This window comes from Lynx rufus, unplaced genomic scaffold (assembly GCF_022079265.1).
Source record: "Lynx rufus isolate CCGP_SWC_20201006 ecotype Redwood Valley unplaced genomic scaffold, mLynRuf1.p SCAF_9, whole genome shotgun sequence".
In the NCBI taxonomy this organism is placed as follows: Eukaryota; Metazoa; Chordata; class Mammalia; order Carnivora; family Felidae; genus Lynx; species Lynx rufus.
In genome coordinates, this window is record NW_025814897.1 from 87,804,229 (window position 1) to 87,948,407 (window position 144,179).

General features: G+C 45.0%; 2 protein-coding genes across 2 annotated transcripts; one reads left to right on the plus strand and one right to left on the minus strand.

Moving 5' to 3' along the window:
• The first annotated feature begins 2,627 nt into the window (after positions 1-2,627).
• KIAA1549L (KIAA1549 like) lies at positions 2,628-118,856 on the plus strand. The gene is made up of 20 exons (XM_047072033.1): positions 2,628-5,295; positions 6,220-6,822; positions 8,849-8,964; positions 11,862-12,081; positions 12,904-13,037; positions 20,426-20,588; positions 22,125-22,184; positions 28,764-28,915; positions 33,967-34,138; positions 43,994-44,157; positions 50,783-50,973; positions 58,274-58,401; positions 63,640-63,818; positions 69,851-70,068; positions 76,688-76,817; positions 97,798-98,148; positions 108,984-109,081; positions 111,504-111,652; positions 113,047-113,198; positions 118,575-118,856. The coding sequence occupies exons 1-20, from the start codon at positions 2,628-2,630 to the stop codon at positions 118,854-118,856; spliced, it is 6,330 nt and encodes a 2,109-aa protein (XP_046927989.1).
• A 17,640-nt stretch (positions 118,857-136,496) lies between these two features.
• CUNH11orf91 (chromosome unknown C11orf91 homolog) lies at positions 136,497-138,284 on the minus strand. Its single transcript, XM_047070784.1, has 2 exons — positions 137,819-138,284; positions 136,497-136,582 (listed from the first exon to the last, which is right to left on the minus strand). The coding sequence occupies exons 1-2, from the start codon at positions 138,282-138,284 to the stop codon at positions 136,497-136,499; spliced, it is 552 nt and encodes a 183-aa protein (XP_046926740.1).
• Positions 138,285-144,179: the final 5,895 nt, after the last annotated feature.

The following is a 144,179-nucleotide window of genomic DNA, read 5'->3' on the forward strand; positions in this document are numbered from 1 at the left end:
GTGGCTTCCATCTGCAAGGCCCTGGCTTCTTGGTGGCCATCAGTGGGAGGCCATCCTCAGCTCCAAAAGGCTGCTCAGAGTTCCTGGAGACTGCCTGCAGTTCTAGAAGCTACCCACAATCCTTTGCCGCATGGGTTTTCCCAGTATGACCTCTTAATTCATCAGGCCATCAAGGACAGCAAGTCTGCCAGCAAGACCGAGTCTTAGATTATATAAACACAAGTGGGTATCCCATCACCTTTGCCATATTATATTGGTTAGAAGTAACTCACAGGCTCTGCTCTGCTCATACTCAAGATGAGTTACACAAAGGCATGACCACCAAGAGACAGGGATCATGGGAATACTGTAGAGTGTGTCCAACACACTCTTATATCTAACCTATATCAAACTTCTACTTCACTGCCTTTTTTAAAATTTGGTTTTGCCCTACTTCTCCTAATTTACTTTTCCCTTCTTAATAAATCTACCTCTCATTTGCCCCTCAAAATTTTCTCTTCCCTTTCCATTCCTTCCTGAGACAACATTAATTAATACAGACATATTTTATTTATTAGCATAGACATAATTTTAAAATCTTGTGTATAAAGCAAAAGCAACTTTCATTGAAATAAAGAGTGCTTAACTGTGTTTTGGCTTCTGAATCCTTAGCTAATTAAAGCTGTAGAGATTCACTTCCCAGGAATGAGGGACACAATCCTGTATTGTTTCAGTTATTATTGCTGCACAGCAAACCACCTCTAGCTTCATGTTGTAAAATAACAACCATTTTGTAATGCTCATGGTTTCAGGAATCCAGACAGAGCAAACTGAGGATGTCTTGTCTCTGTTAATGATTCCTGGGGACTCAGTAGGGAAGACTGAAACAGGGTGACTCAAGTGTTTAGGGACTAGAATTATCTGGAGGCTTCTTCATTCACATGTCTTGTGCCTGGGCAGGGATGACTGGGAAGCTTAGCTCACCTAAGACTATTGACTGGAGTACTTACACACGGCCTTTCCATGTGGTTTTTGGGCTGTTCACAGAGTGGTGACTGGTTCTAGGAGGGAGAGTGAGGGAGCATATGGAGAGCAAGCCTTCCAAGAGGCCAAGTGAAAGCTGCCTGGCCTTTTGTGATGGTAGCCTTGGAAGTCATATGGCAATGCTTCTGCCTTGGTTGAACAGTCTCAAGCCCACTCAGCTTCAGGTGGGGACATAGACCTCACCTCTCAATGGGAGGCATATAGGAGAATTTGCAGCCATTAAAAAAACACATATACAGGGGCACCTGGGTGGCTCAGTCTGTTAAGCGTCTGACTTTGACTCAGGTCATGATCTCACAGTTCGTGGGTTCAAGCCCTGTGTCGGGCTCTGTGCTGGCAGCTCAGAACCTGGAACCTGCTTTGGTTTCTGTGTCTCCCTCCCTTTCTGCCCCTCCCCAACTTATCCTCTATCTCTCTGTCAAGAATAAATACTAAAAAATAAAAAGAGTAAATGCTTTAAAAAAAACACATATGTAAACACAAACATATTTAAAGGACTACATTATCCTGAACTATGAGAATTGAAAGGGATCATAGAGGATGATCTATTTCAGTCTTCCACTATGGCTCAACTCCTTTTTACAACTGTCCAGTCACCCCATGCCTACACCAGTTCGAGGAGTTTTCTTCTGGTCTCTGTTGTCATCTGTTCCCACCCCTTTCCAGTCTGTTCTATTCTTTATTCTGTAGCCAGAATGCTTGTTCTGAAACACAGATTTGCTCCTGTACATCATCCACCCTCACCTCCCCACCTCACCCCACTCTACTACAAACCAGATTTTCTAACTTCAGCTCCCCTGGGCTCGTTTGTTTCTGTCAAATGTTCTGGCTAACGTTTTTAGCCAATAATGGAGAAAACTCTAGAAGTACCTGTTCTTTCTTTTTTTATTTTTAACTTAAAATATGACTTAAGGGTGCTTAGCCATCTCTGGGGTCATCAGCACCATCAGTACTGCAGAACCATGGAAAAGGGGATCAGAGCATCATCAAGCATGATGTTGTTTCTCTTCCCTAGCATGATATTTCCGGCTTTCTGATCAGTTGTGTCCTTGCCTCCTTTCCTGTGAAGCTCACCATCTTGTGCCCTCTTTCCTTGCCTTTCTGCCTGCAGGTTCACACAGGAAATGTGGGTGCTAATAGTCTGCTTTCTCTGTAGGTGCTTGTAGTGACACTGGGTCTTGTAAGGTATCTCTAGTTCTAGGGTGAATGTGAGTAGTTTTACTTTCAGAAAGAAAGATGCCACTGATGCCATCCTTCCCAAACACAAGCAACCTCGTTATTCTGCTGGAGATGACTTAGGGTCCTGAACACACATTTGCATCAAGATTCACGGTCCTTTCATTTTGCCTTTTGGGTTCTCTGATGAGGTTTATTTTGGTGTCATTGGCCTTGGCAGGTAGTTACATTCATTTTTGATTTTCTAGATTGTGAGTTTCCCAGTCCAGCCCTCATCGGTGGTACAGAAAAAAAGATTTAAGATACACAGGTGTCTTCGGCATCTTTGCTTAGGTATCATGTCATCAGAGACTGTGGCTCTCAGCCCAGCCCTGTAGGTTAGCTGTAGTATTTGCATATGTGTCATTACTTAACCTTATTGTCTAAATATGTTTAACGAGTCTTCTGTGCTGGGGTGGAAGCTCTGTGAGATCCCAGTGGTGCCTGTCTTGCCCACCCCTTCTCTCCACAACCTACCACAGCAGGCACTAGATGATCATCTGATGCCTGACTGTGTGGTATTTTGTTTGACAGGAACAGACAATCTGCAGATAACAGTCAGCCCAACCTCGGAGTCATTTCCTCATGGGAAATTGTTACCGATTTCACCAACATGGCCTTTCTCAGAAGTCCCGTCTTCCTCGGCAGTGGCCAGAATCAAGAATGTGCTGGCACCCTCCCCTGACAACACTAGCGTGCTGCAGTTTGCCCGAACGCCTCCGCCCAAGACACACCGCAGAGCCAGGGCTCACGGGGACTTCTCTTCTTCCCTTTACCAAGGAAGTGGACATAGCGCCTCCCTTGAGCCTTCCAAGGATTCCACCGAGTCTCTCGTCCCACCAAGACCTCAAGGGGGAAAAGACGCAGCCTCCGTGTCAGGTTTGCCTCACACCAGCATGCTCCCCTCATTGTCCACCATCCCATCTCAGCCAGTCGGGGTAGGGACTCCTTCCATTTCACCACAACATTCCCCAAGACCAGACATTCTTTCGTTTCTCCCTCCACATCCATCCTCTTCATTGGCTCCTGACTCACCTCATTCCATCATCTTTTCCAAGCCAGCCGAACTACCCACCAAAGTGCCTTTGTTTCCCCAAACAGCTCCAACTGGCTCCTTTTCAAGTGAGAGCATAGCTAATTCCCCACACCCATTTGCTGGGGAAATGAACCACACTCTGTCCAAAAATGCCCAGGATTTGATAGGCATCCCTCATCTAGGTCTTTTTGGATACTCAACAATGCGGCATCCTGAGCTGCCCCCCACAGAGGGTCCTCACACAGCAGGCTCCCCCACACCTGAGTTTTTGACCTCTGTGGCAGAACTGTCCCATCTGTCTCCTCCACCCCTAGTGCCTGGAAGTCTTCTTCAGCTTCCAGATGGAACTCCCTCATGGTCAGTGTTGGAAGTGGCTTCAAGTCGTACATCCACACAGCCGGTTGAAGCTGAGGTGGCTGAAGGAGTGCATGGTGGGGTGTCTTTGCCGATTTCTAAGAGTGTGGTGGCCGCAGCAGTGACCCAGGAGGCTGTGTCTTCACTTTTACAGACTGCAGAATCAGTGGCAGTGGAAACAACCAGCAGAAAGATAGCCCTTGCTACCGCAAATGACACCGCTAACCCACTGCATTTGTCAGGGGCTCCAGAGAATTCTGAAGGGCTCCTCCTTGTAGCAGAACACACATCGTCCTCTTTGGTGCCTTCTCCTCTGCCTCTCACCACAGCCCGCAGAGGGCAAGCCATCCTTTCTGGGACATCCAACAGCACAGCAGCAGACTTTCCTTCTGCACCCACCTTTCTCCAGTTGGCACAGAACCATGCCTCTCCTTCCACCATGCCCAAAATGCCAACTCCTCAAAAAGAGGGCAGCGGTGGATCCCCTCCGACAGCGGCTACAGACTTCCCCTTCTCCAGCAAATTTCCCAATCTTCTTTCCACAACCTGGGCGTTTCCCCTGCAGAAAGAAGATAGCGTGACAGCTGTTTTAAAGAAAAACGAAAAGGCAAATTTGACAGTTGATCTCCAGATCCTTCCAAGTAAAGAGATTCCAGGTCATCACACTGTAAATGGGCTCACCTCTGATTCTAGCCTGGATCATATTTCATCTTTTTTCATCACAACTCTAAGAACAAACCTCCTTCCTTCAGAATTACCTCTACCTTCCATCCCCTCTCCACAAAGCACCCAGACTATGTCCCCATCCCCTAGCTTGTCTGACATCAAGCCAGAGACTTATGCAGCTGTGATGGACCATTCTCAGTTGCCAGTTTCAACTTCCCAACAGGTGATAGCATTTCCCTCATCCACTGAGGTCTATGATTTCTCAACAACGAGACATGTGAAAAAGCCAGCAACCACAGATGTTTTCTGGAGTTCTCTTTCAGCAGAAACCGGATCTCTCTCCACAGAGCCGATGATATCTGGCTTGCTGCAGCAAACAAATTATTATTTAAATGGGCACACAATTAACTCCACCAGTTGGGAAACTCATTCAGCTTCAGCTACTCCTCCCAGTGGTTCAACTTCAGCTGCCAGTACAATAAGATCTTCAGATTTCAGAGAAACTGCTGGGCATTTAGTGACTGCAGAAGGCTCTAACATTCAGCGTCCAGTCCTTGGTATAAGCACCAACCAACCTATTCAACAGTCAGAGGTCACCATGGTTGGAAACCATACAGACTTCTTGTCAATAACCAATAACAACTATTCCAGAGATTTTCAAACAGCTGAGATTGAAGATTACCCATCCACAAGCCAACATGCTGTGTCTCATCCCCATCTACAGCTGCCTGCGCATTCAACACATGCTCTTTCACCAGCTTCTCCAAGTCTGACTTCCACAGCTACCTTGCAGGAAATACTTTCAGATAAAACGGATTCAGTTCTCCCAATTTCCGGTGACATCTACCCATCTCCTTTGATAAGTGTTTCCACACCATTCCAGAGTATCTTGAGATACCATTCTACTGCTGAATCTCCTCCTCTATCGACCAGGGCCCCATCCACGGTGCTGCTGGCTTCTCAGCACCCTGAGAAATGGACAGGTGCAGCCACTCATGCAGGTAGTTTGTTTCCCCGTACTCCCAAAATTGGTATGACTGTTTCTGTGGACAAGCATCTTCAAGTTCAACACAGATACCCAGTTTTGCTTAGAAGGAGCAGACACACACTATTGGGATGATGAATGAGTTAGCAGCCCCAGATAGTTGTGCCCTTGATCCTCTGCTGACTTGATTCTTTTGAAAGTACAGTCTCCAACTTACAATGGTTTGACTTACCATTTTTCAACTTTATAATGGTGCAAAAGCATTCGGTAAAAATCATACTTTGAATTTTGAATTTGGATCTTTTCCCAGGCTAACAATAAGTGGTACAATCCTCTCTGGTGTCGATGGGCAGGGCAGTGAGTCAGACCTCCCAGTGAGCCACGAGATCATGGTCAACAATGATACGATTACAACCATCCTACACCCATACAACTATTCTGTCTTTTAGCACAGTATTCAATAAATTACCCAAGTGAGTCAACACTTTATTATAAAATAGGCTTGTGTTAGATGATTTTCCCCAACTGTAGGCTAAAGTAGGTGTTGTGAGCATGGTTAAGGTGGGCTGGGCTAAGCTAGGATGTTTGGGAGGTTAAGTATATTATGTGCATTTTTGATTTATGATATTTTCAACTTATGATGGGTTTATTGAGACATAATCCCATTGTAAGGTGAGGAAAATCTGTATTAAGAACTTAAATGTCCTTATTACCAACCACAGATTTCTTTCCACACCACTCTTCCCCCCACCAATCACAGGTTTCTGTCAGTGGCATTCTCATTATGGGTAATTGACTTAATGAACCTGAGCTGTTTTGCCTAAATCCCAGAGCAGAGACTTTTCACCTCAGCAAACTCATATGTTACATCCATTCATCACCACACCAAGTGACATGTGTACTGTGAACCAATGACAGACTTTGTTTTTTCCCTTTGCAGTAGACCCCTCGGTGTCGTCCAAGGCGGAACCAACAGCAGCATCAGCAGCTACGTTGTTACTGGGGAAATCAAGTCCACCGGCGCTGTCTGCAGCCCTGGTTGCCAAGGGCACTGGCAGCAGGGCTTCGGCCATGGCCTCGGGATTAGTCAAGAGCAGTTGGACCACTGCCCTAGCTAAAAATGTCACAAACAACGCAGCACCTGGCCCAAGGACGACACCGGGGGCAGTGCCTCCGGCCTTCTCATTCACACCAACCTACATGTTTTCAAGAACGGCACACACCGGGAGTGCTCACACAGCCATGCAAGGGACCACGGGCGCCGCCTCTGGCCTGTTGTCCACAACACACCTCCCCAGGAAACCACAAGCCATGCACACAGGCCTCCCAAACCCCACCAACCCAGACATGCCGAAGGCATCCACCACACGCCCACTGACAATCACAGCAGCCTTGACATCCGTTACTGCCCCAGTAAGGGCCACCCGGTTGCCACCTTTGCCGGCAGAAAATATAGATGCTGCGTCGACTGCCATGGTCACAACCGGCAAAATGGCATCCAACCTGGAGTGTCAAATGTCCAGTAAGCTCCTGGTGAAGACAGGTAAGAGTCCACTGTCCTGATTTTATTTGAAAGCGGCAAGCACGTGCTGGTCTCAGAGATGTAGCAGAATTCTTTGATTTCTTTGAGATCGGTGGTTCTCAACCAGGGACAGTTGGCTCCTTCTCCCCCCAGAAGACATTTGGCCATGTCTGGAGACATTTTTGGGTGTTTACAACCTGGAGGGTAGGGAGGGTGCTACTGGCATGTAATGAGGCAGAGACCAGGATGCTGCTAAAAACCCTACAGCACACTGGATGGTCCTATAGCAAAGAATAATCCAGCCCCAAATGTCACAGTGATGAGGCCGAGAACCCTGATCCTTCTCAAGTGGCAGAGGAGAGGGGGAGCTTTAGGTGATACAGATTCTAGGCCTGGGATCAGTCCTGATATCAGAGGCCCCAGGGAAACTGGTTCTGCCAGCAAGTCTGAGAAAACAAACCTGTAGCAATTTTTGCCTGTAGAGCAAATCAGTAATGTCTCACATGAATGAATGAAATGATTAGTAAAATATCAAATCTTGGAAGCACTACAGAATTCAGAGAGGCTTTTGTGATGTATTCTCTCAGTCGGCAGATAGTAAAAGTACAGCCACACGGTGTGGGTGCCCAGGATTTCTTTTGATGTTGAAAAAGAGGCCTTGAAAAAGTTGGGTGGTATATGCTTTCTCTTTAGCCCCCACCGCCCAGTTGCAGCAAAGCAGGCCAGGAAGGCACAGGGTGCTTTTAATAGTGTGGTAGTGTTTGCTATAAAAAGCATTAGACACAGTATTTGAAAGAGCATGCCAGTGCTGAATGCTCGCATCCCGCCTTCCTCTTCACCCTACAAAGGATTAAATGAAATTATATCTGGAGACATACCCTATTTGAAAGTGGGAAATTGTGAAACTAGGCATAGCACAAAGTACAGTATCTCTTTCTATTTCTCCAGAAATTATACCATCTGGTTTTCCACTTCCCCTTCACTGAGAGGCAGGCAACCCCAACTACCTAGATGCAGAAGTCTGGAACGTTGTCCCCCCTCCTTCATCACCATCCCTTTCACCCCACCTGGTCAACCACCGGTGCCCTCAGTCTTACCTCCTTGAATCCCCCTTCCTCCTCCCCAACTGCCTCTTCCCTAGTTGACACTGTCGTCATCACTCAATTTCTGCAACAACAACCAAATTTATCTCTCTGCCTTAGACTATCCCCCCCTCCAATCTGTTCTTTAGTTTGCAGCCAATGGAACTTTCTAAAATATATGCCTTGGCTGAAAACCCTTCACTTCCCATCACCCTCAGGACCAAGCCTAAACAGGTATCCTGAGGCTTCACTTCTCATCCCTGTGTCTTTGCACTTGGTCTTTTCTCTGCTGGGAGTGTGTGTGTGTGTGTTGGGGGTGGGGGGGTAGGGTGGTCCCTCTCCCCCGGGCCTAGCATACTTCCCTTATCCTTCAGGACTCAGTGGGAGCATCAGGAAACCTTACCTGATCCCCACCCCCTTGCCCAAATCTGAGCTGGATCCTCCTCCTGGGGCTTCCAATGGCATTGTAGGCTTCCCTTCAAATAGCACCTTTCACATTCAGTCACAGGTGCCTACCTTCCACCCCAGCTCTCCATCCCCGTCTCTGTCCCACTTATGAGGTGGGGACTGTATCTTCCTGATTCAGGGGTGTTTTCGGCCGTAGGACCCAGCTCAGGGCCTGCCCTTAAGCAGGCTATCAGGGAACACTGTTACAGGAGTTTTCTTGCATGCAGACGCATCAAGGACCAGGTACTGCAGAACCTAATTTTCAAAGTCAGAGTCAGCGTTAGTCAGACATGAAGTGCAGCCAGCCTGTTAGCTCTCCCCACTAGGGTCAGACAAGTACTAGGTCCTTCCTTCTTTGGACTTGAATGGGACCAACACAGCTATTACCCCGGCCCACTGCTCTCATTGGTTGGACCTGTGCTCACCAGCTTTACTCAGAACTTGCAGGAGGTAGAAGGTGGAGAGGAGAGGAGGATCATTACTTACCCTGATTACTGTGCTTCTGTTTGATCCCACAGTTCTCTTTCTGACCCAGAGGAGAGTGCAGATCAGTGAAACCTTGAGGTTCAATGTAGCCAAAGGGCTCACGCAGGCATTGCGGAAGGCTTTCCACCAGAATGACGTCTCGGCTCACGTAAGCCTCTTGCTTTTGTGATTAGACTAAGCCGTCCACATCTTCCTCTTGGGCCCAGAGGATGCTAGACTGTTTTCCTCCTCCCTGGGTATCGTAACCTTACTTGTCAGAAGTAGAATCTTTCTTCATTTTGGCAAATAGCTAATGTGTGGTGACTAGAGAAAAAGGTCAGATTTTGAGATGGAAAATTGAGGTTATTTGCCTTATGTCTAATCTTTTTTTTTTTTTTCAAGCCTGGATATACTGTTTTGAATTGTCCCATTATCCAGTTGTTTAGGGAAATCTAATATTGTTAGTGTAATTTTCAAGAAACCATCCATTGCTTTTCCCTTTATCTCCCTCAGCATTGTAAATAGTTGGTGATTTATTTCTGGACATTTAAAAATTATTGTAAATTGAGTCCAACTTTGCTTAAATAGCCAGCAGCAGACAGGGAAATGAACATTTTTTTCTCCTCCAAGAACTTTAATGCCAAGTACTATTTAACAACTGCAAGCTGATTTTGATGGTATATCCAAGTGATGGAAGCCTTGCTTTACACTCTTTTGGATTGATTCCAAGTTTTAAAGCCCTAAATGTGATTGGCAGTCGGGAGACAACCCTTTTCACCACTAAAAAATATTGCTCTGGCTTTTTCCTTTGATGTTTTGTTCTACAGCTGCATTCAGCTTCGTGGTCTCCATGACCACACCAAGGACTAGGAATGAGGTTTGGTATGTAGTTTATCGGTCATTGTCAATCTCTTTTATATAATTCTGAGAGGGGTAAAAAAGGAAAAAGAAAGAAAGAGAGAAAGAAAGAAAGAAAGAAAGAAAGAAAGAAAGAAAGAAAGAAAGAATGCATTTCATGAGAGGCATCTGTGGTTTCTGCACCAGAAACTTTATTTGAAAGTTGAAAATGTGAGTATTTCTATTCGGTCACCTGACATGTAATTTTCACTAAACTTCAGTCATTTGTAAACTATTCACAGTTTTTTCCCTTTTCTGTATACCATCCCAGACCACTGTGACAATTAGTTATGAATTCAGGGTTTGTTTGGTTTTTTTAAGTTTATTTACTTTGAGCGAGAGACAGCGTGCAAGCATGAGCACGAGTAGGGGAGGGGCGGGGGGGGGCTCCTCCTGCTAACAGCAGACTCCATGCTATTAGCACAGAGCCCGACACGGGGCTTGATCTCACGAACTGTGAGATCATGACCTGAGCCAAAGTTGGACGCTTAACCAACTGAGCCACCCAGGCACCCTGTGAATTTGGTTTTTAAAAATGAGCTCATTTTTAAAAACTTAAATACCTTTCTTTTGCAAGGATGTTTGATATTAGTGCCATAAGTGGAAATGAAGATCATCTGCCACAAACATAAGGTAATCATAAAAATGAGTATAATGGTAACAGCTTATTACATTCAAGCTAGACATTGTTACTTGCAGAAGGCTCTAAGGCTGATGATGTCCCTTGTGTCCCTTTGTTTAAAAATATGATTAGCAAGCATTAGAGAGGTGTTAAAAATAAATAATCCCCAAACTGAGACTTCCTCCGCGGGGTAATTGGGATTTGAGTCACTTTCTCACTGGGCGATCTGGTATTGTTTAATGCTGTGTCTGTGTTACATGCAGAAGTATCTCTTGTTCCACCTACAGTCATCTTGAACACCACCTTTAGGTCACAAAGTGGCAGAGAGCACACAGTGTGGAGGAGGCAAAAGCATAGCCGTCTGTCGCAAAATCAGTTTTCTTGGTTTCTCTGACAAATACACGTGACATTACTAATGCAAATGCAAGAGTCGGAGTGTGTGTGTGGGAGGGAAGCATGTGTTTAAAACACCCTGGGGGGTGCCTGGGGGGCTCAGTCAGTTGAGTGCCCAACTCTCGGTTTCAGCTCGGGTCATGATCTCATGGTTCGTGAGTTTGATCCCGGCATCCAGCTCTGTGCTGACACAAATTTTCTCAAAAATAAATACTTTTTAAAACTCAAAAAACGAAACAAACCAAAAAAAAAAAAAAAAAAAAACCCCACCCTGAACTGTTATAAAACACTAAGAAGGCAAAAGAAAACAAAAATAAAATGTAAAGCCTCAAAAATCTTCCAGTTGGGTCATAAAGAGTTCAGCACATCAGTATCCCTTAGAACTCAATTTTAAGAGAGACTCTGTATAGCCCATCCCCATCCTAACCTTGGCCTTGAACCAACCTACAAGCCAGCTTTTAAAGAGAGGAATTCACCTCATTTATTATCTGACTCCCTGTCCTGAAGGAGTCTCCACCTTATCTATCATTTCTGCCTTTTAATTTTCATAAACGATAAGAACTATAATAAAGCTATTCTTCCCAGCATTTCATCTCTGGAAATCTCTTTTACTGACTGTCTCCTGTCTGCCTTCTTAATTGACCATTGGTGCTCACAAGATTATACTCAGGTATTTAAGGAATCAAGAAAACCTGGGGCACCTGAGTGGCTCAGTCAGTTGAGCATCCGACTTTGGCTCAGGTCATGATCTCATGGTCTGTGAGTTCGAGCCCCACATTAGGCTCGCTGCTGTCAGCTCAGAGCCCACTTCAGATCTTTTGTCCCACCCCCCTCTCTTTCTGCCCCTTCCCTGCTCGCTGTCTCAAAAATAAACAAACATTTTTTTAAAAAAAAGAAAGAAAAGAAAACCCCCACAGATTTAATTCTATTCCATGTAGGTGTGATATAAATTGTATTTTCGTATTGTTTTGTATTCTGATATTTTGAGACTTGCCAATCCATGTGTGCTGTATAGAACTATTAGAATATTTGTTGAATGAGAACATCGTATTCCACAGCCTTGCTAAATAACAGTTGTGGTTCTAAGAAATACCAACAAGAACTTAAAGCACCATGGAAATAAACACTGAGTTCTGGGTCCGTTTGTTTTGTAGGTGGACATTCTGGAACATTCTCATAACGTCACAGTTGGTTATTATGCTACCAAAGGGAGACTGGTATACTTGCCTGCCGTAGTGATTGAAATGCTGGGTGTTTATGGGGTCAGCAACGTCACTGCAGATCTGAAGCAACATACCCCAAACTTACAGTCAGTGGCAGTACTTGCCTCCCCGTGGAATCCCCAGCCTGCAGGCTACTTCCAGCTGAGAACAGGCAAGTACCTATCCGTTCTGGGACTGGGGGCAGTACCAAGATGACACCCTGTTTAAAAAGGTCAGTGCCAGCTGCTCCATCATCTCTTAAAGCCCTTGTGCACTTTCCTCAAAGGGCCCTGCTAATCAACTGTCCAGTTCCCTGCACATGAGCCTAAAGTTCCCAACCCTGGATTTATTAGAAATGGTCCTTCGCTGGAGCCTTCCTTCCCAATTTATATAATTAGTACTTTATGAGCAACAAGTACTGTATTTTTAATTTTTTTCCCCCATATTTCCAGTGGATACTGATAAGAGCTAAGCATCCATAAAACCTGTGCTTTGGAGCAACACGTTCTAGGTGCCACTGAATCTGAATCTCTGAGTTTAGGCCTTAGAGTCTTTCTCTCAAGCTCCCTCGTGATTCTGACCATGTGGTTGGTGAACCACAAGAGTGGAGAAACCATCAAAATTGAAAGACTCCATCAACTTAGTGATGCAGGCCAACTGACTCTTTTTCCCCTTCCAAAGAAAGAGAAGACATGATCTTTCTTTGATTGTTTTTTTTTTTTTAATCATTCTTGGAGCAGATGTCTGCATAATCCAACCAAATGATCACTAAGCCCTTTGCATTACAAGGAATCTCAGGTTCGATCATGCTTTTAACTCTTCTCTATTATAAATCATTTTAAGAGTCACTTCCAGCACTACAACTAACCCCTGTCAGTCCTTACTTGCCTGATTTCTCTGATGTCAAATCATGCTGTTTTATATGGTGATTGTTAAGTCCAAGGAACTAAGACACACAACTTTGGTGAGAGCGGATTGATTACTCCCATTCCAGTGCTGCAGTTTGTGAGCCAGTCCGACAACATCCAGTCCTGCAAGTTTGCTCAGACGATGGAACAGAGACTGCAGAAGGCCTTTCAGGATGCAGAGAGGAAAGTCCTGAATACCAAGAGCAATCTGACAATTCAGGTAAGGAGGAGGGCACTTCCAACGTGTAGTTGACAGAGGCCAGCCATGATGCAAATGCTGGCAAGGGGACTTGCTCCCCTATTTCAAAACTGTCTGGTGTAAATGTAACTTTGTACTTTGGGCATGTGATGTAGACAGGAGGAGATGCCACTCTGGGCCACGGAGTCGAGTTGGTCCTGGCATTGATGAGAATGTCTGGAGTATGGCCGTGACAGCAGGGATGCTGTTTTGCTATCTACCTGGTATGGTTTGGGATTTTGTATTTATTTTCCCATGTGAAGCTTCCTCGGGCCTTCCCAATACATTTACTATTTTAAAAATGAAACTAGCGATGCTGTATAAGATGTAGTCTCATAAGATGAATCAAATATCTTGTAAAATGAATCCATTCTAAATAGCTAACTCATCAAGATTTGCCTATCTTGTGATTTGCATTGCATTATTTTCTTCTTTTGGAGTTTATTTATTTGTTCATTGTGTGTGTGTGTGTGAGAGAGAGAGAGAGAGAGAGAGAGACAGAGAGCACGCAAGCAGGAGCAGAGAGAGAGGGGGAGAGAGAGCATCCCAAGCAGTCTCCACACTCAGGGCTCGAACTCACAAACCTTGAGATCATGACCTGAGCCGAAGTCAAGAGTTGGATGCTTAACCAGTTGAGCCACCGAGGCACCCCTGCATTGAGTTATTTTCTAGACATCCACATGCACAGTCACCCTAGTTTACACACACACACACACACACACACACATATTTTATATTTGGGGCTTACCATATGCCAGGACTGTGCTAGGTGTTTTAAAAATATTTTGCTAAATAATACTCAAGATATCCCCCTGAAGTATTATTATCACCATTTCACAAAAGAGGGAACTGAGAGGCTAAGAAACTTCCAGAAGGTCACATGGTTGGTAAAGAATGGAACAAAGATTTGAGTCAAAGCCCATAATCTTATTCACTATGCTATACTATGAAACTTTTGGCAAACACATGAATTCTTTCCCAGGAAAATCCTACTCCTAGTCTACTATATTTCAGTTTACTGGACTTACAGTAGACATGCCACTAAAGCTTTTCTCAGACCCACTTTCTGCAATTATATAGTTAACATCCCTCTAAAGTCAGATGCTTCTTAATGATATTCATGCAGCCCCCAAATTTCTCTGATTAACTGTACAACCCAATGTCTCTATTTTTACTGAACTAAATCCTTTGCAATTAAACCCAGTGGTTTTAAATTGACATTTAGCATAAGTGAATTATCAGCAAAGCCAATACGATGTAGAAAGCATACAATTTAATTTGAACGAGCAGCTTTCCTTTTCTAGATTTATCCAAAGTGTACATGGAAGTATCTCATTATGATTTGGTTCATATTAGATTAAGATCTAAAAACGTGTCACAAACACAAGATTTATGTAAGAAGTATGACTCAGCTCCCTTGTGGGAGATCTTTTTCTTTCTGATTGGATTGTGATCCTCACAGGTGCATGATTCTAGTTAGGGCTCAGCAGCAAAACATATACTCTGATTGTATTCAGGAAGCACAGACCCAATGAGTGCCTGGTATTTATCAGGCACTGGGAGAGACATCAAGATAAATAAGCTGACTTTGTCCTTAAGAAGCCTCACTTGTGTTGTTGTATGATAGTAATGGGCCATGAACTTTGTAAAGCAAGTAGCAAACTTCCCTTAGAAAAGACTATAACAGACAATTTGAAAACTGCATCCACATACATTTTATTTTATTTTATTTTATTTTATTTTATTTTATTTTATTTTATTTTATTTTATTTTATTTTATTTTATTTTATTTTATTTTATTTTATTTTATTTTACTTATTGTATTGTATTTTTATTTAATTTTTTTAGAGAAAGAGAGAACATGTGAGTGGGGGCATGGGGAAGGGCAGAAGGAAAGAGAAAGAGACTCTTAAGTAGGCTCCATGCCCAATGTGGGGCTCAGTCTAATGACCCTGCAATCATGACCTGAGCCGAAATCAAGAGTCAGATGTTTAACCAATTGAGCCACCCAGGTGCCCCTGCATCTACATACATTTTAGATGCTCTTGAACATTTCAGCAACTCTTGAAATGAATGGATAATTGGGTGAGTTGTTTTGTTAACCCTATTTCGCTTTTTGCCATGGCTGACAGGAATTCCAGAACCAATTTGTTGCCTGGATTTTGGAACCCTATATGCAAAAGGCCCCTATATCATGCATATATTAGCTACATGCTAACCATCCCTCTGGGGTTGTCTTTAATCCCCCTGGGCTTGTACCCTGACATGGTTTTGTAATTAATAACTTTCCGTTTTGTGGTATTAAATGTAACTTAGAGGGCAGCTTAGATTCTTTCTGGAATAAGACCACATAAATATTTAATTAATTTGTTCACAGAGTCATTGAAAAGTGACTTTTTTTTTTTTTTTACTTGTATAGCATTGGTATTAGGGGCTAGATTACGGTATACTCAATTAGGACCTTTTTGGTTGTGAATCGAAGCATATAAGGCTTAAACAAAAAGAGGTGATTGGCTCATATAACTGAAGGGTTCACAGCATATTTCCTTCAGGCCCAATTTGATTCAGGTGCTTATATGATTTCTTCGTGAAGTTCTCTCTTTATACCTTGGTCTTGCCCTGGGCTCGCATCATCTTCAGGACCAGTAGGGTGATCCCTGGCACCTCCAGGTTTGCCTCATCCTTACTGCTCACGGTCTTATGGAACCAAGGTGCCTTTTTTTGTGGCATTCCAGGAAAAATCCTGGGATTAGCTCTCATTGGACCCAGATGGACTATGTGCCCATTTCTGGAGCAGTAACTGTGACCAAGGAGATAAAATGTCCCAATCAAGTAGGCCTGGCTATGCCCACTCCTAGAGCTTGAGCACACGAATCCAACTGGAGAGAAGAGGTGTTTGCCTGAGGAAATTATGGTGGTGCCATAGAAGAAGGGAGAATGGATGCTGGGTGGGCAAAACAACAGCATTCCATTCCACTAGCATTTTTTTAGGTCTGATTAGCTAAATGGATTGTGGCAGGAATGAGTGGGAAGTAAGAGATAAGGCCAGAAGTCACAGGAGTCTAAAAGTAAAGGGGTAATGGGAAAGTGCCCTCTGTAGGGGCTGCTTGTACTAGGGACAAGGCATGACTTTCAGGGAACATTGACATGACCTTAGCTCAGGCCTGTGAACCTCTTCTTATTTATGAAGCTAGTTTTAAGCAGCCACCAAGAATGGTTACACTTTTCTTAACTATAAAAATGAGGTTATTAAAGAAGACAAAAAAAGAAGGACAATTTGTGCTTATGAATTGGAAGACTTGATATTGTTAAGATATCAGTACTGCTAAGAGCGATCTACAGATTCTGTGCGATCCCTATTAAAATCCCAGTGACTTTTTTTTTTCAGAAATAGAAAAACCCATCCTAGAATTCATATGATTCATTTGGTATCTCAAAGGACCATGAATAGCCAAAACAATCTTGAAAAAGAAAAACATAGTTGGAATTCTCATGCTTTCTGATTTCAAAACTTACTACAGAGCTACAATAATCAGAACAGTGTGGTACTGGCATAAAGACAGACATATAGACAAATGGAACACAAACAAGTTTGCAAAAAAAAAATCTTTGCATATATGGTCAAGTGATTTTTGACAAGGGCCTCAAATCCATTCAATGGGGAAAAGACAATCTTTTCAACCAATGGTATCGGGAGAACTGGACATCCACAAACAAAAGAATGAAGTTGGACCCTTATCTAACACCATATACAAAAATTAACTTAAGTGGATCAAAGACCTAAACATGAGAGCCAAAACTATAGGACTCTTAGAAGAAAACAGAGGAGAAAACTTCATGGTATTGAATTTGGAAATGATTTCCTGGATATGACACCAAAAGTATGGGCAACAAAAGAAAAAGTAGTTAAATTGTACTTCAGAATTAAACACTTTTGGGGCATCTCGGTGGCTCAGTCAGTTAAGCTTCTGACATCGGCTCAGGTCATGATCTCACAGTTTGTCGTTTGAGGCCCGTGTTGGGCTCTGTGCTGACAGCTCAGAGCCTGGAGCCTGCTTCAGACTCTGTGTCTCCTCTCTTTGCCCCCCCCCACTCATGCTCTGTCTCTCTCGGTCTTTCAAAAATAAACAAATGTTTAAAATTAAAAAAAAAAAAACTTTTGTAGATCAAAGGGCACAGTTGATCAAAAGGCAACCCACAGAATGGAAGACAATAATTGCAAATCATATATTGGATAAGGAGTAAATATCTAGAATATATAAAGAACTTCTACAACTCAAAAACATAAAAACAATCCGATAAAGAAATGGGTAAACAGCTTGAATAGACATTTCTCCAAATAAGATACATAGATCAATAAGCACATGAAAAAATGTTCTACATGACTAATCATTAGGGAAATGAAAATCGAAACCACAGTATACCACTTCACACCTATACGCTTCATACCTATTAGGGTGGCTATTAAGAAAAAAGAAAAGGGTTCCTGGGTGTCTCAGTAGGTTGAGAGTCCACTTTCAGCTCAGGTCATGATCTTGCGGTTCATGAGTTGGAGCTCCGTGTTGGGCTCTGTGCTGATAGCTCGGAACCTGGAACCTGCTTTGGATTGTGTGTCTCCTTCTCTCTGCCTCTCTCTCTCTCTCTCTTAAAAATAAATAAACATTAAAAAAATTTTTTAAAGATAAAAAATAGCAAGTGTTGGTAAGAATATGGAGGAATTGGAATCCTCGTGCATTGCTGGTGAGCTTCTCAAACGGCATAGCTCTGTGGAAAATGGTATGGTGGTTCCTTAAAAAATTAAACATAGAATTACCATATGATGCAGCAATTCTACTTCTGGTATCTACCCAAAAGAAAGTGGGGACTTGAAGAGATATATGTATACCCATGTTCATAACATTATTCACAACAGGCAAAATGTGGTAGCAGCCCAAGTGTCAATCCACAGAAGAATGGACAAGAAATGTAGTATATACATCTGATGGACTGTTATTCATCTTTTAAAAGGAAGGAAATGCTGACATATGCTACAACATGAACGAAGCTTGAGGACATTATGCTAAGTGAAATAAGCTAGTCACACCAGGACAAATACTATGTGATTCCTCTTATAAAAGGTGTTCAGTTTTGTCAAATGAATAGAGTAGAATGTTGGTTTTCAGGGGCTGAGGAGTGGAAGAAATGGAGAGTTGTTTAATAGGTACAGAGTTTCAGTTTGGGAAGATGAAAAAGTTGTGGAGATGGATGGTTGTGATGGCCACACAACAGTGTGAATGTACTTAAGGCCGCTGAACTGTACCCTTAAAATGGTTAACATGATAACTTTATGTGTATTTTGCCACATTTTTTTTTAAAGTTATAACTTACCGGATCCAGTGTAGTTTCTGTAGAAGAAACTACAAGTTCTATAGGCATCTTTGGGATCCAGTGAGATTTAGTTTAGTTGAAAAGCAAAAAATAGAATGTTCACACTGGAGATAATGGTCAAAAAGTTATTTTTGTTATTATTCTTTTAGGTGCTAGTACAGTTGAGTCTTTTGAGTTGTTCAGAAAGAAGCACCTTTATTTTTGGTACCCTGGGAAGGTGGCATGAATACCTGTGGCTCAACCACAGTCCAAAAATACTTTCAGAAAAGAGAGAAAGAGTTGACCAGAAACGTTGATTGAGTGTATCATTAATCATGGGACTACAGGCTCTGCGTTAGAAAATTATATAGCAACTTCCAGGGGTGCCTGAGTGGCTTAGTCAGGTTGAGCATCCGACTTCAGCTTGGGTCATGATCTTGTGGTCCATGAGTTTGAGCCCCACGTCGGACTCTGTGCTGACGGCTCGGAGCCTGGAGCCTGCTTTGGATTCTGTGTCTCCCTCTCTCTCTGCCCCTCCCCTACTCTCAGTCTCTCTTTCTCTCTCTCTCTCTCTCTCTCTCTCAAAAATAAATAAACATTAAAAAAAATTTTTTAAAGAAAATTATATAGCAATTTCTACTTATGGGAAAAGTGAGAAATAACAAGAAGGTATTCTTGACAATCTTTTTAAAAATAATGTCTAAAAGGAAAGTTGCAGGGATATTTATGTCTGAACACACAAAGGTCTAGGAAAGACAGGATTATCAGTTGGCTCCCTGCAGGAAGAGAGGTCACACTCAGATAAAGGTAATTTGAAGAAAGTCTAATAAAAGGGACTCTTTGCAGAAGCATGGGCAGGCTCTAGGAAAACCACTTATAGCCAAGGCTATAAGTATTGGGGCCTGATGGGGCAAGGGGAAAGAGCAGTTACAGGAGGCAGAGGCCAAAGCTGCCCCCATAAGAGCCCCACTGTGGGAAAGGAGTCCCCGACATACCAGTTCTCTGACCCCACTCTCCTTCCAGTCTCTCACATCCTCCCGAGCTCCTTTTAGCTGAAGCCAGAGGGAAAGGAGCCCACCGAGGTGGTCCACAGTGTCTGCCTTTTGAGACACTGAGCAAAATGTGGGTGGGTGGGTGGCAAGTGAATCCGGAAGGGGAGAGGGCACAGAACAGAACCCAGCACAGAACCCCACACTATCTCACCAAATTAAATAACTTCCTACTGCATCTGTTTTTCAAATCTCATCTGTGGGATATTTTTGTCCATACATTGACCCAGAAAACTGCATTTTCCAGTAATGAGAAAACGGACTTAGACAAAATTCAAGAAGAAAACCACACGATCTCATAGTAATATTTACATATTCCATATTGAATTAATAGGTCACAAGGAAATGTAATCACTCTCAAAAGAGGCTGTTTTATATTTCTGAATTCCTTTTGTCATCAGGTTTAATCACTCTGCCCGTTTGCTAGGGTGATGATCAGTTGTGTAGAAACTTCAAGGTTCCCCCCACATTTAACACAGGCTTTCTCTGAGCAGTTGAGGCCTCTTAGATTTAACATTTCCACGCTCTATTTTGTATTTTCAGAACCATAAACGTAACCTGAGACAATTTAGCCCCTGGAAGAGATACACATACCTGGTTAAAACCCGAAGTCAGACTATCTGGGTTAGAATCCTGGCTACATAACTTATTATCTATTATCTATGTGATCATGGGCATGTCTCATTCCGGGCCTCAGTTTGCTCCTCTGTAAAATGGAGCCATAGGTGGATACACTTCATGGGGTTGTGGTGAGAACCGAATGAGATCACGTGTCCTCAGCACAGTGCCTGGCATTCAGCCAGCAATCCATAAATGATGGGTATTTGTTATTCTTGTCTCTTCCTTGCTTTTCTTCACGTCCCTCTCATCTCTACCCTCAACTTCCGCTTAAACTTCTCCTCCCAGGGCTTCCATGAAACAGACCTTCATCTTATTTGGCATGTCTCCCTCCCCTTTCCTCCTGTGTCGATTCAGATTGTGAGCACATCCAATGCCTCCCAGACAGTCACCTTGGTGTACGTGGTGGGCAATCGGAGCTCCTTCCTCAACGGCACGGTCGCCAGCAGCCTCCTCCGCCAGCTCTCAGCTGAGCTGGTTGGGTTCTACCTCACCTACCCGCCGCTCACCATTGCTGAACGTGAGTATGTTCACCCCTCACAGGGACACTGCCTTTTCCCTTCCCCTCAGGTCCCTTCCCCATTTAACAAATGTCTATTGTGCCAGGCACATACTAACTCTTTTATCGTGAAACAACTGAAATCGGTGATAAACGGGGATTGAATTGATAACAGGTGTATTGCACACTGAACAAAAGCATTGGTTAGGTGCCTTTACAGTTCACATATCTTATGTCATCGAATCCTCACAAAGCACCCTATAGTAGTACAGAATGTGCCCCACTTTGCAAAGGAGAAAACTGAGGTTCCAGGAGGTGTAACAAGATGCTCACTGTCACAGCTAATGAGACATGGAACCTAGGGCTTGAACCCAAACAGTCTGCCTTTGAGCTTACAGTAACTGCCCTGTGGGGCGTCTGTCCTTGTGGCCTTCTGGGTTGCTGTGGTTTCCACCCATTTGTGCCATCAGCAAATGTTCCCGGGCCTTCAGCCCTTGCCCTGGCTATAGATAACATAATGCAACTCATTTGCAATCAGCATCGTGACTTTACTGGATGAAGTCCCCATAGTCAGTCTTGTAGCCTCCTCTTCCTCTAATGTTTCAGTTATATAATCCTCATTACCATGCAGAAGGCATAGACTCCAAAGACAGTGCAGCCTACATTTTGTACCCAAACACTTACTTGGTAGCCAAAGGAAGTCAAGATTTGTGCTCTTAAATGTAATTGTTAATACATTTCTCAAGGTCATTGGTCAAGTTTTTTTTTTTTTAACTTTCTGTTTCCTTCTGTGGTTGCATTTGATACTGTAAAAAAATGAAATTGTGTGTGTGGATGTACTTAGCACACAGTAGCCACTCAGAATTGTTTTGAGTGTTTAAATGGCAAGCTTTTGCGAATTTCCAAATAGTAAGGAAAGATGACTCTGAATTTTGTGGAAAGGACGATGTCATGAAAGATGGCATTATGTCACATGGCAGCATGTGAAGAATTTATTTTCTTTCCTCTTGATATTCTGATAATAACAACAACTAAGATTTATTGAGCACTTACCATGTGCCAGGCTCTGCGCTAAACCCTTTACATGAATTAGCGCTTATGGCCACCATACCTTCAAAAGAACCAGGACTATGTCACAAACATTTGGCTAATAATAAACTTAGTCCTTGACACTGGAAAAATCCATTCAAGAGAGTATCATTCCTAAAAATATTAGTGATGGTTGGATAGTTTTTACAAAGAATGTTATAGTTAAGACAGGTTCTAGCTGTGAGTTTTGATAGTGAAGATGTTCCACTTAGGAAGGTTCTGATGAAAAAATCAGAAGAGCATAAATTTACAAACCCTAAAAACCGCTTCATCTGAAAGTTAGCCCTTTACTAAGCATTTTACTTTTCAGAACAGCGAAATAGTTTTGGCCTGTATATCCTGGAGTTCCTAAGAATGATAAAGCTGAATTTAGCTGTTTGATATTTTATTATGTATGTCCATTTTCCTAAGTAATATTTACATATAAAAACTGTGAAAGTAACTTGGTGTGTTTCTTATTTGTTTTAGCACTGGAATATCCCAACCTTGATATATCGGAAACAACCAGAGACTATTGGGTAATAACAGGTAATCTCTTATTTTACTCCCCCTTTCCTCTTATCAGGTTGCTGTGTGTGTGTTTTTTTTTTTTTTAATTTTTTTTCAACGTTTATTTATTTTTGGGACAGAGAGAGACAGAGTATGAACGGGGGAGGGGCAGAGAGAGAGGGAGACACAGAATCGGAAACAGGCTCCAGGCTCTGAGCCATCAGCCCAGAGCCCGACGCGGGGCTCGAACTCACGGACCGCGAGATCGTGACCTGGCTGAAGTCGGACGCTCAACCGACTGCCCCACCCAGGCACCCCGTGTTTTTAAACTACATGTCAAAAGAAGTCCCCAAAACGAAATAATAATATAATAATAATAATAATAATAATAAAAACTGCATGCCATTCACTGATAGAATCAGCATCTTTTCTTTGGTCCGGTCTTTTTTTTTTTTTAAATAGTTTTTAAAGTTTATTTTTATTTATTTTGAGAGACAGCAAGGGGGAAGGGGCCGAGACAGGGAGAGAGAGAGAATCCCAAGCAGGCTGTGCACTGCCAGCATAGAGCCTGACACTGTGCTCGATCTCACCAGCCATGAGATCATGACATGAGCCGAAGTCTAGAGTTGGGTGCTTAACCGACTGAGCCACCCAGGGGTCCCTCTTTGGTCCTGTCTTATAAGTCAAGGAGTTACTTCCATAGGGCCAGAAATGGGTAGAGTAAGCTAAGAAAAGATATCATATGAAGGTGAATATTAGGTAACCATTCAAAACAGCAAATTGTAAAGTCCCATCCACTGCCTCCTCTTTGCAAAAAGTAGATAATCAGAAGGTATGACAGTAACCTGTGGATGTTTAGGGACTGTCCCTGGGAATAGTTGTTTATTTAAAGATGGTAGGCCTTTCTGCAGTGCCCTACAAAACCCCAGTGAAAGGCTGAGGAATGCTAGGCATGCATTTTTCTCTTTCCTCGGCACATGCCCCACACCTACACTGATCCTGGTGGAACCCAGTCGTGTCCTGACAGTGAGGGCGAATGGAAGTAGAAGGGAGTTTGGTGACATTTTCTTTTTTTCCTTGACATTTCCCAGCTGAGCTTTATGAAACAGCAAAAAACTTGTTTGTGTTTTTCCAAAGCCAGACAGTCACTCTGAAAATCTTACAGAAAGCAAGGATTGGGAGCAAAGAGAGAAGACAGATATTTGTGGGAGAAAGTGACCAGCCCAGCTGTACATGGAGTGGGGAGGGGAAGGGGAAGGTATTAGCTTGGTAGGGACACCATAGCAAAGTACCACAGACTTTTGGGGCTTCAGCAGCAGGAATTTATTTTCTCATAATTCCAGAGGCTGGAAGCCTGACATCAGAGTGTCACCAGGCTTGGTTTCTTCTGAGGCCTCTCTCCTTGGCTTGTAGATGGCCATCTTTACTTGGCATCTTCCCTCTGTGTGTGTCTGTGTCCTAAACTCCTCTTCTTTTTCTTTTTTTTTTTTAATTTATTTATTTATTTATTTTGAGAGAGAGAGAGCACAAGAGTATAGGTTGGGGAAGGGCAGGGAGAGGGAGAGAGAGAGAATCCCAAGCAGACTCCCTACCACCAGCACAGAGCCCGATGTGGGGCTCCAACCTGTGAACCATGAGATCGTGACCTGAGCCAAAACCAAGAGGCAGATGCTCAACTGACTGAGCCACCCAGGCGCCCCCTAAACTCCTCTTCTTATAAGGACACCCATCATACTGGATGAGGGCACACCCATATGACCTTATTTTACCTTACTCACCTCTTTAAGGGCCTCATCTCCAAATACAATCCCATTCTGAGGTACTGGGGGTTAAGACTTCAACATATGAACTTTGGGAGGACATAATTCAGCCCCTAACACAGAGAGAGGAAGATCCTACAATTTGTGGAAGTTGTGCCTGGGCAAGCCGGTCTGAAACCTCCCTCCCTTCTCCCCTGCCCTATTCCCTCCCTCACCTGCTGTCCCAAACCAGCAGTAGACAGGTTGCTGCCTAGAATCCTGACAAAGGAGCACACTGCCCTGCTCAATGAGACCTCTCCGAAATGGCAGAAAATCACATTGCTTTCTCCCTGGTAGAGCCATGGATATGCAGACATTATTTTACCTGCTAAGAAGACAAACTGAAGAAATCTGTTATTTAAAAATTTTTATTTGTTTTGAGAAAGACAGAGACAGCATGGAGGGGGGTAGTTAGAGAAGGAGAGAGAGAATCCCAAGCAGGCTCCACGCTGCCAGCACAGAACCAGACGTGGGACTCAAACACACGAAGCTGTGAGATCATGACCTGAGCTGAAACCAAGAGTCAGGTGCTTGGGGCGCCTGGGTGGCTCAGTCGGTGGAGCATCCTACTTCAGCTCAGGTCATGATCTCGCGGTTTGTGAGTTCGAGCCCTGCGTCGGGCTCTGTGCTGACAGCTCAGAGTCTGGAGCCTGCTTAGGATTCTGTGTCTCCTCCTCTCTCTGCCCCTCCCCTGCTCATGCTCTGTCTCTCTGTGTCTCAATAATAAATAAAAAAACATTTTAAAAAATTAAAAAAAAAAAGTCAGGTGCTTAACCCACTGAACCACCCAGGTGTCCCAAGAAATCTGTTTTAAAAGAATAAAAATGGAGTTTGTACACGAGAGGGAGATGATATTAACCCAGCAGTGCCATTTTGAACCAGCAGGTTATGAAACACTTCCAGAAGCATGTTTACTCCAGCAGGAATGCTGCTCTTTACCTTGCAGACATCTCTCCTAGTAACTGTAAGCTTTATGCTAAGTGGTAACATATCTGCCCTTAAACACCAGCTGCCCTGGACAGCTTCCTGTCTCGCCCTTTCCTTATGTACCCGGATCCTGCCCTGACTCTGTCTGAGTGGCATAACCTTCACAAAACCATCCTGGGACTTCACCTCTTGCCCGCTCAGCTGTGTAACCCTCATTTATTTATGTTGTTGCTGTTGCTGCTGCTAATCGGAATACACAGTGGCCTCTGTCACTGTGTTTGGGGCTGGTTGGCCCAGTTAGTGCCCATGGGAGAGGAGAGAACCAGCTTCAGGATGGCCCTCCTTCTTTCCCACCAGCTCCCACCAGCCTTTGACCATCATTTATGGGAACTAGGATGAAGATAGCTTTGTTCATCGTGCTCCGAGGCACATCCCCTTGAATAACCACTCTGCCCTTTGCTCCCAGATGTCCGTCAAGGGTACTGCATCTTCTTTCCTCATTTGCAGCAGCTCAGAGGATGGGGAACAACTTTCCTTTCCATAGTTGGTATTATAAAACCCTGACATGTTTCCATCTGCTTCCCCACTAAATTTATGTTAAATATGTTTTTACACACTGTTCACTTCTCCTTTCCCTGAGCACAGGTCCCTCGTGGCTCCGTTAGGGTGATTCCTGCAGCGCCTCTGTCGTCCGTGGATCTTGTGGCCAGGATTGTGTATATGAGGCAGGACAGAGATGCACAGACTTCATATTGCTGCCTCACAGGGGTCAGAGCCCACCTTAGGTTTATCCACTTGTCTCTGTGGAACCCACTAGTCAAAATATCCCAGACCCAGAAGGCTTATGATTTCTTCTGGTCTTAGCCCAGCTGCTGCTAACCATAGCATGTCCTTAAGCACGTCACTCAGGCCCTGTGGGCATCTCACTCTCACCTGTGGAATGAGGGGAAGATAGGAGCTGAGCTGTCTGGTTCTTTTGGCTCTGAATGTATGGGATTCAGTTACACATAAAACAATTCAATATAGGAAGCTGAATCAGGCCGACCTGATTGCTGGAATTTTAGAGCCCGGTGCAGTTGTAAATAAAGAAGGATTAAGAGACCAGTGATGTAACAGCCCCTGAATCTTCTGGACCAGCTCCTTTGAACACAGCTGGGGACTTGCTCGCCTCCTCTGAGCTGAGTCAGTGGTGGCTAAGGGTGGGTGGCCGGGGCCCTGGCTGGTGTGATGGGCTGCTGTCTTCGTGGGCACGTGTGCCAGGGTCCAAGACCCCCTACTGCTTCTGGGTCACTGTGGGAGATGTGGTCTCACGCCCGTTTCCAGGCCCTTCGGGCAGGTGAAGAAGACTGAGAGCCTGGGGCCTGCCATAGTTCTCAGGGGGAAGGAAAGGAGCCGTAGTCCTGGAACATAGTTATTTCTTCCTCTGGGAAGGATGTGTCTAGCAAGAAAGGGGCACATTTGAGCAACAACAACAGCCAGCATTTATGGGCCTCCTCTCTCGTACCTTTTAGCACGACCCTCGAAGCATGTCTCTTTGAAAGTGTTGTTCCCCATAATGACACAATCAGGAGTAGATTATGATCCCTGTGTATTCAGATGAGGGACAAGGGTCCAGAGGAACTAAGGGACTTGCCCAAGAGCACTCAGTAAGGGGGCGCCAGGATGCAAACCCGGACCCCCCCCCTTCAACCCCCAATTCTTCAACAGCTGCCAGGGAGGGACACATTCTCTTTGCAAACAGAGCAGTGAGGCACATGGGAACTGTCCAGTTGTGGGTTCCATCTAACTCTTTGGGAGGTTCCCACAGCCACCTGCAGTGCCCTGAAGATTGTGGTTTGTTTTTATTCTCCCTCAATTAAAAAAATTGGGGTAAAATAAACATAACATGCAATGTACTATTTTCACCATTTTTAAGTGTACAATTCAGTGGTATTAAGTTCGTTCACAGTGTTGTTGTAGCCATCACCACTATCTATTTCTGGAGCTTTTTCATCACCTGGAGGCTTTGACCATCCCTTTCTTTGATGTCTGTCCTTGCATCATCACTGGGCTTCCCTTAAAGTAATCCGTGATGATGCCCTTTGACTGTCCTGTGTGCCCACTCTTACCCTTGTCTGGTAGTCAGGAGAGGCCAACTTAGAAGTAGTTTTTCAACAGTGGTTTTATAATTTTACTAGAGGATCATCTTTGAAGCAGTAAGAACGAGGGTTCTGCTATCTGGGGCCAGGAGGTAGGCGGCCATTCCTCAGCCTGACAGCTCGTCAGGAGGGATTCCAAGGGGCCTCTTGGGGACCCGCCGCAGAAGGAGCAGTGCAGGCGTGTTTTATCTTTGCAGGAATTCTGCTGACAGATGAGCTGAGAGTCCCTCACAAGGGCCCTGGAAAGAGAGCTGCTTTATACCCTCCGTAGGGATTATTTAGCATTTGTGGCTTCAAAGAAGTAATTTCTGAGACTCAGCTGTGGGTTTTATGTTTCTCTTGATCGGTTTCAACATCATTCTCTGTATCGTGTTGTCATCAGTCACTTGTTCTGGCCCCATACAGAATGTACTCATAACAACAGCTCATTCTTTATATTCAGACTATTTCCATATCCCTGTAGATGGGTGGTCTTGATGGCCCTTGGCTGGACTATGGTAGTACAAACTCTGTTACATGAAAAGTCTTGTATTACATTCCCAGCCCATGATAAGTTTTCATCTCTTTGAAAAGATGAGAAGTTTTTTAAACATTTTTGATTTCAGGGGTGACTGTGTTTGGAGGCAGTATTTGCGTGTTTGGGGTTAAGTGTGTTTCCCAAGGGACTTGGAAGAAGGACTGGGCTTTCTTCGGGGGGAGAGGGTCAAAGGAAGTTGTTCCCGTGGTAGGTGACTGTTTCAGGCCCAGGATGGCCCTGGTGTTCCTTGTGGTCCTCCTCCTTGCAGTAGCCTGGAATTCTATCATTAACGCCTCAGCTACCCAGATAGCCCTGGGTATGGATGAAAGAGCAGTGGAGGAAGGATGGAAAGAGGGGCTTCATTTCCCTTCTACGCACCAGGCACTGTAATAAGCTGTTTTATACATCTTGTCTCATTTCAACCTTACAGCCTATAAGGATAGATGTGCTGTGATACCGACTTTCTTACTCCCTTTTTGCAGAGAAGGACTTGGACTCAGAAAGGGCCAGAGGCTTGCCGGAAGTCCAACTGGCAAGCACCAGCACAGAAACAGAACCCACTCTTTTTATTACACAGTTCTGCTCTCGAATGGGATGGTACCTGAGAGGCCCTGGGCCACTTTAGAGGTGGGTCCCAAAAGGACCCGATAGAGGAGAGAGAGACAAGGACACTGAACAGGGTGGCTTTTCTATGTATAAGGGGCTGGGTTGCAGGATGGAGCTCAGCTTCCCTATCAAAGCTGCTGAGAAGGGAAAATATAATAAAGATAGCCCTGAGCCAGGGCTTCTGAGTGGGAACCAGTAAAAAAAAAAAAAAAAAAAAAAACAATTAGTCATACCTGCAGCTATGCTGTATTCCCATATGGTCTCTAACAACACATAACATCTTAAATGAGGTTTGGATTAAATGCAGCAGCATTAAACATGTCACAGCTTGTGGAGGAGAGAGCCCAGGCATTGGAGTTACATAAGCATGGGTCTGAACCCTGACTTTGCTTGTTACTAGCTGTGTGCCCTTAGGCAAGTCATATAACTTTTCAGCATCTATAATGTGTGGACAGTGATCCCTAACTCCTGGGGATCTTGTGAAGGTAGACTGAGGTAAGGAAGGCCAAGTCCTAACATGAGATAGGGCCCATGGCCCTTAGTGGCTGGTGCAGGGGTGGTGGTGGTTGTGGTTTCTTGATCCACGGGGAGCCTGTCCCCTGAGCAGCCCCTCTGCCTTCTGCATCCACAGTGCTACAGGGCGTGGACAATTCGCTGGTGGGCCTGCACAACCAGAGCTTCGCCCGGGTCATGGAGCAGCGCCTGGCCCAGCTATTCATGATGTCCCAGCAGCAAGGCCGACGGTTTAAACGGGCCACTACCTTGGGAAGCTACACCGTGCAGGTGGGTGTGTATGTGTACTAAACCACTGGGGTCTTGTAATAAATGTACGGGAGTATGCTGAGACTCAGTAAACCATGCTGTGTGCAGACGAGCGCCTGCCCTGCACACTGACTAGTCAAGCCACGTAATCAACACTACTCTTAGGTTTGGGGGGTTCATGGTCCTAAGCATCAAAGTCGTGGAGGAGGGTGAGAGTTAGCTACTCTCCTGTATTACTGCTAGACTGTAAGGTTTCAGAACAAATTCTGCACACGTGCACATATTTATTAGACAAAAGTGATTAGTAAGCAAGCATAGACTTTCTACTCCCCAACCTGTTCTGGAGACTAGATGGAGTCCCAGAGCTCGGGACCTTCAGATCTCTTGCCACAACTCCTATGGATGGCAGATGCACCAATCAATATTCCAGCTGCAGGAGTCTGTTAGCCTTCTTTAGTCAGTCTCAACAAACAGAGCCCTCCATGTTTATAATGGTCAGGTGACCACACGGGGATTCAGGCGAGAGAGCTGTAGCAGACACTATTGATGCATTGCCCAAATCCCCTTCCCATTTCTACTGAATGCTACTGGGCTTCCAACAGCCACTGCTGAACCTTTATTGAAGGGCCATTCTTGAGATGCCAGAACCCACTTTGTCGATGCCGTGGCTGGCTGGAAGTGCCTGGGAATTAACTAGCGGTGGGGGTGTGAATACAGCAACTCTCTTGCTTTGTGGCTATGAGAATTCTGAAATGTATGTTTTCAGTAATTGCCAGATATTTCCCATAGAATTAAGCTTTTTTAGCTGCCCACAGTGGTAACTAGATGAATAATGTACCTCTCACTAGTTCCCTTCCACCCCCTGAATCACCTCTTCACCCTCCGGTCAGTTCCATGCACTTCCCAAATAATCCATCTACAAGGATTCAGCTCTTCTCAGTCTGCTTCAGGGGGAACTCTACAGACACAATGACCATCCCCAAGGTTAGAGGCTCCAAGCTTCTTTCTTGATTCTTTATTCAATTCGAGCAAGAGTGGGAACCATCTAGCATTCTAGCCAATCCGTGTATCTTGAATACCACTAATTTCACCAAAACTGGGAACCCATTGCTAACATTTGTTATGCTAATTAACAAAGCTCTGTTGAGCAAGATGTCAAAGTATAGAAGCACTCCTGGCGGCTGCCTCCGGAGTGTGGGCTTCCTAGTTGGAATTGAGCAAACTGCCCCTAGAGTGTGAACTCGTGATTGGCAATTGCCACATCTAGGGTGTAACTTAATGCAAACACACATGCTTGATATTACCATGTCTAAGAGAGGAAGCGTTTTATAGAAAATTATAGGCATTACTCCAGTCTGTCTGCAGATTGTGTCCTCGGGAGTTTGAAAGTACAAACAACTCATTTTCTGGACCACACTTCCTTGCCTGAGACAAGCATCATCCCTTGAGGGAGATTCTAGGTCCTCCATTCACAGTTGGTGAATTTGGCCCCTTGTCCTCTTAGATGCTGCTTTCATTCTAAGTCTTTGTGGTCTGTGACAGCCTGTGACCAGGTAAAGTGATGGTTTATTTCTTGTGCCAGGTTTATGGTTTACCCTCTCTAGGGTCCATGTGAGCCCTATAATTCACACTTCTCCAAATAAGAGAAAGGAAGTCGTTGGGACTCAGACAGTGAAATGGGATTTGCCTCAGCTGAAGGGAGAGAAAGAACGACCATATAATCCTGGTGTTTTTTGTAAACCTAAGAAACCTAATCCATTCTACATGTATAAAACAGCCCACCAAGATATTCTTTCCTCGTTTCTTCTGTGTAGTCAATGTGATTGGCTCCATAGCTGCCTGGGAAGTCTGAGTGAAGTGAGTAGGGATTTGTTTCTGCAAATCCTAATTTATAGAAGTGGTAACATAACCCTTGGAGGAATCTTCGTAAGAATTGAAATTGAAATTGAGTGAAGGTATCAAATATTTGAATGCGCATTCACCTTCTACCTGGTTGTACTAACACTGTCCTTACCTCCTCTCCTTTGAGGGACAGGAATGCCGTGGCCAAGTTTCCCAAATAAAATTTGCTCTTACATAGCTTACATAATCCTTCCACCCAGAGGCCTTTCTTCTGGGCTCAAATAATTTTAAAAGATGAGCCACCTTCATGAAGATGGAAACTTGTATGTCTGGAATTTAAAGATGTTCCTCTAGTGAATGTATCTGAAAAATTGAGTCTGAAGAAGAAATACATATGACCAATAAACAATTTTTAATGTTTAACTCCACTTGTCATCAAAATAATGCAAGTTTTAACTACCACAAGATATCGTTTTCACCTACCAAAGATTTATGATGGTACTATCCAGGGTTGGTGAGCATGAAGTGAAATGGGTACTTTCAAACACCGTAAGTGGGTATGACCTTTGTGGTGAGCAATTTAGACAAGTACCTCTTGTATGGTCACAAACTTACTCCTGGAAATACGTTTTGAGGAGAATAGAGGTGAACACAAAGACCAGAAAGTGAGGGCAGTGTCTTTCAGAGAGCATCCAGAAAAATGGTCCTATAAGGTGCCTTGGGGCAAAGAGGCTCTGTGGCCATATCAGTTTGGCAAGGATTCATCGTGTAGCCCCTTCTTGAAGATTCCCAAGGCCTGTTGGCATACCAAAGCCTCTAAAAAGACCTGTAGTAAAGAAATTCCTTAATTTTGGCCAACATACTAGTTTGGAAATTTAAATGCTGATAAGACCCTTGTTTTTAGTAATATATTTCTCCGACATTTTATTATGAACATTTTTAAGCCCACAGAAAGAAGTTTTATAGTGAACACAACAAATTCACCATCTAGGTTCTAAAATTAGCAGTGTGCTATGTTACTATTTTATATTTGGTAACATATTCATTTCCATAGCACAGATCAGTTTGGTCTGTTCTAGAGCTTCATATAAATGGAAGTATATTCTCTTTTGTATAAAGCTTTTTTGACTCCATGTAGTGTTTTTTGGGTTCATCACGTTGTGTTATGCAGGAGCTTATTCCTTTTTATTGCTGAATAATATTCCCTTGTATGAATAGACTACAGTTTATTTAACCACCCTTCTGTTGATGGACACCCAGACTTTTTCCAGTTTTCAGCTACTTTAAACAAAGCTGCTATGCCCATTCTTCTACAAATCTTTCTGTAGCCATATATTTTCATTTCTCTTGAGTATGTGGGAGTGGAGTTGCTGGTTCATAGCGTTGGTGTATGTTAGCTCTGTGACAAACTGCTAGACCTTTTCCCAAAGTTTACCATTTTACACTCCCACCATCCAGATGTAGAGTTCCAGTTACTCCACACCCTCATCAACACTTGGTATTGTCAGCCCTTATTTCAGTCATTCTGCTGGGTGATAGCAATGCCTTTTTTCTCCACTGAGCATTTTGTATATGCTTATTGGCTATTCAGATAGTATCTGGTCAGATTTTTTTAAACCCATTTTTTATTGGGCTGTAGTAATACCTATTTTTAATTGTTATGTATAGCATACGTACAAAGGAGTATAAAGACATGTAGACTTCAAAGAACACCAATAAAAAGAAATCACAACCCAAAGTAAATTACCCTTACCTTACCCCAGAAGCCTTTTATGTGTCTTCTCTGATTATACCTACTCCCTTCCTTTCTATCAGAGTTGAGTGTGCTTCTGAATTTTGTTTTAAGTCATGCCTAAATTTTCTGTATAGATTTTACCATCCATGTGTGTATGTATCCCTAAAGAGTACATCATTTGGTTTTGCCTGTTTTTGAATTTTATATTCAGTGATTTGTTTCTTATCAGGCTTTTTTATTCACCCATATTGATACAAATAGACATAGTTTATTTATACTACTCTATAATATTTCATTGCGTGACTATACCATTAGCTCATTAATCCATCCTACTGTTAGTGACTTTTGAATTTTCAGAGTTTTTGCTCTTGTGACCAATATTGCTGTAAACATTTCTGCCATACCTTTTAATATCCTATGAAGCTCATAATCTGTAATATACACTTTGGAAAATACTATACTATAATGTTTATCAGTTGTTAATTATAGTAGTGAAAACTTGATAACAAAGTAACCATTCAAAAATGAAGTGTTTGTTGAGTTTATGAGGCATGCATAGGACAGAACATTATGTATAAAAATTTATGTTTTGTGTATTTATAATAACAATCAATTAGCTACAGTACTGAAAAATGAGTAGCAATTTGTTTAACAATAAGTGATTTGCTAAATAAGTTTATGAGGTGTGCATCAGAATGCTGTGTAGAAATTACCATTTATGCTTTTGTTATATTTAAGGTCATTTAAGGATGTAAGTAAAAATAGCAGTGTATGATTCTAGATAGAGAGTGTGATAAATAGCTTTGTAAAATACTAAATAAAAGGTTTGTGTGGAAAACCAGCAATGAACAGAAGCAAATGCTCCACGATAATAGTAATTAGCTTGTGGTAGAGGGATTGGAAATTGTTTTTATTTTATTTCATTTCTTGATGGCTTTCTGTATTCTCACACTTTCTGTAGTGAATATGTATAACTTGTCCAGGGAGAAAAAGCAACAAAGGTTATTTTAGAAAAAAGAACTTTGAGTCTCCAAGTACTGCTTTTATCAGAGATCTTTTGAATTGCAGACATATAAGTTCATTTTTTTTTTCCCTCTCTGGCAATTGCAGGAGTTTGAAATTAGAAATCTTGTTTGAGAATAACCTAACATGCCCTGAATTAATGTGCAGGCCTATTTTCAAATGAGGCCAGAGTTCTCTGGAGGCTGGAAGACATCACCATTTCAGCGTTTCTTCTCCAGTCTCAAGCTGTTCTTTCCAGATGTTCATATTTTCAGAACCTTTTTCTCCTCCCTGTCTCCCTTTCCAGCAATAGCAGCGCTTCTTGGGATGCTGGTGATGGGGAGGTACACAAAGGTTGAGCTCTAAAAAATACGTTGTGGGTCCAATTAGGCACCGAAGGCTTCAGCAATCAGGAGAGAGCCTGCTGATCGCCCAGGTGATTGCAGGGTCGGTACAAGATGCCCTGTAAACATGGCCTCTCTTTTTCCGAAAGATGGTAAAGATGCAACGGGTGCCGGGACCCAAGGACCCGGCGGAGCTGACTTACTACACCCTGTACAACGGGAAGCCATTGCTGGGGACCGCAGCTGCCAAGATCCTGAGCACCATTGACTCCCAAAGGATGGCCTTGACCCTGCATCATGTTGTCCTTCTGCAAGCTGACCGTAAGGGGATAGTCTTTGCATTCATTATTTTTTAATGCCATTAAATGTTTCCTGCAAATTAAAGTGATTCCCCAAACTCACGTTAATGGACCCAGACCTAAACATATTTTGTGTTCTAGAAGGTTCTTAAATCAGTCAGCTATTTCCTGTGTTGTTTGAAGCAGTAGGTTTTGGGTAAGGGATATGTTTTGGATGCTAGGATGATGATAATGATATTGCTTTGTCCCTAGTCCTACCCACTCTTCCTCCTCACCATAGTCCTGTGCACAGCTAGAAAAATCACCACGGCTGAGATTATATTGTCTTCTGGGGAATTAAAGATAATTTGATTCAATAAGCATTTATAGAGTCCTGCATGAACTGTTCTCGGTGCTGGCGGACATACAGAAGTGGTTAGACCTGGTCACTGCCTTTAAGGAGCAGAGAAGGAATTAATGAGGATATAAAGGAGCAGAAAGCGGGTAAGTGCAGTGAGGAGGCAGAATGATCCAGTGCTCAGCAGAGGGACAGTTTGCTCTGAAGGGCCATCAAGAAAGAAAGAACAGAGAAAAGGTATTAAAAACAATAGTTGCCTCCTCTGTGGCAGGTACTATGCTTGTTGCCTTACATGGATTTTCTCACTTTCTCCTCTCTTTGGAGCATCTTTATTCAGCTCCAAATTCCAGATGAGGAAACCTAGGCTCAGGAAAGTTAACTAACTTGCTCAATATCACAGAACTGGTACTTGGATCACCAGGATTTGAATCTGGATCTATCTGACTTCAAGTATGTGTTCTCAACTGTATCACATGCTACTAAGATTTCAGCAGGAGGAGAGGAAAGGTATATATTCCAGAAAGAGGGAGAAACACGAGAAAAGGAAGGGAGGCAAAAAGTGCCAGACATGCTTGAAAAACAAGGGGTTTGAGTTGCCTGGAGAGCAGACACGTAAGGAAGAGTTGATGAGCTCAGAAAGGGTTTTGCTTGGGAGACTGGGGCCTTGGATGGTGGGAGAAGTAGATCATACATAATACAGTAGGCTGTGGGGAGCTACTGAAGACTTCTATATGCGGGAGTAGTGTCATTAGAACTACCCAGTATTTAGGGAGGATAACCTGTCAGCAGTGTCCAGGATAAGAGCAGCAGGACTAGTGAGGAGGCTCTGCAGTGGCCCCGGCGTTGGGGACCCAAACGAGGTCTGTAAAGAAAACGAGGATGGGGGCGGTGATGAAGATAAGAGACCATGTGGTAGACATTTTAGATTTGGTAGCCCGCTGAGCATCAGGGGATGGAAGGTCATCTCCCATTGATTTCCTAGTTGGTGTCCATGCTCCTTAAGAACCTGATGCCTGGTTCATGGTTTTCCTCTTCTGCTCATCTCTTGCCTTCCATCTGTGGTGAGTGTGGCTTCCACATTGATGCAGATTCACTCCTCCTTGGCCAACAGATTCTCACAGACACACCTTTGCCTAGAAACCATGGTCATCCTGTGCAATCTTGTCTTTGAAATGATATTTTAAAGCCAGATTCTCGTCTTTTGTTCCTCTCTGCTTCCCTCCCTGTGGGCTCTGTCCCCATCTCTGGTCAGGTCAGCTACTTGCTCCATTGGTTTTGCTGCATCCTCTTTATGTGAATCCCCCAGGTTTCCATTCTCAGCTCTTTCCCCCTCTCCAGGTAGAGAATAAATTATAGAGGAAGGAGTGAAAAGCATGACAGGTGCCCAGGCGAGAGGTGAAGGTGGTAGGGGTAGAGGTAGAGACCAGACAAGTGTATGGATTTGGCATATTTTGAGGGACAGAGTTGATAGGGCAAAATAATGGATTCTGTGTGTGGCAGGAGGAGGTGAGGGTCAGAGGAATCAAGGGTGACTCCTACGTGTTTGCTTGAGTGCTGGTTGTAGTGTCATTTGTTGAGATGCAGAAGATGCAGGAAAGAAGGAGGTTTACTGGGGCTAGAGCAAGAGTGGGGAGGTGGAATTGAGAGTTTGGTTGGGACATGTTAGGTTTGAGATATCTAAAAGACATCTATGCAGAGCTCAGGAGCTAGGACCCCAGATTCATCAACACAGGTGACGGAACTAAGGGAGCAGGTGAACTTAACCAGATTAGCCATGAGTATAGCTGGGTAATCCACATGAGGAAAGAGCTGGGGCCAGCAAAGGACACTGAGAAGGAGTGGCCAGGAAGACGGGAGGAAGCCCAGGAGAGTGGGGTCCAGAAATAAGCAAAGAAAGGAATGTACTGGAAGGAAGTGAGCTGCTGTGTCAACTTCTGCTGTGCTATAAGGGCAGAGATTAACTGGATTTGGTAAGGTAGAGATTGTTGGTGACTTTGGTAGGAGTGTTTTCCAGGCAGAGTTGGTGCCGATGCTTAGCTAGCGTGGATTGAGGGGAGGATGGGGCTGGGGAAGTAGTGACAGCAAAGGGGAGAAATTAATGGTGCAGTTACTGGAGAGGCACATGGGAGATACTGGGGCACAGCTGAATATTGATGTGTTACTGTAATAGGGAGAAATAGACGATGCAGAAGAGAGAGACACAAACTGTCTTGGAGTGAAGTCCTTAAATGGACAAGTCCTTAAGTGGACAAGGAGGAGCAGGAGCAGCTCATCCTTTTGCACTGGGAGGTTAAGCAGAGTCCAGGGATGTGGGTGCTGGTCAGGTAGCCATTCAGTAATGGAAGCCTGAGGACATTTTCTGTCATTGTTTCTGCTCTCTTGGGACAGAATGAGGTGAGGTTGGCAGGTGAGGCTGAGGTTGTGTGGGGGGTGTTTGAGCAAGGGTGCAACAGTATCCACTGAGAATCTGCCAGCTGATTAGAGAAATACCTTAAGATTGTCACGTCTTCCCTCCTCAGGCTTCACTGCTGTGTGCAAACCATTTCTTCTAGTCTCTCAAAATCCCGATCCTTCGAAGCTGCCTCCCCCTCACTGCAGTCTCCTCCAAACGCCCTGCTGTCCCCCATAATTCACTGGAGACTTAAACCTGATTCATTGTCTCTTCCTCTCCATCGCCTCTCCTGTCCCCAATCCATCCTCAGTGCTAACCATTTGGTTCTTTGACCTCCTCACTTCTAATACAGGCCTTATGGTACTTGGGAAGGGGCAGGAAAGGGGAGCTGGCTTTATTTACAGCAAAAAAGTGAATCGAGCATCAGGAGGAAGGGTTGAGGCTCTGGGGGCTTTGCCAATGGTGGTTGATGGGAAACAGTGGAAAGTTTGAGAGCGTGGGCAGGAGAGACAGATTGTATCAGACTAGAAGGTGCATAGAGCTTTCTGGAAATGAGAGTTGGGAGGCGACTATGCCTGCCTGCAAAGCGGCTGTCCCTCAATGGCACTTCTCTGTTGCCTTCACGGCCACTTGGTCCTCTCCATTCCTGTCTAATAACTCACAAATAAATGTGTGTCCTTTTCTCCATTTCACTGTTATCTCTTCTGGGGCTTTGCTGGTTCTTTCCAAATGACTCAACCTCAGACACTCTGCTATTAATGTCCTGTCCATACTGTAATTAGGGTTGTCCTAATACACAGATTCTGATCTCACATCTACTCCATTAAACAAAAAAATTGGTGGGTCTCCATTGTTCACAGAATAAAATCTGAACTTCTCAAAGTGGATCTTCTGAGCCCTTCACAACAGGTACTTAACAAATGTTCAGGTCTCTTCACAACCTGCTCTCCAGGCTACTGTTCCAATCATACTGCCCATTTTGCTCTCCTTCCTACTTCATGCTTCAGCCATACAGGAGGATTCATTCTTCACGTTCCCTGGTCCTCTGAAGCCATCCCTGACCCCATCTCCCTTAGTGCCAGACGCTTCCACTGCCTTTATCACGTGGGACCAACGAGTTGTTTTTGCTCTCTGTCCCTCATAAACTCCCTGAAAGCAGGTACCACATCTCATTCATCTTTGAATATCCAGCTCCAGCTACTGCCTGGCTCTGTTCTTGTGAGAGCGAAGGACTGACCTTTGCTAAATGTCTCTGCCAGGCCCTGGGTGAGGCATGTGGTTGAAGACACCATAGGTGAGCACTTAAGAGCAGAGTCTTTGCAACATGGCAGGCCTGGATTCATGCCCCACCTCTTCCACTGTCTGACTTTGGAGCTCCAGGAAAAAAAAAAAAAAAAAAAAAAGACCCTCTCTAACCTTCATTTTCCTCATCTGTAAAATGAGAATATAAAAAAGCCCTGACCTCACAGAGCTACTTGGAGGGTGAAACAAGATAAGTATTGCATGTAAGGGGCTTTGTACACTCCTGGGGCACCTACTGAGTGCTTTGTAAATGATCCACTGAATGTCTTATAAGTCATCTATAAGGTAGAAGGACTGAAGGGAAGAGAGACTGAAGAAGGAAAGGTGACTTGAAGATTAGGAACCCCTGTAATTCAGAGAAAGTGTGCTAGTGATGAAAATAGGAAGGGGATTGGAAGGGAAAGCATTTCTGGAAGGGAGAAGGTAATTGATTCACTTTGGGCCATGTTGAGGTTAAAGTGATGAGATATTAAGGGCCGCTATTCAGATACTGAGGGGGTGTTATGGGTTATGGAGGGGGTGTTGTTGGGACTCAGGGGTGGAGTTCAGGAACGTTTTGGGAGGTCAAGGCTAGATCTCAGGAGAGAGGCTAAAGTTACATGATAGGTTTTGAGAATGTTGTATATACAGGTTAGAAATAAATTCCCAGAGAACATTCAAGGAGAGTGCAGAGCTGGAGGACAGACCCTGGGAAATGCCTCCATGCTCAGGATCAAATGAGGGGGAAGTGAAGACCAATGAAGAAGAAGAGAAGCAAAGATGTCTTAAATCTCACTTTCCCTTAATAGTTTTGAAATCAGCCTGCAATGTGAATCTGAGGTCGGCACCTTAAATGTAGAGTCACGGTGTTGAACGAACAGCTTGTCCCTCTGAAGGGAGAGTGTTAACGTTCTGTGGGTTCCAGTATTTTCTAAATCACTGGGGCTACCTTGCAGTGCCCTGCATGCACTGCCCCCTTGACTCACATCCCCTCTGAGTAACGGGACAGTAATGACTGCTACAGAAGTGGCCGCATGTCCGACAGAGGTTTTCTTCTGCTCCGTTTGCAGGATCTGGAGTGAGGGGCCCTTCAGAGCAGTGACCCAGCTGGTGGAGTAGGGAAAATTCTCCCCACACTGAAGTTAACCAGAGTGGTATACCTTACATGGCCGTCAGACATTATTTCAAAAAATGTCACTTTAAGAAAGTGAGAGACTGATCCTTTGGCAAAGGAAATTTGTGTTCATTCATTCTTCTGACAAATATTTTTGAGCACCTATTATGTGCCTGGTGCTGTCCTGGCACTGGAGACAAACCCCCTGCCTTCACAGAGCTTACATTCGTGAGTAGCAGATCAAATAAGCAAAATAAGTAAGCAATATGTTAGATGCTAATAAGTGCCATGGAGAAAAATTAAGCAGGGAAGGCCAGGGAGTATCAAGGAAATAATGGTCATGATTTTATTTTATTTTATTAAAGTTTATTTATCTATTTTGAGAGAGAGAGAGAGACAGCACGTGCACAAGTGGGGGAGGGGCAGGAAGAGAGGGAGAGCAAGAATCCCAGCACAGAGCCCAATGCAGGGCTCAGTCTCATGAATTTTATGATCATGACCTGAGCTGAACCAAGAGTTAGTTGGACACTCAGCCAACTGAGCCACCCAGTGCCCTCAATGGCCATGATTTTAAATGTCTGGGGGTTAAGAAGATCAGTGAGTGACTGCCTGAGGCTACCTAGGGACAAGGTTCCAGGCAGAGGGGGAGGGTTTGAGACCCAGCAAGGGTGTCACTGATGGAAGAGAGTAGCAGCCAGGAGGTCAGGGTGCAGGTGAGGGGTCACAGTTACTAGAGCCCCAAGGGCTGCACCCTGAGTGGAATGAGAGCTACAGGAATGTTGGGCAGGAGATTGACATGGACTGAGTACTCCCCAGTGCCTGGGCCCTGAGCCAGCCCCTCCCCTGCATACACACACACACACACACACACACACATACACAACACCTCCAGGCTTGTGTGTTAATTAGAACTGACAAACTGTATTTCAGAGTGGTGACTTTTCATAAAAATGTCTAACCTCCCCGTGGCTCAGTTTCCTCACCTGCAAATTGAGAGTAAGAATAGCACCTGGGCAAAGAACCTATCCCAGTGCCTAAGGCACAGCAGAAGGTCAGAACATGTTGTCCCCCCACCTTTCTTATCCTTTCTGTATTGAAGTTCTTGCAAATTAAATAACCATTCATGCCTGTTCTGTACATGACTTGCAGTTTTAGATCACTATGCCAATGAATACATTAGATTTGAGTGATTTCAGTTGACCTAACTTTAGTATCTCTTTGACCATTAAAGGAATTTACTAATTTACCTAAGATAAATATATTCTTTCCATTTAAATAGAGGTGAAAGGATTTTATATACTGCACCAGGAAGGAACATACATATACACCAAAACAATAAAACAAAGTAAAAGCAGAACACATGTAAATATTAAGTCTTGCTAATGAGATATTTATTTAGGGTATCATGTTCTGATACACTATACATTTTTCTTCATCAGGATAGAATAGCATAGGCAAAAGAGGCATATTATTTTTTTTCATAGAAACCCTTAAGTTTTAAAGAATGTTAGTGGCATAAAACTCACATATAAATACTAAATCGCTAAAAGCAGTGGCAATTAAATGTTTGATGTCACCAGAGGCACATTATCTAATGAGCTGTTTTCAGAAGTTAATAATGTGATTAATCACCGATTGATTAAAAACTACGGAAAAGAAGCCTTTTTTGTCCTAATAGAACTCCAAATCCAAGTGCTGCTTGATGAGAGGCAGATCTTGGCTAATAAGTTACCAACTGAAGTCAGAAAGGGTGGTTAAAGTCAGAGAGAAAAGACCAGCTGACTCACCGTGTGGCACTTACCAGTGGGGTCTCTAAATTATTCCAGAGCCTTGTCCTCAGCTTTGTGGGTCTAGTAGCCCTCAGAGTTCAGCAGCATCAGGAAGACCAACTTATGTTAACCGGACCTATAAGGGATTGATATGTAACCAGACTGGTAGTATATTAATTTAAAATACAGGCTAGAACTACCAAAGAGATGGGACTTCTTTAACTGGCCATTACTTTTTGCCATATGAAAACCTATATGGGGAGCTGAGTTGCAACAGGGAAAATGGTAGTTCATCTGTACCTTCATTTGACTTTTAATTGAGCACCTACTGTGTACAAAGCCCTGTTCTAGGCCCTGGGAGCATAGCAGTGAACAAGAGACAAAAAACCTCCCTGCTCTCTTGGAGTGTACCTTTTCGTGGAGGAGCTGAGACAGATGATGAAACAAATACATATGTATCATGTCAGATGGTAATGCCTTGCTTTGGAGCCTTACCATTCCATGTGTGGCCTGGGGGCCTGCTGCATGAGCACCACCCAGAGCTTGTTAGAAAGGCAAAATCTCAGGCCTCACCCCAATTCACAGAATCAGAATCGTACATTTGAACAAGATTCCCAGGCAATTAGCATGCACATTCAAGTTTGAGAGGCACTGCTTTAGAGAAAAATTAAGTAGGGGACAAGGGGGATGGAGAATGCCAGGGTCAGGGATTGCTATCTGATAGAGAGTAGATATAGTGACACTTGTTTAGAGCCCTGAAAGAAGTAAGGGAGGGAGCCATGTATATCTAGGTGAAGAGCATTCTAACTGTAAGAATAAGCTGGTGCAAAGGCCCTGAGAGAGGAGCATGTCCAGCGCATTTGAGGAACAGTAGGAGGCTGATAGGCTGGAAGAGAGTGAGTTAAGGGAAGAGCAGTGGGCGGTAAGGCCAGAGAAGTAACCAGGGTGGTTGGAAAAGCAGATTACTTACGGACTTCTAGAAACTATAAGGACTCTGGCCCTTACTCTGAGGGGAGTGGGGGCCTCTGGAAGGTTTTGAGCAGAGGAGTGTTGTGATCTGAGTTTCTAAAGGATCACTCCAGCTGTTGTGTTGCAAATGGTCTATAGAGGACAAGGGACAAGGTAGGAAGCCATTGCAGTAATTCAAATGAGAGATGTTGGTAGGTTGGACCACAGTGGGTGTAGCAATAGAAAGAAGTGAACAGATTGTGGATTTATTTGGAAGATGGAGATGACAGGGTTTGCCAATGAATAGGAAGTTGGATAAGAATAAAAGAGAAGGGCCAACATCAGTGGCAAAGTTATTGCCTTGAGCAACTGGAAGGAAGGAGTTGCAATTTATTGGACTATCACAAGAGCAGGTTTGGGGGAAAATTGAGAGTTGGGTTCTGAACATGATAAATTTGAGATATCTCTTAAGTACCCAGTTGGAAATTTGAGTTGGCGAATCTCAAATGGCATCCATGGCAGTTGGATATAGGAATCTAGAGTTCAGGGTAGTGGTCCTGGTTGGAGATCTATACATGAACACAGATGGTATTTAAAGCCATGAGTCTATGAGATCATCTAGGGTATAGGAGAACAGAGAACTTGGCTAGGATTGATGGACAGTATCACTAAACCGAAACAGCCAGTTGCAGCCATCTTGTTCACCACGATAGACCTGTCCCGGCTGGATTACCTGCGTCTGCCAGTTGGGGCACATTCCTCTGACATGGACAAGTTCTTGCCTGCCCTTTGGCTCTCTTTTCTAGATTTCCTATAAGCCCACTCCCTTCCAGTAATTATTTTTCTAGACAATTGTTTTGGTTACTGTTTTCTTTACTCTGGTTCTAAGAACATATTAATCTTTTTGACTGGACAGAAGTATCTTCCAGGCTTCCCTGCCAGTGAGCATAGGGGAGACTCATCCATTTCATGTCAAGGGCTTTTTCTTTTTTCTTACATCTTCCTAACCCAACATAACAAAAAGCTGAAAGAACTGTATGGTGAACACCTGTGTCCCCACCACCTAGATTCCACAATTAGCATTTTACTATGCTTTCATTATCACATATTTATCTCCCTGTCCTTCCATCCAGCCATTCATCCAACTTGTTTTTTCTTGATGCATTTCAAAGTAAGTTGCAAACATCAGCAGACTTCAACTGTAAACACTTCAACATGCGTATTGTTGCCTAGAATTCAATACTTGTTTATGATGTTTTAGGTAAAATTTACACAGAATAAAATGTACATATCTTAAGTATACCGTTTGATGAGTTTTGACAAATGTATACACCTGTGTGACCCTAACCCCTATCCTGATATAGAGCATGACCATTACCCTGTTGCCCTTTGCAGGTTAATTAATTCCAACCCCACTCCCATAGAGGCACCTACTCTTCTAATAACACATTCTTCCTGCTGACAATAGCTTTGGTTACTTTTTACTCTGGCTTTGAGAGCAGCCTGATCCTTATGATTACACCAAGGCATTTCCAAGCTTCCCCAGCCAGCCCATGGAGGGGTTAGATCCACCCACTCAGCTATGTTTATTCATTGCTCACTTGGAGGGTGGCTTCACTACAGTATTTAGAGTCATTTCTCTGTAGCCTTGCCTCCTGCCTGTAATCCAACTCTGACCCTTAGACTTTCTCTCTTCTCTTTGGATTCATAGACATTACTTTTGGGGAAAATTGATACCAATCCATCTTCCTCTTTCTCTTAAGAATAGTGAAGGCTAGCATTTATTGAGCACCTAGTAGGGACCACACCAAAGCCCCACATACACCCCCGTCTCTCTGGTGCCTTACAAAGTGATAATCCCGTTTTACATACGAGGAAAATTGAGACTCAGAGACCTTGAATAACTTGCCCAAGGCAAGGGCCTTTCTGATCCCAAACCCTCTTCACCATCTCATGACTTGGGGACCAAGGGTGTGGGGGCTGCTTTCCCCCTTCTGGTGCCCCTTGTCACGTGCCTCCTTCTGCTTTTCCCACAGCCGTGGTGAAGAATCCACCCAACAACCTGTGGATCATCGCAGCAGTGCTGGCACCCATTGCTGTGGTCACGGTCATCATCATCATCATCACTGCTGTGCTCTGCCGGAAGAACAAGAACGACTTCAAGCCGGACACCATGATGAACCTGCCTCAGAGAGCAAAGGTGCGGGAAGTGGTAGCTTTTGAGGTCATTGCAAGTACCTTCAGAAACATTCTGACAAGCCCTGTCTTGAAGGAGACCCTTTATTTATTCAGATTTTTAAAGAAATTATAGTAAATAATACATAACATAAAATCTACCACCTTAACCATTTTTAAGTGTACAATTCAGTGTTTTTCAGTATACTCCCATCATTGTGCACCATTTGTGTTTATCGTCAGGCCACGATAGCTAATGCTTACCTAATAATGCTCTCTCTCTGAGCCGTCTGATGGCTTTACATACAGCAGCTCCCATCCTCATAGCAATGCTTTAAGGAAGAGCCATTGTTTTGCAGGTGAGGAAACTGAGACACAGAAAATTAGGAGCTGGATAGACCTGAAAGGGGCTGTGGAGGCCATCTAATCTGACATTGTCCTTTTCCAGAGAAGTAGCTCTAAGATCACACAGTTTGTAAGTAGCAGAACTGATGGTAGAACCAGGGCTTTTGGCTCCTAATGCAGGGCTCTTCTGGACACATGAGACTCTCAAAATTTTCCTTCTTCCATTGACCGGAGTGACTTATCTTCGAAGGCTGCCATGATGGGCAAGCTGCAGAGTCTTGGCCGGGCAGTCATCACACGCTGGTTCGGTGGCTCAACTGGAGGCTGGCCGGGAGCCCGTGCACCCTGCACAGCCTCCACACCTCTGGTGACGGGGAGGGGAGTGGACTGAGGAAACTCCCAGCGCTAATTTTCCAGTCACATAGCTCCCTTCATGATATCCCCTCGAGGGAAGTACAGTAATCTGTAATACCTGATCTTTAAATAATGCCTTACAATTTGCTGGGTTCTTCTGGGTCTGTGACCTCGTCTGCTCATCACAGCAGCCCTATAAGGTAGATCATAGTCAGGGCAGGTTTTATTATTTTCACATTACTGTTGAGAAGGCTAAGGAAAGAGAGGCTGTGGGGATTTGTCCAAAGTCACATAACTAGCAGCAAAAGGAGCGACTCAAGCCCATAGCTGTGTCTTTGGGCTCTTTCCACATTATACCCCTTCCTGAGCCCTGAGATTTGGCAGGTAGACTCTTCCTCCATCGCTGAACTTCTGAGCTTTGTCCACCTGTGCAGGAATGAAACAGCAAAAGGAATTTTCATTCCATTGGAATGCAGGTCATGGAGATAGTCCTTGCCAGCAGTCATGCATGCCTGGTTCTTTCTGGACGATCACACCTTGCTTCAGCAAAAGAAATCAATTGAATTTTATCGTTTGTTAAACTAATTCACCTGTTGCAAAGCTGCAGTTTGATTAGACGCTCTGTCTGCCAAAGAGCCAAACTCCAAAGAATGTTGTTCTGTTTCTGTTGACACAAAGGGCACCCGCTTTCCAGATGCAGCACAGTGTTGGCCATCGCCCAAGCAGTGACAAATAAAACTGTTCCAAGAAGGGGTCTTTCATTTCCATCTTAGCTTAGTTACAACCTGAGCCTTCCAGACATAACAGTAATTACCAGAATCTAACTGCAGCCGAGTCCAGGAATGCAAAACATGCCATACTGAGATTGTAAATGGCAACTCTGTGTTACAGATTAAGCCAAAATTTTATTAATTTGCTGAGGTGAGTGGGGCAGCACACGATTTCAGTGTACCTTCTGGCTTGAAAGCTGTTTGGAGCTGGAAGAGATTCATGTTTGTGGGTTTTCATAGCCCCTTTTATGTTCCTACCTGGTGAATTGTGCTTGAAGAGATACGTGGCCGATTTTGAAAATCAAGCCAATTTATGTTCCAGGAGAAGACTGAATTCACTTGTGTGTGGTAGCTCTGGTTGTTTTCTCCCTCAATGAGGCTGAGCTCCGCACTTTGATTTGCAAAGCTCCTTTATCACAGGAAGCCAGCGGGGTGGAACTGCCTCTTTGTTACCGCAGTCCTTCTGCCCTCGCAACCCAGGGACACTGCAGTGTTGGAGAGGAGAGAGCTGCCCGTGTCGCATCTCACACCGCGTGTGTGTGACCAGAATTCATTTAATGCCAAGGAAAGAGGCGGAATGAAAAAGTTAGCCTTCGTGACCACTCCATAGCGTGGGAGGATGGTCTCCTAGTCTCCAGGGACATCATCGTGTCTTTAGAATGCAGACGGCAGTGCCACAGGACATTCCCGGGGATCCCTGCTGAGTCTCAGTAATAGACTTGACAGGCTAAGAGGAGCTGAGTGCAGCCGTCCTGGGAGCCGAGGCCAGGGCGTGCACGGCCGTACCCTTCTTCGGAGACAAGGTACCATAGACGTGACCCTGTTACCATGGTTGTCAGCTAGGCTTCTGTAGGTAGTGTTGAGAAAATGATAAACGCAGGAGGGCCAGGTGTCAGGGCTCTCATGAGCTTCTTTCTTCCTGGTTCATTTCTCTTTACTCTGTCATTGGATTCACAGCCTTTGCCCAGTGTTTCCCTTCATACAATTGATGAGAACACAGCTTCCTGGAGCAGGCAGCCTTACAGGACAGTAGGTAGGGCCACATCCAGATGCAGGATGGAGCATGGAGGGCCCACAATGGTTGGCATGACCATCTGCCTGGGATAGGTCAGTCACCCCCTGAAGGTGCCCAGCTGTTTCCTCTTTTTCACAGACTGTGTGGCCTGTATTTAACCTCTTTGTGCCTCAGTTTTCCCATCTGTAAAATGGGGATGATAACAGTGTTTACTTATAGGTTGTTGTGAGGATTGATTTTCATAAGTTACTTTGAGCTGTGCCTGGCATATAAATATTACATACAAGTTGGCCTTCATTATTATAAAGGTCCTTTTTTTCTTCAAAGGTCTGGATAGCATGTCTACCTTTGAAATTGTTGAGGATTATTTTGATTTTCTAATTTTACAAAACTCGTTGAAGCAGCTATAGATACTTCATTATGTCTTAATAGTATCAGGGGTCACGAGGGTGTGTCCAATGGCAATTAATTAATTTCAGGTGATTTTCAAACTGAGGCCTGAAAGACCACTACCCATCAGTCAGAAGAGTGAGGGACTGGTCTTGAGTCTTTCACCACTTAGCTGTGTGATCTTGGGCAAGTCACTGGACTTCTCTGAGCTTTTGTGTTCTTGCCTGTTAAACGAAGACTGTGATGTTTGCCCTGCTTCCTCAGAGGGTGTTTGTGAGCACAAAATGAGGTGTCAGTGTTTTGAAGGCTGTCAGGACTGAGCATATGTGAGAACTGTTATTACTAACCTAATAACAGTGGCCACCCTTGAAGCCTGTCCTTCCTTAATATCTCTGTTTCTGCTCACTCATCATCAACCCAGTCCCCTGAAGTATCTAGCAGGTAACTTCAACACAGTGTGAAGGGTGAGGTGCCAAATCCAGGGAGAGTGGGGGCAAGAGGGAGAGGACCAGAGCCAGCTTGCTGTCCTAACTAGGTTCTTGGGAAGCCTTAGCTGCCATCGGAGACTGTCAGTTCCTCACAGACAGGCCAGTAGTCTCAACATGGGAGCCAGACCAAGTACGGTAGCAGGTGCCCAACCAAGATGGTAGGCTGCAGGATGAGGGGAAAGGCCATGGGAAGAATCATCAGGCAGTGCTCAGATATCCTGGCTCTGCATCACGCGGACCTGGGTGCAAATCCCGACCCCACCCCTGACCAGCTGGGTGAGCCTGAGAAGTTGCTTAACCTCTCCAACCCTCAGTTTATTTATCTTTAAAATGGAGAATCATAATAATGCCACCCCCTGAACTGCAGTGCGGATGAAATGTCATAATTGACATCATGCATTCAGCACTGTACCAGTCATACCAAATAAGGCTGAAACTGTGAATGCCTTGAGGGCATGGACTGGCTATTATTCATCCTCATATATCCAGCACCAGGCACAGTCCGAGGCACAAGCCAGTGCTCAGTAACTGTAGTTGGCACTATGCTGAATAGACTAATGAGGGCATGGGAGGATTATGGAAAAGGTACCAACAGGAGGCGTGGCTGAGCAGGTGGGTCCAGCCAGACTGCAAAAGGCCTTAAATGCCTTGCTGAAGAGTTTGAGTGCCGTGAAACACTTTTTAAAATTTTTTTCTTAATGTTTATTTATTTTTGAAAGACAGAGTGTGAGCAGGGGAGGGGCAGAGAGAGAGAGACAGAATCTGAAGCAATCTCCAGGCTCTGAGCCATCAGCACAGATCCCGATGTGGGACTAGAACCCACGAACTGCAAGATCGTGATCTGAGCCGAATTCAGATGCTTGACCAACTGAGCCACCCAGGTGCCCCAAAACATTTTTTTAAGTAGGCTTTGCACCCAGCGCAGAGCCGAATGCAGGGCTTAAACTCAACACCCTGAGATCAAGACCTGGGCTGAGATCAAGAGTCAGATGCTTAACTAACTGGGCCACTCAGGCACCCCCGACGAGAGACTTATAATGGCGGAGTACATGACTTGATGTGGTTTTTAGGGAGATAACTTTGGAAGCTGGTCAAAGGATCTGAATGGAAGCCACAAGACCAAGCCAGGAGACAATGAAACAGTGGACCTGGAGAGAAAAGCTCAGCTTCTAGAAACATTTCAGGTGAATCCAATTGGTGACCATTGGTTGGAGGAGCTGGCAATTCAGTAGTCTAGGAACGTGACCAGGTTGTTCGCAGGCTCCATTCTGTTTCATGTGGCACCATAGGAGGGAGGAATTGAACAGACAAACACTATTTCAGAAGCACGTTCCCGGATCCTGGCACGGAATGTCCATGGTCACCATTTGGGTCAGAGTGTGTGTCTCAGTAAAGAGGAAGGGCTGAGCACACTTTCCAGAGTGAGTTTCCCTGGGAATTGGGGGAACTGTCCATGGCAGAACTACAGACAGCTTGAAATAAGGAAGCTTTGCTGGATTTAGCAATATAACTCCGTCTTGTCCTGAGATGTGGTAGTAAGATTTGATAGGCTGGGCCACAGTCCTAGACCATTCCATTTGGCTGGAGCCTCTCTGTTACATTTCTTAGCTAAATTCACTGCTGAAGGAGGGGCTTCTCTCCATGTCAAGTTCCAATGAAACACACATTGTGGAGGTGGAGTTTCTTCCCCAAATTTTCTTTTCTTTTCTCTTCTTTTTTAAGTAGGCTCCATGCCCAACATGGAGCCCAATGCAGGGCTTAAACACATGACTCTGAGATTAAGACCTGAGGTGAGACTGTGGGACGTTTAATGGACCAAGCCACCCAGGCAACCCTCATCTCCAAATTTTCCTGAAAAGAATCACTGATTTCTATTGCACCTGGTCTATGATTTAATGGAAGGCTAACAATATTAACTATTATCGATTGAGCACTTACAACGTACCAAGCACTTCACTAAATGCTGAACATACATTTACCTACTTAATCCACGCAGCATCTCTTTGAGGGTGGTTAAATCACTTCCACATACTTACACATTTGATCCTGTTTACCCTGCTATGATCTCCATTTTATAGGTGAGGAAACTGATGTGCCGAGAATTTCAGTGTCTTACCCTAGGTCACCTAGCTAATACGTGGGAGAACCGGGATTGGAACCCAGGCAGTCTGCTTTTGGAGATGGTGCTTTCCACCCCCCCACCCCCCCACTGTCTTGCCTTAAATCTGTGTTGTGCTGCTCTGGTGTGTAAAGCAGAATAGAGACATTCCCAGGAATTGTTAAAATACACCTCTTGGTTTTTTATTGCCCCACTAATAGATGTCTACTGGGCTTTGTTCACAGCTGCCCTATTCACTTGGGATTTCAGACATTGTGCAATAAAAGCCTTGCTAATTACCCAGTAATGAATCATAGGAGAGCCATAGGTCTGGATTTGAGTGATTCCATAAATTCCATTTTATTATTAATGATTGTACTGCTTCACATGTGGGAGCACGTTTCTTTCCCTCTGTTTTGAGAGCTGTGATTCCCCTTTAATACTCAGGTGTGGCTTAGGTACCGCAGATCTGATTATCTTCATTTCTCAGATGAGAAAATTGAGGTTCAGAATCCCAGCGACTTGGCAAAGTCACACACCCCTTACTATGCATAAGGCCATGTGAAAGTAGGGTTCAGGGATGACGAGATGTTCCTAGGCAGGAGATGATACAGGACCTATTTCATATAATAATTAAGAGTCTCTAATTAGCAGTATCCAGTAACTTAAAATTGGTCGTTTAAAACTCCTTGGGGCGCCTGGGTGGCTCAGTCGGTTAAGCATCCGACTTTGGCTCAGGTCATGATCTCACGGTTTGTGGGTTCGAGCCCTGCGTAGGGCTCTGTGCTGACAGCTCGGAGCCTAGAGCCTGTTTCAGATCCTGTGTCTCCTCTCTCTGCCCCTCCCCCACTTGTGCTCTGACTCTGTCTCTCAAAAATAAATAAATGTATATAAACATTTTTTTTTAATTCCTGGAAGAAGTTTGTTCTCACACACATATTTGCATCTTGTTTACACTATTCATTTTTCCAAGTAAGTCTTCCCCATAGAGATTCTATAGCTAAGTGGAATTAGCACAGATTCTGATTTCACAGATAGAAATTATGAGGGAGATTTGGGTTAACTCTCGTTCATCAGAAAGCTAAGTATGGTCCTAATCACATGCACTCTCCTGCCCATCTTCTCTTAAAGCCGTCATTAGAGTCACACTTTGCCAAAAACGTGACCACAAATCTGTTTCCTCTTTGCAGCCTGTGCAAGGCTTTGACTATGCCAAGCAGCACCTGGGCCAGCAAGGGGCGGATGAGGAGGTTGTCCCTGTGACTCAGGAAACGGTGGTCCTACCGCTCCCTGTTAGAGATGCTCCTGCCTCTCAGGAAAGAGACATCGCCCAGGACGGAAGCACCATCAAGACGGCCAAGTCCACCGAAACCAGAAAGAGGTAGGCATGGGATCAACTTCTGCCTCTCCAAATCAAAAAGGGAAATCATTGATGGTGAGAGCAGTGGAAGCCTCAAGTTAATACCACTTTTCTCTTTAAAAATTCCCGCCTTCCGGGGCACCTTGGGTGGCTCAGTTGGTTGAGCATCTGACTTCGGCTCAGGTCATGATCTCACAGTTGGTGAGTTCGAGCCCCACATAGGACTTGCTGCTGTGAGGGCAGAGCCTGCTTTGGATCCTCCGCCCTCCTCTTTCTCTGCCCCTCCCCTGCTTCCACTCTCTGAAAAAATAAAATAAACATTTAAAAATAAATAAATAAATAAATAAATAAATAAATAAATAAATAAATAAATAAATTCTCCCCTTCAGGGGTGCCTGGGTGGCTCAGTCGGTCGAGGATCCAACTCTCAATCTCGGCTCAGATCATGATCTCATAGTTTGTGGGTCTGAGCCCCACCTCAGGCTCTCTGCTGACAGTGTGGAGCCTGCTTAGAATTCTCTCTCTCTCTCTCTCTCTCTCTCTCTCTCTGCCCCTCCCCAGCTCATGCCCACCCTCTCTCCAAATAAATAAATAAACTTAAAAAAAAAACTCCCCTTGGGGTGTCTGGGTGGCTTAGTCAGTCAAGCATCTGACTTCAGCTCAGGTCATGATCTCATGGTTCATGAGTTTGAGCCCTACATCAGGCTCTGTACTGACAGCTCAGAGCCCGGAGCCTGCTTTGGATTCTGTGTCTCCCTCTCTCTGCCCCACCCCCGCTCACCTCTGTCTCTCTCTCTCTCAAAAATAAATGAACATTAAAAACAAAATCCCCTTCATGCTTATTTTGAGTTTTTGAGGAGACTAAAGTAGGTGACAAGAATCACAATACTTGCTTCTCATGAGCCATAATTCATAAGGTTTTACATCACTGATCAGCCACAAGAGTAGAAATTTTGCTTTCATATTTATTACAACAAATTTGGCACTGGCATCACACTTAGATTTTTTAACTTATTTTAAAAGCAGTGCCTTTGATTCAGTAGAGTTGTATTTTATCTGGCAGTTTTTCAGTAGTGTATGGTTTTAGTTCAAAAACCATTTTTAGGAGCTTTTACCATGAACAGAGCACTTTGACAGGCATTGGGAGGCCTACAGAAAGGTTTATGATTGGTTCCTGACCCACAAGGATCTCATGATGGAGACACCAAGAGATAAATACCTGGAAACCAAGCATGATGTGCAGGTGCTCATAGAGGAGTCTGAACGAAGTACTATGGAAAAGAAAGGAAGAACTTAAATCTGATGAGGGAAAGGATTGGGGAGGAGCTTATGTTTTAGCTGGGCCTCAGAGGGTGAGTAGAGTGTCAATAGTTGTGGAGAGATAATTCACATAAGGGCAAATGTCCCTAGGGTTTAGAGTTCACAGTGGTTGGGATGCAGTAAGGATGAAACCAGAAGATAAGTGAAAATTGTGGAGGGTCTTAACCGCCAGGCTATGGAGTTTGACCTTTATTCTCTGGGCAGTGGGAAGCCACTAAAAGTTCTTTGGGAAGACAGTGATGTCCAGTCTGAATTTTAGAAAGACTGCTCCAGTGGCAGTGTGGATGATAGATGGAAGAGGTTAGGCTAGAGGCCAGGAGACTTGTTGTAAGGACTTTACAATAGTGTTATAAAGAGGTAATGAATTCTATGGCAAGGCTTGTTGGCTGGCCAAACCAACTGCCATTGCCAAGTCCCTTCTCCATTGCCTGAGACCACAATGGATGCTAGAAAAGCTACATCATCTCTGCCTCCTTTTTTCTCTCCCTCCCTTCACCTAATAGATACTAACTGATTGCTGTTTACCAGGCACTGGGGATACTGCAGGGAACAAGACAAAGTTCCTACTCTCACGGTGCTCACAATCTGGTGGGGAGAGATAGACAATAAACTGAGAAATAGATACATAGTAAGTCGGGTGGTGATGCATTATGAAGAAGAAAACCAAAGCATGGTAAGAAGATAGAGCAATGGAAAGGGAGACATGCTGCTATTTTAGCTAGGAAGTCAGGGACGGCCTTTCTGGTAAAGTGACACTTGAGAAAGACCTGAATGAAATGATGTGTAAGCCTCAAAGCTATCTTGGAGAAGAATGTTCCAAGCAGATGGAACAGTGTGTGCAAAGCCCAGAGGAGGGAATCTCTTAAAATACTTAAAGAAGAGCAAGAAGGCCAAAGAGACTGATGTGAACTAGGGAGGAAGTAGTGGTGGATGAATCAGAGAAGTTGCCTGAATTTGATCATATTAGGCTTTTATCGATCAAAGTCAGGACTTGGAATTTCATCATGAGTAAAGATCGGAAGTCATTGGAGGGTTTTGAGAAGAACAGTGACATGATGTGACTTGCCATTTTAAAGGATGCTGTATGGAAAACAGATGGTGTAGAAGTGGAATGGAAGCAGAGAGACAGTTAGGAGGTTATGACAGTAGTCCAGGTGATGTGGATGGTGGTGTGGGCCAAGGCATGGTGGTGTGAGAAGTGATAGGGTTCTAGACATCTTTTGAAGGAAAAGCTGTAGTTAGCCTTGATTTGCTGATAGATTGTTGGGAGGAGTAGAAATAGAGAGGGATGAATTTGCCATTGGTTGTATGGGAGAGGACTAGAAGAGAAGAAATTTGTAGGGGATGATCATGAGTTTGGATGTGGGCATGTTAAGTTTGAGATGTCACTTAGACATTCAAGTGGAAGTGTTCAGAACTCAGCTAACTGTAGAAGTCTGGGGTTCAGAGGAGAGGTCCAGAGTAGAAATATAAATGAGGAGTTGTCAGTATTTAGTTAAGCTGTGACACTGGATGGGGTCACCTGGGAGAGTATAGATAGAAAAGAGACCCACGACCTGACCCCTGGAACACTACAATGATTAGAGGTCCAGGTGATGAAGGGGAATCAGCACAGGAGACCAAAAAGCATCAGGAAAAAAGCCCTGGGGAGGACAAAGCAAGAATAGAATCCAGGAAGCCAAGAGAAGGGAGTAGTTTGAAGGGGAAAGAAGGATTGTCTGTGTCAAATACACAAAGTTTGTGCTGGAGTCGTGCAACAAGTCTCTGTTTTCCCTCCAGGAGCTCTTTGTACCTCAGAGGTACAGAGAAACAGAGGGTTGGATTTCAGCCTGGGTAGGAAAGAAGGTTGAGGGGATGTGGATGAGTTATCTATTGCTCCACAATAAGCTACTCCACAGCTTAGCAGCTTAAAATAGCAGCCTTTTATTTAGCTCCTGATTTTTGGTGGGTCAGAAGTTTGGGCTCAGCTCAGGGTGGTGGTTCTGGGCTAAGATGGGCTTGGCTAATCTCAGCTGGGCTCACTCATGTGTCTGTGGTCAGGTGGTAGGTTGGCCAGGCTGGCTTGTTGGTGATAACCTTGTCTGGGGTGGCCAGGTAACTGGGGCTACATGGTCTCTCATCCTCCAGCAGGCCAGCTCTGGATTTCTCACAGGTTGTCTCACAGGGTGTTCCATGTACCGCAAGAAAACAAGCCCCCAAGGGCAACACTTCTCAAATCTTTGCTTGTGTCAAGTTCACTACTGTCCTGTTGGCCAAAATAAGACACATGGTCTAGTCCAGAGTCAGTGTGGGAGGAGGCTACCAAAGCTTGGTTACAGGGAGGTGAGAATAAATTGGGATCAGAACTGCAAGAGTCTGCCTCAGCATGAAGAGTTGAAACATATGAAGCAATAGATTATTTATCTGAGTTGACTGGCAAGTAGGATTACCTGCAGTAATTATTCTCATTATGATCTTTGCCAAATACAATACAGGCATGTTAAAAATATATTTATCACCTACTAGAGGACACTGAAAAGAGGTAAATAGAATTACTAAAATGAGAATATTAACATAGCACTGCTGGGAAGAATAAAAATTATTTTCTACCCATTCTAGTTGAATGATTTAAATTATGTAAGGATTTCTTTAAAAATGGTCTTTTTTTTTTTTTTTTAGAACAAGCATTTCTTCTTGAATTAGCAAGGAATCTACTTTTGGTAAACAAACTCAATTACTTACCCCCAGAATTTTATTAGGAAATATGGGCTTATGAAACAAATATAGATAAAGAAAACAGTGTCTATGCAGCTGAATGATTTCTACATTTGCTTCATAATGTTACCATAAAAACAGAAATTTACTAAGGGCTGTATCATTGCCAAAGCTATGCGAGAAACCTCACCTCTGTTCCAGTTCAGCTGACCATGGGAGTCCAATGCATTTGGGAAGATATTAAGATGCTGAAACCAAAACCAAACCCACCTTGCATTTATTTTTCTGGCGTTTCCGTCTTGCCACATCAGTCTCCTCATTCCTGCTGGTTGTGGCCTGCATAACCTCTCAGAATGGGTCTGTTAGGTGATCCGAAAAGTTTTGCAAGTGAAAAATAGGAGAAACCAGTGATTTGATGGTCATTAAGGTATCTCAGTTTTTTTTTTTTTTAATTTTTTTTTTCAACGTTTATTTATTTTTGGGACAGAGAGAGACAGAGCATGAACGGGGGAGGGGCAGAGAGAGAGGGAGACACAGAATCGGAAACAGGCTCCAGGCTCCAAGCCATCAGCCCAGAGCCTGACGCGGGGCTCGAACTCCCGGACCGCGAGATCGTGACCTGGCTGAAGTCGGACGCTTAACCGACTGCGCCACCCAGGCGCCCCAAGGTATCTCAGTTTTTAAAAATGGTTTTCAAACTGAAATCTGAGGATTCAGCCACTCGCAGATAATCAGATAGGTGTTGCAGGTCCTTTTCCTCTCACTAAGGCTCCTGGGGATGCTCTTTCGTTGGCCTGTGACTGGGACTAATGGGCAAAGATAGAGAATCAACCTCATAGGGACAGCCATGGGCAATGGGTACTTTAATTCAGTGATTGGCCATAATTGTTCAGCAATTGATTAATCCCCACCTCCATGACTCTTCATCCGGACTCCATGTACACCCATATCCCCCCAGAAGGGGGGGAGGGGAACTGTTGAGTTCAGTAGCCTAAAACTATGGCCTCACAAGGGGCACTTTCTTGCTCTCAGAAACAGTTTTGTTACTGTCATGTGAGTGGACACATACACAAGTCTCACCTTATGTTTTTGACCAGAAGTTTGGGTTGATGGCTCCATGTAAACGTAAGTTCATAAGTGGATGAAAGAGTATAGCAGAGATGGAGTTTCTCCCCAGAAATGTGTTCATTCATACCTTTCCTTGGAGTTGAGAGGAACAGCCAGAAAATTGTTTCAGGATCAAATGAAGGAAAGACTATGCAAATGATACAAACACTGTTAAGTATATCATGAACGTGAAAATGGGTTATAAGAAGCCTTTCCCCTTTCTTCCTTTCTGGACCTCAATGAAAGCCTTGTTGTCCTAACAAAGCCAGTTGGAAAAGTAGGTGCCATTAACTGTGAGGTTCTGAAAACCATCCAAGGGCTTATGTCTTCTCTTTGTATGTATATTTGTATAGGCAGCACTCTGTGCTCAAATAGATGTTGGGTAAATTATATACACTTAATAAATTATCGGGGGCACCTGGCTGGCTCAGTCAGTGGAGCATGTGACTCTTGATCTCAGGGTTGTGGGTCTGAACCCCATGTTGGGGGTTAGAAATTACTTTAAAAAGTAAAATCTTTAAAAAAAATTAATGCCTTATCTATATCTTCTCAAGCTGCATTCTTTGTATTTCTATCTTATGGTGAAGGAGATTTGGGGCCAAATAAACTGGGAAATAGTGGATTAAACAAAAGGAGATGATAGGACCGTTTATGATAGGACTGATGGGGCCTTTGATATGTTAATGTGCATTAGGAGCACCCAAAGAAGGAATATAATAGACAACATTTCCTAAACTTACAGTTGTCTGTGGAACTTTGGCAAGGAATGTCTCATTTGGTTCTGTTGTTCTGTGGAACCCTCTGGGCAGATTTTGCATTATCCCATGGATGTGAGTGGGCACTGTCATTGGTCACGGTTTTAGGGTGCTGAAGTGTACTAAAGAGTACAGGACCGAGAATTCTCCATTCCCATAGGATGAAAAGGGAAAAGGGAGGGGAAGGAAAAAGAACATCTACAAAGATACATAGCTTCCACTTAAAAAGCTGCTTACTTACTGGTCAAGTACTACGTGTTATTCCAGCCAATTTTCCATTGTAGGGGCCTTTAGGTTCCGAATGTGGACAATTGACAGAGAAGAATAAGAAGTTTGACGAGGCCTCTGGATATCTGCCTCCTGATTGTCTCCACAGAAGGGAAGGCAGTTGGACTTTATGATGATCCGAGACCTGAGGGAGCACAAACCTCAGCAGGGGCTCTAAGAGTCCGTTTCCCACAGAGTTTCAGAAGATCAGAATCACCCCCCACCTAAGGGAAGGGGAGAAGGCCCTGTGGCTTGCCCTATGTAATGCCTGCCTCATCTGAGGACATTGTAGGACTCTGTAGGCACTCTGGTGTGGAGGAGAGCCCCTACCTGCAGGGGGAGCGCTGGTTTCCAGGACTGATTTGCCACTCGCCTTCACATTCCTCACTTGCTAAACAAGGGTGACAGTCACCAAACCAGTGGATTGTCGTAATGATCCACTAACAGTTTTGAAAGCATTCTGCATAGTCTTTGGCACCTACTTGGTGCTTGTGATGGGGAGCCCTTGGACAGCATGGGTGGTGTCCTAGTATTTCTGTATACCAGTGTACCTGGCATAATGCCCAGCACAAAGCTGGTGCACATGACATATTTCCTGAAGAAATCAATAGCTGAAATTGGTAGTTTCAAGTGTAAGTGGTTACCAGTTAGCACAGTGAAAGAATGTGCTTGTGTGCACACGTGCGGATATGTGTAAGACAGAATAACTCAGTGGTGGAGTGACTTAAGCTTTAGTGGTCAAAGTATATCTGTAAAGGGAATAGGCAAAGAGAACCGTGTCTAATGCACGTCCCTGTAGATGTCACGTGAATCAAATGCTCTGCAACACTATCCAAAGTGCCGTGTTTTAAAAAGAGGGCATGCTTACAAACGCCATCACCGCCGTTTCCATAGTCACTGGGGGTTAATGGAACAGAGATGGGACCTGAGGGCCGCGCTCACTGAACTTCTCTTTGGAGCTAAGCGCTCCACGTAAACAATGCACTCCACAGCGACCAGCTGCTTAACCCACGCTGTAGTGTGGGGCTTGCTGTGTTTTCTTTTCCTGTATCATTTCTTCTTTGTGGATAAAACCAGAATGAAAGGCGACAGACATAAACTGCACAAATAAAATAACCTTGAGAGGAGGCTGCTGGAGTCGAAACTTACCATCTCCCTGTTGCTATGGTTACTTCCAGCAGGTCGCCCAGTGAGAATGGCTCTGTCATCAGCAAGGAATCAGGGAAGCCCAGCTCAGGGAGGCGCTCGCCCCAGAATGTAATGGCACAGCAGAAAGTGACAAAGGAGGAGGCACGGAAGAGAAATGGTGAGAAGCCCTCCTTGCCATCACCACCCCTGGGCCCGTCCCACACACACTTGCACACACATGTGCGCCCACGTTCACACAGACCCATGCGCTATAACCCTACCTTCTTCTCTCTGGTGTGCCCCAGAAGGGTCAGGAGTCTGCTAACTACCTCCTGGGGTATCGCCTCTCCCTTTTCTGCATTATTGTGTCTCATGCCCTCTGCTCCCTGTTCTTATGGAATTGAGCAGTGCCTTAGAAAAGCCCTGTGCAGCATGAGCTGGTGTTTGCCTGGAATGTTTCTAATTCTTGGCTGAATTGACAGGATTCCTAGCCACAGGTCCACTTGGGCAGCAGATCTCTGACTTACTGCTGGTCGTGGAGATTCCTCTCATTTTCTTGCCCTCACTCCCTTGATAAGTCTTAGGGGTTCAGTCTCTGCCAGTGAATCCAGATGCCACCAATCCACCTCTCCTAGGAAAAACAGCACAGTAATAAATCCGTCATCATAAAACTCAGCCTGTGCTTCTGCCTTTATTCTCCAGGGAAACGTATCTGTTTGGTTTCTCTCTCACACAGATCTTTTCCCTCCCTATAAAGGATGGGCATTGGAGTTTATTTCAAAGTCATCAGAACACAGCCTTACTGTGTTGCTGCACTATCTATACGTTGTGTCTGTTGGACATCCTTGTGTGTCCCCTCCTCCTGGCCCCATCTTTGTCCTGGCCATCATCTCCATGCACCCCTTCCATGTTTGATGCTGGCTGACTGGAGCCCAGGTTCAACTACCTGGTGCTGCCACTCATATTAGAAGAAATTCCTTTCAGGTCTCAGTGGGTTGTTAGGTGGCATCCTACAGAAATGCCACATGAAAAGCCAAACAATCTGGCACTGGGGTTAGGCGTGCTTCCCTTTTAAAGGAATTTGATGGAGTGTGGTTCAGGGACTCTCTCTTGGAGGTAGCTCCAGAATATTCCTTTGTTTCTTTTTTCTGGCCTAAAAAAGAAAAACAAGGAATAATGTTGCACAATAGATTTGTCTTCTGCAGGGAAAATGTGGTCTCCATTCCCATTTCCAGCCATTATATAAAGCACTGGTTTAAATTGTCATACTGATTTGATTCTTGAATTTCTTCTTCTCCTGAATTCCCCATGGCCTGTAACACAGAGGCTGTGCTTTCTACACCAGAATCAGGGTCTGGCACGTGGGGTTTTCCTGGAATATCTATCCTACGTGAGACCACCAGAAATCCTACCTATCACCTCTCTGCCAAGCCAGCTCACAGAAGGCTTCCCAGAAATATATAAAGTCAAGTCAAAATCTGTCCTCCCACACATGTCCCATCACCCACCCGGGTCCTCAGATGACCTTGAGTAACTCAGCATGTGTCTTTCTCAGACCTTCTTACTATGCATATGACAACACACACAATGTTTTTTGTTGTATTGCTTTGTTAATAAAGTGAATCAATGTACATACTGTTCTGTGCCCTTTTGCTTGCTTAAAAATGTACAATGTACAGACTCCTCTGTCAGTAAATCACATTTATAAGATGACGCCCTTCCCTCTCCCTTGCATTTAATCCACAGGGGAGGAGGGAGCAGAGCCTGTTTCAGACCCCATCACTCCCCACCCTGGCTGGGGAGATACTGACCTGCCCCAAATGTTCCTGCTGACCTTCCGCTCTTGTTTTTCCACCACTCTACCTGCCTCCTTATTGTTTAGGTCACTTTGATTATTTAAATATCAGTCTCAGAAATAACAAGAGCAGCCTGCATGAATGAAATCCAATTACTGTGCTATGTTGAGGTTTTAATACGTTTGTTCTATCAAAAAGCCATCCTTTCTCCAGGTTTATGGTACTTCATTGCATTTTATTTTTGTCGGAAAGAAACAGAAAGTGAGTTTTCAGGGTTGGCCGCTTCTCTTGTGCCTCAGGTTCCCATTCAGTGAGGTTCAGCTTGAAATTTTCACACAGAAATGATGGGACCGATTTGTTTAAGGTAAAATCCAGCAAATGCTGAAGCCCATCAGAATTCTGGGGTGGACCTTCCATAGAACCTGTCCTTTTCTTCATCACAGGGCTCCACATTCTCATATATCCGTGAGGTTAGAGCTCACCAAAATATCAGTAGTGTGTTTTTTTGGAATGGAAGACAAGCCGAAGGGAGGGAGAGAGGGAGGAAGGAAGGAAGGTGGGAAGGAAGGAAGGAATTCCTGATTTATGGAAGTTAAAACCAACAGTGAAAATAAGATACAACTAGATTGGGGACAGTGACATTTATGATGATGCTGATGTGATGGTGTCCAGGGCACTTCTACGGTTTAGCTGTGGCCCTTTCCTTCAGCATTCTCCCACATTTTTTCCTTTAGGGACTAATTATGCATCAAATATTCCCACGAACCTGCTGTACTCCCACACTTTAATAAATGAATATTTAACATATTCTCTTTTTACATCAGTCTTTTGGCAGGGAGCAGGATAACTAATTATTTTTCTCATAAACCTGGAGGGGTTATTGTACACATCCGAATCTTATTTGAGAATAAGGATGGGCAAGAACTGTAGTTTGTCCAACTTCCAGGGTATCCTTTTCCCATCCCATTATAGTTATGCTCTCTCCTTACCCTGTCCACATGGGAAGTGAGGGTGTCACAACCCAGAATCAGTAAAACTGCTGTGTGCTGTCTCTTCACCCTCTGCATGGTTTAGTGATCACAGAACCTGAACTTCTACATGTTCACCTGTTTTGCAAGTACTAACAACTAACAACAATCTCCTTTCCAAAGTCAGGAAATTGTAGTCATTCATTCCTTCCTTCCTTCATTGATGCAGAAAATCCTTATGAAAAGCCAGTGCCTGAGACACCATTAAAGGCAATAGACATCTGCCTTTTAAAGGGTAGGCAAGAATGGAGCTTATATTCTAGGGGCAGGGATGGGCACAGGTTAAATCAGTACAAGGCAGCAGAGAGAAGTACTATGCAGAAAGTATAACATAACAAGCTGATGGGCAGGTTATTTTAGATTCATGAATAAGGAAGTTTTTTTTCAAGCTGCAGTTGAAAAATAAGAAGGAACCAGGCATGTAAAGACCTAGGGAAAGAGCATTCTGAACGAACACCTAATACAGAATCCCAGAGGTGCGAACAAGCCTGATGTAGGCTGTTCAAGCAGGCCATTGTAGCTGGAGCAAAGTGGATAAAGGGAGAGATAGGACATGTGCTCGGCCAGGTGGTCAGAGCCAACTCACAAAGACTCAGGGTTTTATTCTGAGAGAGATGAGGCTTTGGAGGGTTATGATCATAGGAGTCCTGTGATCTGGTTACCTTTTGAAGAGATAATCATCCTGGCTGCTGTGACTATGTATCTTAAGTAGGACAACAAGGGTGGAAGCTCACAGGAGAGAGGTTGTTTAGGTGGATTATGTATGTATCACTGCATAACAAACCATCCCAACACCTGGCAACCAAAATGACAATCTATGTTTATTATCTCACGTAATGTCTGCAGATCAGGAATTAAGGAGTGGCTTAGTTGGGTGGTTCTGGCTCAGAGTACCTCAGGAGGTCATAGTCAAGATGTTGACCTGGGTTGTAGTCATCTAAAGGCTTGACTGGGACTTCAGTCCACTTACAAGATGGCTTGCTCACATAGTTATTGGAAGGAGTCTCAGTTTCGTGCTGCGTGGGTTTCTTCATAGGGCTGTTTGAGTGTCCTCATAACATGGTAGTTGACTTTCCCCAGAGTAAGTGATCCACGAGAGAGCAAGGTGGAAGCCACAAGGGTTTTTTTGTTTTGTTTTGTTTTGTTTTGTTTTGTTTTGTTTTGTTTTTTTATGACCTAGCCTTGGAAGTAACACACTGTCATTTCTGCTATTTCCTATTGGTTACATGGATCGGTCCTGTTCATCATGACTGTGAATATCAGGAGGCTAGGGCCATCTTGGGTGCCATCTTGGAGGCTGGCTGCCATAGGTGGCTTTCATAGTAGTTGTCCAGGTCTGACATAATGGTGGCCAGGCAAGAATTGACCAGCAAAACTCTACTTTAAAAGATGTGTGAGTAGCGATTTTCTTCTGTCATTGGCTGTTTGGTGGCCTATTTGCAAATAAGTCCACAGAAGCAGGAAATACTCCAATTATAGCCTTTTGTTAGACCATGAGGTGTTTTGGCCCCATCGTAAAATAACAATTTACTCAGCTTAATTTGACAAATCTATGATTATGATAGAGTGACAATATGATACAAACTATGTGTTTCTGGGTAATTTAAATGACGTCCCGATCTCTTGAGCAAGCAGTAGGAAAGATGAATACACTTCTATTACGTTCATATTTTATAGAACACCGATTTTGCTCCTAAATTGCCTACTGGTTTAGTTGTTTGAACAGGCTTAATTTATCTCTTGCCCAGCCGTGCTCCATAAACTGTCATTCTTTGAGTTACCTAATGGGAGTGTGCTTTAAGCACAAGTCAATCAGCAAGGTACTACTGGCCCTGGAACTTCTTCTGCCAGCTTAGTTGTGGAAGCACGAGGCAGACTGGTGTCTTTCAGCAATCAGGGCAGAATTATCTGTCAGCAGGGAGAATTACTTTAACAGAGTGTAGGCAGAATTCACTCTATTTAATTAGGGAAGTTGTCTACAGTTTTAAATTAGTTTCTCTGGCAGTTATTTCTTAGCTTTCTTTTGTTTCGACAAATGAAAAAACCCTAACCCAAATCATTGGAGAAGCAGCCTTGAGAAAGAAAAAAATAAACCAAATGTTAGCAGCAGTTCCTATGGCTGGTTGACCAGGGAAGACTTACTACCCTTACATCTTGCAAAACGGGATGGCTTTGGTGGCACAGACTGAACTGAATGCTGTTACTCTTTTGACTGTCGTATTTAAGAATAGTTGCCAGGTTTGGCCAAATTGTACTTTTTTCATCTCCAACTCAAACATAGAGAAAAAAAAATTTACTTTTTTTCCCCAAAAACATTTTGTCACAATTTTGAAAGAATGATTGTTACTGTTTATATTCAAACCTTTACAGTTCTTTCCTACCCATTGATCATGCAGTGGAAGAATGACTCGTATAGATCTTAAGAGAAACCCTTGAACAATAGTGAGCCCTTGGCAAAGAACCAGGTGCTATTGTTGCTGAGGTCACTTTGAATAAAGTAATGTCCTTAGGCGTTGAGCCTTACACAGATTCCCCCAGGATCATGCAGCTCCCCTACACCATAAAAATCAGGGTGTTTATGTTGTGCTTCAGTGCCTGCGAGTGACGAAGAGGAAGGAGCGGTGCTTTTTGACAACTCTGGCAAGGCGGCTGCTGATCCCTTTGACACATCTTCTGGATCTGTGCAGCTCATCGCAATAAAACCCACAGCCCTCCCCGTGGTGCATCCCACATCGGACCGGAGCCAGGAGTCAGCAGTCCTCAACGGTGAGGTGAGCACTTGGCGACCCAGAGCGGGGGACAGCCAGTGCAGCCAGGCCTCTGGGAATTCAGACTAAGAGACACCACCTGGGAATGCTGGGTGCAGGTTGCGTCCAGGTGTACAGGACTCTGTCGGTCATGTTTACCTCCGTGTGCACCGGCCTCAACGGGATGAATCAGGACACGAGTCACCCAAAAAAAAATGTTGGGTGATGTTTTTGAGGAGTTTTTGCCTTTCTTAAGAAGCCCAAGGGGACTTTTTAAAAACTGTAGTTATGGGGCACCTGGGTGACTCAGTCAATAGAGCATGTGACACTTGATCTTGGGGTTGTGAGTTCAAGCCCCACATTGAGGGTGGAGTTTATTTAAAAATTGTGGGTTTTTAAAAACAGTAGTTATGAAGAGAAACATCAGAAGTTCTTCCGCACTGTAAGCACACACACACAACCATCTGCCTTCTTTGGTAACATTCCTAAACTGTTCATTACGGGGTGCCAGTTGTAGTAGAATAAAAGGGGCTTGAGTTGATAAAGAACCAGTGGAGATAATGTCATACAGACAGGAATGTGGTCTACTACATGGGCTTTGAAATGACTTTTACTCCTTTTAGCAAGCTGGAAACAACCCCCTGCCTGCTCCCAAGAGGATATCAATGCATATCGTGATGTTAATCAATTTTCCTAAGAGTCTGGAAAAACTTTGTAACATACTCCAGAGAATGATGATTTGACCAAAAAAAAAAAAAAAAACAGATGGATGGATGGATGGATGGATAGTAGGTGTGGGCAGGTTAGAGAAGAGCAAAAGGGAAAGTCAGGGAAAGAGTATCTCCTGCCCCAGAATGGTCAGTGCGCTGAAAATGTTTATGAATTTTTAAGAACATGCAATGTGGAACCTACACCTTACAGGTGCATACACACATACTTCGTTTTTTCTCTCTTGTCCAGCTGTTGTGTTGATTGTTCATTCCATTTGTTTATACTCTGCTGTTGTTACCTACAACAGGTGGGAGATTTCCAAGGTTTTAAAGTCCTTTCCCCATCACACCTTAAGGAACATGCCAGGCCCCTGTATACCTGGGTGTTGAAACCATATCAGGGGCTCATCCTCATTCCCCGATCCGGGCCACATGATTCAGGAAGTGCCTCTTGCTTTCTGGACAGGAAGACTGAGCTGGCATAAAGGTGTGATAGGTTGAGGTTCATCAATTTTGGGGTTTTTTGTTTGTTTGTTTACTCCTTTACTGTTATCTTTTCCCCAAAAAGGTGCTTCCTCATTCCCAAGGAGATGAAGGAGGACAAGATTTTATGCTGGAGCCACCATTTGGTTCTCCTTCCCCTAGCCCAGAGCCAGGGAACGGAAGTGACACATAGGGATGATGGATGGAAGAAAGGAATGGATGGATAGAGAGGACCAGAGAAAGTAGGATCAGGAAGGTGCTACTCCAAGCAAAGCCCCATTCCTTCCAGTCTTACCTCTGGGGGTAGGAGAGGCATGACTGACCATTGAGGCCAGGGTGGTGCCCAGCTGGGTCACAACCCTTTGTGGGATAGTCCAATAAACATCGTGGATTCTCAGCACCACTGGTGCCTAGTGTTTCCAGGCTTCTGTGGCCACAGACACCTCTTGGTCCTCTTGGCCTTGGTTTCCCAACAAACCGATGGTGGCAGGAAGGGGTAGGGGAGAAAAGCATCCCTGTTCCGGGAGCCTCACAGGCTGTATCAGGAGAGCAACCCCCTGGACTGGAGGCAGGTGGATCCCAGACATGGCTAACCCACATATCATAGATGCTCTTGTTGAGTGGCATCCCCTGGAAAAGGGCATCTAGATCCCAGAACAACCCTGAGGGGCCATGGGTTTCAGGGGCCACCCCCTAGTAGGCTGGGCCAATTGAAGGTGGGCATGGGGACAGGATATGGGTAGTACTGGAACCAAGAGCATTATCACATTGGGAGTGTAGATGGGCAAGTAGGAGGTGGGCAGCTGCCCCCAAAGTGAAGGCCTGTGACTCCCACTGGATAGCCCCCCAGGGTCTGGGGTACTCTGCAGTAAGTGGAAGGAGCAGACTCTGTGCTCAGGGGAGAGGGTGCAGGCTTCCTGGTTCCCCTCTGGGAAGTCTCTCCCTCTGCTCTACTGAGCCCAGGGAAGGGGTGAAGGGGCCACAGAGGCCTCTCAGAGGGCAGCACTGGAGTGGGCACCACCTCCTTCCTACTGTGCCCAGAGCCAGCTGGACCTGGGCTGCTCCATGGTGCCCTCTCCCTGGTGTCCCCTAGCAAAGACTTTATGCTAACGCCCTCACTGGGCAGTGGCTGGGAAGTGGGGAGCTGGTATCACCAGCTGTGCAGCATGTAGGGGCCCAGGTCCTTGGCAAAGGCTCCCCACAAGCCCCTGCTCTGCCAGCCCCAACACAGGGCCATGTTGTGCAGCCCCAGCCCCTCAGCTAGGATCAGGCTCATGACGACCGCCCAGAAGTTGCCCTTGACCTGGAGCTTCCCAGGATCTTTAGGCACCTTGCGGGAGCATCAGTTTGAGAAGAGGTTGTGGCAGATGGAATCCTTCTAGCCCTACGGTAGTCCCTGAAGAAGGGGAATGTGGCCCGGACCTGATGGATGATCTGGGGCAGCTTCAACCTGTGGGAGGGTGCAGCCTGTACCACCCAGGCAACCATGGCCAAGTAGGTGTAGGGGGGCTTGTTATGCCACAGGTATCTCTGTTTCCTCCCCATGGGGGCTGGGAAGACAACTCCAACCTGGGAAGCCCCAGGCCTGGGTCGCTGCAGGTCCCCATACAGGGGAGGCAAGCGGTGTGGGCAGGGGCCTGGCCCTGTGGAGGGTGCAAGGCAGCGTGGCAGTGTGGTGAGGCAGGGCTGGGGGCCTGAGGCCCAAGGTTCCTCCCTTTTTAGAAGGAACTTCACTGGTTATAGACTTACAGAGCACTTCTGTGCTAACTTCCTCATTTTTTAGACAAAGAAACTGAGGCCAGAGGGTCAAGTGGCTTGCTCAGAGTCACACGGTAGTTATTGCGATAGCCATGATACGATGTCCGGGAGCCCTGAATCCCTGTCCAGTGCTCCTTCCCTCTCTTTAACTCACTGCGGCCCATTAGTGAAAACTAGCATTGTGCTTAAAAGAGCACAGACTCTCAAGCTATGCTTCAAGGATTTGAATTCATCTCTTCTACTTACTCTTCTTGTGACCTTAGGCAGGTTAGTTCGTTTCTTTGTGCCTCGGTATTTCCATTTGTAAAATGGGGCTATTGGGAAAATCAAATGAGTTAATATAAGTAAAATCCTTAGAACAGTGCTTAGCACACAATAAGTACATTATCATTGGTATTATTAATTAGTCAGCCAATGAGCAAGGATTTGTTGATCATTTATCATTTTATATTGCCCGCTTCTATACCTTGGGGACCTGTGTGTCTTCTCAAAGCCAATCATGCCCTCCAAATCTTTTGTTAGGCACACTTCTGCCACCAGACACACAAGCCCAGTGATAAAGGCCTCTGAGGTTGTCACTAATGCACTGCTAACTGCTCTTGATCAGCATGTTCTGCCGAGTAAGGACCCAGAGAGTGGTCGCCATGCCTGGATCTTTAAACCCCAGCTTGGTGATGTGAATGTCATGGGGACACATTCTGGATCTCAGCTAAATTCAACATTTCACTCCCTTTTTCTGCCAGGCTCATCACCCCATCCCAGTAGGAGAACAGATGAGCATTTTGCCTACCCAGAAATGGATACTTGTTACATTGTGGTAGCTAAAGGAATGGACCTTGCTGGCATTTGACTGGACTGGAAAAGAGGCCTGAACTGATCCCTGTAATTTGCTGCCTTGTGGCAGTTCAGGCAGATGGTCTTATAATTTTCTTCCTTTTTCTCTTATGGTTGGCTTGTTTCAGTGAAGAAACCACAACCCCAAAGCCATAAATTTTCCCTTTATGAATTATAGGTAATTCTTTTAAACATTATTTTAAAGAAAACATAACAACCACATAGAATGTTCAGAAGAAAAAAGAAAAATCACTGTAATCTCACTACCCTACCATATCCTGTTTTCATTTTCTCTACCTCCTTCTCAAACTTTTGATCAAACTCATGTATATTTTAGAATCTCATAGAGACAACTTTGTATCTTGTATCTTAAACATTTGCGGTGTTGCTATGGTCTTTGGGATGGTTACTGTTAATGACTTAGTTAAGTAGGTATACCATTGATTGGAAAAGTGATCTACCATTGTTCAAAGCTTCCAGGTTTTTTTTTTTTTTTTTTTTGGTTTTAGCTTTAGTTCCGGTTATGATATGTGAGCAATTTCATGCTTGACTTTGAAAATCTCTTTATTCTGACATAATTTCAGATTTACCTAAGAGTTGCAGTGATAGTACAGAGAGCCCCACCGGCTCTTTACCTACCCCGAGTGTGAACATCTTACATAACCACCGAATAATTATCAAACCCAGAAAATTAACATTTGTACTCTGTGATTGACTAATCTAAGACCTAATTTGAATTTCACTGGTTTTCCAGCTAATGTCTCTTTCCTGTTCCCAGGATCCAGTCCAAGATCCCACATAGCATTTAGTTGTGTCCTTAGTCTCCTCCAGTCTGAACGGTTCCTCAGTCATTCCTTGTGACCATTCTTTGTCTCATGACCATTACTCTTTTGAAGAGTGCTGGCCAGTTATCATGTACAATATCTCTCGGTCTGGGTTTGTCCAGTGTTTTCTAATGATTGGATTGAAGTTATGCATTTTTGGCATAACCACGGGGGTGATAGTCCCTTTTGTCAGCATCATATCGGGAAATATTTGATACTGACATGACTGATTACTGGTGATGTTAACTTTCATCCCTGACTTTGAAGCTCTCTTGGAATGTTGCTTAAGGAGAGATTCCAGAAATGGGATTCCTGCCTCAGAGGATGTCATACTAGCTTCTTCTCCCTTTTAGTTTTCTTGGTGGCAGGCAGAATAAGGGAACAATTAAGACCTGTGAAATGCGACCAACCTAAAAATATCATTAGGGCTCAGGTTGGGGAGATCTTTGCAAAAGTTAGGAAAAGTATGCTGTAAAAACAAAACATCTAAATGGAGCTGTGTGTTGATGAACCTTCGGCCTCATCCTGTAGGTTGATACGTATCTTACCACTAGATGAATTATCTCTTTATGCATTACAGAAAACTCTTTTAAAGATTATTTTAAAGCAAACATAATAACAACACTATACATGGTTATATTAATATAGTCAAGTCCGGTTACAAACAGCACTGATGGTCCTCCATGTAATCCAGTAGGTGTCAGGCTGACTTCATCATTCAGCTTCATTCGTGGGTGTAACTTCCTCATCATTTGTTATTTATTTAACATAGCCATCTGTTGGTATCTTTGACAAGTCAGAAGGTGTGTTGGCCATTTTCCTCTTGATGTGACCAGACTGACTTTGCCCCGTAGAGCAGAAATTGGCTGGCATTAGTGGCCATACAAGGCTTCAGAACTACCTATCTCTCAAGAAAGATACAGATTGACAAAAATAAGCTCTCACATGCAGGTTGGTAGAGTGGAAGGACCTTGGGAACAGCATGTCTGCTCTCCCTTCTCCCTAAGTTCATCCTAACTCAGCCTCTTCAGGAACTGGCTATTGTATCCATCTGGGCACCAGCTAAATGGCTAGGGGAGGTCATTGGGTTCCTCAGGGCTGGAGCTAGAAGTAGAGCACCAACTCAGAAGCTCCCACACAGGAGAACCAAAGGAGTTAAGGTGGGATCAGCCTTACACCACAAAGACCTGAGGAGGTTTGGGTAGGCTAGGGAGAAGAAGCCCCCGATGGAAGGTCCAAGTGACTTAGGTGACTGTTGGGCTCCACACTGTTTGTGGCCCACTGTTGGGGGCTGGTCTTGGAATGGGACACAGGTGGGTCTGGCTGGCTCAAGGACCTGAGGTGAAGCCTAGGACAGCTTTTGCAGGAGTTGTGACCTGGTGAAAACCTCCCACCTGTTGGCCATGCCTGGTCAGCTGTGGGCCTGAGACATACTCTCTCTCCCCAGGTAAACAAAGCCCTGAAGCAGAAGTCAGACATCGAGCACTATCGGAACAAGCTACGCCTCAAAGCCAAGAGGAAGGGATATTACGACTTTCCACCGGTGGAGACAAACAAGGCTCAGACAGAAAGAAAAAAGATGTATGAGAAAACCCCAAAGGAAATCGAGCACGTTTTGGATCCAGACCCAGAACTGTGTGCTCCATTCGCTGAGTCTAAAAACAGGTGCAGTGTCTAAGGGCTTCTCTGATGGTCCCAGGACCGTTAGTGGGATGAGGGCAGAGGGTGCCTTGGGTAATACAGCTCTGGTCTCTTGATCTGTCCTTAGGACTGTGATCATTGCTGGCTGCTGATGTGGACCATGCTAGTCTGTGCAAGCCAGTACTCCATAATGAGTTTAGAAAAGAATAAAATTGAAGCCATTAAAAAAAAAAAAATACTTGGGCAAACAACCGTAATTGTCCTTTAGCTTAATAATATTTCCAAACCAGTAGCTGTTTCAGAGATGGGTAAAGATATAATTATCACACTCCTGGTTATGCAACTTCCAGATCAAAGGACATTGTATTTTTCAATTAATTATTGGCTCTTGTGTAAGAAAAGCAAATTTTATGCCCCACCTTTTCATTCAGCATCAGTAAATACTTACCACATACCTACTCAGAGCTCTGTGCTGAGTTCATCTCTTTAATTCATAGATTTGTTCATTTATTTGACATTTATCATTACCTACTCTGTACTGGGCACCCTGCAAGCTGCTGAATACTCTCGTGGCCATGTAGGCTTTTTCTCATTCATTCATTCATTCATTCATTCGTTCATTCCACTCATTTAGCATTTTATGGTAGACAAGACAGCCCAGTCATTGCTTTTGTGGAACTTAAAGTCTGATGGGACAAAAAGATAGCTACCCCCAGAAGTTTGTTACTCGTAAGTGCAGAGGGTGTTTGCAATGTGAGGTGATATAACAGCGTAAAAGGGGGACCTGGCCTCAGAGGGAGGGTGAGGCCTAGCGGTTTGGATTGACATCTTCCCAAGCTTTGTTGCTCACTAAGCAAAGAGTGAGCGACCTCACCTACTGGTTTAGCAAAGCTAAACATCTTTCTTCTTTCCTCCCCATCCTAAAGCACCTCCTCGGAAGCATTTTCATGGTTTGAGACCATCCCTTTCAAATATACATTCTCCTTGGCAACAGCCCCTTGGCTTTGGGCATGCCAGCTCTCCGATCCACGCCATACACAGCCTTGGCAGATCCACCCTCCACAAACCGGGTGAGACACGACAGCTCCCGCCCTGAGTGGGTATTTGTTAAAAGCACACGTGACTATGTGACAGGCTCAGATGGGATCACAAGATCAAGGTGGGAGGAGGGGCCCAATTTTATTAGCAGAATTGATATCATTTATTTATAGTGAAGGAAAGAAAGAATTCATTTACCATGCTTCTAATTAGACTTGGTGGGTCTGATCAGCTGTTGATGTAAAAATCACACTTTGATGGGGCTCACGTGTATTGTGATACAACATGTATGTGTCACCGTGTTGATAACTGTAGAAAGGAAGGAAGAAGGGTATAGATTTTATAGGAAGGCTGGTGGCTTCTTCAGCTTGTAAGCCGCACTTGAGGACTTTTTAGTCAGGGGTCTTCTACAGACCGGGGCAGAGAGTTGCTTTTCCCGGGTTTTCTGCTGCCACTTGGGAAAAGAATCAAGAGTCATGTGCAAATACAAGGAACTTAGCTTGGAAGGTATTTGGGAAATACATAAAGTATTTCAGTTGAAGCTTTTTATAAGGAGAGTGGACACAACTTCATTGCCATAGACCTGCATCCCCACTGCTCAGCAAAAGCTCAGGCCAGATTCTCAAGGCCCTTCGATGGCCTGCTGATGCTGTCAGCATGTATTCCATTCTCCATAAATGTCTGTTGAAGAAGGGATTGAATGACTCTCAAAATAATGTTTAAAAATTTTTTTTAACATTATGAAGGGGAAATATGGAAGATCCCAAATTGGGTGAGGTGGGTTAGGAATGGAGAGGGGACAAATAAGGGATGGGAATGGGAAGGGAAGGATTAACAGAGACAAAGAGAGTGGCAGTGACTTGGTAAGCTCTGAGGTGTTACTCTTTTCTTCTTCTTCTTCTTCTTCTTCTTCTTCTTCTTCTTCTTTTTTAAGTTTATTTATTTTGAGAGAGAGAGGGAGAGAGAGAGAATCCCAAACAGGCTCTGCGCTATCAGGGCAGAGCCCCACACAGGGGCTTGATCTTGGGAACCGTGAGATCACGACCTGAGCTGAAATCAAGAGTCAGACACTTAACCAACGGAGCCACGCAGGCACCCCCCTGAGGTGGTATTCTTGTCACACTCTGTCATTGACTCGAGAGGCTGCTCCTCGTGTGTGGTGTCTGTTGTCACAGGTTGGAGTTACCTGTTCATTGGTGCTCTCAGTTCAGCTCCGCAGAGGTTCTGCCCTCAGTGACGTCACCACTGCAAGGCACACGTGAGGGAATCATTGTCCGGTCCAGGGGTGACCAGGATTTTACCCTGAGACCTAAATTACATCAAATCAGAGACAGCGTTTAGATTCCAAATGTTGACTCATCCCCACCTCTTTTAAAAGAGTCCTCACAGCTTTTTCTTTAAAGTCAGAAGAACACCCCCATTTTTATGTTATAAACTCTTACCCGGAGGCACAAAGAATGTAATGTAACTGAGGCAGATGCTGGCAGAGTCCCCCCCGCTACAGATTCCCATGGTCCCCACTGCTCTGGTACATCCTACATCCAGCAGCATCCTCCTTCCTGTGAGCATCTATGACTCTGATTTGAGGGCTTTTTCTCAGCAGCCCCCGCCAGAAGTGCCACGTAGCTGATGCGCTCTGGAGCAGTTTCAGTCAATGACAGATGGGAGCCGATGGGTAAACACCCCAGCAGGAGAACTCTGAGGTGTAAGCCACACTGTTGTGATAACCACATTTTCTAGCTTTTGTATTTGACCGTTTGACTTCTGGGATCTTGCCAACTCTTAGAGAAACTGCCCCTCCCAGGGCTGTCTAGCCAATTCCTAGAGACTGTCAAGGGCTGGCCTGCTGGTGCCCCTTTTATATGTGAACCAAACAAGCCAGAGTCCATGCCCCAACCTCCTCCTTCACCAAGGGCTGTCACACTCTGGGCTCCAATCCCCCTGCCCTGACCACCTGAGGACAGGGTACCTCACAACCAGGAACAGCCCCTGTGTCCCAGGGGGCTGCTGAAATTATTCCAGAAATCCAATCTGCAGCCCATTTACCCTGCCTTGCCTTCCCAAGGAAACCACAATAAAGTCTCTTGCCTTTACCTCCTACTGCCTTGTGACTGATCCTGGTGCCTTCCCATGTGGTGCCCCATGGCATGCCCCATCCCCTTGGAATTGTAAGTATAACAAACTATCTTTTCAACGGCGGTCACCTCCTGATCTGTTGGTCTTGCCCTATCTAAATAAAATAAAGCCTACATTTTAATGCAACTATGCCCCATGCTTCTCCAGGAAGATTGAGCCCTAGCTGCCCAAAATACTAATCTGCTGTATATCATACCCTTTATCAACCTCCTTCCCGAGAATTCTCTAGATTGAGCCCTGGCTGCCCAAAATACTAATCTGCTGTATATCATACCCTTTATCAACCTCCTTCCCGAGAATTCTCTGTCTCATTTCCCCACTTCCCAACTTGTGCTTCCTGGAATCTCTTCCCAAGTAAACCATTTGCACTCAAATCCTCACAGAGCCTGCTTCCAGGAATACCCAACCTAAGGCAATAACTTACAAAGACAGAGCTGCTCTGATGGAAGCAGGGCCTCGGCCTCCTCCTCATCCTCGCTGGTTTACCTTCCATCCTTGTGGAACCCTAGGTTTCCACAGAACACAGTTTGGGAACTACTTTCTTAAACTTTATTGTGGGATCAAAAAACCCCTAAAAATGCAAATAAAATTTATCACTATCTGTGCAGCAGTATTTTCAGAGGTAAAAAACTTTGCAAGTTTCAAAATGTATTAACTTTTAAAGAATATAGCAAAATACAAACAAGAAATGAATGTACCTAATGGAACTCCATTAGAGAGGTAATTCCTCTACCAAGAGCCTAATTTATTTCTAAGTAGTTGCTTACACACCAGGCACACATTAGTGGTCTGCTCAGTTGAGATCCATGTTAAATAGCAGCCTTTAGGCTGGGTATCATAATGGAACACTGTCTTTGATGGAAAAGGAGACTGGAGTGCACCCCAGTGTCTAAGTACTCACCCACATTCATGGTTCTTGAAAGGGCTCACAGTCTCGCTATTGTATTTCTAATACTTCCAAAACAGCCTACTTAAATGTCAATTGCTAATCCTAGTATTTACTGCCCCCCCCCCACACACACACCCTTATTAGTAAATCTTTTCTAAATGGGCTAATTGGCAATCTCAGTACGGTTGTGAAGCCTGCTTTTTTAAAAAGTGATTTGTAATTAGGTCAAGGATGAGAATTCTTTGGGATCTGCCTTAAAGTGTGAATCACTCTGTATCACAAGGTCGTGTTCCATTCCTAAAGGAAGCTTCTAATTGCAGATAACGACAGGGCAGTTTATACTATTAGGTTTAAGCTCCTATATTAGTCAGGATTCTTTTGGTTGCAAATGATGGCAACCCAGCACCAACTGGTTAAATACAAAGAGAATTCATCAGTGAATGTGAAAGGTCAAGACTTCAGGCATGACCGGATCCAAGGGGTCATACAACGTCCCCCCTTTTTGGCTTGCCCTCTCATCACTCTTAGCTGGTTCCTCTTCAGGCTCTTGCCTCATAGTGGAAAACTGGCTGCCAGCAATTTTTGGCTTATATTCTGTCCTCTTAGAAACTTCAATGCCAAGAGAATGCCTCTTTCCTGGTTGCTCTGGTGAAAGCCCTGAGACTCAGTCTCATTAGACCAACTCACATGACCACCCTCTAACTGATCATTGTGGCCATGGGGATGTGATGCTTGATTGTCCAGCCTGAATCACAGGCTAACCACAACAGGAAGGATAGCCTCCAGAGAACATCATAGTGCTGTCACCAAAAGAAGGTTAACATGGGTATCAGGCAAGCAGAGATCACAGAGACTCTCTAAACACATGTAAGCTCCTCATAGTGAGCGAGCAGGCCTAATAATGTCTATTTTATCCCCTAGGCCAATTGCAAGGGTAGTGTTTCACCTTGGGAATTCTAAGGGCTATTCTAGACTAATAATAGCATGTGACTCTCATGCCATCACTAACGGGGTGTGTGATCATGAAGAGGTACATATATGTATACCTGCCAGGCTTCTGGCTCCCCGCATAGTCACTGGGAATAAAGAAAGTGACCTCTTCACCTTTAACCCATGAATGGATAGATCTTGGAACGGAGACATAAAATAGGTGGTGTTTGGGGAAGTCCCTGAAAATAGATGCTCTGAAGTGCCAGTTATTCACAGGGAGAAACCGATTGTTGGATGACAGGGCAGTAGCCATCTTTGTCACTCAGCAGTGTCATGTGAAACCGCCTACCCCCATCGGGCCTCACTCCCCACTTGTAAGAGTTGCCTCTTCAGGAAGAAAAGCGCAGCCACAACCCTCACGGTGTTCCTGTTCCTTCCTCTTCAAAAAGATGCCTCAAATGGCAAGTGTAAGCAGACAATGGTGACAAATGTATGCATTTCCTGAGGGAGCTGAGGGGAGCCTCTCAACATGCTATGCCCTGGGCCTGGAATGTTCTGTGTAGGATTGGCATGTGGCGGCTCTATTTAGGTCTCAGGTGAACTGTCCCCCTCTCTATCCTATCTAAGTTGCCCCCGTTTTAGCCATCCTCTGTCACATCATCTTTTTCTTTTTTTATTTTCTTTTCTTAAGTTTATTTATTTTGAAAGAAAGAGAGCACGAATGGGGGGAGGGGCAGAGAGATAGAGGGAGAGAGAGAATCCCAAGCAGGCTATGTAATTAGTGCAGAGCCCAATGCAGGGCTCGAACTCACAAACCACAAGATCATGACTTGAGCTGAAACCAAAAGTTGGACACTTAAATGATTGAGCCACCCAGGCACCTGCATATTATTTTTCTTAATAGCACTTACCACCCTCTGAAATATTGTGAATTGTCTGTCTCCCTCATTAGAATGTAAGCTCCAGGATAGCAGGGCCATGTCTGTCTTGCTCACCGTGGATCCTTATCATTTTCCACAGTGCCTAGCACATGGTAGGCATTTGGTAAATATTGGATGGATGGATGGATGGATGGATAAGCTCCAAACTGCCTCTTGGTTTACGGCTCCTCAGACCAGAAAGGAATCCACTGGGGGAAAGGTAGAAAAGAAAATCTATCAGTATTTACAGTATTAAGTGGCCCATTAGCCACAGGATTTATTAACACATCATGAAATCCTGCCTGTGAAATCAGAAAGATTAAAAAGAACAGCAGGCTAGCTGAGTCAACAGTCAACAAAAGCAAGTTTGTTCTCCAGCATTTGCTGTCCTGGAGGGTCAGGTCAAGGGAGAGTCCCCGGCCTTGCCATCAGCAGCATTTTAGATGAGGTTGTAGTGTTGCAATTGATTATAGTTACCGAGTTTCCATTAGAAGAGTATTTACAATTCAGCCAAATGCTTATAGCATCTAGGAAAACAGAAACAAAAACAGAAACAATCTTTTATTCCACTATTCCTATGGCCTCTGATGGTCGGAGAGCAAATAGCATGAATTCTGAGATCTGCAAGGCAAATCCAAACCCTTCATTGGTTGCCTGTAGTTTGGATCAGTGGAGAATTCCATCTGTCAGGGCATTTGCTGCATCATAACAGTTGTTGGATTTTCTTCAGGCAACAGATGAAGAACTCTGTCTACCGAAGCCGGCAGTCTCTGAATAGCCCGAGTCCTGGGGAAACGGAGATGGACCTTCTGGTGACTCGGGAGCGACCCCGGCGTGGAATCCGTAACAGCGGATACGATGTAAGTGTCTGCTGGGCCAAGGTGATTATAGGCTTTGCTTTCCCATAAGAGCAGCGGAGATAGAACACCCCAAAATGTTTCACTTCACTATATATTTGTGGAATTTAAAAGTGCACTAAAATGTTTTCTCTTTCCTTATTCGTAACTACCTCTTTTGCAAGTAAGACTACTTGGAATGTGTCAGAGTAACAAATTACGGCTAAAAGGATTCTGATTTCTGAATCCAACCATTTTATGAATAGTACAGTATTGATCTTAAGTCAGTAGTGTTTCTAAATGTTCTTAATTTTTTCCCCTCTGTCCTTAAAACTCAGTAGGAACCACGGCTGTGAGTTAGAATTCATTTGAACACAGGCTTCTTTTAATCCATAGCAGTGTTGAGAAGTTGGATTGGTTCCTGATTTCATAACTCCTCAATATGCCATAGAAACCATGAGATGTCCAATGGAGTGATTTGGTGATTTCATATGATGAAGCCCATGCTTATGTTCAGTGATGTCTCCAAACTGAAAAAATTGTTCTAACCCCATCGAACTTCCCAGATGAGAGTTACAGTGTGGTGCCTCACATCCAGTCGCTCACATCCTGTTAACGTAGTTGTACCCCTGAGCATACATGAATGCGACTCTGGTGGAGGCATTCAGGAATGCTTCACCCTACCCCAGGATTTCAGATGGCCTTAAATCTACTCTTAGGTTTTATGAAAAAGGTTTCTTTCCCATTCTCCTAAAATATTTCTCTAATTACAAATAAGGTTTTTTTTGTATCAAGAGTTATGATTCAAAAATGTCTGGATACAGTTTTGTTATCATCTGTGAGATTGTGATTTGCAAATGACACTCGATTTCTTAAATATACCATGCTGATTTGAATACCAAAAGATTTTTCCCCCCTTAGGATTGGCCATTGTTTGCCACTAAATCTTTAGGTGGGATTTAGGTGCCACAAAATCTTTAAGTGGGATTTTAGTGATTCCATTAAAAACAAATATTCTGCCTAATTTGAATTTCTGGTTACCTTACATTCAAACTTGACATTTGTGTTAGTGGTAATAATCTTTTATTTCTGTTTTTCTTTTTTGTATAAAACAAATTCATAGTTAATTTTATAAAATTGCAGATGCTTTGGGCAAATCTTTTCTTTTCCTCCAGGTGAAATTTTCCAACATTGATTTTTCTCCTCATAAAAATATTTTTTATTCCAAACTCGGCCAACAATTTGATAATCAGCCAGTGGTTAAAAATCAGGTATTTGAGTTTTCCAGCTAATCTCTCCCTACGAACAGTGAATATCTTTCCTACATGCTTATAGTTTCAGGGACTCCTTTTGCTCGGGCATTCCTGAGGTATGATAGGATTCTTAAACATATTTCAAGATTGGAAATAAATAGGCATCTTGTGAGAGTCTAGGCACAGACATTTTTACAGTTTGGGGAAATAGGGCAGAGATTTGCCTACTAGTCTTGAAAAGAGGACAGTGCAGTTGTTGTTGTTTAACTGCTATATGCCATGACTTGCCGTGCTGACTTCATACTTTTAGACCGCCACGTTAGTACATGACTTACAACAACAGAAGGAAGGAGATGATATTTAAAAAGAGGTTGCTCACCCCTCACACTTGTATAAATATTCCAATTATAGATTGCTTTCAGGGAAGCCCTCTTCATTCTCATCGATTTTTCTTAAATATACATGTCTTGAGAATTGCATATCATCTCATAAGCATAAGCAAAGATAAGTTTCCTTAAGACAAAACGATCACCAAGGGACCAATTTTAAGAATTTAGACTGTTGTCTGTAAGAATGCAGTTTGCTTCCTGTTTCTCCTCCTGTGCCTTTTGCTCTGATCACACGAAAAGCACCTCTCATTTATTGACTGCACACAATAGACCAGCCTCTATTCTAGTCTTTTTATGTGAATTATCTAATTGAATTTGTACAGACACCAGTGAGGTAGGAACCCTCCCTGCACCCATTGTACAGATAAGGAAACCCCGGCACAGAACAGTTGCATCATTTGTCTCCCCAGCTCCCAGAGCCCATCCTCTTAACCGCTGTGCAGTAGGACTTCCATATAAACCCACCACACTATCTATCTGCCTTCACATGACGTAATACATATCCTGTGTCTCTGATCTCACCAAGAGGCTGGATGTCAGGTTTCATAAGAATCCTTGCATGGATAACTCATACCAGCAAACAATAGCCCGGCTGATAAAGTAGGAAAAGAAGACAGTCATAGCTTTTCTCAACTTGATTTTCCAAAAACGCCAGGGCACTCCTGACAAAAGAACCCATTAGCCCAGCAGGGAACAGGTCATTCAGTTGGAAGCATGTCCTTCTTCCTACTGGGTCTGGGGATCTTGAAGCCAGGCCAAGATTTCCAGTCATTTCTGCCAGATTAGGGAACACCAGGGGGACTGGCTCCTTGACATTATAGAAACAGAAGCAGTGGGAGATTGATTTAATTTCTCCAAAGCTGACTACGTTAGAATCCCAACAAGAAAGCCTGGGTGTAAAAATAAATTAGTAAATAAATAAATAAGCAAACACACACACTCGCAACACAGGCAAATCTGAGCCCCGGGACTGATGGCAGCCTGGATTGTTTCAAAATGTTTCCATAGAGCAGGATGTGTTGGGGCCTGCACAAGAGACAATCAGCTCCAAGGGCTTTGGGAATCTCTATGTTTTGCAGCAACAATTCTTAACCTCTTTGTCCCCCCTAACAGCTAAGGGATGCAACACACTCCTGGCAGTCACTGTGGCTCACTTGGGTAGTAATTTTCTAGGAGTAATTTTCTAAACCCCATTAGACAAAATGCATAATTTTAGAAAGATGTCCCAAACTGATCACTGCTAAAAGGCCAGACCATATCTTTAAACTAACTTTGGCATTGAAATGAATTCCTCCCAGTGCATAAAGCAGGTAGAAAAAAAAGTCACCTTAATATTTAAAAGCAAAAATGCATCTGTTTCAAAGTATTTTTCTAAATGTTATTTTCTGAATGCAAGTCATGGAGAAAATAACGAGGTGATGAGGAGGGAAAAGAAAATGCCCCAAATGTGAATGATCAGGTAGAATAAAGACCCAAGTGATCTTCCCTATGTCAGCCAAATTAGTAATCCCTTTATGTGGTTGAGGAATCAACCTTTGCTTCCAAAGGACAAGGAATAATCATATTGTTCCCCCTGACATAAAAATACACATCCTCAACCTTGATTTGTGTTTGGAGTTTTAAAAAATGTGACAGAAATGGGGTCAGGTATACATGTGCCTTGGCAATGAGGGAGACTCTGGAACAGAACGTTTGAACTATAACTTTGAAAATGAATGCCCACCTCTCAGAAGCAGAGACCTTTACAGGCTCCTTCTCCTCAGGTTTCTCTCCAGCACCTTGCCCAGGCTCCACACCCTGGTGGTCCTCAGAGAGCCTTCATGGTAAACCCTAAAATGTGGCTGAAGGGTTTGAAAATGTTGAGGATGACTGGTCCACTGATGCCTCTCAGAAGAGGTGGTGTTGAAGGTTCTGCTGTCAGGGCACAGCCACCAGTCATTCCAGGGGTGTTCTCCAAGGAAATGTGTGGACATGTTAGTGACAGCCAGATGGCTTTGCAATTGAGAAGTACATGTAAATCTATAATAAGAGGTACAATATCAGGCAAGATTCTGCTGCAGAAAACAGAAAACATCAAGCCATTGGAATAGACCAAAAATGACTGTGCGGAGTTAGGCGCTCACAAAACCTTTGGAGGGCTGGCAGTGTGTTCTGGGAGAGACTGAGAACAGAACCCCAGGGCTGGCCCTGACCAGGGCCGGCTGCCTCTGCCCCCAGCAGGACGGTGGGGAGGTGGTCTGCCCTGGTACAACCAGGGAGCAGAAAGACGGGCTCTGGCTCATTTCCTCGGCCCAGCCTGCACATCAGTGCACCTCACTGACAGAACCCCGTGTCCTGCATAGCCACCGCTGCGGACAGGGCCCCAAGCGAGCATGGACCTGTCAGCCTGGCACTGGAGGAGCACCCGTGGCAAGGAGGTTGTGGAATGCTGGCCGCCATCCCCACAAGTGAGAGATGCGATGAGAATTACCAGCCAGAGCAATATTTGGGGAGCGGTGGGGAGACCAGTGGAGGCACGTTTGGCCAAGGGGAAGATGAAAGCATCACTCAGAGCTTAGTCCCCAGCCTCTGGCTGAAGGCGTGGGTGTGCTGTGTCGTGTGTAATAGGGCTTTTATTTGCTGGCGTCTCTCAGCTCACAGGGCAACCAGCTCCCTTTGTGTCAGGTGAACGGTGGTTACTAGAAAGAAAGGAGGCCAAAGAATCAGAGCGGTTGTTTTGATGGGTTCCATCTGCAGAGGAATGAAATATGATCTGGAAAGCCCCGACTGCCTGTAACAGTTCGTAGCAAGTCTGAGGCCTTCTAGGGAAATTTGTCAATCCTATATTATTAATGGAAGCCTCTCCTCCTCACTCCCCAGCACATCGCCAGCATCTTATGGCTTTGGGATGATGGTCAGAAACCAAGGAGACTAGTGCTGCTTGGTGTTCCCAGTTAAGGGGTGGCCAACTCTTGGTTTCATCGGGAGGCAAATGGGTGGATTTGAGCATTTTGTTTGTTATGCTCTGAACTGGGTGCTCTCGTGTCGACCCCACCCTCACCGCCATCACCCTCTCCGCATCCAAGCTGGGACTGTCTTACCTGTGTCCTCCCAAATCAGCCTTTCTCCTACCTCTTTCTACCAAATCTCTTTCTCCTACCTCTGCCAACTAGCTTAAGCTGTTAATAAGCCTGGCTTGATACATTGTCTCAAGTTAATTTATGCCATATTATATTTTATCGGGGGGCTTTTGATCCTAAGGATAATAAGAAACCAGTCCCCCAGAGGGTGCTTAGGCAGCTCAATTGGTTGCGCATCTGACTCTTGATTTTGGCTCAGGTCACCATCCCAGGGTTGTGGGATCGAGGCCTGCATTGGGCTCCATGCTGAGTGTGGAACGTGCTTAAGATTTTCTCTCTCTCTCTCTCTCAGTCTCTCCCTCTGCCCCTCTTCCCTGCCCACGCTCTCTCGTGCTCACTCTCTCTCTCAAATTAAAAAAAATAGAAAAAGAAAATCAGTCTCCCTGATTGAGCCCAAGGCAAAGTAGTGGAGGTGTTTGGTGGCGAAGGGGGCATTTTGCTGTAGTCCAGATCTCACCGGGCTGGTGGCTGTCCAGATACTTGCTAACCCCACAAACATGGAGGCCACTTTGCAAGTGGGGAGCAAGAAGTAGATTCTCGTTGGCAGCTTTGGAAAGGACTGGGCCAGGTTTCAGGATGGCCCTGTGACCTCACTTGGAGCCAGGCCCCCCTCCAGGCCCAGGACTTCCCTACCATGCAGGCAGTTTCCCACTGGGCAGGAGACAGGCAACTTCCTCTCTGTTGTAAGCATGCAGGTGCCATCTGCTTGCTCATTGTCTCTGATTCCCTGAGCTCCGAACACTACTGCTGCTGCTCCTGATGCCCACCTGCCCATCCCGCTGCTCCTGGACTCTGAGACCTCATAGTCTCTTATGGCAGGCCAGGGTCCCCAGCGTGCTCTAGGTATGGACACCCGTAAGGAAAGGGAATGAAGCAGGATTAGGCAGAGTTAAAAGTCGGGCTGTGGTACAGATGCTACGAGGCCTCAGCTAACCTCACACGGCCCCACAGAGTTGTTCCAAGTGCGGATGAAGCATCTGGGCTCTTGTACTCTGGCACTGACCAGCCATTGGGTGTCCATGGGTGAGGCAGCTCTCTTTAGCCAAAGATAATTCCTAATGAGAGAATTGGCCTTGCTGATTCCCGCCGATGCCCAGGGAGAGCAATGGCAGTTCCCAGTTGACAGCTGAGCGCTGGCCCAGCAGCTGGAGGAAAAGTCCTACTGTCCTAGCAGCATAGGACACAAACCACTCCACCCCAGATCCTCCCAGTGCTGTGTGCTCCTCAGCTCACCTGTGCTCCCAAATCCTTCCAGGAGCTGGAGACCAGCAGACTAATGAGAATCCTGTTCAGTTCTTCTAGCAAACGTTTACCAAGTGCTGTGGCAACCATGGCATCGTATGTGCATTGAACATCAGGGAGGCTGATTTTCTTTTTCTTTTTTTTTAATTTGAGAGAGAGAGCACGAGAGAGAGTGGGCAGGGAAGAGGGGCAGAGGGAGAGATTGAGAGAGAGAGAGAGAGAGAGAGAGAAAATCTTAAGCAGTCTCCACACTCAGCATGGAGCCCAATGCAGACTCCATGTTGTGAATGCAGCATGTTGTGAATTCAACAATGTAGACCCTGAAAGACAAAGGGGAAAATTTAAATATTGCCCCCGAATTAGCTTTTGCATATATTCTGTTTGTACATTAGAGATTATGTATTTCTTTTCACACATAACTCTATACTATTGTATACACAGGCCATGTGTGCTGTACCACGTGGACAATTAAAGGGCCTTTCAAAGGTTTTACTTTCTTTGATTTTTTTTAAAATTTTTTTTTTAACATTTATTTATTTTTGAGACAGAGAGACACAGAGCATGAACGGGGGAGGGGCAGAGAGAGAGGAAGACACAGAATCGGAAACAGGCTCCAGGCTCTGAGCCATCAGCCCAGAGCCCGACGCGGGGCTCGAACTCACGGGCCGGGAGATCGTGACCTGAGCTGAAGTCGGACGCTCAACCGACTGAGCCACCCAGGCGCCCCTGATTTTTTTTTTTTTAACGTTCTCTGATTTCTACTTTCTCTGCTGGCATTAGCATGTAAGCCCCGCAGGTGATTCCACCATACTCCCCGTGTGGGGGTCTCTGGAGAAGAGAAAGATGGATTAACTCGGGCCTTTGCCCCAGGTGCTTTTACACACTAGCAGAGCAGACAGGTGGAAGCACGTGCAATAGGGCTGTGGCTGTGACTTTGGATGGGAAGAGGTCCGTTTCTGTCTGTGCCACGGCTTCTGCAGATCCAGACCCAGACAGCAGTACCCAACCACTGCAGAAGCCACCAAATAGCTGGCGGAAGAGTCCTTCTAAAACATATGCTCTTACTTGTTTTTAAGTTTTTCTTAGTGTTTATTTTTTTGAGAGAGAGACAGAGACAGAGGATAGGCATGGGAGGGGCAGAGAGAGAGGGAGACACAGAATCCGAAGCAGGCTCCAGGCTCCGAGCTGTCAGCACAGAGCCCGACGTGGGGCTTGAACCCACAAACCTCGAGATCGTGGCCTGAGCCAAAGTCGGACGCTTAACTGACTGAGCCACCTGGGTGCCCCAAACACACACCCTTATTTCAAGTTATTTAGTAGTTTCCCACAGCTCTAGGGGTAAGGTTAGACCCTCAGCTTCTGGCTCGGGACTCATCTGCTCTGAGCATGCCCTTCTATCTGATGCTCTCCACTCCCTAATCCACCCTTAGCTCCGGGCTCTCTACACCCTTCCCACATTTGTCATGTGGACTCACTTCTCTGTGTCTTTGCCTGTGATTATCTCTCTGCTCAAAACATCTCTTCCCACCTACTTCATGCAGCCAAAGTTTCACAGTCTCAGCCCTACTGAATTTGGGGACTGGGTAACTCTTTGTCTGGAGGGCTGTCCTGTGCATTGTGAGATGTTTAACGGCATCGCTGGTCTCTACCCACTAGTTACCATAGCACCTCCCAGTTGTGACAACCAAAAATGTTTCCAAAAAATTGTACCCTCGGGGCAGACCCACTAAGGATTGAGAACCAGTGATTCGGGCAATGCTTGCAGAACTTAGAACATTTTCTCCCCCAAAATCTTTTCCTTGACCCCATACCTATGGGTCTGACTTAGGTGTCTGTCCTCTGTGTTCCAGAAGCACCTGGGACTCACCTTCATTAAAGCCCTTATTCCTTGTCTTCCGTCTGTCAATTTACTTGTGTTGTTTCCTCCATTTGACTCCTCAAGGACAGGAATCATGTTTTATTCATCCTGGAAACCTCAGCACTCAGAATAGGAACGAGCACATAGTAAATGCAGTGCCTCTATTTGTTGAGCAAATGAACAAACAATTGTGTCAACCCCAAGTGGTGACTCCCAAGCTGAGACTTGAAAATATGGGGCAGATTTATAACTCTGAGTCATATAAACATTTGATTTGACTGGCTTATCAAAAGTGTAGATGAATGTATGTTACTGTTTGAAGTTCAGTGTAAATAGTGGTTATCAGTTAGGATGCTTTGGCTAAAATGACAGAAAACCCGACTTGAATCAAATGGTCTTAAATCATGAAAGGAATGTACTGAGTACAATAAATCCAGGCTTGGTCTGATTGGGGCTCCAGTTGTATTTCTTCACATTATGCTGCGCTGTCCTCCTTATGTGTTGGATTCATCCATAGGTTGGCTCTACTAGAAAGTGGCTACAGCAGCCTTGGCCCCATAGCTACATACTCTGTTGACCATTGAAAGAGAGAATTTCTTTTTTCCAGCCATGAAACAAAGTGGGTTTTACTATAACTGAGCCTCTGAAGGTCAAGTGCCCACCCCCGTATCGATGGGAGACCTAACGCTGATTGATTTAACTCAGTCAGACCTTACCATAAGACCTGGGGTAGGCTAGTCCTCCCCTCCCCCAGACCACTTGGCTGAGACATGGGGAGAGGAGTGGATGGGTGCTGAGGCCATCGCAGTATCTGCTACTTGAGGAACATTGGTAATTGGGCCTCTTAAGGAGCAACACCAGTGTCACCCTCCACATCACCGGTCCCTCTAGTCTCAATCTTCTCTTCTTCGGTAGGCCCTCCATAAAGAGAAAGATGAGAGCGGTGAAAAGCCAATGGCCACTATTCCTCATGGGCTCAGGAAGTCTTAGCTATGGCAAGAAGTTGTGTTTTAGGGGCAGAGAAGGAGAAAGGGGGATTTTTTTGGATCCTGTCTGGCTTTTTCAAGACAGACCCGAAAGGAGAAAGAGCAGATCTTTGTGGGCGGTGGGAGCGCCTGTTTTGTCATGGGATGTCCATGGGTGTGGACTTTCAAAACTGATCTACTGTCTCCTCGCTGCCTGCAGCACCAGCTCCGCTAGGAAGATGAGGAAAAACAGGTGATGGCTCCCCTCAAAAGTGCACAGTGAAGTAGCTCCCATGAGAGAAGCCATTCTTAAGTGTTCTCATCTATAAAATGGGGATACGAATGGCACCTGCCTTACAGAGCTGTTTGTTGTAAGAATTAAATGAGTTAATGCAGATAAAGCATATAGAAAACATACAGTGAACATTGGCTGTTCTAACTATGGCTAACACATTCCAGGAGGGAGAGACGGAGACTATGTTTTGGTTCTTTTCCATTCTAGCACTTTGGACATCTCAGGACTGCTATGAATTTTATCACACATTGTGATATTGTGATTTATGATAAGAAATATATGTTTGGTTTTCGTCCACTATTCCTGGCACAGAGCTCCAAAAACCCTTGGGATTTCCCAAGTGATGAGAAGATTAAGGTGTCTTTTCTTATGTTAATGAGGTGACTTGGAAAGCACCTAAGGATGGGGTCTGGTTGTCTGTAGAGCCAACCTTGTGATTAAGGGGGTTGGAACTTTCAGTGAAATTTGCAGTTTTGCTGAGACTTTTAAAAATTCCATTTGTAGGGCACCTGGGTGGCTCAGTGGGTTGAGCATCCAACTCTTTTTTTTTTTAATGTTTATTTTTTTTATTGTTTATTTAGAGAGAGAGTGAGAAGCAGGGGAGGGGCAGAGAGAGAGGGACAGAGAATCTCAAGCAGGCTTCACTCTGTCAGCACAGAGCTCAGTGTGGGGCTTGATTCCACAAACATTGAGATCATGACCTGAGCCAAAATCAAGAGTCAAACACTTAACCGACTGAGCTACCCATCTGCCTCTTGATTTCAGCTTGGGTCATGATCCCAGAGTCATGGGATCAAGCCCCACGTGAGGCTCAGCACTGAGCATGGAGCCTGCTTAAGATTCTCTCTCTCCCCCTCTACCCTTTCCCCACTCATACACGCTTGTGCACATGCTCTCTCTCTCTCTCTTTCAAAAAAAAAATTCCATTTGCATGCCTATTGGGCAAAAGAAGTCACCAAACCCTTAATCTGAGCCCTCCTACCTGTTCTGAAAGGTACCAATGTCCCTTTATTGTCAGAGAAGTTTTTGATTTTCAGCTCAGCACTAATCACAGCTCCACCCAGTAAGGAGAACAGACTGAACAAATTCTGCACCTTCAGCAGAAGGCAGGCTCAGGAGGCAGCTGCTGCCTCCACCTGTGCCCTGCTAGCTTTTGTCCCCACAAGGTGAAGTGAAAACCCCTGGACTCTGGTTTCTAGAAGCAATATTGTGAATATGTGTCTGCTTCCTCAGTGGCAGGCAGCACTTGCAGTGGGGCCGTTCTGGCCAGGGCAGGCAATAGATGGAGAGAAGTAGTACTATTTTGTGTTGCCCAAGGGACCCTGTTTGGTGGAGAGAAAAACGGACATGGAGCCAGATCAAGTCATCATGGCCACCTAGCCCAGAAATGGATCCTGCTGAACCCTCCACTTGGTCTCTGGGACCTTGCTGTGAAGGTGCAGAATTTGTTCAGTCTGTTCTCCTTACTGGGTAGAGCTGTGATTAGCGCTGAGCTGAAAATCAGAGCCTTGGGGCAAATTCTTGCCTGGGTGAGGCAAAGCGATGTTGCACATACTTGTGTGTCCTAGGAAATATGGCCTTCTAAGACGTCTATCCACTTTGGGGCTCAAAACTCAAGAAATTCTGGAATAAATGGCCTCAAGAGCCCTTCGTCCCTCCTCTTCAACTCTATTCTGGATAAGGATGTCTCATGTGGTGTCTAAATGACGTGTCTCTTGATCCGATGGGGGCCCCCAAATGTGTGGGGATGATCAATGATCCGGTAGAAGCTGATGGCGTGGGTGGTGAAAGAATCCACCTGAGGCAGAGCAAAAGAAACGGAAGTCTACTGAATACACTGCAAGGGAGTGGTGGGCAGGGCAGCAAAGGAGAGCCTGTCTGCCATGAGCCAGCCCATGGGAGCTGTTTTTAAAGGGGGAAGATGAGCAAGTATGGCAACTTGTGGAGTTTTCCCTTTTTTGGTAACTGGGCCTCGTTGTAAGTAGCCCGTTGGTTAGTTAGCATCTATGGATATTTTGAGGTCACCTGATGGGCCTGTCTGTAGTCAGCCAGGTGGTTGCTGTGGGCCCTTTCTACATTCCGTTGCTCAAGCCCATTTGCCTAAAAGTGGCCTCTATATCTAATTCATTTTAGACACTTGGAAATGTCTTTTACTGGTAAAGGCTTTTGAGCAGAGAACCTCCAGGCTCTTTTTAAGATGAATTTCCACTTATTCATTCAACAAGTATGTATTAAAGTCCTACTATTTGCCATTCTGGGATGTAACAGGACACACCACAAAGTCCCTGCCCTCACGGAGCTTCTGTTCCGGTAGGAAGGACAGGTAATAAACATCTGATCACACAGATGTTCAGCACAACGTCAGAAATGCTGTGGAGGAACATAAAGCCGGGTAACACAATGGAGGAAAACAGGAGGCACTCTTTATAGGTTGGCTGGGGTGAGGCTGTCTGGGGAAGTGACTTCTGAGCAGAGACCTGAAATGAGGGAGCTAGCCAGGTTGGCCCCTTGGGGAAGAGCATTTGGGCAGAAGGAATAGCAACTGGGAGGGCACAGAGGAAGATGCATGCTTGGGGAGCTCAGACAACATCAAGGATACTCATATAACAGGGTACTCCTTCTTGATAAAAGGTCTCAATTTCGACTCCTTCCTTCATTTCATCCTCAGATCTCATCCCCAGCACTGAGATCCCCAGATCTCATCCCCTGTCAGCTCTCTTTCAAAACATTTCTCGAGCTCATCCACGTCTTCTTTGTACATGACCACCCTAATTCAAGCCCTTGCCATTTCTCCTTACCTGGATTCTGCAAGAGCCTTCTAACTTGCCTTCCATAAATTCCAATCACACTTCTCCCTTGCTTAAAATTCCTCAAGAGTTTCCCATTGCCCTTTGAAAACACTCCAGCCTTCTTACCACGGCCTTCAAGACTCTACGTGATCTGGCTCCTACCTGCCTTTCTAGCCCCATCTCCTCTGACGGTTGGGGCTCCAGCCACATGGTCCATGTATTGGTCAGCTCAGGCAGTCCTAAGTGCCACAGACCTGGTGACTTGAAACAACTGCAATGTATTTTCTCACAGTTCTGGGGGCTAGACATCTAAGATCCAGGTGTCGGCAAGGTCGGTTCCTTCTGGGGGTTGTGTGAGGAAGGATCTTCAGGCTTCTCTTCTTGGATTCTAGATGGTTGTCTTTTCCCTGTCTTCATACTGTCTTCCCTCTTTACATGCCTGTGTCTAAATATCCTCTTTTATAAGAACACCAGGCATTTTGAACAATGGCCTCATTTTAACTTAATTACCTCTGCAAAGACCCTATCTCCAAATACAGTTTCATTCCCAGGTCCTGAGATTAGGACTTCAACATATGAATTTGGGGGGTTCACAATTTAGCCCTTAACAGTCCACCTTACTTTTTCTCAAATACTACAAGCTCTTTCCCATCTCAGGACTTTTTCATAAGCTTCCCCTATGATCTTCCCATGGCTAACCCCTTCTTCAGGTCTTCAAAAATGCCACCTCTTCAGAGAGGCCTTCCCTGATCATCCCCATAGAATTAGCGATGTTGGCCAAGCCTTTTTGTTTTGTTGTAACTAAGGCAAATTTTATGATAAAATGTATAGGTCTTTAGTACAAGTGGATGAGCATTGACACATGTGTGTACCCTTATAACCACCAGTCCACTCAAAATATAGGACATTTTTATCACCTCCTGAAAGTTACCCCATTCCTCATGGCACTCAGTCTGCACCATACCCCCCGTCTGGCAACCACATTCCTGATATCTACCTTCATTGTTTTACCTGTTCTTGGACTTCATATAAATGACATCCATCATTCAACATGTACTTGTTTGTGTCTGACTTCTTTTGCTTAGAATTCACCTATGTTGTGGTATGCATCTGTCATTTATTTACTTTTTTTATTACTGAGTACTATTGTGTCGTATAAATAGACCACTAATTGTTTGTCTGTCATTCTGTTGTTGGACACTTGGGTCGTTTCCAGTTTGGAGCTACCAGAAAGCACTGCCATAAATATTTTCACGTACATATTTTGCAAACGTATGTGCTATGGTCTGAATGTTTGCATCCCCCCAAAATTTGTATGTTCCAATCCTAATCTCCAATGTGTTGGTAATAGGAGGCAGGGTCTTTGGGAAGTGACGAGGTCATGAGTGTGGAGTCCTCATGAATGGGATTCGTGCCCTTGTAAAAGAGACCCCAGACAGCTCCCTCACCCCTTGCTCCATGTGAGGAGTGAGTCCTTGTGAGGGGGAGTCTTCCATGTAAGGATATAGTGAGTCCTTCTGGGTCACAGACCCGGAAGAGGACCTTCACCCAGCCAAGCTAGCATCCTCCGACTTCCAGCCTCCAGAACGGTGAGAAATACATTTCTATTGTTTATAAGCTACCTGGGCTGTGGTATTTTGTTCTGGGAACCTGAATGGACCAAGACAACCTTTTCCTTTATCTTGGATAAATATATGTAGGAGTGGAATTTCTGAGTCATAAGGTATATGTCCAACTTTTAAGAAACTACAAACATGTTTACAAAGCACATGTATGATTTTATCTGCCAGCAATGTGACAGTTCTAATTTTACTCCTCAACCTCACCAACATTTGTCGTTATTAATCTCCTTCATTTTAGCCATTCCATTGAAAGTGAAATGATAGGATTTCCCTAATTGCTAATGATGTCGAGCATGTCCTCATGTGCTTATTGGACATGTTATGTATCTTCTTTAACTGACATGTCTATTCCAGCCTTTTGCCAAATCTCTGAATTGAGTTGTCCTTTTGTTCTTCATTTGTAGGAATTCCATGTATATTCTGGATACAAATCCTAATATTTTCTCCTGGTACATGGCTAGTCCTTTAATTAGGTGTCTGATAGAAAACCAGTTTTTAATTTTGATGAAGTCTTCGAGCTATAGAATATGCTCTGGGACCAGGCAGTAGGACTGAGCTGTGTCCTAAGCTGTGTCCCATGTTGAAATACTTTCTAGAAAGAAGGTACTCGGGGGTCCCAGCAGGGCTGCCATTTCCTTCAAGTTTGTTCTACGGTATTTCAAAGAGAAGCTGAAGTAACATGGATACTTAGCCCCTGTGTGGGCTGTCCTAGGACAACACTGAAAGGATCACAGATTCTCACTCTCTCCAGTAGGCACCAGGATTCAAGCCTAGGGGGGGTTCATGTATTCAGGTGTGGAGAAGAAATGGCCTTAATTTCTTCTAAATACCTTTGGCCTTTGCTGCCGAGTGATGATATGCCATAAGAATCCAAGATCTTCAATATGTATATATGCTCTGACCCCATAATTCTACTTCTAGGAGTTTAACCCAGGGCTGAATCCATGGTTTATGCACAGTGTTAATCACAAGTATACATATTTCAGCTTTGTTTCTATAGTAAGGTGTTAGGACACCATCTAAAATAGTGGACGATTGCATATAGCCTGAAAACTCCATATAGCAGAATGCTATGACATCATTTAAAGGTATTCCCTATAATACATATATTTACTGTCAGAGACATTTCACAATATTGTTGTATAAAAAAGGTTTTAAAATATTATATATAATCCCATTTTATAAAAAACCTTATATATGTAAATATACGTGTGTGTGTGTGTTCTGTTTATAAAACCATGACCCAGATGGCTCAGTCTGAGAGAGTGTCTGTGTTAACAAAAGTAATTTTTAAATACTTCTACTCCTTCACTCATATTTTTCGTATACATGAAGGCTATTATATCATGCCCAGCAATACTTTTTACATTTCCTCAGTTCCTCTCCCAGTCACATGTCATAGCTGCTTCTGCACCTCTCTCCAAAATCCCACTTAAAAATCCTACAGCCCACATCCCTTCTGCCTGTTCTTTCTTTTCCACCTCATATTTTCCATCATGAAAGCTGGAGAATATGTGTGTCCAATGCTGCGCCCTCCTTGGAAGGGGGGAGGGGAGAAACTGAGCATTCTTCCTACTTGCCCAGGATGGGGTAGTGAGAATTGGGGAGAGAGGGTTGTTGGCAATGCTCCCGCATTGGTAATCTTTCTCCCATTTCATATGCATAGGAAGCATCTAGAAGGACATGCACAAAGGCCAAAATGTTAACAGTACTTATTTCTGGTGGTAGGATTAGAGTGGATTTTAATTTTCTTCTTCTTGCTTATCTGTGTTTTCTAATTTCCTGTCATGAACAGACATTCCCTGATTAATTTCTTAGAATTTTTATTGAAGTACATCTTGATTCATTTATAAAAATAGTTTTTTTTTTAAGAAAAATCGTTCCCCAGTGCTTCACAAGAGTATGAGGTTGGAGAAGCAAGTACGGTGAACTTCAAGTTAAAGAGGTTTAAAAATTTATCTGTCCCAGATGCAGCTCCCAACATTGTACCCAAGCCAAGCATCTGTCAACACTGGGAGGTTTGTCTTTGCTCCTGTCTCCCCCTTTTTGTCAAATAAAAGCAAAAGGTATTTTCAGAAATGTGCAAGTCAGGGAGAATGGCTTGGGACAAGTTAAGCCAGTAGACATGATTATGCCTTATCTGGAAAATAGGTACAACCATATGGTCCTCAGGGATGGGTGAGATAACATGCTTAGAAAACCCAGTACAAGACTGGCCCATTACTAGTCCTCAAGTACATTTGAGTACGTGCTATGTTAAGTTCTTTCACTCAGAAGGCAATTCCTGGTTCCGGCTTTGGGGTAGGCCCTGGGATGGAGGCTGTGGACATAAGGATGAGATGTGGGCTCAACCCTGTAGGCACTCCCAATCTATGGGATGAAGAAATAACAATAATGATAGAAGCTAATAATTATCAGATGCTGATGTGCCAGACACTCTTAGAAGAGCTTTATATCTATATAATGGTGTTTTCCATCTTTCTAGTAATCTATGAGATAATTATTGTATAGTCTCGGTAATTATTGTATAGTCTGTCTTCCTGGTCACAGAAGTCTGTTTGTCCCTCTGTCAGAGCCCATTTCTGTGGTAAGGTAATGGATCTATTTAGATATGTACAAAGAGTAATCTGCCAGTTATAGGCAACATATTGAATGATCTATTTCTTCATCTGTAAAATAAGGAGAATCACAGTTGCTACCTCATAGATTACTGAAAGAAAAAATGAATATATATAAAGCACTTAAAACAGTGTCTGGCACATAAGCTGTGAATAACTGTTAGCTGCTATTTTTGTTGTCATTGTCCTTGTTATTTGTCTCCTCCTATATACTGGGAACTCCTTGAGGGCTAGGTCACTATCTTATTAATTGCTGTATCCACAACTCTCAACCCAGGACCTAGGTGAAATAATAATTGTCTGTTAAGTAAAAGAGCAAATTTATCACTGCTCACATATTTCAAGGTGGGGAAGGAGGTTGGGAGAGGTATTTCCTTCATGAGTAGACATCAGATTCCCCCCAGAATGATGACAGTAGGAGGAACCCCAGCCCTCCTGGAGCACATGGAGTCCAAAAACAGTAAATGTGAGAACCACAAGGTCCTTCACAGATTAAAGATCAACTCCCCCATTTTGTAGATGAGGAGACTGAGGCTTAGGGATTTCATGTGACTTGCCTGTGGTCATACAGCTCATCAGCACTCGAATGAATGTGTTAGGAATGTGGGCTCTTTAACGTAACCTCAAGTTATACCCCATGGGCAGTTAGACAGGATTTCATATTGGTTTAATTTCACAAAGCTGTTTTGGGTATTCCAAGTATCTGATGCTAAGCTCCTAAGAGACAGAGGTGAGTGGGCTCAGGGAGTGTCCAGACTTGGACAAGACAGACATTAAATAAGCAAATACAAGTGTGATGAGGGGGCATCCCAGGGTATAATGAAAGTTTGTCTTGTTTCCATTGGTAGATGTCAAGAGACTGAAAAACCAAGTGAGAAGAGTGGGAAAATAGGAGGCTGGAACAAACGTATCGAAGTTACTTGGGTTATAACTGTGGGCCCTCCCGTTAAAGGGAAGCCCTGTCCCATATGAAATGCAAACCCTGGGGTGGGAAGCAGAGGCTGACTTCTGTTGCAGTACTGTGGGATGGATGCAGTGGGAGCCTGGAGAAAGTGTCTCCACTTCCTCAGCCAAGGTTATCTCTCCCCAACAGTATTACTCAGAGAACCAACCCGCCAAGCCAGCACAGCCCCCCCCCCCCGCAGGGCTCCTGGGAGAGCCTCAGAGTGGAGAGTTGTTGCTAAGAAGTGTATTTTTGTCCTACTTAAGGCACAACTATAAATTCACATAATAGATCTACCAATATGACTGAAAATGCATAGCACAACTCAGGGGTGGGAAAAATCATAGCTCACCCCAGTGCCATTAATCTTCCACCTGGGAGTAGTTTAGCATTAAGCATCCATTATTTATTAGGGAGACGGGGATGTAGGGAGGAAGGGCAATGTGTGGGTAGCAACCAGTATTGACAGGGAAATGTGAGAGACAATGCGGTGCAGCAGGATGTGCAAGGGCCAGGAGCTGAGAGAACAAGGCTCTGCCATTGCCCACCTGGGTGACTTTGGATAAGTCACTTAAACACTCTGGCCTTGATTACCTCATCTGTAAAATAGGGTTTGATTTAAATGGTCTCCTCAAGTCCTTCCAGGGTCTGAAATTCTATCCAGAATGTTCTATGCATTGTGAAGAAAATTTTTGTCAGAAGTTGCATTCACTACCCTGGAAGGAATCCCCAAGCCTTCGGGGAGCACATTTCCAGGAAAGCGACCTCAAACCTCTTCCTAAAGATCCCCAATTTATAAGAGCCCCACAGGGGCATGCACCCAGGTATGAAGTATCTAGGAGTTTGTTTATTATGGCAAAAGTAATTTTGCCTTCTACTCCAGAACCTATTTTTACCTGTGTTCATATCAAAATAGTATTCTCAATTCATACTATAGATGGTTGTTGACAAATCTAGAATTGAAGGTTGACAGAGAACCTCATCTTTTGATCTTGAACTAGGGCTAAGCCTTAACTCTGGGTGATACAATTAGAGGAAATGTCTCCTTTTTTGTGTTTTCTGTATTTTCTATTTTTTCTCTAATGCACTTATATTAATTTAAGACTAAAGGAAAGTAAATAACATTTTTAAAATAGGAAAAATAGGGACACCTGGGTGGCTCAGTCGGTTAAGCATCCGACTTCAGCTCAGGTCATGATCTCATGGTTCATGGGTTCAAGCCCTGAGTTGGGCTGTGTGCTGACAGCTTGGAACCCGGAGCCTGCTTCAGATTCTGTGTCTCCCTCTCTCTCTGCCCTCCCCCACTCATGCTGTGTGTGTGTGTGTGTGTGTCTCTCTCTCAAAAACAAATAAACATTAAAATACATATAAATAGGAAAAATAACAAATTGCTCACCTTCCATATGTAGATTTTAAGGAGGGAAAGACTTCCCTTTATGAACAAGTTCCCTGGTGACCTTTTCTTATGCTCTATCTCATGTATCCAGTTTATGCATAGTAATTACATCAGAAACAGGTGCAGGTGAATATATAAAAGTAATAATAATGACAATTATGGTGATGACGGTAGCTACTATTCCTGTGTTTCACCATACGCTACTGTTCTAAACTTTGTGTGTATCATTGTGTTTAATCCTTGTAAGACCCCTGGAGGTAGACACTATTATCCTCATTTTACAGATGAGGAAATTGAAGCAACAGGAAGTTAAGTAACTTTGCAGATTGGAAAATCTTTCATGCCCTGTCTTTTATCTTCTCAGCACACCTTTTAGATCTGGCCTGGCTGCAGCCTCTACCCTACCCAGCAATAACTTGACCATGTCACCTTAGCGATCCCTTGGCTTTTGCTTCTGCCCTGAGGCTTCTCCATCTCTGTTCCGTGGGACACCCATGGGAGCCCATTGCACCGATCTGGCACCTGCACAGATCTCAGAGTACAAGGACACTTTCTAGAGGAACTCTTGACTGATGGGGGCTGAGGACTGGTAGACAAAATTTTGTTCTACAATCTTAAAGCATATTCTGCTTGGTTCCTGGGAGCGTCCTGGTGGGATTAAGCTTCAATTGCCCACAGCAATCATGAATTTAGTGCCCACCCTTAATTGGCTTTTTTTCCTTCCCTCAATTTACTCATCCCAGGCCCCAAGTCCTATTTCCTGGAATTGTTTTCCAAAATAAATAATCTGCATATAAAATAAGTCTCAGGTCCTGCCTTTTGGAGGAACCTAAGCTAAGACATTGCCAATGGTCACACAGCTGTTAAATTGTGGCACGCCGGTAGGAGAATGTTCATTCCACGTAAAATAATAATAAATACCCAGAACTAGGATATAAATACATACATCTTTTTTTTTAACGTTTATTTATTTTTTTTAAATTTTTTTTTTCAACGTTTTTATTTATTTTTGGGACAGAGAGAGACAGAGCATGAACGGGGGAGGGGCAGAGAGAGAGGGAGACACAGAATCGGAAACAGGCTCCAGGCTCCGAGCTGTCAGCCCAGAGCCTGACGCGGGGCTCGAACTCACGGACCGCGAGATCGTGACCTGGCTGAACTCGGACGCTTAACCGACTGCGCCACCCAGGCGCCCCTAACATTTATTTATTTTTGAGACAGAGAGAGACAGAGCATGAACGGGGAGGGGCAAAGAGAGAGGGAGACACAGAATCTGAAACAGGCTCCAGGCTCTGAGCTGTCAGCACAGAGCCCGATGCAGGGCTCGAACTCACAGACCGTGAGATCATGACCTGAGCCGAAGTCGGACGCTTAACCGACCAAGCCACCCAGGCGCCCCAATACATACATCTTTTTAAATGGGTATGTGTGTATGGAGAAGTTTACACGCACACCCGGATAGATTTAGGAGTAGAACAAGTACACCAAAGGTTAATGGATTTTTAGATTTTTTCCCCCTCTTACTTATCTGTATTGTCTAATTTTGCTAAAGTGACAATGTGTCACTTACGTCGCGGATGGACAGTAGAATGGCAAACTGATCTGTGCTGATTTATTCTCCCAGAACGCTCGAGTCTTTTAGAAGACAATAGTAGCCACGGACACGCTTGAAGTGAACGTGGATTAACTACTCTCCTACAGCCTCACTTTCAGGGTATCACAAAAATAAGTCTCAGACCAAGAGACCAAAGACATAGGCAGATTCATTGAATAAGCATTCATCTGCAGGTGAGCATAAGACAGTCCATGCAGCCTGCTCTGGAAGCTCATGACGCCCCAGCCTCTGCCCACTTAGGTACTGCGGCTGCTCCCTAAATGGAAGGTTCACAGGAAGAAGGCGGGGGAACATTCCAGATCAGTCAGTCTCAAACTTGAGCAGGTGTGAGAATCTCCTAGAGGGCTTGCTAAAGCACAGGTTGCTGGACCCTGCCCCAGAGTGAGCACCGCACTTTGAGATCAGTGATCTAGAGGCAGGATTTTGTTGCTTTCTCTGATAATTGGTATCAGGCAACCGGCAGTCCCCTACATGGCTGGACATGTGACCATTTAGAGTTTAGTCTAGAGCACCAACACTTAGACTGCCAGACGCTCTACATTCTTTTACCTAAAATGCATGAGGGTGGAGAATCTCTCTACAAGGTTTTAGAGATTATCATTAATGTTGTCAATGAAAAGCCATTTCTCATCATCCTTATGACAGTTAGCAAAGCCTGCTGCATCGCTCGAGCTATGGGAAAGTGAGGTACGCATGGATAGCTGGAGTGTGACCTTACTAACATAATGCTAGCTGACCCACCCTGTGCATGAGTTCCAGATGGGCAGCTAGGAGATAACATAAATGAACACTTCACCTAATATCACATGTCCAAGCTGAACATTTTAGAGTAAGTACAGACAACATTAATGGGAAGGACAGTTCATTAACAAATCCACGGGCGTGTGTTTGATCCCACAGACTGAGCCTGAGATCATAGAGGAAACCAACATCGACAGAGTGAATGAGCCCCGGGGCTATGCCCGATCAAGGCAGATGAAAGGTCACTCGGAGACCTCCACACTGAGCTCCCAGCCCTCCATCGATGAGGTCAGGCAGCAGATGCACATGCTACTGGAGGAGGCCTTCAGCCTGGCATCTGCAGGCCACGCGGGCCAGAGCCGGCACCAGGAGGCTTACGGCTCAGCACAGCACCTGCCCTACTCGGAGGTTGTGACCAGTGCTCCAGGGACCATGACGCGGCCCAGGGCAGGGGTGCAGTGGGTACCCACCTATCGCCCAGAAATGTACCAGTACAGTCTGCCTCGACCGGTAAGTCCGACGTCCCATCCACCTGCCACCATCGGGTCAGCTCTGCCCAGGGTGTTATGACAGGGGTCTCAGAGTGGGAGCTTCTAGTGGTAAATCACCCTGGGATTTTGAGACATACTTTTCTGGACCCTCATCCCGTCCTCCACCCATGATCCAAGCCTAAGCCTGTGGGCACAAGCACACAGACAGCCCTTACATCAAACCATAGTACATTTTAGAATGAATTTCCTTTTCTACTGTCCCTCCTGTAAAGGGTTGACCTCATTCTTCATGCACTGGTGGTTTCCTGCATTTCCAAGTGTGAGGAAATGTCAGAACACATTGCAAAGCTGCATGTTAGGGGCCATGTGCCTGGTGGTTCAGAGCAGAGGCTCAGGGGGCAGGTGGTTTGACTTCGAATCCCTGCCCTGCCACTCACTAGCCTTGGAGACATCATTTAAATTCTCTACCACTGAAATGAACAAGATAACCAACTTCCTAGGGTTGTTGTAAAGATTAAGCAAGATGATATATCTGAGGCACTTATAAGAATGCCAGGCACAGATGCTGCAACGGTGTCACTCGTGATTATTTCATTTAGTGGTAACTGCACTTCCATATCTGAGAAAGCACCCAGTGACTAAAAGCTTCCATAATTTAAACAACAATTTTAATTAGGATGCGTCTCATTCATTACCATAGCATCTACAGATATCTTTTTTAAAAGATGGATAAGCCACAGACCATAATAAACAATGCAATGTGCGTGTACAGATTCCATCCTTGTAATAGTTCATGACCCATCCCCAAGGGTTACTCATTAATAGAGCTTTATAAATTGTCATCGTGATATGTAATTACATAACAAAAGCCAACATTTTTTGAGTGTTTTAGTCATTAGGTATTGATCATATGTATGTTAGCTCATTTATTTAGTCCTTACTACAACAAGCCACTGAGGCGGGTACCTGTTTTGTCCCTATTTTACAGATGAGGAAACTGAGGTTACACACTTGCTCAAGTCACACAGACAGGAAGGGGCACAGCTGGGACCCAAAGCCAGCTGTGTCCGGCTCCAGAGCCCATGTGCTTAACCGGCATGCTGTTCTCCCTTGTGCTATGTTGCATTGCCTCTTTCATTTGCAGTAGACTATTTGGGAAATCTGTGGGCCTGTGGAGCCTTGTGATGATTTCACACCCCTACCCTCCATGGTCCACACCACACAGGCACTTAATAAATTGCTGTTACGCTACATAACTACATAGCCTGCACACTAGTGTGAATTTCTTTATTGTTCTCCTTTGCTCCAGATTTCTCCTCTCCTCCAAGTCACTGAGATGTCTCCCCTTGACACTGCTCCTCATACCTTCTGTCCTTGAATGTCTGTGTCTAGCCTTACCTTTCCTGTTGGCTGAGTTGAACAGGACAGACTGAAGATCTGGGGTGGGGCGGCTGTGTTTGCTTGGGGCTATCATCACTGCAAGGCTTTGTCCTTAGGTTGGGAAATGCAGAATTTCTGTTTCTATTCACTTCTCATTGACCAGCCCCTGGGAATTTGACTCAAACGCTGATTACACTCACAATAACTGATTTGTTATTAAGGATTCGAACTTACAAACCTGCAGTGAGAAGCTGGGTGACCACAGAGGCCAGAATACTTCCATTTGCTGGTCAGTGTGGTCTTTCGTTAGGTAAAAGTCAGTCTAAGGAAAGTAAGACATTGTCAGGAGAGCTGGTTATTATTGGAGCCGTCTTCTCAGTCTCTGATACACAAATCTGGAGAGTACAGGCAATAAAGGACATAAGTAAACACCAGCCATCTTTTTTACATCCCATTTTCTGACATATGGGTAGAATACGATGCAAAATTCTTCAAATAATTTTTAAGCTAAAATAGAAGACTTTGGGGCAATGCCCAGATCTTAAGAATATGAGTTAGCCTCCGCCATCAGGGAGGTTTGCTGGGTATGTTTGAATAGCTCTGCCTTCCGGAAGTGTGTCAACAACTCTGGAACCACATGCTCTCCTCAGTTGAAGTCCAAACATCCTTTTTTCCAGAAAGAGTCAGAATAATTCTCACTGAGCCTTACAAATCCATCAACTTTAAAACACTTCCCTTTGGGGGTGCCTGGATGGCTCAGTTGGTCAAGCGTCCAACTTTGGCTCAGGTCATGATCTCGCAGTCCGTGGATACGAGCCTTGTGTTGGGCTCTGTGCTGAGAGCTTAGAGCCTGAAGCCTGCTTTGGATTCCATGTCTCCCTCTCTTTCTCTCTCTGCCTTCCCACACCCACATTCTGTCTCTCTCTCTTTCTCAAAAATAAATAAACATTAAAATAAATAAATAAATAAATAAATAAATAAATAAATAAAATACTTCCCTTTGGCCATCATGTTACTGTTTGCACAATTAGAACTTTCTGATTGTCCACTAAATTGGTACCCACCCTTATGGGGGAAAGAAGAGATTTTTCTCACTGAGATTGAGAAAACACCCTGATCTCACCACATTTATAAGCAGCGCTTCAGTGTCTGTCCCCTGGGAAAATCACCTGTCTCTGTTCTGTATTGATTCACACTGACCTCAGTTTTGTTGGTTCATCCTTCTTGATCTCCATACACGGACCCCGTGCCTGGATTTTCCCTCAGTCCAGAGTAGAATGGCACACACCAGCTAAATGACCTTAGCCTGGGGCTACAGCTCTGAGCCTCAGATGCCTCAGCCATGAAAGAGTGGTGATGAGAGGGCCACGGTGAGGATGAAGTGATCATTCATGTAAAATGCTTGGCACGGTCCTGCACCTGGTGAGCACCCACTGCTTGTTTGCTGATGTTTGTCAGAGGGCTTTCAGATGCTGCCTAGCACCTCAAATCGCCTGAGAGACGGTAGTCATTATAATAAAAATATCCTGTCCTTTTCACAGAATCCCTCTAGTTATATCCCTTTTCCTGACTGTGCTGACACTACTTCTATTCCTCCTCCTGCTCTGTTAAATTCCTTTAAGAGCATGCTCCGGATGCCCCACCCGAGGGTCCCAGAGAAGCCCCACTTCTGGTTAAAGATGATTCTCAAGAACAGCTGGAGAATCTGGCTCTGGGTTGGAGGCCAGCTTCCGGGGATCCATAAAGAGGTCTGGTTTCAGAGAGAAAAAACAACCAGGATGAGTCTTCCAACTGCTGACGGAATCCACATCCATGATGCCTCAATTTAACAAAACCATCAAAAAATTTCTTATTTTTAGCACATATGAAGACCTAGATCGTTCTGTTTGTTATAATTTGGGGTTGGCAGTTGTGCCAAGAAGGGCAAAAACATCAGCATTATACTCTTGAAAAATCAGGCCACCAAAAACTGGAAAAGAACTGAGAACACAGCAGAGAGATGGGCCATCAAACCGGAACAATATGAAAGGCAGTTCTTTTGTTATTAAGGCTTCCGCCTTTTTTTTTTTCTTTGTTTCTTTCTTTCTTTCTTTTTTTTTTTTTTTTTTTTTTTGCCAACACACATGGTCCCTATTTTCATGAGAAGAGAAAATCACTAACAATACACAGTAGAAATAATGAGTCTCAACCCAAGTTCTTGCCGAGCCCCCTTGTGCTATGATAATGTGGAAATCAATAGAAAAGGTGGCAATTTAGAATGATAACTATGATTACTTTTCAGCTTCCCCAAAAGGAAGCACTGGGAGCTCGGCCGGAGGATAATTGGAAGCTGGTGGTTTTCAATGTGCTGGGCCAGCCTGATGTCATTTATATCATGGAAAAGGTTACTGCTGGCAGCTTGGGACTCCTGCACCGCAGTCCTGAATATATTTCACCCCTTGAATCTGTGAAGAGATTGGACTTGACACCTAATGTCCCATCCAGTTTTGCCAGCAGCCCTAATGGGTCTGCACCAAGTGGAATGAAAACATCCTAAAGCCTTCCTGTGGGTGTCAGAGTAAGGGATCTGGAGAAAGGCAGCAGGGTTAAAACATCCTCCCCACTAGAGGCTTTCCAGAGCAATGAACGGTAATAATTATAACAACGTCAACAGCTGCCATCTGTTGAGCTCTCATTGCATATACCGGACACAAAGCTAAGTGCTGTGTAGACATCACCTCTTCTCATCTAACAAGCATCCTGTGAAGTCAATGTTATTATTATCCACGTGTACCCGGTGAGGAAACTGAGGCTCGGAGAAGTAAAGAAACATGCCCAAGGTCACACAGCTATCAAGGGCAGACACAAAGTGAGAACCTAGAGCTGACTTCAAGGACCACATGTTTTCCTCCCTTTGGCCCAGTGAGCCCAGGGATGTCCTGCAGACCCTGAGGAGACTCAAATCTCCAGAACTTCAGAGTGTGATCCTCTCATAAGGAAGCTGGCCCAGTTTGAGAGGGTTTTGTCCAACACTATCATTGCCGCTTATGAAGGAGACAACTCTATTAAAATGAAAATGAGAATCTTACAGCTTTTTTTCCTCCTCTCCCCTCAAAAACAAAACAAAAACCTTTGTTGATGAGATAGGCAGACATGTCAGGTATAAGTTTACATCCACCACAACATTTGGGTTCAAGAGATGATTATGTTTCTTATATTTCTGTAAACCTGATTTGAATCTGTTCTGAGCTCCCATCTGGCCAGGTGGGTCAGAAATTCAATGTTTTTATTGGGCTCCCTCCACCTCTCATTGCTCAAAAGTCACTGGCGGTTTGAGGCAGTTGGACCACAGGGAGAGGGTCCATCCCGGCTCTGTTGATGGGGCATTGTCCAACTCTTGGGAGTCCTTGAAGGCAGGTCACGCTGTTATACCTAGGCTAGCCTTGGCATTGGGGATCTTTGCCTCTGGACTACCCTGAGAAAGCCTCCTTGAAAACCGTCTGAGTACCCAACATCCAGCAAAGGCTCCAGGGGAAGGGAGAAAGGGAGGTAGGAGATGAAGTCTAGAGAATACTTAGCCCACAAAACTCAGGGGTGCAAGACATGTACTTTGATTTTTCGCTTATCTTCTCCATGTGCCAAAAGCTCAATTTCAGTTCAGGGTCTCCTTCTCTCCTCCTGGGTTAAGCTATTGAGGGGGCCTACATGATGCAAAGCATGGCGAGGGGGTGGGAAGAATCTGGTTCCAGTTTGTCCTCATCTAACTCCTCTGGCTGGCATCCCTGAGAAGTCCTTGATTCCATCTAGTCTCCAGGTGTTGGTCCAGGTAGAGCACAGCTGTATCCTGGTCCTCTTGCTTGTAAGCTCCTTCCAGACTCCCCCCACCTTCCTTCCATGCTTCAGTATACTCATTCCCCCCTCTTTGTCTCTCCCCTGGTGTCTCTGTCTCTCTCCTCCTCTGACACACACACACACACACACACACACACACACACACACACACACATCTATCCTTTCACCCTTTCTAGCATCTTCCTCATATTATCCTTTTCCCCCCTGTCTCCCCCCAGAGAGAGGCAGAACATAGAGCCCCCTGTCCAGACCCATCAGCATCTAAGCTCTCTGGCTTGCCTCCCACTCCCTCCCTTTCTTAACCCAAGGGTGTTTACCTCACCTAGGGGCAGTAATCTAAACATACCTCACTTCTTCCAAATCTCTTCTTTTGGCATCAACTTTAGGTCTTGAGTGCTTTAGAGCTTAAGTTTTTGATATTTAAAATCCTAAACTCTTAGGGGGGCACCTGACTGGTTCAGTTGGTTGAGCATATGACTCTTGATCTTGGGGTCATGAGTTAGACCCCCATGTTGGGTGTAGAGATTACTTTTTAAATAATAAAATAAAATTTAAATTAAAAAAATAAAATCCTAAACTTTTGCAATTCAATAGTTTTGACCATCAAAACTCCAATGAGGACTGGCTCTCTCGCCTTCTTCATGGCCATCACCTTCCTTCCCTGGGGCAGGAAGGTAGGATGCCCTTGTTGCTTGGGGCAGGGGAAGGGCCCTGGACTTCAGGAATTGTGCGGTGAAAAAAGTCTTGATTACTACAGTTATTGTATCAAAATATTATCCTGTCTCAAAGGAAGAGAGTATTACTATAGAGGACCCAATGTGTGCCAGATGTTACATTAACATATAAAATGAGTTTTTCAAACAGCCTTTGAAATGGGGGTATAATACTGTTACCTCCATCACTAGTGAGAAAGCAGGCACAGGCAAGGTAAGTTGCTTGAGATCAAGCAGCTGGTAAGGATCAAGCCAAGATTCAACCCCAGTTTTGTCTGATTTCAAACCCATCCCCTCTGTACCACGATACCCTTAGCTCAGAATTGCAAGACAGTGCCCTTAACTGGCTGTGTGTTTTTGGACAAGTCAGTTTACCTCTCTGGCCTTTAGTATCCTCCTTGGTTAAGGTAAAGTATATGGTCTCAATGTCTCCTGCTCTCTTTCCAGTTCAAACATTTTATGATTCCAGAGGCCTTGGAAGCCTTAGATATTGCTCTATCAGTAGCTCCTGGTAAACTAACAGATCAAGATAGGCACTGGGTTTTTACTACAGGGTTAGTCTTCGATTACCAAGTCCTCTGTTTTCAACTAAATAGGAACTATCCTTCTGGAAGATTTTACCTCCTCCACCAGGATAAGAAGTTACAGCCACATGTAGACTTAGGTAGACACCTGTTTAGCCTGGAAGTGGTATTGTCAGCATCAACAGAATATACTCGAAGGGACACCATTCAGTGCAACCCAGCGTGGTTAGCAGGTATGGAAAGACTCATGCATCCATTCTGACCTGGGGCTGGCCTCCAATGAGGGTGGCTTGACTTTGACCTGTCAGTCCTCCTTCCACCACCCATGCAAAGCCTGAGACCCCTCACCTGTTCCTGTAGGCACAAGCTGCCCTCTTGGACCTATCATGCCTATAGTGCTACCCTTGAGGTTGATCCTGATCACCTTCCTCCTTCTGGATGGGTGCACCTGCACGAGAAGGGACCAGCACCCAGTGGGTTTCACCTGGGTTCACTCTCTACTGGGGTTACTAGAGAGGATGGCCTTGACCCAACCCCATCACCTCCCACCCAAGAACATTACAACTGAACCTTTGAGTAGACTATGTAGTCCCCTTTTCCCCTTCTACTTTTGCAACCAAACTTCTGAGCCCAAAGACTGGCCAGCCTACTCTAGTTACTCCCAGGCTCCTTCCACCTCAGAGACCTCAGACCTGTTTACAAAAACTACCTTCAATTCTGAGTCTTGGATCTCCTTTCTAGCCAGAGGCAGGAATCCCAAAAGATGGTGCCAGGCTGGGCACATTATGGCCACTGTCATGGAACTGGAAACTTGAAATCAGGCAACAGTTTTGAGGAATAGCTTCCAGTGAAATCCTAATCACAAAGCAATCATCAGGAAGTCAAGGTTCCAGATACATATCAAGAGAAATCAGAATGTGAAGCCAGGAGGGCTTAGAACTATGGGTAACCTGCACAGGGCACAAGTTCTGCTTTTTATGTGGCCCCTGTGGCTACCCCAGGGCCCTGTAGATACAGCCCAAAGGAGACTGTGTGATCTCCTGCTCAGTCTTGCTTGTAACTGGCAAAATCTTCTGAAGAAGACAATTCCCTTGGTACTTATCAAAAGTTCAGAATTTTTAATCAATTCTTTGGTAAATCAATTTACCATGGATTAAATAAAGAATTTAATCAATTCTTTGGCTACAGGACAGACACAGGCATAGAAGGGCTTTTTCTTGGCTGGAAAACTATGTTGAGCAAAGAATAAGCCTTCCAGGAACCAGGGATAAAAATAAGTTGTCTGTCTCTCTACTGAGTATTGTGAGAGGCCAGAAGAGAGAAGAGGGACTCTAAACCCCTTTCTCTATTTTGGGAAAGGCATGTTCTTACTTGATGGTTTCTTGATAATAATGGAGTATAAGCTGGAAGGATGTCCCAAGACAATGATTTTCAAACTCTCTGCAAAACCTTAGAGTTCAGGGAGGTCCCAGGTTATCATCATGCAGGCAAGTGAAGGGCCAAATTCACCAGGGCACCGCCCCTCTCCCCAACTTCAACCAGAGAAGCCCTGCTTTGATCTAGTTATGTATTCAAGTTGTGTCAAAGCTATTTCATGGCTGTAGAAGAGTTTGTTTGGAAGCCCGTGAGTTACTCCAATGCCTTATTTCACAAGGAAAATGAAAAACATCAACAAAAATGAGGTGCAGAGAGACTGTCTACAGAAAGTGAATGGCTGAATCAAGATGAGAATTTGGTCTCCTGGGTTTGGTTCACTCAACATTCATTGAGCAAATACTTATTTAGCACTATTCTGTGCAAAGCATTTTGCTTTGTAAGGTAGGGGTAGCATGGTTGCTGAACCCCATCCTAGCTTAGGATCTAGTAGAGCTTCAGATTTTGGTTCCCGGAATCCTACCTTAGCATACATAGTTTATTGATACTTTAAAAAAAAAAAAAAAAGGAAATGCAACACGGTAATGTAGCTTTCCATATTGACTCAGCCAGTACCTCTAAACCTGGGCAAATGTTTTCTTTCATTCTTGTCCTAGAAAATTAGTATTGCTATTACACTCCAAGGCTGACAGTTTCTTTGAGCACTTTGCATTCATTCCATGGTCTTTGGGTGACATTGAGAAGTCCCCATATTGTAGATAATATGCCTTTTCTCTCGGGCTGCTTTAAAGATGTTCTCTATGTCTCTGGTACTCTACAATTTCATTACAATGTATCTACATGTGTTTTATTTATCCTGCTTGGGATCATCGTACTTCCTGAACTTATTAATCTACTGATTTTATCAATTCTGGAAAATTCTTAGTCATTGCTTCTTTGAATATTGCCTCTCTTCCTCTCTGGGACTTTGGGACTTTTAGACCTTCTTACTCTGTCCTCCGTATTTTTTTTTTACTTCTCTTTTATATATCCTATCTCCTTATGTCTTTGTGCTTCATACTTAGTAATTTCCTCAATTCCGTTTTCTAGTTTATTAATTTTCTCTTCATCTGTGGCACATCGATTACTTAATTCCCCTATGTTGAGTGTTCTCTTTCAGTAATTACAGTTCACTCCTAAAAGTTCTAATTGTTCTTTCTCAAATCTGCTAGATCATTCCTGATAGTTTCTCTGTCTGGTCTTTTTTTTTTTTTTTTTTTTTTTTTTTACATTTTTTACCTTTCTGTTTTCTGTTTTGTATCTGGAAATTTTTAACTCTTAAGTCCTTAAAGATCTAAATATGTTGTTTGTTTGTTTGTTTGTTTTTCTCCTGACTCTCACCTATGTTTTCTGGTCTTTGATGATGAGCTATTATTTGCTCATCTTAATCTATGCTGATCCTGAGAGCCTGGTTTAGGGAAATCTCCTCCAAACAGGACTTAGAATTGCTCCTGCCTGAATGCTACCAGCCTCCCTCTGTGGAAGGGACCAATGTCAGCTCCTTCCAGGTTGATTGTGAGTGTCTCAGTTCCACCTGTCCCATCCCCTTGCCCTGTCCCGAAGCTTGCTCTCTTAATCATTTGCCAACATGCACTTGTCTTCCAGGCAAAACCCTCCACCTTTCATATTTGCTTACTACTCACTATTTCTACCTCTGGTTTCAGCACATGGTTTTGTTTTAGTTGGCTGAGGTGTGTGCCGGGGCAGGGATACGGGTAGTGGGTAGGGTCCTTGAGCGTTCCCTTACATCTTGCAATTCCCACAGTGCATCAAGAAGCATGTTTCATCTAGGATCTAGGCCCTTACAAGTATGTAGTCTGCCATAACGCTGGGAAGAAGACCTCATTCAGTTCAAAGAACCCTATTTATGGATTCCCTCTGCTGCTGCTTTTTGTCCTGAAGCCTTCGGGCTTAAAGTCTTGTCAGCTTGTTCCTCAAGAGATCTAGCAGGCATGATACCTAAAGAAAAAGATGAATGAGAAGCACAAGTTAAGCTTTGTCTTGCCAGAGAGCATTTCTAGATTTTCTCTCGCTAAAGGAGGCTGTGGCCTGGCTCTCTGATCCTGTCTATCCTCTGACTGTTTTCATTTTATCCCCTCACGTGTAGATTAAAGTCTTCGCTTTCGTGACAGTTCCAATCCTTTATCTTTGAATAGTGCTTTATAGATTGTGAAATACTTAAACATACACCGACTTGCCTGATCTTCTTAGCAGCCCTCTGAGCAAGGCATCCTTGTCCCCACTTTGGAAGAGGACAGCAAGGCCCAGAGAGGTCACCCAACTTGCTTAGGGACATACAGTCTATTTGTCAGCAAACTAGGATCTCCACCCATACTTCCTGATTCTAAAGCCATCCCTTCCCCCCCAACTAAATCTGCTTTCCATGAGTGACAAAGTAAAATGCAATCAGTGATTCATTCATTCCTTCATTCATTCATTTATTCATTTATTTATTGATCATACATGATCTACCAGGCACTGTTGCAGGCATGAGGATATAGCTGACAGCAAAGCCCTTCCCACATTACAGTCCAGCTGGTGGCAGAAAATACCTAAACAAGCAATGATAATACCACAGGGTGACAATTGCTATGGCAAAAAATAAAGCAGAATATGGAGAGAGAGTAAATGGGGCTCTAGGGGAACATGGGGCTGGCTGAATGAGATGAAGGAAGGAACCACGGGAAGGATTAGGAGAAAAGCATCCCAGGGGGAAGAAGCAGCACATACAAAAGCTGGAGGCAGGAAAGAACTTGGCTTATTCTAAGATCAATGGAAGGACTCTGTGACTACAATGGCCCAAGCAAAGGGGAGCCTGGCTGGAGATGAGATGGAAGAGGGGACTGGGGAACATAAGGAAGATTAGGGGAGATTTTGAGGAAGGCAGGAAAACCTGACCTGGGAGTCTGCTTTCCTTTTCAGTAAGAAGAACCTGTGTGTTGATGGACACTGCATTTTAACAGATCTTCCTCTACTGCTCGTCTATTTCACAGGCATACAGGTTTTCCCAGCTTCCTGAAATGGTCATGGGCTCTCCCCCTCCACCTGTACCTCCCCGGACTGGCCCTGTGGCTGTTGCTTCTCTCAGGCGGTAACACATTCCTTTCTTTGCTTTGCTTGGAATGTTTGGAGATTTGTTCCTGTGTACCCTGACCTGACACATCTCCTTCATGGCCGTCCCACTGAGGGTGCAATCACCTGTACAGACAACCTCGTGCCTGGGGTGCTCCAAGTACCATGAAGGAAGTGGGAGCACAGAGAGGGTTCACCAACTTTCTTATCATTTGACATGGGAAGTCCTTTAGAACCCACAACTGAAGAAACTCAAGGTCAACCAACCCATACCATAGAAGCCCCATACCCTTATCTTCAACATCTAAAAATTATTCCAGCTCAGGCCACTCCAATGGTTGCCTCCAGTCTGGGCCCCTCCTGGCACATGTGTGTACCCAGAAGTCCCTTTGTTGTTTAGGGGTGGTGGCTAAGAGGCCAGGGAACAGCATGTCTGGGCACCCAGCCTAACTCATGACTTCCAAGATGGGAGGCTGAGAGCACATGAACTCAGATATGTATAAACGTATTAACTCAGATATAAAGACATAACTCAGATATGATAAAAATACTGTCTTTGTGATCTTATTTTTATAAGCACATGTTTTAAATAAAGATAGGCAAGAAACACAAAATCTATGAGTGCTGGAAGATGCTGGAATAGGCATCAGGTCCAGGGTTAAAGAAACAACTATGCCCTGGGATAGGTATGATCCCCTGCCCTGGCCCTCCTACCCTAGCCTCCCCCAACATGCTAGCCACACCCTATCTGTGGACCACAGGTCTGAACTTTGTGAAAATGGTGAAGAAAAATGAGTTTTTCCTCCAAAATGTCCCTGCCCTCATTTCCCGCAGTTTAGAATGCCAGGCTGTGTGTAGACACCAGCCCTTGACTCCAGTCGAGCTCAGAGTGGGTTGGGAAGCAGCACACCAGGGTTCTATCCTAACCCTGTATAAAACCCTGGGCAAGTTGCCTCAACTCTCTGGCCCCTGTTTCCTTACTGTAAAACGAGGGAGACGGCCTAACTGATCGCAGAGATTCTAGGATTCCTCCAAGGGGGCTAAGTGTATGGGGCAGAACACGGGAGTTTTCCTTGGAAGAGTTTTCTAAACTCGTAGCAGATGCCTGGAATAGTATCTGGGAAGCCAGGGCTGTGGGAGAGATCAACCAAGGGAAAGATGGAGGGATCAAGAAAGGAAGGGAGACCCCACATTACTGAGCCTCCAGCAGCCACCCTGATGTAGAGTCAAATCATCACAGCCTCTGTGTTTAACCCTCCCTGGGCAATACTGGGAAGCCTCAATTCCTCCTGATGGTTCTGAATGCCAGGAACTTCACATCAGTCATTTGTGGCCCATTTGCCGAAGGCCAGTATCTGTTTCTTATTTCTTACCCACCAGTCTCTTCCCCTGCCCTTCCACACTGTCTACCATCTTGCCAAATATCAGCAGGTCACTGCTTTCCATATAGACCCAGACGATTAGACCACGGAGGAGCCTCGGAGAGGGGGTCATCCACCCCTTTTGTTTCACAGACCAGGAAACTGAGGCTGAGCGAGGAGAGGTAGCTAGAACCCAGACCCCTGCCTCCTGGTCCGGCTGCGGTGCTGTGGCTCTGTTCTGCTATTACAGTGACAGACACTTGGCTGCTCAGAGCTGGCAGCCTGCCACCTGCTGTGGCTGTCTTTGCCTCCTTCCATTTTAATTTTAGGAGCCTGAAATCCCTCTGTGAAGGGGAGGTTAGAGACTGGCTAAAGCACCCTTTATTAGAGGGGAGAAGCTGGCACCCGTGGAGCCCAGGCAGCCCTCTTCTCACTGGCATTCTGAGCACTAAGTGGAAATATGATGTGTTTAATGGGCCGGATTCTCTGCTCGCCTGTGGGATCGGGGGACAAAAAGTGTTCTGTCATTCATAACGCCTAGAAAGTGCTAGGCTCCTGCTTCCGGGAGCAGCCCAAGCTTCTCAGAGCCTTGGGCTTCTTGCTTTCACCAGCAGCAGGAAACTGTGGTCCTCTGGCCCTCGCAGGTCACCAGCCCTGGTGTCTGGAGGGGGAGTGACCAGGCACTCCAGACAGAGCCTTCTCATTGGCTGCTGATGATGTCATCCCCCCAGGTCGACCATCCCCAGCTAATACCCAGCGCTAATTGCCTGGCTTATTTTATGTGGAAATTAAGTGTGCTACTCCCCAGAGACACAAGAGCCACCCTTGGGGGAGCACTGACCTTGAATATCTAAAAATGACTTAAGTTCGGGCCAACACAACCGCTGCTCCAACTCCGGACGCGCTTGGCCTTCTTTGTTATTCAGGGGAGGGGGGGGCGGCAAATCCAGGCCTGAGGACCCCCACCCTCGTGGGGCTTGGAGACCGCCAAGGTCCCCTGAGGCGACCCCCAGAGGTGCAAGTGGTGGGAACCTCGCCTTGGGCGGGAGCGGCTAACACAGCCCCTCTGCACCCCCCCAGGTCCACCTCGGACGTGGGCAGCAAGACCAGGATGGCCGAGTCTGCAGGGCCCGAACCGGCCCAGCTGCACGACAGCCCCTCCTTCGCGCAGGTGTCCAGAGGCCCCGTGTCCGTGGCGCAGTTGGACCAGTCGGCTTTAAATTACTCAGGTGGGCAAGAGGAGAAACGCTGAAAAAGGCCAGTGCTGTACCCCAGCCCCACCCCGGTGCCGTGCTCTTTGCACTCCCGCACCCCCCAAATCCACACAAGCCATCTGCTCCCTGTCATCCTTAGCAATCCAGGCAACTGTGTGTCTGACTTCAGTAGCTCTGGTTGGAAGAGCTACTGTTCTATTTCTTTAAAAAATCTGAAATATGACAAAATATTAAGGTATGTTACAGTAAGGGTATATGCTAACATTTGCCAGACTTCAGGGTTTCTTTTTAAATTATTATGTATCTTTAAATTTTTTTTTTTTCAACGTTTATTTATTTTTGGGACAGAGAGAGACAGAGCATGAACGGGGGAGGGGCAGAGAGAGAGGGAGACACAGAACCGGAAACAGGCTCCAGGCTCTGAGCCATCAGCCCAGAGCCTGACGCGGGGCTCGAACTCACGGACCGCGAGATCGTGACCTGGCTGAAGGCGGACGCTTAACCGACTGCGCCACCCAGGCGCCCCAAATTATTATGTATCTTTAAAGCATTGCAGACAGAACCCTCCAGCTCTATCTCATTCCCCGTCTTCCCAGACGTAATCCCAGTTCTTAAATTGAGGGTGCTTTTTGCTACATATGTGTGCATATCCAATAGTGCATATTAAATGCTTTTGTTATTTTACGTGTATACGAGTGATATCAAACCATACATTTCCTTCTGCATTTGTTTTCTTGACTCAGCATTGTTTTCAGGATGGGGACGTGCATGTTGGTCTAGTTGATTTGTTTAAACTGCCACATGGTATTGAATGATATGACATGCCAGTTTAACCTTTCCCCTAATGAGGGACATATTGGTTGTTTCCAGTCTTTTGCTATTAGAAACAATGCTGAAATTAAGGCCAAGGTTTTTTCATGCCCTGATTGCTTTTTTAGTCTATTCAAAGCATACCTTTTAGACTAAAACTGCAAACACTTAATCGTCAACACTTAACTAAAGAATTCACCGTGTCCGGAAATTCCATCAGTGGAATCCATTCCTTTTGGTTCCTTTTCTGGGATTTTTTTAAAACACCCATTCTCCCTGGAGAAGCGTATCTGGACACTAAGGTGTCCCTTCTTCTTGCCAGTAGGTCAGGGGCGTTGGGATGGGGATGGGGGAGTTGGTGAGGGTTCAGCGAGGGGAGTTGGGCCATCATTTCTCTAGAAAACCAGGTCTGCGTCATAGCAGATGACTGGGCAGGTGGGCAAGGCTAGGGCTGCAGGTAGAGGTCTGCTCCACACCTCATTTTCCCCTCCCCCCATGCCAGAGTTCGCCGTTTGCCAGCTTCCCCCAGCTTTGTGCAAATGTCAGCCCGGTAGGTGGGATGCTGGCCTAATCCTCCCCATCCATCTCCTCCATGCCAGGTAATACGGTGCCGGCAGTGTTCGCCATCCCAGCTGCCAACAGACCTGGCTTCACCGGCTATTTCATCCCAACGCCTCCCTCGTCCTACAGAAACCAGGCCTGGATGTCCTATGCAGGAGAGAATGAGCTCCCAAGCCAGTGGGCCGATTCGGTGAGAGCCTCGCTGATTCCCTCACAGCCTTATCTGCTGGACACATTTTAGGGAGAAAACAGATGAGAGGTTGAGACAGCGTTTTGTTATCTCAGCCCCCTTCCCACCAACCAGGTGGCTGACATCAAGCATTTTAGTGGAGACAGTGTAGTCAAGTGGGATGTCTTTTGAGAGAAAACTTGAGACCCACCTTCCGGTCTGGATTCCACCTCATTCTAGCAGGGCGTTCTTAGTCAAATAAATTTTTATTGTAACCATCATTTTTTGAGTATTTTCTATGTGCCAGACATCATGTTAGATGTTTTATTTATATTATCTTATTCTTCACAACAATCCTATCCGGTAGGTATTATTATTCCCATGATGTGTCCCATTTTGCAAATGAAGAAACTGAGGCCTAGTCAGGTGACATGACTGTCTAAAGCCACACAGCTTTAAAACAATAATAATAATAATAATAATAGTAATAATAATAATAAAAATAAAGCCACACAGCTTTCATAAGGTGCTAAGGCCAAAATTCAAACCTGCATTGGTCTGGCTCCAAAGCCTTTATTAAATTTGTTCCTTTTAGTTTTAAAATTCTGTAAAAATTCTAGATGGAGTATCAGAAGATATAGTTTTAGAAACTCAAGATTGAATTACTTTGCACATAGATCCTAAGGCATTCTGCCTGACTTCCAGCAAAGGGTTGTGTTGTTGTGACCCCCTGGTTCCATGCTCTATCATAAGTAGGAGCATATGGCACAGTGGACCTGGCCCGGCCTAGACCAAAGAGGGCAGCAGCCAGATGAACCTGGATAGTCACACCCAGACCTGTCTTGGAGTCACCTGTCAAGGGCTTCTAAGTGAGAAAACCAAGCAAATGAAAATAGCACAATGCTGGCCTCTGGTGTGGGTTGCCCCAATCCCTCTGTGTTGTCATCCATCATGGATAAGAAAGGCAGGCTGTCTCCCAGACTTAACTTGAGGGCCACCTGGGGATGAGTGTCATTTTAGGGTTTGGTCTCAACATTTGAAATATATCCTAGATTTATCAAACATCTAACCCAAGGCCTGGGTCATCTTTTCTCTCTGTCTAAAACCCTGAGGTCCATACCTTCTACCCCTACAGGTTCAACTCGGCCTCAGCATTGGTGTCTATTCTTAGGGTAGTGATGCCACGTCTAAACAACATCATTGGGGTAAAACTATCCTACATATATTAATTTTCCTGATGATCAAAGCTTATCCCTTTAATTTTCAAAATATTTAAAAATGCATGCTATCTTGCATTAAAAAATTCTGGAATAAATTATATCTCCCCTCCCCTCCTTTAAAAGAGGAATGTAATTTAATTTGTCTTTAACAAATGATTCAGCATCATTAGGATGCCTTACTATACTAAAATGACATTTGTAAGATGAGCTCTGATGGTAGGATTATCGCCCCTACATCAGACGTCTCCAAAATACTATAATTTTTGGAGTTATTACAACATTCAATATGATTTTTCTTTCTTTGATCTTGCTCCCAACCAGAGCTTATATTGCTGTCAGTGTCCCCACTTCCACAGATATACTCACCTTAAATATGCTTTTCCTAACGGGCTATTTTCTGCAAATGGGGCATGTCTGAGCTCATTAGAATTATTTGTCAAATTGGAGTAAATAAGCTTTAAGAGTAACTTGTAAGGATTCCCTATTGTTAAGTCTACAAATCTTTTTTTTTTTTTATGTTTATTTGAGAGAGAGAGAGTGAGAGATTTGGGGAGGGGCAGAGAGAGAAGGAGACACAGAATCCAGAGCAGGCTCCAGGCTCTGAGCTGTCAGCACAGAGCCCAAAACAGGGCTTGAACTCACGAACCGTGAGATCATGAACTGAGCTGAAGTCGGATGCTTAACCACCTGAACCACCCAGGTGCCCCAAGTCTACAAATCTTAATGTGAGACTTTATGGCATCTGTTTTGGTTGTTTGTGGGCTTTTTTTTCTTCCTTTGTCGTGCTCAGCTGTTTTAAATAGCTAAAATCACTGGGTATGAGTTGATCAATTCAGAGCTTACTTGACTCCATAATTCCACTTACAGTCTAAACATAATGTGTGCTTTTCAGAAAGTAGATGATACTTAACTTGTGCTAATTAAACAGTAAATCTACAGCTTTGTCGGTTCACCCTCTGCATGGAAAGTTCCAGTGGGTACTCTGGAGGAGTCAACAGAAGTGTTTTCCAAAACCTCTTGCTCTCAAGACACAGATGATAGCTTAGCTGGGCTAATGGTGACTTCCAGATGCCTTTGGGTTCATATTGTCTTAAGGATGAAGGAACAGGAACCCAGCAAATCAAAACCTAACCTTCCTAATGGGATGATCTGATCATTCTGGGCCCATCCTCTCAGTGTTAGGGAGAGTTAGTTTTTTATTAGTTGTTTTTAAGAGGAATGTGATCACCACAACCTAAATGGGTCTTTGCTGGGGCCCAGTTACCACCTGCAGTTAAGCAGGGAGGTTGTGTCCATGCAGGAACCACACTGGGGAGAAGGACAGGTGATTTCTCACATGTGAAAGAAAGTGCAGGAAGCTCAGAGAGACTGAGCTTGTCAGCTTATTGGGACAGGGATAGTGTCCGCTTCCACATCCATCTGAGAAGGAGAAAGGTCCCACCATCATTTGGGTGTCTGACCTTCCCGATCCCAGGTCTCCAGACTTCAGGAGCAAGCTCAGATAAAATCACCTCAACCTGGCTTGACAAATAGGTTTCATCCTTGGAGCTGGATGGAGAAGGATTGGGAGGGGTGTGCTGTGATCAACAGGTGATGCCTGCCGTGGGCACTGCCTAGGAAAGGGGCGGTTTTTGCCAGTCCTGAGTTTTGGCCAGCAAGATGTGATGGCTCCGGCCTGAATCTACTGTAAGAGAGGAAGAGCTTCTCGTCTCTTCGTCTTCTCTGCTTCTGGATATTACCCTGAGGGCACTCCAGTGGAGTCAGGTATCCCTTGCCTGTCCCAGCCATTGGTACCAAGATGCTTGATGCTGTAGAACTGAGGGATCTCAAGAGTTGGACGCTCACTCTAAGCTCCAGCTAAATTTGAAATGCAGAGAAAGGAGATATGACAGCTTCTCTCACAAACATATGGCACCAGCGGGTCATCCTCCAGTGATTTTCCAACTGTGTTCCTCAGAACCCCAAGTTCTATGAGACTCCCTGCTGTGTACCATGCATAATTCTGGGCACTGGTACACAGTGATAAGCAAGCAAGACACAGTTTTGCCTTGACGAAATTGGTGGCCTGAGACAGGTGTTGGCATCTTGGGTGATGGCTGTTACTCTAGAGAAACTGCACGGAAGCACCTTACAGGGAGCCCTTGGCTAACGTAGGGCAGGGGAAGGTGTCCTGGAAGAACGAACGTTTGCGCTGAGATGTGATGGGCAAGTCCCCTATCCTGGCTTTGGATCTGCTTCCCTCCAGTCACCTCCTGCACATTCCTAGTGCTTGTGGCCCAAGGACATGGACAGCTCAACTCTGGTTTTCCTCTAAGGTGTAAGGGAAATATGCACAGCCCTCACCCACCATTAGTACCCATTTGCCACTTTGTCTTTCTTATCAGGTCTTGGGAAATTAAAGCCCCAAACTTTGGGACATCCATCCTATTACTTCTTCCCTCACTCTGGTCCCCATAGGCCCTCACCTAGGCCATTGACGTAGCCTCACATCTCTCCTCTTGACCTCCAGTGGGTCTACCTCCAGAGTGTCCTTTCTAGAATACAGGCCCCTCCTCTGCCTGATGCACACTGGTGGCTCCCTGGCCAGGTGTCAGGCATCCATCTCAGAAAGCTGCCTTCCCAGGAGGGCTTGTCAGAACATCTCAGGCGGGGAGTAGAAGGAGGCCACTTTCCTGCTAAATATTCACCCATCCAAAATTTCTGACTCTTCACCCAACCCGTCCTACTCCATCCTCACCAGAGCCCAGACAAGTATCTCTGTAAAGAATGGAAACATGCTGTATTCCTCAGAAGTGTGCCATAGAAAACTAGACTCTGTAACCTGGCACTTGGTGGCTTTCTGATCTGGCCCTGCCCGTCTGTCTTTCCTGAGCTCCTTCCATACACTGTACATCCTCTCTGGTCAGACGGAACTCCCAAAGCATCCCTGCATCCCCGTGCACACCCAACCTTTGCCTTTGCTTTTCCTCTGCTCGGAAGCCCCTCCCAACTTGTTTTCCTGGCAAGGGCCTATTCATCTTCCAGACACAGCTAAGCTGCTGCTCCCCGAAAGCCACCTGACTCCCTACACGTGTCCGTTCCCCACAGCACCCTTTGCCTACGTTGTCCACAGGCATTCATCCCACAGGCTTCCAACTAGCATTATGGGATATAAAGGCCTTTTGTGGGTTGCCCTTGAACAGCATCCCCATGTGTGGCACTGTTTCTGTGGGAAAGTTGATCCTGAATTGCAGATCATTGACTTGTCCTTATTACTAGATATGTCTGTATATTGAAGCACAGAAGTATGTGTCTTCCACTTTTTTTTTATTTTTATTTTTAACGTTTATTTTATTTTTGAGACAGAGAGAGACGGAGCATGAACAGGGGAGGGTCACAGAGAGAGGGAGACACAGAATCTGAAACAGACTCCAGGCTCTGAGCAGTCAGCACAGAGCCTGACGCGGGGCTCGAACTCACAGACCGCGAGATCATGACCTGAGCCGAAGTCGGACTTTTAACCGACTGAGCCGCCCAGGCGCCCCTGTGTCTTCCACTTTTAATGAAAAGAAGAAATTTTTCAAGAAACCAAGATCATATCCCAGATCCGAGACAGTACAGTGATTAACTCCCAGCCCTTGGCATCAGACCTGCTCAAAGCATGTCTGAGTGGCTTGTTAACCATGTCACCTGAGACCGTGACACTCTTTCCTTCAGTGTCCTCTTCTGTAAAACAAGGATAACAATATCTACCTCCTAGGTTGTTGCTTTGAGAATTAAGTGAGATAATGTGTGGAAAGCCCTAAGCACAGGACTCCCTCAGTGTTAGCAGTTATCGTTGGGAATAAATCCCTGAGTCCTTTGAGGTCCATAAAGAACAGTACTTCTGTTTGCTGGATTGTGCTTATGTTAAAAAGGTAGGCAGATAGATTCAGGTGGAGACTCGGGCATGTTCCAGCTGTTTATAGCAACCTTCAAAACACCTACTTAATTCATCCAACCAGCATATCCAGTGAGTCCAAATTACCTATTTTCTAAACAGACTCCAGGTTTTTTATGTGCACGGTGGACTCCCATTTTCTTCTGGATCTCTTTCGTTGCCTTCAGTCCCCTCCTGCGTCCAGTATCAAGCGTGTCCTGTGACTTGAACCCCTTCCTAATCCCGGGCCCTTCTCTTCTCTCCCGACACCCTCTGCAGGTCCCCCTCCCAGGGTACATCGAGGCTTACCCCCGGTCACGTTATCAGCAAAACTCTCCCTCCAGGCTCCCTCGCCAGTACAGCCAGCCAGCAGGCATGCACCCCAGCCTGGAGCAGGCCCCGGTGCCATCCGCGGCGGCCTCGCAGCAGAGCCTCACCGAGAACGACCCGTCTGACACGCCCCTGACCAACATCTCCACGGCAGCCCTCGTGAAGGCCATCCGGGAAGAGGTGGCCAAGCTGGCCAAGAAACAGACAGACATGTTTGAGTTCCAGGTCTAACGCCTTAGCCCCGTGGGACTTCCAGACTCTGAGGAAGCCGTCTTCTGCTTTCTCAGCCTAACGTGTTGGGACTTGAGGCATAGACCATGTGTGAGTCTTTCTCACCCTCAGTCTCTGAACAGGTGAACAGTGGGGCTTCTGGGCAACAGAGGAGACTCTTGAACAACTTGATTCTTGGCTTATTCAACTGATTGTATGTCAAGAAGTCCCTGTGTGGGACCATATGTTTGATAATCTGTGAAGTTAAATGTTTGAACTGTGGGTGTATTTCCCTTTGGAGCCTTAGTCACAAGAGACACTAACTAATCTGCAGATCCCTATCCAATGCCACATTTTAATAAATCACCAGAAGGGGGAGAACATTGCTCTGTCTTCGGTGAGTTCTGCATGTTAACTCTGTTTCTGTGTTAAAGGCAATGCAGGCATCTGATTAAGCACCAGACTGTACTCTCTCTCATTCAGCCATGACTGTAATTGTTAAAATCACCTCCGGTCTGTAAAGGAGGCACTGACTCCAGCCAAGAAACTTCAGTCCTTTTCTTTCAAAGGTTCATATTCAGATGAAGTGGATCAAAATCAGGACTGTCGATGACTGTACCTATAAATAGTCCTGACTCTTTTGTCCTTCCATTAACTAAACAAAGGCTGAGAAAGAGAGCAGATGAGAGGGAATGGCGGATTCGGATTCGTGTTGACAAGTTTCTGAAGAGGTGGTGTTGTTTTGGAACTTGAGCACCCCGCACATTGGGATCTCACTGAAAGAGAATTGGTGCTAAGAGCTTTTAAGATCCTACAAAAGAAAAACAGTCATTTGTGGAGGTTTTTCTTTGCCTTGCAATGAAGGTGGTTTTTGAGATAATGGATACATGGACTTTGACAGGAAAACCTCTGTCTCTTCAACAGCGATGTCCAGTATGTGCTGCTGAGCGATACAGAAGGAAGTAGCAATTGATGCCTGTTTGAAGCAGAAAGAGTGGACTCCTCGGTCTCCCCAGGCTGCAGCCTCTGTTTATAGGAGCTTCTGAATGTAGAAAATCTGTTGACTTACATTTAAATGTAAATAACATTTTTTTTAAGTGTATGGAGTTTGCCAGTTCCCTCCCTCCACGCCCCTGTAGTTAATGGATGCAGGAGGACATTTGCTGAAAGGACAGGGCTGCTGACCTTGTGACCGCGATGTGGTAAATGACATTCCCTGGCATGATGAGTCAGCTTCTAGAGCTCTGGGTGGACACTGCCTCACAGCCCTGAGGCACCAGCTGCTGACTGTCAGTGCAAAAGTAAAACTTCAGGTAGCCCAGGAGAGGGAACACTCTGGTTCCCTCACCAACTCTGCTGGGGCTTACCTGGTGTCTGTTGGAGAACAAGGTCCTGTCCTGCCTTCACCCATGACCCATCTAGCTTCAGCTGTGTCCATGCCTTCTTGAGCCCATCTTTCCATTTCCCTCATGAGTTTCTTTGGTCTTTACTGAGAGAAGGTAGAAATTTAAAAGTTGAGAGAAGAGTAGGAGTGGAACTGATTAGAATGGGAGATTCAAACTGTCAAAGCACAGACTTTTCAAAGAAGCTGTTTTTATTTCCCAATGGCAAATTGCCCTTTCTGGAAAGTTCCGGAGATGATGTGTCATGGTATCCCCAGACAAGTCTCTTGTTCAGATGATATTAGGTAGTGTCCTTTTGGTATGCTGGTTGATCTTTCATAGTGTTAGTTTTTTGTTACTTAAAAAAAAAAAATCAGCTATAAATAAAATGTATTTTTGTAATTTCCATGTGTATATATGGTATATTTCTACCAATGGCCAGTTGTTGTAGTCCAAAACCTAAATCAGCTTGCAAAACACTGTGGATGGTGCAAGATTTTATTGACAGATTAACACAATGCCTAAGTCTATCCAAATAGGTATTCAATGCACTTGAATGAACAAAGAGCCAAAGAAACTCAGCCTTTTCATGCAAATGGTATGAGTCTGATAAAGTCAGCCACATTGTCCCGCCTTATCAATAATATTAATATTTCATCAGTGCAATGATATCAACCCAGTACTTTGTCTACTTGGTAAATGCCTGGAAATCCTGTATGTGACAATGAAGTTTCAAGACCTTAGTGTAATTAAAATATATGCTTCAAAGACAATGTCTGAGCTTTGGATGTTCCAGTGACTTACAGAGAATGAGCCTACAGTCTGCAGTGGTGTGGCCCCAGCTTGCTAAGAGGATGGAGAAACAAATCACTGCAGTCTTTGCAGAACCCCATGAAATATTGAGTTCATCGACTGAGACGACTAAAAATATAGCGTGCTAAATCAGACACTCTGATAAACTAGACACCACAGGTTTAAGAAAAGTATATGGAAGGAAAACCTTAAGTTGAAAAGAAATCAATCTGTTCATGTTTTTTTCCACCAATGGGGAGACAGCTGCCATTGCTAGATTTTCTGTGATTAATATGTAGTCCCTTCTCTGAAGAGTCTCCTGGTGTCATGGAGGGGACAGACGCCTGGACAGCTGCCTCTGAGGAAAGGCAGAAGTGCCTCATGGAGGCAAAAATAGAGTCCCGTGACAGCCCAGGGGCTCTATGTTCCTCATGACCCTCCAGACAGTTGGAGAAGCCACAGAGGACCTTGGCAATCTTGGAGAAGGAATCAGAAGTCCAGAAAAGTGGAGTGACCTCCTGGAGGATTCCACCCCAAGCCTGCTGATTCATGATTCAACTTGCTTTCCATTTCACCATGCTGCCTGCACGCCTGTCTGTGATGCGTTTCTTGAACTGTGCTAGGAAGTTTAAAAAGCAGACAAGGGTCATGTGAGGGACGCCCTATGTTCTTGTGAAGAAAAAAAAGATGATTGGATATGTAAAGGACTTCAGATAAAGTGTATAGAGGACGATGCATTTGTGGCATAATAAACACTTTTTGGAACTTGTTTTGATGTGAGTTTTCTGCCTTCATGAAAAGAAATGCATTTGGGCTTTTTCCAGAGAGTGCCATTGAGGAAACGGTGTTCTCAACTGCTGTTCAAGAGTGCAGGGGAGCAGTCCTCTCTCAGTGCCATGTATCCAAACAAGCAGGCGGTGAGGCCATGACAGCTTGTCATTATGAGGTAGCAGATTCTATGCTATGCATTAGGAGAGGCAGTCCCATGGTGCAAGAACATGAAAGTCTATTGTGTGCCCTGGTACCTATGATCTGGGATGGCAGTGGTTACCTATGCAACAGCAAGTTTCCTCTTTCAGGGTGTGCTATTGTGCTATGGACTTAATGTGTCTCAACCCCCACCCCACACCCCACCCCCGCCTTCATATGTTGAAATCCTAATCCCGATGTGATGCTATTAGGAGGTGGGGGCCTTGGGGTTGAATAGGTCATAAAGGTGGAGTCCTCATGAATGGGATTAGTGCCCTTGTAAAAGGGATCTCAGAGAGCCCTCTTGCCTTCTTTTTTGCAATGTGAGGATACACTAAGAAGTCAACGGTCTTGCAACTCTGAAGAGGGTTCTCACCAGACCCTGATCCTGCTGGCACCCTGATCTTGGACTTCCAGCCTCCAAAAGTGTGAGAAATAAATTTCTGTTGTTTAAAAGCCACTCAGTCTGTCGTACTTTGTTATGGCAGCCTGGGCTGACTGAGACAGAGTGGATTATATAAGCATCAGTTCTCTGGTCCTGGAAGTTATGTTGTGCACTTAATTTAAGAATTCAGCAGTAGAACATGTAATTTCTGAATAATCTTGATGGAAGAACGGATAGGAAAAATATATATCAGAGTACAGATGGAGAAAGACAGGAATTTAAATACCTGACCAAAAGAAGAAAGAAAAGAAAATTCTTCTAACAGAAATTAGAAGAGACGGATATTAGAGAAAATGGATCAAAAGACTTAAATATCGATTATAGATAAATAAGCTTCTTTTTTCTACCTAAGCCACCTTTTTCTACGCATTCAATGTTTAATGAGTAAAATAACAGATATTATTTCTAAAGTTTGAGAAAATAATTTAAACTTGATCTGTTCCTTCTACCACACACCAGAAAATAGTTTGGACTTTGCTTACAAAATACAGCTAAACACTCTTAGGGAAATATAGTGATCCAGCTTAGAGCAGTAACTGACTCAGATCCATGCTTTAGAAATTAAATTCTCCCCTATAGCCCCACCTTGAAGGTATTCTAGTCAAAGTCCTTTGCAGGGACAATTCACACTTGCTCAAAAGTGTGGGGGTTGACCGACAGAACACAGGGCCATTTCATAGAAACAAAACACAGCTCCCACATGGGAAAGGCTGGAGACAGCCATCTTCACTCTTGCTTTCTCTCACATCTTCTCTCTATATGTGCTTTCATCTCTGTTTCTCTCTGTATATTCTGTGTATTTGCTCAGTTCTCTTGCTTCCCTTGGCCTTCTAGCATTCTCTGTTTTCTCTTTACTGTGTACACAGCCAAGAATCCATCCCAGGACCCACTCTGCACCACCTTTTCTTTCCTGTACCCACCCCTTCCTGGTACCATCTCTTCCCAAATATTGAGACTCTGAGCAGTCCAGTCCATCGGCCTATGGAGGAGCCACCCTTGGGTCCTGTGCCTATCCAATCAGGTATAACCAAGGAGGTAGAATCCTGTAAGACAAGCATGGCCTCCTGGACTGACTCTTTCAGTAAGAGCCTTTGTTGGGGGCTAGTTCCCAGACCAGAGGAGGAGCGTGGGTGGGCAGAACCTTCAAAAGGAACCTCCTCGGCACTGGAATTGATCAGCACTCCAGACAGCAAGTGCGTGATCCCTGTGGAAACTGCCACAGAGAGGACTGTCCCCCTTGACTTGCACATCAGGTGGAAATGCATGCATTTGAAACCCTGGTGGACTGGCCGGCCTTGCCCCAACCACATGCCTTCCCAGCAGCAGTGCTACTGATACGACTTCTGGGTCTAAGAATGATTTGTGGTCAAGCCCCAGGTAGCACCACATCTTGCTCAGCAGATAATAAATACTTGTAAATTGAATTGCATGATCTTAGCTCAGGTGCCATTAAATGTAGCTCACCACCACACACCTGCATGGATGAGGAAATTGATGAGTCTCTTTATAGAGTCTTTTGAAGCAAAATTAGTGTCAAGTGAAATTGATATTATTGTGGCTCTGCCCTTCCAAAGATAATAAGTTGGTGTCCTGAGAATTGAAAGGTCTCTTGATTTCGCAAGGTGAATGGTTACAGATTAGAGTCCTAGCCTGTGGTAAGTACTAAAATGTAGGGGGCTTCTGGAAGGAAAATTTAGGAAATAGAATAGTGCCAGAAACAAATCCTTTTAGACAATATTAAGCTGTTTTGACTACGCAGGTTTCAAAAACCGGGACATTTGTGAGGTGGCAGAATTTGTCTCCATATGTCAAACCCATACTTTAGTGAAAGCCATTACATAATGAAATCTAGAAATTGATTATTTTCAGTCTCTGACCTTGGCCAGACTTTTATAAATTATGGAGGGAGGCTGTCAATGTATATTACATAAATTAACCGTGACCTCACCTTATTTCCCCCATCTCTTGCTTATATTTAAATTCACCCCACCCACATACTAACTGAGAGAAGGTTTGTACCAAACAGAATCAGAATATATCATTCATTGGTCTGGAAATCTTGAAGAAGCCATGAATAGTCAAGGCCTTAGACAACTCACTTTAAACCATTTTCTGACTCCTTATCTATAAATTGAGTATAATGGGGTGCCTGGGTGGCTCAGTCGGTTAAGTGTCCGACTTCGGCTCAGGTCATGATCTCGCGGTTCGTGGGTTTGAGCCCCGCATCGGGCTCTGTGCTGACAGCTCAGAGCCTGGGGCCTGCTTCTGATTCTGTGTCTCCCCTTTTCTGCCCCTGCCCAACCCGTACTCTGTCTCCCTCTTTTTCAAAAATAAATAAACATAAAAAAAATTTTTTTGAAACAGTAAGTATAACACATCCTACCTCCCATGATGTTTGTGAGGAGCATATGGCATATTGTATCTGAAAATGATTTGAGAAGTATATTTGAAGGCATTCTTACTAAAGTATTAGCTTCATAATTCTGTCTTGTGTGGTGAAATATTTTAGCTCCTATCTACTGAACTAATTGGTCACATATTCTATAAAATAAAATAATATATATTCTATAAAATAAAAAAATGAAAATGTTCCCAACTCTGGAACTGCCCACAAAAGCCAGCCTCATGTGGAGCTGTATTTTGCTGTTGCTGTTGTCACTGTTTACATTTCAGAGGCGATACAAGCACTTGTACTTGTGCTTTCACTCAGGGTGGAAAACCTAGGCTGGCGATTCCCACCAACCACATTAGATACACATGAGGCAAAGATAAGTACTGAACAGGAACTTGGACTCTAGCTGTTGTCACTTCATGCTTTGCTTTCTGATTAACTTCGTACATCTTTGGCCTGTGCAGGAACAGAGTGTTCATATGCTGGTAGAATTTTTTATTTTAAAATAAAAGGCATAAGCTTTCATTCCCCCAAACCTGCCTACTTTCTCATTCTATTTCCTCTATATGGTGAGATGGAATCCCCTTCACAATCCAACTGCACAGTGAGTTATCGGACAAGAGCACCCATTGTGGTCTCAGAAGCCATCCCAGCCTGAGGCATGAGCTCCTTGGCCAAAAAGACCTCACCCCTGGCCATCTAGTCAACACATCCATGACTGTGATCTTGGAGCCAATGACTTCCCAGGGCACCCAGGGCAGAATAAGCCAATGTCTTGTCATATGCCCTTCTCAGAGCATAAAGAAGTCCCATCCAGGTCAGTGGCTCCCAAGGAGTCCAGGATGACATTGGTATGGGACACAAACTTCCAAGACCACCTACCTTTCCCTGCCTTTGCTAGTCCCAGCAATCATGATGTCTGCCTTACGTTCAGTCCTATTTGTGTGTTGTATCAATGCCCTGCCCTCTGATGTAAGCTGATTGAACAGGAGACCCTTCTGACCCAGGAGCCACAAATTCATAGGCTGACCAGCCACAAGAAATGTAGCTCAGCACATGGGGCCAAGCCAACTGGATTCTCTCTGTAGGAAATACCAAGACACAGAGTCTATTAGCAACAGATGCTGAAACTCAATAGTCAAGCCTCAGAGGCCATGATGGGCTGTATTCAGAGCAAAGGTCTAAGAAAACAGAATATTGAGTAAGAAGTAGCCTTGAGGCCAAGGAGACTTAGAATATAGGTAAGTAAAACTATCTCCTATAACAAAAATATCTCAAATATATATATATATATACATATATATAACTATATATATATATATATATATATAAAACAAAAAAATATCTCCTATAACAAAAACTATAACAAAAATAGACAAATGAAAACCAACTCTGAGTGTTTTGGAGGAGTCCCTATGTCCTAATGGAGAGCCACAACCCGGGGGCTTTTGTGGCTCCATTCAGACTCAGCTTGGACAGTAACTGCATGTTGTTTCTCACTGGAGCCTAGTCTGAAGCTCTCTGCAAGTACTCAGAAGTACTTAGAGACTGAAGAAGCAACTTTTACTCCTCTCTCTGCCCCTCTGTAAAGAGGGCTCACATATGCACAAAAAACACTCCCAAAGCCACTGTCTTGCTGCGGTGATGGGGACTAAACCTGGAACCTCCACAAAATTTTATGGTGCTCACTCACCATTGCAGAGAATAGGGCCAGTGTGCCCAGGAACAGAGGGGTTCCCTATGCCTCCATTTTCTTTTTCTTCCCTCCTGGACCCTGGCTGCTCTGAACCTGCAGGACAAATGAAATGATCAAATATAGGGAAGTGCCATTCATCCCAAGAATGGCAGACAGACACAGACGCAGGGAGCTGGAAAAGACACATGGCAATCCCAGCCTTTCCCTACTGCGGTCCCATCAGAAAAAGGAGAGCAAACTTATTCCAAAGGATGATCTCTAGACTTCTGTGAGTCACTGTCATGCATCCAATTCATGAGCTCTGCTGGCCACTGGAAGCTGGAAAGAATGCACCTAAGGAAGGGTGTGGAACCACATAATGGAAACATTAGTGAGGGAGTGGTCAACGGTCAATTACCTGTAAAATGTACACAGACGGTTAGCAGGAAACATAATTGCTTGGAGTCTCTCTATGATGTCTTGGAGGTGTGGTTGTGGCAAAATACTGGTTTGCACAGTTGGGCGCTTCATTTTAACCTTGCAGTGTTCCTGTTTTCACATAAACATATAACTCATATTTAAAGAGAGTCCATCTGACTCCTTAGAACTGAAATAAAGTTTTATTAGCCTAACAGTTTCACCACCAACCCCTCCTCCAAACCAAAGAATTCTAGCAAACTCTTGAAGGTAAAGGCCCTCCAGGTTACCTGGTCTCTAAATGGGCTATATGAGCTTGCTCTGGACTCTGATGGACTTTCACTGAACATATAAAAGAGTTTGCATTTGCCCCTGGTGCCAACTCCATCACAGTTGGTAGCTACAGCCTTTGGGAGACCCAAAGGGCCTGTGGAGGCCACACCTCTTGAGGCCATATCTCTAGTGACACCAACACAACCTAATGAAAAATCAGGCTACCACCCAGATAGACGTCTTGCCCGCAGGATATTTGGAAACAGTTGGATTTGGGGCACAGAGTCTATAAGTAAGCCAGATGTTCGATTAGATTATTCCTGCTTCACCTTACGCTGCTAGGATTTGTGATGGCAAAGTCAAAAGCTATTTGCATCCTCCTGGAGAAGACCCATTTTCTAGATTAAATTTGGTAATGTCAAAAGAAAGGGCCTGGAAAGTCTTAAGACTGTGAAAACACAGAGCTGCCAAATTGTATGAATTGCTTCATATATTAATATTCAGGTGCTTTGGAAACTAAGAGTTTACTTCTCCTTAAGATTTTGTCACCAAAACTGGTAGGTCCCATACTAGCCTTCGGTGTTTGGGGGACCAATTCCTTAGAATGGGCCCAGGTAAGAGAACCAAAGACTAGGACCAGAAATCAGATGCCACAACTGAGCAGAAATGAGGGCTGAAGAAAGGCTCCAGGGCTGCCTTTCTGCCAGGACCATGCATTATGGGCACGGTTTTATCCTATGGATCATTAATCTTTCATCTCATTGGAACTATACAGGAAGCACTGATAGAACCTTCCACATAGCCATCCAGCCAGCTCTTCATTGGCTGAGCAAACATTTCCTAAGTACCTACTCTGCAGCAGACTCCACGCTAAGTGATGAGGATTCAACAGTGAACAGGACACAGCGCTGCCCCTCGCAGACCTTACAATCAAGAAAGATTGATCCTTGAGACACAGAGCCCAACATGTGAAGGACCACCTTTCATTCAGTGCATTTTCCAGCTCATAAGAGGTAGATGAAATAAAAAACAAATGCATCCAAATGAAAACCAAAGTCCCCTTCCTTCTGGAAACATTTAGGTTTAGAAAGGACAGAGTCTACAGTTGCATCTTCTAATGATGTTACACAGTTTTCCTTACCAGTGATCTTTAACCAGCAAGGAGGATGCCCACAATATCTCCTTGGGGACAGAGAGCAAATTGCCATCTTCCAAGAATCAACAAATGTTACAAACCCAAATTTCAGAGCTGTCAAATGAAATCAGGCACCCAAATTGTAAGAAAAGGAATAACCGATTTGGGGACTGTACTATGCAAACCAAATGAAAATTTCAGGAACCGCATATTTTACAAATGAAACCACAGTACGCCGAATACTTTCATTTTACATTGTTCATATCAATAAAGTGCCATTCAGAATGCACTGGGTTATTAATGAATGGGTTTTGGTTTTTATTCAGCCTCTGAAATACAGTGCTCGATGGAGCAAATCTAGGCGAATCAGGTAGAGCTTTGCAAGGATACCATTTCTTTGCTGCATTTGTCTGTCGAGCTTAGTTGAAATTGTGTTTGTTTTTTTCTTGGCAAAATTTGCATTTGAAATAAAGCACGTTGTCTTAGTGATAATTTTCTTTCCAAGGTGTTAGAGGCGATTCTGCTCACAACTTGTCTTTTCTGTCACTTAAAATTAATTTCTCCATTCCCCACAAGAAAAAGATTTTAACAAGCATTTACAAATTCTCAGAATATTAGAAATCGCTGTGTGATGAAAGGATGTATTTTGTTGTTGTTTTTTTTTTAAATTATACAATCCCAGACTCACTGAGTTGGAAGAGAATTTAGTGGGGAAATTATCTGGCTCTGTACCCTGCAATCAATACAGGATAAACCTCATACCTTGTATACATCATGTTGGCTTACCTGGCCAAAGATTAAGCAGAATTAGGGCTTCAGCAAGGCAGGTACTCAAAATGAGGGGGAGGGAAATGAATGGGAGGTTGGGGGGAAGATGGAGACTGGTAAAATATTTGATATTTAGGGCAAAAAAAGTAATGTAGTCGCCATGGGGTGGAAGTGGGGGAATTGTCTTCATTTTAAGCTACATGTGGAGTAAGAGGACACTAAAATCTTTTTTGAAGGTTTACTGTAGCTCTGAATCTATGCCATGACCATTGTTACCACATGGGTATAGGGATCCCCATTTTAGGATTTGCAATCATCCAGACCTGGATTTGAACCTCACTTTTACCTCATTCTAGTTACTTTGGACAAGTCATGTCCCCTCTTTGAGCCTTATCTGTGAAATGAAGAGAAGATCTAGTTTATGACGTGACTATAGAGCTGAAAGGAGAAAGTGCCTGGCTTATACCTGCATGACACCCTACGAGCATGATGGATTATTATTTATTTATATACCTCTGTCTAGATCTGAGCTGTCCAACACAGTAGCCAGTAACCCATGTGGCTATTTAAACTGAAATATAATGGGGCACCTGGGTGGCTCAGTTGGTTGAATGTCTGACTCTTGATTTCAGGTCAGGTCATGATCCCAGGGTCATCGGATCGAGCCCCTCATTGGACTCAGCACTAAGCATGGAGCCTGCTTAAGATTCTCTCTCTCCTTCTACCCCTCTCCCCGGCTCGTTCTCTCTCTCTCTAAAATAAAATAATAAAAAGTAAAATATACAGAAATATAATAATTAGAATGAAATAAAATTTAAAATCCAGTTCCTCAATTGCATTAGCCACATGTCAAGTCTCAACAGCCACATGTGGCTAATGGCTTCTATATTAAACAGCGCAGACTGAGAACATTTCTATCATTGCAGAAAGTTCTATTAGACAGCATAGGTCTAGACCATCCATCCATTCATGGATAACAATAATAACAGATAATAGACAGATAGACAACAGCCAAGAGATAAATATCTGTATTTATATATATTTATGTTTGTTTATTTATATGAAAGTAGAGAGAGAGAGATGTACTTACTTAGGGACTGTTGTCTATCTGCCTATTTATTTATTATTGTCATCCATTAATGGTTGGATGGTGTATATATATATATATATGACTAATAGGAACTAGGTAGATAAATGACAGGAGGGAGGAATAACTAGGAATACACTGTAGATGATGCTACAGACTGACTTGTGCCACCCCGCCCCAAACCTGTATGTTAATCCCCGATGTGCTGGTATATGGAGAGGGAGACTTTGGGAGGTAATTATATTTGGATGAGATCATGAGGGTGGGGTCCCCAAGATAGGATCAGTGTGCTTATTAGAAGGGGAGGAGACACCAGAACTCTCTCTGCCATGTAAGGACACAGCAAGAAGGCAGCCAACTGCAAGCCAGGACGAGAGCTCTTACCAGGAACAAGAACTGGCCTGCACCTTGGGCTTGGGCTTCCCAGCCTACAGAACTGTGAGAAGTAAACATCTCTTGCTTAAGGCCCACAGTCTGCAGAATTTGGGTATAGCAGCCCCGGCAGACCAACACAGACAATAAGTGTTAATGAGTTTTCAGTCTAGCTTCTTTTATTCATGTGAACCGGACTTTTCACCTTGCAACTGGTTCTGAAAAGAGATCCCCCTCCACCTCCCACCCCCACCCCACATGAGTAAAATGTGCCTCTCAGCAGGCAGCCGCCTGCAGCGGCTCAAAAGGCCCCCGCCTGCACCTGTGTTTATTTTTGCGGTGAATGGCCGCATGTCTCCTCCTCCTCACAGGTTTCGAAACTAGATTTTTCCTGTATACTAATGAACAAGCTGATACATGTCAGCTCTGGATGGGAGAGGACTAGAAAGCAAAGGGGGGTGGGGGGTGGGGGGGGGTCTTTTCCCACCCACTTCTAAGTTCGGGCTGCCACCTAGTGGGTCCCACCATGAGAGAAACAGGAGGGTTTTGTGTTAAGGACCAGAAACCCGGGTGCAAAATGTGCCCAGCAAACCCTACCAAGCAAAATGGTGGCGTCAAGTCGTGAGCTGAGCGCTTTACACACGTTATCTCACTTCATTTGAAACAACCCCAAGCAGGGGGTATTATTATGCACGTTTTCCAGATGAGAAAAGAGGCTCAGAGAAAGTGATGAACCTGCTTCATTGAAAGAATGCTTGGATGAATAAATGAACAAAGGAGTAAAATGAATGCAGGCTTAATTTACATGCAGTGTTCAGAGTTACAGAACCAGCTGCATTCAGATCAACTCTGAGATGAGATTAATAATCCTCGGTGAGTCTGTGAATGGACAGATGGAATCGCTGATACTGACTGATTCCTCCCTCCAGAGGAATCCTCCTTTTGGACCCTGCTGACTGTGTGACCTTCGCCGCTCTGGCTCCCCTCTCCCCCAGCTTGTGACATAACTCCTAGGAACTGGGAATAGGAAACCGTTTGCTGTGGGTTGCGAATAGGAAGCCCAGTGTGGCTGTGTGAGTCACTGAGGAGTTACTTTACGAGGAGGGCGAGGCAGGAATGTGGAGCAAGAGATAAGAGGCTGCGCCAATCAGTATGAGGCCCATGAGGGACAAGTGGTGTCTTTGAACGCAGCTTGTCCCCCCACTCTGAGTGCTTGAGGGGGCTGCCGTCACAGGAGCCTGGCCACCCCTCCTTCCCAACATGGACAGAGATGGACTTGGAGCCGGGGTGGAGGCCCAACCACATTTCCTCTCTGAGGATTGAAAGCTGCAGTGTAGCCCTCCATTGGCAGCACCGTGTTCCTTTCCTTCTAGAGACCTGGATGCCTCCTTTCTTAACATTTCTCTCATGTTAGTTTCTATTGCTTGCAACCAGAGAACCTCCCTGTCAGCCCCTCTTGTTATTTAAGCTAGTTAGAGCCACTCTGTTCCCCCCACACCCTCTACCCCACAACCAAAAGAAACCCTGAGATAGGTGGATTCTCAGCTCAGGGATTCATTTTTCGGGTTCCCCTCTAGTTCTGTTTCCTCCAGGCGCTGCGCACGCACCTTCTGTGTGAGCTGACTCCCTGGTGTGGAAGGTGAAGGTGCCGGGTGGTGGGTGGCCACAGCCCTCCCTCAGAGGACCCACCTGCAGAGAGGCTGAGCCCTTGGCTTGTCCGCTGTGGGCGATGGGGTGCTGCCTGGAAGAAATGTGGTCGGCCCTCTCAAGAAAAAAGACTCACCTTCCTCCCAACTGGGGGCAGCTTCACATCTGTCACCTTATTTCTTGACCCCCACCAACCATCCTGTGAGAGCAACGTCTCCATTTTACAGATGAGGAAACAGGTTCAGAGGGGTTGGGTGACTTTCTCAAGGCCACACATCTGGTTGGCGACAAAATCAAGACACTGTTGAAAAGGCGGGTGTGCCAGGAGGCACCCAATGTTTGCTTCCTGAGAAAGCGTTAAAGGGGTGATAGGCTCTCTCTTCCTTCTCTTCCTAGAAGTCAGGCTCCTGTGGGCCCAGATCCTGCCTGACTCCTTTGGCCGTAGAGTGGGGAACAAATCACTTGCATAAAGAAGTGGGAGGTTTTCCCATTACACTTGAATTTTATATTTCCCTCAGGACTAACAGATCTGTGATGAAGGGGGTGTGGCATAAATAGCGGTTTCAAGTTCAATAAAGTTCCATGTTCTACCTTGCTCAAAACAGTTACCACTGGAAAGGAGGGACTTCAGTCCCCCACCTGCAGGGTATTTTACCTCTAGATTCCCTGTACCCTAATTACCAGAAAGTAGAAGTCACTAATCTGATTGACCAGAGTCCAGAACATTCCTTGGGCCCCATGTTACCAGAGGGTAGGCTTACTAGATCTTATGTCAGCACATATGTGCTCCATGAAAGCCTATTTATTTCAGGGTACAGCCTCTGTGGCCAGGCCTGACCAGAAGCTTCTTTCCTGCTTCTGTCATGTTTACAATGGAGTGGGCCAATCAGGCCAGAGGAAGAAGGAAGCCTCGTTTATACCTTCAGCCCAACTTCACATGCTTCAGAGCAGCTTTCTCTTTATTTAGCTCAGTTATGAACAAAGTGGTACTTCTGTTTCTTATCTGGTGGTGTGCTAGTAAATGTTCAACAACCAACACTTTGGGGGAGTGGAGATGGGGAGGAACAAACCTGATTTGTACATTCACCAGTTTCCACAGTGTAAAAACTCTCGTGATGGCCGATATCAAAATACCAACATGACATTATCAGGAAGTAATGCACATTATTACACCGTTATATAGTATTTCCACCAACTATAATGGTGCAAATAGACATAACCTGAAGAACATAGCTAGTTGTAAAATGTAGCAAAATAATTAGGAAGTGATGGATTTTGAATCTCTATTAAACTTAGTTGTAAATATAGTTTGTGAGTTGAAACAGTTTAATTTTTTTAGTGTTCATTTCTTTATTTTGCGAGAGACAGAATCCCAAGCAGGCTCTGCACTGTCAGCATAGAGCCCAACACGGGGCTCGATCTCACGAACCATGAGATCATGACCTCACTGAAAATCAAGAGCTGGACGCTTAACCGCCTGAGCCACCCAGGCGCCCTGATGCAGTTTACTTTTTAATAAATGATGTCTTTAACAACCAGCTTACAAAATCCCTGAATTTTAACAATCGGCTCTCACAAGCTTTTCAAGCTGGCTCCAGCATGCCACCGCCTTCATCCATTATTCCTTGCATATGCTGTCCTCTCAATCAGGACTCCTGTCCTTTTCATCTGCCAATATCCTCTTCTTTGGCAAGCGGTCTCTTCCATTGCATTTTATTCTGGAGGAGCCTCTCTTCCCTCACTTATAAAACACGCCAAGTGTCGTGCCTACTCCACAAGGCGATGGTGAGGATTGAATTGTTCATGTCAATTGTCTCTCTGTGCTTGGCACATGGTATGCAATTAATAAATAGGTGGCCAATCTTATGAGCGTGGTGGGGAAGGAGGTGAGTGGTTAGGGGTCCTCAGGGGTCGAGAGCTACTGGGATGGGGGAGGGGATGGGAAACAGGCCCCCACTAGATACATTGCCCTTGGTTTTCCCCACCCTCTCATTAAAATTCTCCGGCCCTTCTCAAGGCTTTGCCAGCCTGAATTTTTCCAGGGTGAACAAGGGAGCTTCTCCAGCAACAACCGGCTTGGGGCAATAGAAATCTGCCTTCTTCCCGGGGAGGGGAGTAGGGCCTGGAATCCCTGCCCAGGGTTAAGAGGACTCCTACCGGATCAGAGGTTACAAACTGCGGGACACACCAGCCTTTATTCGGCCGCAACTGCGTTTTCGAACCATTTGAATTCGCTGCTAAGATTTAGAAGCCAGGAACTTTCACCTGACACGGTGCTCCGCTCTTGCCTGGGCGACACGCCGCTGGAACTCGGGATCGGCTGCCCGGCACGCACCGCGGCTGGCTTGTCTCCACGGGGCTCCCTGCACGCTCTTCCACGGTTCCCAGCTGGGCCTTGTAGGCATGCGCATTTGCGTCCTCAGACACTCGGTCGCTGCTGGAACATTTGGGCCTGTGTATGCAACTTCCTGGCTCCTACCAGCCATTTCCCCATCTCCCCGCATCTGCATCCTCACACCACAGATGGGACCTGGTGTGATTCCCGATGAACCATCTCTGCTCCACGTACAGAAATAGGTCCCACCTATCTGTCCACTCCAGGCACAATTCCAGCAATTCCTCGTCTCCTCCATCATCACTTTTTCTCCCTCCCGACCACAGGCAGTCACTTCTCCCGTCTTTATAAAGAAAGCCTTCTCCACTCCGCTTGCCCTGCCATTCTCTGCTCTAGTTCTCTGCTCTCCATGGCAGCTAGCGACCTCGGAAGAGTGTCCTCTACCCATGGTCTCCAATTCATCTCCCCCGCTTCTCTCTTAAACCAACTCGAGTCGGGCGTTAAACCCCTATCACTCAACGGAAACTGCTCTTGACAAGATCACCAACACTAAATCCTTGTTGCCAAGTCCAAGAGTGAATCTCAGGCTCAGGGCTATTGGTCAAGAGCTGGCCACGCCCCCTCCTCGACACTTCCTTCACTTGATTCTAAGATGCCTTTCTTTGCACAAAGCCCAAACGTCACAAATATTTGGCCATGTTCCACAGTGGCTGCAGGCATAGTGAGGGCACAAGGAAATCCAGATGCCAAGCATCAAAATGTTACACTCGATGAAGACTTGTTTCCTAAAATATTCTTTATTTGTGGGCTTGTGTCGCTGAGCTCTCGCTCCTCCTTGCCATAAAGACAGCACCTGGCCCTCACGGGTGGTGCCACAAGCCACAGACACCTCTGCCCCAGCAGGGGGGAAAGGACAGGTGGGGCGGGGCCACACTGTGCTGCACCATCACTTCTTAGTTGGATTATTATGACAGCCTTCTTCCTGCTTTCCCTGCTTCTTAGTCTACTCTTACAAGCACAAGTCAGACACTATCACTTGGCTGAAAAACCTCTAACTACTACATCCTCCACTGGGAGTAAAACCCAGAGTCATTGCCATGGCTGCAAAGCCCCATGTGGAAGGACCCTCTGCACTCAACCCTACCATGCTCCCTTCAGTCCTCCCGCTCCAGCCATCTGGGCTCTTTGCTGACCCTAAAACATCCCAGCATGCCCCCAGCCTCAGCCTTTGCACTGGCCCTTGTGCCTGGAACATTCCCCCACGTGCCACATGGCTATCACCCTCAACTTCCTTCATACCTTATTTAAATGTTACCTCTTCTAGAAACCTTATTTGAAATGCCACCCTGTTTTCTTCTGACCCTCCTGACCAACCTTGCCCTACTATTTTTGTTTCCCCCTTAGCAGGTTATCTGTGATACCATATCATGATATTTATTGTCTGTGTCTCCCCAACTCCCAATCCCAAGAGTCTAGGAGGGTACCTGGTACATAATAAGCACGTGAATTTCTAGGAAGGACCATGGCTTTGATCAGATCATCAAAGAGTTTTGTGGTCCAAAAGCTATCCAACAAAACTCTTCCCAGGACTAAAGCTGTTTGAAAGCCAACTATCTGTTCCAGTCCTCAAAGAGCCTTTCTAAGTAGGGGCACCACAACCAAATATATATTGCCCTTGGCTTTTCCCAATTCCCTCCACTTGGAGGTGTTGGGGGGCATCCCCTGAATGCCAGCTGGGCAGCAGCTTCCAGACCCTGTGAGAGAGCTCCCCCAGCAGCAGCACAGAGAGCAGATAAACCAAGAGATTTACCACACAAGTGGGCACTGTATATGGAGTACATGCTGGGAGCAATGAGAACAGCAGTAAATACAGAACAGAAAATAATGATCTTTGACACGACAACAAATGGGACACATTATCTAAGCACTAACACCTAAGGAGGCAGCTGCCCTAGCTCTGGGGGGCAGATCCTCAGGAGAGAGAGGCTGACTTCTTTCCAGGCTGCCTTGTCTTCAGTCCTTGTAACTTTTCATCTTTCAGTGCCTTCAAGAATTTATCTGCAGGAGAGCAAAACAAACATGGCTGTAGTAAAGATAAGGGCTCTTCTAACACTTCCAAAGTAAGCTTCTGGGACGCAATTGTGTGCTCCCTGCATGAGCCCAGAACCCAACATGGGTAGGAAAAAACCCCTAACAGCCAAAACATGTTTAAGTGGAGAAAATGTAGTAAAGAGGTCCAAGACTCAGCCTGTTTTCTAGGGATTTTTTCCATGCCTTTGGGGAAGAGGACCTTACAGGGTGCCTGATGAGTTGGGGACCATTCTCATGGCCACATTAACCTAAACATTTAGGTTATTTCATACTCCCCTTCCGTGTGTGGCAGGGGAACCAACTTAACCTGTGTGGTTGTTTATAATAGCGGGGATAGTCCTTCTAGAACAATCTTCCCTCCTCCAGTGTTGAACTGCAAGCCTTAGCTGGAACAGGTGATAGAAAGTCTGCAGAACAGCCTATGGCTAGTGAATATTCTACAGTGTGAGATGTCTCATGTCAAGTAGAATCAAATTTAACTTTACCCTTCAAGGAGAACAACCAGTCAGCTTGCATGCTAGAGGAATCCTGCCCACATCAGAGCACACCTGGTCTGCCCTCATCCAGAGCCCTAAGACTTTAGATCTAACATCTAGAGTCCAAAACCCTGGTGAGAGGGCTACCAGAGCCAGGGCTAGGGTTCACAGGGAGGTTACCTTCCAGCATTAAGAAGTGGAGGGCCCCAGAGGCCCTCAGTGAACTGTCCTTGGGCTTTCTGGGTCTTGCACAATTCCCACCTCTACTTACACTCCAACTGCTATTCGCTTCCCCCTCCTCACATGGAGGGCCGCAGTTGGAGGTAAACACTAAAGCTCAGGTCTCTAAAGGAAGGGGTTTGTGTGTGGCGGGTGATGGTAGTATTACTACCACAGGGGACGGGACAATTATGGTGCAGGAGGTATCAAGTGCAGGATGGGGTGGTGGTGGATGGAGGTTTGCAGGCTGAGAGTCCAGATTACCAAAAGGGCTCAGGATGGAGGGAGGGTGAAGTTTGGGACAAGAGTGTTCACGAAATCCTGACAGTGATGAGGGAGGGCGTCGGTTGAAATCCAGGAGGAGTGAATCTGGGTGCTGAGGGCGGGGATTGCCGATCTGGGATCTGGACTGAAGTCTTAGCCGGTGGCCACATTGCCGGGGAGGGGATTTGGGGGGCATGGAGCCAAGGGGGGGAGCGAGTCAAGGCCGGCCAAGGAGGTCACGCACAGCGCTGGGAGTCGAAGCCGTCCCCAGTGATGGTGAGTAGCTCCAGCTCCTTAATCCGGATCTCCAGCTCGCATAACTCCTCGGGGTAGGAGGCGGAGGAGAGCCGGGGAGTCGTGGGGCGGGGAGCAAGGGGCGAGGCAGCCACCTCGGGCCCTGGCGGTGGCGAGTAGAAGAAGCGCAGAGGCTCGTAGGGTATGGAGGCCAGGCCGGAAGGCCAGGGCGGGGGCCAGGGGCGCTCGCCGGGGGGCCCCAGGCCGGGTGGCGGCGGCAGGGGCGCCTGAGGGAGGGACCGTCCCCCCGGCGCCGCCCCGCCAGACTTCAGCGGCACGAAAAGCTTCTTCCAGATGTTGAAGTCGCTGAGCGGAGACGAGGAGACGCCGCGATCGTAGAGGGACGGGAAGTAGAGGGGCGGAGCAGGCCGCTGGCTCATGGTGGGGCTCTGGCCGCCTCGCCGCCCCTTCGGCATCTTTTGAATGGGAGGCTGCGTGGGAGGAACCCCGCGCCTGGAGACGCGCGCCCCAACCCCGAGTCTTCATGTTCTGAGATTCCACAGGCCACGCCCCGGCGGAGCGCGGCCCCACCCCTTCGACCAGCCCCGCCCCCGAATAGGCGGGGTTCTGCGGGCCGGCTGGCCACGCCCCAGAACGTGCCCCGCCCACTGAGGACTGTCCTCTCCCCTGGAGCAGGAGTGGGTTGACTAGCAGCGGTGACCGGCAGGCGCGCCTTAATCCGCCGCCCTACCGCCCCCGGGTTTCCGCTGTGCCCCGCGGCCATCAGACGCCAGCCAATTTTTTCGCCCCCTCCGGTCCCGCCCCTCGACTCTTCCCACTGCCCCTACGTTGCGCAAACCTGGCTTTGCCGCTATTGCGGCCCTGGCTCCAGCTCTCATCTCACGTGTCATCAGAAACTCAGACAAAAACAGGAAGCAGGGAGCTGGCCAGAACTGCAAGAGAATACATTTTTTCAGTCTTCTCCTTTCATAGGGAGAAAAATAATATTTCCTAGAAACCTGCCCGCTGCGACAGCAGACTTCCCTTACCACCCTCTCTGCAAAGTATCTGGGGAAATGAGTTGACATCTATCCTACGGGAGGCAAAGGAGAAGATGGTTGACTGGGAATGGCTGTTAAAACCAACCAATGTTTCTGCCAAAAACTTCCCAGGGTTGTGGAAGATTCTGGAAAAGGGGACTCTGGTATGGACTTGTAATAGAGCGGCAGTAGAAGGTCTTCAATGAAATGCAGTTTAATTTAGTTCTTTTCCAGACACATTACCAGGCGCTAACAGGAAGCAAACTGCCCATAGGAAATCCTACCTCAAATAGCTCACTCTCTTTAAGAGTGACCTGTAGGGGTGCCTGAGTGGCTGAGTGGGTTAAGTGCCTGACTTCAGCTCAGGTCATTATCTCACGGTTCTTGAGTTCGAGTCCGTGCCAGGCTCTGTGCTGACAGTTCAGAGCCTGGAGCCTGCTTCGGATTCTGTGTCTTCCTCTTTCTCTGCCCCTCCCCCATTCACCCTCTGTCTCCCTCTCTCAAAAATAAACATTTATTTTTTTTTTTTAATTTTTTTTTTCAACGTTCATTTATTTTTGGGACAGAGAGAGACAGAGCATGAACGGGGGAGGGGCAGAGAGAGAGGGAGACACAGAATCGGAAACAGGCTCCAGGCTCTGAGCCATCAGCACAGAGCCCGACGCGGGGCTCGAACTCATGGACCGCGAGATCGTGACCTGGCTGAAGTCGGACGCTTAACCGACTGCGCCACCCAGGCGCCCCAAAAATAAACATTTAAAAAAGATAATAATTTTTTTAAAAAAGTGACCTGTACTGTCCAAGGGACTTGTCCAGCTCATTTACATACATGAGTAACTTGTATTAGCCACAGACTGGGGGCGGGGGGGGGGGGGATAAATTTCTTTCAAAGCCTCCACCTAATGATTATTGGTACCTAATGATTATTGGTATGTAGGGGCCAGTTTAGATTGGCTAGTCAGTACCAGCTCCATTAGCAAAAATGGCTATATACAGATGCTGTATATAGGGGTGTGTGTGTGTGTGTGTGTGTGTGTGTGTGGTGTGTGTGTAGCGCAACAGTGGAGACAGATGTCCAGGCTGGAGATCTTTGGGTAAGTTGCTTGACTTCTAAGACAGTTTTCTGTAAAACAGAAATAAGAGAACCAGGCTGCCTCACTTGTTTGTGGCAATCCGACAGAAGACAGAATGGTATGTGTGAAGCACTTGTAAGCTTAGAAACTGTCCAAGTGTAAGGAGCAGCTGTCCCCACTGAGGGACCTATCTGAAGCTGAGAAGTTTTGCCTTCCTATACTTAGTGTAAACTCCTTGAGGGCAAGAATCCAGCCTTATAATATTGAACATATAATAGACTTAATAAATACTTGAGAACTTTTGAAACAGTGTTATGTGTTTGGGGAACTGAAGGGGACCAGAATATAGCACCCTAAAACATGCCACTTTGGCATGAGGATTATTTTGAACTGAAGGCAATTGAGGAACAGCAGACACAGGGGAAGCTCTGTACTCTCCCTTTCTGCCTAAAAGCAGGGTATAAATTTCCCTTTGTGAAGGTAATGTAAATTTCCCTTTGTGAAGGTATCCTCCTCCCCTTTCCCATATCAGGAAGAAGAGATGATTCTTATCACTGGAGATGGCACGGACTTGAGCCTGCATAAACAAATCTTACTACACAACCCTTATCTTTGATAAACTTCCCCCATATATCTACCTTCCTACAATTTATGACTTCTAGAAGCCCAATCCCCTTTTCCTTTGTCTTGTCTCTTGTCCACAATTTGTCACCCTTTGTTAAAATGGCTTATAAGCTCTCAAGCCTAAATGTTTCTTTGGGTTTTCACATCTTTTCTGTGAGGCCCCATGTGCATGCATAATAAATCTTTTCTGTTAATCTGTTTTTTCCCAGTTTAATTCACATGATCCAACTACTGAACCTAAGAGAATAGAGGAAACTTCCTCCTCGCCCCCCCACCCCCACCTCTACAGAACCATAGTAGTGGTGAGAACCAGAGTTTTGGACTCAGACCTGGGACCAAGCCCTGGACCTACTGTGTACTCAGCTGTGTGGATGAACTTTTCTGAACCTCAGTTTTTTATCTGTGTAATGGGAATAATAATGGTACCAGATGAAGGAGCATTAAGGCAAGCTGACGGCCACAAACACCGCCACACCCCCTCCCCTGACCCCCACCCCCAGGTGGAATATGTGTGATATTTCTCGGGCACTCCTGGCTGCCCAAAAACAAAGGAAAGGGGGAAAACAAATTGTTAACTGATAGAGATCAGAATCCTGCAGGACCTAAATCTCCATCACCCCTCCTATTGATGTGGGGGACAAAGGCAGAAGGAAATGGCAGATAGAACTAAATTACCTTATAACCTGCAGCCCATTGACAAATACTTGAGGCTGGCCGAGTAAAATGTTTCTCCAGGAACTCCCTATGGTCTTAATGCTAATGCTTTGCTAGAGGGAAAACCACCTTAGTTTGACAATAGCTAGGCCTCCACTATCTTGGGAGTCTTCTTTAATAACTGTGAAAATCTCACTGGAAACTTCCCCTGGATTTTACCTCCCCCAGCCCCATAGTATATAACCAGTCTCTCCTCCTGTCCCTGGGCAACTCTTTCTGCCCATGGTTCCTGTCCTCGTGGCTTAATAAAGTCACGTTTTTTGCACAGAAGATGTCCTTGGCTCTGGACCCCATGAGCCCCGCTATCACCCCTAAAACCTCATCAATACCTACTCCTTGAATTGGTAAGATTAAATGAGACAATCTAAGTACTCTGCCATAGAACATGTTCAGTAATGTTAACTCTTTTATTCTATGTTGAAGATCCTTAGATTTTGCATTATGTTCTTTAAATGATGCAATGCAATCACATTTTTACTCCTATGTATCCATTCAAAGAGGAAAAGCTTACAGATTTTAACTCCACGGTAATCTAAACAGATTTTATACTGGGTGGCTTAATTAGAAGACAATCATAACATTACAAAGTGTAGGTTAAAAGAAAGGTGGTTTCCTCTAACAACCACACAAGAAAACTCAGGTGCCACAGTGAACAAACACTGAGATAAATCCCAGGGAAGTCTATATGGGGTAATAACAAACCTCAGTAGTTACGGCAAAACCCCACAAATTATTCCTGCAAACATCTGGGAAAGTCAAGTTGGTGATGAAAAGACAGAACAGGTTTACGTTTATTTTAAAAAAATTTTTTTTATGTTTATTTTTGAGAGAGAGCAAGCGGGGGAGGGGCAGAGAGAGAGGGAGACACAATCTGAAGCAGGCTCCAGGCTTTGAGCTGTCAGCACAGAACCCGGCATGGGGCTCAAACCCAGGAACTGTGAGATCCTGACCCGAGCTGAAGCCAGATGCTTAACTGAGTCACCCAGGTGCCCCTAGATACCCCTAGTTACCTCATCTATCTTAAACAGAACATTCCCCTCCCTGGGCTCTAAAGCTCTAGTGTCACCTGTCTTGCCTTTCAAATTCCCCATTAAGTACCATCCTGTTGGGGCTTGAGGGAGGGATTCCATTTTTCTTTCTTTCTTTCTTTCTTTCTTTCTTTCTTTCTTTCTTTCTTTCTTTCTTTCTTTGGATTTGTTTATTTTTTAAGAGAGAGAGAGAGAGATTGAGAGAGCAAGAGAGGAAGGGGCATAGAAAGAGGGAGAAAGAGTCCTAAGGAGGCTCTGTGCTGGCAGTGTGGAGCCTGATGTGGGGCTCGAATTCATGAAATGTAAGATCATGACCTGAGCGGAAATCAAGAATCAGATGCTTAACTGACTGAGCAACCCAGGTACCCCTGAGGGATTCAATTGCTAAGACCCAAGCTCCCTGCCTGCACTTGGAACCAGTGAGAGAGATGCTCACACGGGTTCCTCTTTGCTACTAAAGGTCTGTTGGAGGACACGGCTTGAGGTCTGGAAGCCAGGTGGGATTACTAGAACTATATCCCTCAGCTGAGCTCACCTACCCGGCGCAAGGCGCTGTGGGAAAGGGCCTTGTCCACAGAGAAAGAGCCTTTACTGGCACAGCGAAGAGCAGGCCAAAGACAGACCTGGTCCGTTCTCCAAACTCACCCAAAAGGGCAGTTCTTCTTCCACTCTCAGGAGAAGGAGGCACACGAGTGTCACCCTTAAGACACGTGACACAGGATGCCTGGGTGGCTCAGTCCATTAAGGCTCTTGGTTTTGGCTCAGGTCATGACCTCACGGTTCGTGAGTTCGAGCCCCACATCGGGCTCTGTGCTGACCGCTCAGAACCTGGAGCCTGCTTTGGATTCTGTGTCTCCCTCTCTCTCTGTCCCTCCCCTGCTCCCTCCATCTCTCTCTCTCTGTCTTAAACTTAAAAAAAAAACAACACATACATGGCACAGTGGGGTGAGGGTTCCTCCCAACACTCTGATTTAAACTCTCTAACCCAGCCTGCCGCCCCTTAGTCGGGGGTTATGATTTCCCATCGCCAAAGCCCTCTTCAGCCAGGAGCTGCCGGGACTACGCGGGTTACTGTTTGCCTCATTTCCTCAGCCATGGCCTGCCGGAGGAGTAAGACAGCTCAGCACCGCAGCTCTGCATCTAGACACACTGCTGGTGATCACAGCCTCCCCAGGTTCCCAGGCTCGTGAAGGGCACATCGTGATTTGCCATGTCTGCCTTGGCTCCAGATGGCTTTTAGGGCCATGTAGTGCTTGTGGTTTGGAATACAACAGAGTTGTTGTGGAGTGAATGTTTGTGGTCCCCCCCCCCACCACCACCAAATTTATATGTTAAAATCCTAACCCCCAATATGAGGCCATTAGGAGGTGGGGCCTTTGGGAGGTGATTAGGTCAGGAGGTGGAGCCCTCGTGAATGGGATTAGTGCCCTTAGAAAAGAGAGCTCAGGGGGCCTGGGTGGCTCAGTTAAGCATCCGACTTCCGCTCAAGTCATTGTTAGGGTCAGGCGTAAGGCAGGGTAAAGATAGGAGTCAGAGGCTAAAAAATTTTAGCACTCAAAGGCTTTATTTGGGAACTAAGGTCTCAGGTGAGGTTCCGTGACTCAGGGAGAGAGAGAAGTCAGGGAAGTCACACCCAGGTGTGGTGGGGTGGGGTTTTTAAGCAGCAGCGGTTCCAGGTTTAGGTCCGGGTGGGCCTTTTTCGCATCAGGTCGTGCTGTGGCTCGGTGATTGGTTGACCTCCAATTTGTTCTGGCACGATACTAGGGGCTTTTCCTTGTGTTGCACTGGCAAGATGGCTGTCCCCTCTACTGTGGTTCCAAGGACATCCTAACATTCCAACCTCTTATTGATGATAATGGGCGACGGATCTGATCTGGCTGCTTCCTGCGGGT

Coding starts and splice junctions, on each gene's coding strand:
- KIAA1549L (XM_047072033.1), top strand. CDS start 2,628: ATGTTTAACGAGTCTTCTGTGCTGGGGTGGAAGCTCTGTGAGATCCCA. Junction 34,139..43,993: donor TGTCCTTCTGCAAGCTGACC/GTAAGGGGATAG, acceptor CTTTTCCCACAG/CCGTGGTGAAGAATCCACCC. Junction 98,149..108,983: donor AGTACAGTCTGCCTCGACCG/GTAAGTCCGACG, acceptor TCTATTTCACAG/GCATACAGGTTTTCCCAGCT.
- CUNH11orf91 (XM_047070784.1), bottom strand. CDS start 138,284: ATGCCGAAGGGGCGGCGAGGCGGCCAGAGCCCCACCATGAGCCAGCGG. Junction 136,583..137,818: donor CGGCTTCGACTCCCAGCGCT/GTGCGTGACCTC, acceptor GCTCTCCTGCAG/ATAAATTCTTGAAGGCACTG.